Below are 144,179 nucleotides of genomic sequence, written 5' to 3' on the forward strand. Positions count from 1 at the left end.
CATCATCCAGGCTCCACGCTGTAATCTCATTTTGGGACTACTGTGGCTGAGAGAGCATGAGCCGCACATCACGTGGGCAACCAATTCTATCTCATTTAACTCCAGCTTCTGTCAACAGCAGTGCACACTGCCGAGACGTCCTCCGGAAGCGGGAAACGCATCCAACCAGTACGTGGCCACAGCGGCCGAAAAAGACGTCTTACTCCCTCACTGGTATACCGCCTACAGAGAAGTCTTCGACAAACGAAAAGCCGAAGAGCTTCCTCCGCACCGGCAATACGATTGCCGCATCGACTTAGTGCCAGGCGCTACGGTGCCGTGTAGCCGAGTGTACGCCCTCACGGGTCCCGAGACTCAACACCTCCGTGAATACCTAGACGAATTTTTGCACCTGGGATTCATCCGCCCTTCTAGGTCGCCGGCCGCATCACCCCTTTTCTTTATTCCAAAGGCCAACGGCGATCTCCGCTGCTGTATAGACTATCGTGCTCTGAATGCTCTAACCATCAAAAACCAATACCCTCTACCCCTGATTCCGGTGCTCCTGGAGCAAGTGAGGGAAGCCAACATCTACACCAGGCTGGATCTCCGAGGGGCATACCACTTGGTGCGTGTCCGAAGCGGGGACGAATGGAAGACGGCCTTCAAGACCAGATTCGGCTTGTTTGAGTATCTGGTCATGCCCTTCGGTCTCTGCAACGCCCCGGCCGCCTTCCAGTTCTTCCTCAATGAAGTGTTGAGGGACTTTTTGGACAAGTACGTCGTGGTGTATATAGACGACATTCTGATCTTTTCGTCTAATCTACAAGACCATATACACCACGTGAAGACGGTGCTACAAGCCCTGAAGGAACATCGTCTGTTTTGTAAACTCACGAAATGTGAGTTCCATGTTACCACGGTGGAGTTCCTAGGAGTCCTGTTGACTCCCGCGGGACAAGTCATGACCGATCGCAAGGTGCAGGCAGTCGTCGAGTGGCCCCAACCTCGAACCATGAAAGAGGTCCAAAGCTTTCTTGGCTTCGCGAACTTTTATAGGAGGTTTATCCACCAGTTCTCCCAGTTGGTGACCCCTCTCACCAGACTGACTCGGAAAGGGGTCCCATTCGTCTGGTCGCCCGACGCCCAAACAGCGTTCAACCAACTCAAGACGGCGTTCACCTCTGCTCCCGTCCTCCGACACGCTCAACCTGACCTCCCTTTCGTCGTCGAGGCGGACGCCTCTGAAGTGGCGGTCGGGGCAATCCTCTCGCAGCGCCAACCTGATACCGGAAAGCTTCACCCGGTCGCCTTCATGTCCCGAAAACTAACCCAGGCCGAACTGAACTACACCATCTCGGAGAAGGAGCTGCTCGCCATACGGGAGGCCTTCCTGGAGTGGCGGCACTGGCTGATGGGCGCTCAACACCAGGTGACGGTGTTCACCGACCACCGCAATCTTCAATTTCTCCGCTCAGCACGACATCTATCCCCCCGCCAAAAGAGATGGATGCTCTTTTTCGCGGAGTACAATTTTCTTGTTACCTTCCGGCCAGGCACGCAAAACAAGAAAGCGGATGCTCTGTCCCGACAAGGGCTGACCTGCTGCCCGGCGGAAAGCCCCGACCAATCCATCCTGTCGCCGGAGCAAGTGGTGGGCAGTCTACGGACGGAGTCTTTTCTGCAGAAGGTGAAGAAAGGGATACAGACGTTTACCTGGGGGGCCTGGTTGAAACGACATAAGGAGTGGCGCCTGCGCAACGGCCTTCCCATGTGCGGTTCTCGAGTGCTGATACCTACCCTCCAGCTTCGCAGACTCGTTTTTTCCTGGTGTCATGACGTACCGTCCGCGGGTCATATGGGAGGAACCAAGACCCTGGAACTGGTGTTGAGACAATGCTGGTGGCCCTCTGTTAGACCAGACGTCCTGCGCTGGGTAAAGGCCTGTTCCGTCTGCGCCCAAATGAAAACCGATCGGAAAAAAACCCAGGGTCTCCTGATGCCGCTCCCAACCCCCCTACATCCTTGGGAACGAATCTCCATCGACTTTATCGTCGGACTACCCAAAGACCAAGGCTGCACCGCTATAATCGTCGTCGTTGACTACCTTACGAAAATGGGGCACTTTATAGCGTGCAGGCAGGTGCCCACGGCAGGGGCGTTGGCTAAGCTACTACTGATACACGTTGTTTGTCTTCACGGCCTTCCACTGGGGATCGTTTCGGACAGGGGGTCGCAATTTACAGCTCGATTTTGGAGGGTCTGGTGTGAAGAACTGGGCATTCATTCCTCCCTATCAACCAGCTTCCATCCCCAAACGGATGGCCGGACCAAAAGACTAAACCAAACCCTCAAACAGTACCTGCGCTGTTATGTGGACCACGCGGCAGACTCCTGGGTGGAATGGCTCTGGGTGGCAGAAATAGCCTATAACAACTCCAAGCACTCTTCCACACAGTTTTCTCCCTTCTTCCTCGCGTCTGGTCATCACCCTCGTTTCCTTCCATTTCTTCTCCCTCGGGCCCGCAGCAATCTTCCCGCGGTGCAGACTAGACTCAAGGCCATTCATACCGCAATCAAACACGCCAGGGAGAAGCTGCACGTCGCCAAAACACGCTACAAGGCCCAAGCCGATAAACAACGGCGACCCCCTCCGAGGTATCGCAAAGGAGACAGGGTGTGGTTGTCCACGAAGCACATCCGATTCCGGAGACCCAGTGCGTTCAATCCAAAATACATAGGTCCATATCCTGTGGTGCGACATGTGAACCCTATGGCTGTGCAGCTGCGTCTACCCCCGCACCTGCGAATCCATCCCGTGTTTCACGTCTCCCTGCTGAAGCCTTCCTTCTGCCCCGTTCGCAAGGTCCCGGATCCGGTCTGGGTGCACCACGAACAGGAATATGTGGTGAAACGGGTGCTGGACTCCAAACTGGTTCGGGGGAAGTTGTGGTACCTGCTTGCCTGGAGAGGCTACGGCCCTGATGAGAACTCCTTGGAGCCGGCCTCGGCGGTCCATGCGGATCGCCTGGTGTCTGCCTTCCACCGCAGCAGCCCGGACAAGCCGGGTCCCTCGCTCCCCGCTGGGAGGGGTGTGAAGGGGGATGTGCTGTCATGCTCACGCCGGAGGTAGGAGTCCCGCGGAACCACAACCCCCAAGAGGCACCGCGGCCAGGCGCTCCGCCGGATCGCTAGTGCGGCCGCCCATAAAACCAACTCCTCCCAAGGGGGCGGTGCCAATGATTCCCGCTCGTCCAGAACAATTTCAACGGCCCGCGAGCTCACCTCGTCCGCTTCGGCTGAAGCGTCATGACGCCGTCAGTGCGCGAAGCACTCCAGAAACGCTGCCCCTCCGGGGCCTTTGGTCCACCTACGCTGCAGCGACCTAGAGAGAGGTGAGTGTCCCCCTCCTCCAGCTAGAACCCAGAAGCGCCCCAAAGCAGTCCGTGACTTTAACCCCTGGGTGCGTGCTCTTCTCAGCTGGGTCTAAACTCCTCGCTTTCCACCCAGTTCAGCTGGGCGCTTCTTCGCTACCGTCAAAAAACCCCGGAGCCACAAGCAACTCTCCGACCGGGTTCTCCAAACATTGGGAGGTCCTCGGGAAGGTTCCCTCGATCCTTCCGGTCTTACGGCTTGTGGTGTTCCATTGATATTCTCTCTACGGAAACCTACGGACACAGCGCTCTTCAGCCCCATGGATACCCGGGCTCCCGAATAACAGCGCCTGTGTCTAAGTAGGTGAATCCTTGCCCCGCATCTTTTCTGGTGGAACATCCAAACACCGCGCTCCTCGGCCCCACGGATACCCGGGCTGGAAGTAGAAGCGCAACTGGTGTCTTCGGCGAAACCTGAAAGCTCCCACAACTTCCTTGGGGAACCATCGAACACCGCGCTCCTCGGCCCCACGGATACCCGGGCTGGAAGTAGAAGCGCAATGGGTGTTTCCTGCGACACTAGAAGTCGGAAGCTCTACATCCGATACAGAACCCTGCACCGCCACGGCAAGGCTGGGACCAGTGGAGTGAACTGGACCTGGTTCTTCTTCAAACTCCCGACCTCTGACTCACCCTTTTCCGGGACAGCCTAAGAGACAGGTACATCCGAGTGCATTCGGAAAAGATTACCATCGGTGCGAGGGAAGATTAACACCATCCCTAACCCCTCTCTCCTTATCTCATTCCAGGTATCCCTCTCGGCTGTCTCCATCCCGTCCTTCCCTCATCCACCTGTCTCCTGCGCCCGAGGGTCTTTATACGAATCCGGGCAGGGGACGGATGGGAGGGGGACCCCCTATAGCTTCAGCGTCATCCCGAGGAGAACACACAGGGTCGCCCACAACAGAGGTAGTTTTAATCACCCTGCTCTATTATGTACTAGGGACTTACAGGGGAAGTCATGCCAATCACAGGGGTACCCCAACCCATAGTGTACCCGAGTGTATTTACGTGTTTTCACTGTATTCTAAATGTCTTTCAGCATAGCACTGGCTTCGGGCCTGGTTAGTCAGTGTCAGTTACGACAAGTACCAGTCATCAAAAGGTTGGGGGGCACAGGATGATTTTGCAACAAGGCCTCTTTCTGCACATTTGTTGGTTCTTTCTGCATCTCTATTGCTTCTTTCTGCACCTTTCTTCGTCTTTCTGGACTTCTGTTGCCATTTTCTGCATTTCTCTTGCTTCTTTCTGTGCCTCCTTTCCTCTTTCTGCACATGTCCTACCTCTGTAGGCATAGCTGGAAATTAGCATTTAAAAAACCTTTGAAATTCACTGACAAACCATAGGTTTCAGGGACGTTATAGTTAGAAATTAGCATTTTAAAAAACCTTTGAAATTCACTGAAAAAACATAGGTTTCGGGGACGTTATAGTTAGAAATTAGCATTTAAAAACCCTTAGAAATTCACTGAAAAAAACACAGGTTTCAGGGCCGTTATAGTAAGTTGGACATTTCATTCATTTAAAACCAGAAAAATTCAGTTGTTCTAGTTGAGGTAACTATAACTCGCGCCCCCGCAATGCACTGCTGATGACATCACATGTTGTATCACTCATGCCATGGTCAGTGACATCACTGATGACATCACTGATGACATCTTAAATGACATCACTGATGACATCATCCACGTGATAATCGGATGCACCTCCTCACACCCTAATATAACCTTTGATACACCCACTCTAAAATACAGACAACCATTTTCGAAACCAAAGACACACCAATACCAGTTACTGATACCCACTCACTGATTCCTAGGTCTACACAAACACATCTACTCATTCACCCATGCAGTCACTCATACATGCAGTCACTCATCAATACAGCACTATCATATACACTCATACACCTATACAGACACTCACACACCGCCACTCACCCATAGAGTTACTCACACACATAGTCAGTCATGCAAAGAATCAATCACACTCCCATTTACTCACCTACACAATTATACACACACCACCTCACTTATTCATACAGATACTAACACATACTTATTCTCTTATACAATCCCTGACACAAGTACACACTCATCCATACAGGCACTCTCACAATCACTCACTCTCACATATATTCATTTATATACTCCAACACTCACATATATTGCCTTTCCCATAAGTAGTTACTCACACATGTACCTCTGAGACATCTAAACACTCACGAACACACCCATACACACACTCACCCACCCATACAACACTTCACAGATGCACTCTTGATCACATACACCCAGTGAATCACCCACTCACACATCTATGCACAAAGTCACACCCCCCCACCAACTCACACAGACACTCAGGCACCCAGACAGATACTCAGACAACCAATCAATAACTCATATAGACACTCATTTAGCTACTCACCTACCCATGCAGCCGCTTACACACCAACAGACAGACTGATACAGACAGTCACACAGTTTAGTCACTAACCCATGCATTCAATAAGACACGTTTAATCACTCACTTATACAGTCAGTCATGCACCTACTAAATCATACATTCAGACAGTCATACACCCACTCGTTCTTCAATACACCTTGGCCTATATAAAACATATTTAAACTTTACAGAAACACACAGTCACTGGATGATGTCATGAGTGATGTCATGAGTGATGTCTTTTGAGATGTTATCAGTGATGTCATCAGTGATTTCACTGACCATGTCATGAGTGATGTAATATGTGACATCAGCAGTGCATTGCGGGGGCGTAAGTTATAGTTACCTCAACTAACTATGGCAGCCGAATTTCTCAGTTTTTTTACAAGTGAAATATCCAACTAACTATAAGGTCCCTGAAACCTGTGTTTTTTTCAGTTAATAGAGAAGTACATATGAAGGCTTGTATGTACATAGGCATGATTTTGCACATTTAGTGATTCACGAGTAAACTTCGCGAATTTTGCACAGTTAAAGTTTTTATAATAGCAATAGTTTCATGTTTTTATTCATATATTTATTTATGTAACATGAATTAATTAAATTGTCAATCATGTACCGAGCCCACATATATTGACATTTATAATTGTGGGTATTTGGATATGAATTTGGATTTTTACCTTTACCTGTGTTTTAATGAAGTCATTTTATCTAATTACAACATTGACAAATGAGTTATTGGATTTGATGAATGTTTAACGTGGTTATTCATGATGTATGCATTTATGCAGTTATGTGAAATGTATTGCCTATGAATGGGGAACATCACTAGTGCTGATCCAATATGCTTAGAAAACAGACTTGTTTTTGCAAAGAAATTGTGCTGCCAGTATGTCTTCTATGTTAGTTATCACGTGGTGACATCACTAAATAAGGCATATAAAATATGGTGAACAGCATTTCCTATTGACTTGTGAGGAAGGGCACAAGGTGCCCGAAACGCGTCAGTTCCGAGATTTTCAATAAATCAACATCTGCCTCATATCGTTGGGTTCGTGTCTCTGTTCGCCGGACGGAAGTGCAGAGAGTCAAAGGTGTTTTACATACATATATATATATCTATATATATACACACAAATGCCCATTCCCAAATGTGGAGCAGGCTTCGACACAGCTCGGAATCACCTTGTGTGAAGGTATCGCCAGAGACCAATGACTCCAGGTATTGCTCTTTCACAAATAACTTTATTGACCTTGCAGACGTGTTTCAGCGTACAAGCCTTTCTCAATGCAGCTAACAAATGAAATGGTGTCAGTTACATGTCTTTTTAAAACACAGATGGGCTGGTGTCACGATTCCTGCATGGCTGGGGTGGGACAAGAGAGTAAAAGTGACTGGTGGACTGTGCCTCCTGAACCCAATCCTTTCCTCTCTTTCCAGCCGGATGACTGGAATGCCTGTGGAAATACGAGCGACGACGAGAACACCATTTATTACGGGCTGGGTCCCTTTAACTGGGGAAATGTCGAGGAGAACGCCGCCTACAACAGTGACGACTTCGTCAACCAGCCAATGAAAGCAGAGCGGGACCATGACAAGGGAACGCTTAGACCCGGAAGAGGAGCAGCCGTCGGAAAACCCGAGGAGTTCCGGGTTCACAGTGACGAGTGTCCAGAGGAGAGTCAAGCGGTGCTGTTGGTTACTACTGGAGGAGAAGAAGACGCTACTGCGGAGCCAGGAAGCCAGCGACAACGCGCAGCTCCCCGCCACGCTTCTGGAGGAGTGTGGCTCCAACAGGTACGGGAGCGTGTTACAGGGTGGATGGGGAGGAGGGTGCACGCCAACAGAAAGTTACCTCCAGTTATCCCCTCACATTTACCCGGTTCCTATGCGCTCACGGGACGGAAGCAACCTAGTTAACAGGGGAAAGAGCTGCAAGGAGGCACAGAGCGAGAACCAACCCCTGAAGACGCACACCAACCAAAAGGGAGTCCAGGAAAGGCCAAGAGGAAAGGAAAAAAAAAAGGGGATAAATACTAGATTACAAAAGGGACAGAGGCCCACAGCACACCCATATTGGGACAAACAGTATACTGCCACCACCAACAGGCCCACAACCACACCGACTTGCAGGACAAGAGGCTCACATACTCATGCTAAGTCACCATCATTGGCACAACAAGGAAGCAGAGGAGGGAGAAACCACCCACACCACAAAGCAAGACGGAAACCAGCAATAAGTACGATGGGTGACAACGACCAAGGGGCAGCACCAGGCCCAGGGGCCGCACCAGGCCAATCAGCCGTACCTGCCCATGTTCCATTTCAACACGTGGCATCAGGGGTCCTACCCCCGTTCAGTGAACTAGAAGACCCAGCGACAGCCTCTCCTCAATGGAAAATCTGGATAGAACGGCTCAACAACTACTTTATCGCCACCAGGGAGACAGACAACTCAATAAAAAGGTCCTTGCTCCTGCATTACGCAGGAGACGAGATCTTTAAACTGTTCAAGCACTTACCTAACTCAGGAGCAGCCGTCGATTACAATGCGGCAGTGGCCGCCCTCGACGCTCACTTTGACCCACAGCTGAACCCTGATTTCGAACGATTCAAATTGCGCCAAGCCCGGCAGAGAGAGGGAGAGTCAATGGACGTATTTTATGCCCAGCTTCGTGAACTCGCTAGCACGTGCACAGAAGATGACCAGCCAAAAGAAATCCGCGCACAACTAATACAAGAGTGTCGAGACAAGACGTTGAGAGGGCTCATCCTGCGCCAACCGAAGATCGCACTCGAAAACATGCTAGTGCTGGCAAGGTCGCATGACCTGTCTGCGGCCAGGGCAAATGAGATGGACCAAGCGCTCATCAAACCCCAAGGGCAGTCAGAAACCATCAAGACAGAACGGGCTGACGCCATCCGGGTCAGGATGAGAGGAGACACCTTTAGAAACTCGCAGCCGGAAGGAACCAAGCAAAGATGTGGGTACTGTGGGCATGAGCCACATGCGGCAAAGGACTGCCCCGCGCAAGGAAAAACGTGCACAAACTGTGGAATACCCAACCACTTTGCCTCCGTATGCTGAAGAAGCACCAGAGGCCGTGAATTCCGGAACCGAAAGCCCCCAACAAGAGCAGTACGACAACTGGCAGTAGCAGAGGTGACGTCACCAGAGGACGCGAAGAGAAAAGGGGGGAGATACCAGGAGGTGAGTGAAGACTCGTCAGACGACTATGAAGGAGAAGCGTACCTGATCTCGTTTGCGCGGGAGCTGAAGATATGCCGCAGGCCTCAACCGACGTGTGTGGTCCACGTGGCAGGAACTGTAGTAAAAGCAGTGATCGACACGGGAGCCACAGTCAACGTGATGGGCCTTCAACAATACAAACGCCTGAGGCCCTGCCCTCCAGTAAGACCGTCCAAAACGAGAATCTTTGCATATGGAGTGGACACTCCTCTTCTGTTGAAAGGGAAAATTACAGTACCTGTTAAAGCAGATGACCTAGAAGTAACGACGACAATTCACGTCATCGATAGGGAAGCAGATACGCTACTCAGTAGCCACACCACAGAAGACTTGGGCCTAATTTCCTTCGCAAGGCGAATCCAGAACCACCAAGTGGAAGAGCTACTCGATCAGTTTCCTGAGCTGTTCCAGGGACTCGGGCGCATCCGATGCGACCCAGTCAAACTACATATTGACAAAACAGTGGTACCAGTCGCTTTGCGACACAGGAGAGTCCCTTTCCACCTGCGGCCGCTGGTAGAAAAAGAGCTAGAGACCCTAGAAAGGCAAGGCGTTATCCAAAAGGTGTCAGGACCAACGCCGTGGGTGTCCCCAATGGTGATTGCAGAGAAGCCCAAGCAGCCAGGAGCGATAAGACTCTGTATCGACATGAGATTACCCAATAAAGCCATACGGAGGGAACGTCACATCACGCCAACAATGGATGACATCATCGCGGATGTGAACGGGTCAAAGTGGTTCTCTAAAATTGACTTAAACGCAGGGTACCACCAGCTCCCACTATCTAAGGAAAGCAGATACATCACTACGTTCAGTATCCACCTGGGACTACGAAGGTATAAAAGACTTAATTTCGGAATATAGTCAGCGACTGAAGTGTTCCAAAACACAATAAGAGAGATGCTGTCGGGTCTACCTGGAGTATTAAACGTTCGTGACGATATTCTAATCCACTCAGCGACAGCCGCGGATCACTATAAACACCTGCGCAACACGCTGACACGCCTCAGAGAACACGGGACGACTCTACACAAGGACAAGTGCCAGTTTTTCCAGCCCTCCCTAGAGTTCTTCGGCTACGTGTTCAACCAAGAGGGCATTCAAGTGGACCCAAGGAAGTCACAATCCATTAAAGACGCACCCGCACCGACAACACCGACGGAGGTGCGCAGTTTTCTAGGTATGGCAACATACTGTGGAAGATTCATCCCAGGGTTAGCCACCCGAGCAGAACCCCTACGAGCCCTCACAAGATCAGACGTCAAGTGGCAATGGGGACAGAAGGAGGAAGAGGCGTTTCAAGGAATAAAGGATGCCCTCCTGGGAGAAGCCACCCTGGCCTACTTTGATCCGACGAAGCGGGCGGAAGTACTCATAGACGCAAGCCCCGTGGGGCTCGACGCCGTGCTAGCTCAGGAACACGAACCGGGCCACTGGGCGGCATTATCTTTTGCTAGCAAATCCCTCACATCCACTGAAACCAGGTACGCCCAGATTGAACGAGAGGCGTTGGCTATCAAATGGGCCTGCAACCATTTCCACCTGTATCTAAAAGGACAACCGTTCACAATGGTCACAGACCACCAGCCACTCGTGCCACTCTTGAAAGGGATGGCGCCTCATCCACCTCCGCGTATCGAGAGATGAGCGGTTCAGCTGCAACCGTATGAAATGGAGGTGGTGTATCGACCAGGAGCCAAGAACCCCGCTGATTTCTTGTCCAGGCACCCAGTCCCGGCCGAAACACAAGAGGACACGGAAGACGTCGAACAATATGTACACCTAGTATCCACAGCGGCTTGCCCTCAGAACATGACGCTGGAGGATATCAAAGAAGCGGCCGTCACAGACGCGGTGTACAACAAGACTCAGAAGGCGGTACAGGAATGATCGTGGACCAACTACCTGCGGCAAGGCAATTCCTGGAGCCCAGGAGACCGAGAACAGATAGCCAAGATGTGGCACATCCGAAATGAACTCAGCGCCACAAGCGACGGGATCCTACTCCGAGGGCCCAGGCTGGTGATACCGCATGCCCTGAGACACAAAGCGACGCAACTGGCTCATGGAGGGCATCAAGGAATCACAAAAATGAAAGCCAGGATGAGAGAAAAAGTGTGGTTTCCTGAACTGGAGAACATGGTGGAAGAATACGTCCGACGATGCCCGCTGTGCCATTTGACCAGTGGCGGAGAGAGACCTGCCCCGATAATTACCGAGGATGCCTGCACCGTCCCGTGGTCAAGAGTAAGCATAGACTTTGGGAGCTTCCCCGGAGGGAAACACACGCTAGTGCTAGTAGATGCATTCTCAAAGTACCCCATCGTAGAACCGGTAGCGTCCACAGCGTTCGCCCATGTTGAACCCATCTTAGAGAAGGTGTTTGCCATGTTCGGGTTCCCAAATGAAATTCGCAGCGATAATGTACCACCTTTTCAGGGAGCCGAATTTGCCACCTTCCTAAGTCAGCAAGGGATACATCATAGGCGGGTAACCCCTCAATGGCCGCAAGCCAATGGCAATGTGGAACGTTTTATGCGCACACTAAACAAGGTATTCCGCATTGCAGTCGTAGAACAAGCAGACCCAGAACAAAGGCTCCATGAGTTCCTGCGAGAGTACCGAAGCTCACCCCACTGCACCACCCAGAGGAGCCCGTGGGCACTGATGCTTCACGGCCCACGGAGAGATCTACTCCCGACCTGCCCAGGGTGGTCGCCACCCCCAGTGGAGGCCGAAGACGTGCAAGACAGGAGAACTCACCGAAACCAACAGGCAAGCCTCCGTCGCCGGGCCTCCCCGAGGACGCTCCGCCCCGGGGCCACTGTTCTCCTGAAAGACCGACGCCCTGGAGGGAAATTTAAAACCAACTATGAACCAGGGCCCTGGACAGTCACTGCGAACCGAGGGACCATGATAACCGTCCAAAAAGGAGGAGAGGAGGTATCCCGAAACGTGTCCTGGTTCAAGGAAGTGCCCCCAGAACATCCCGAGAGACACGCGGATAGACCCTCAAGCGGCGCATCTGCGCCGCCACCGGAGACACTCCCTGTGCAGGCGTCCAGCCCAGCCCCCGAGGGCGGGTCTCCCACCAGTCAGCGACTGCGAGGTTCCCCGCAGCAGTATAGCCTGAGGCCGAATCCCCGCCCCAGCCAGCGGCTGAAAGACTTTGTTTGCTGATGACATCCAGAGGCAGCCGGCGGAGGACACGCAAGTACCACCACTTCTGTGGTTGAACTGTTTGAACTGTCTAAACTAATTAAGTTGGTCGTTTGTGTTTTCGTTACTGAGTTGGATAGGGATGTAATATCCTACGGTCTAGTTGTTCAGCGTTACCGCCCCACAGCATCTGCGGGCCAGGCGTGGCCTGCGGGATATGAATATAAGTAGCCGCCCGCTCGGGGGTGTGGTCTTCAACCAGAGTGCATGCCTGGGCTGAGTCTGTGCTCCAGCACCGCGCTGCGCCCCATATCCATGCGCCCGGTGCCCTGAGGCGGGCACTTGATTAAAGTCAGGCCCCCATTGATGTGCATATGTAGATTTACTAAAATCCTTTAATGGAATCTTCTCATGCCGATATATTGATTCATCGTATAATTACCCTTTTCCTCCCTCAATGAATACAGCACTTTACATGCACATCGTAGCCTTGTACTTCCAGTTCACCTCTCAAAATTATTGCCCCTTCTTACATGCAGCACTGACCCCACTCGACATGGCAAGCCGCAGACTATAGACACCAACTGCAGAGCCGTGAGTATCGGTACAATTACCTTTCCTCAGACACATAATAATGTCCTGACTCCCGCCAGCGGATGTACCTCGCAATCTCAGCCGCGGCGGAGTCATTGAAAAGCGACTGCTTGCGTTCCGTTGTGCGGTAAAATACCGCTTTCCTCTTTCCCCTTTGCAGATTCAATAGTGCAGGTCAGCCAATCAAGTTTCTAGGCGTCTTTGGACTCTCAGGACTCTCATCACTTACCTGTCCTCCATTAGACTGCGGGGTATATGTATCCCGGCAGCGAGCGCCCCGAATCTTACAGTAGCTGATTATAATTTACTAAGAGATTTACAGGACTTGGAAAAAGACAATAGAGTCCCAGAAGGGAATGATACACAGGAAGAGGATCGTAAGAGCCTTTTGGGCTTGGAATCACCGACCACTGAAACCTGTGCAAAACCTGACACTCCATTCAAGGAGAAATCGAAATTCAGTCCAATTATGCCAAGGGATTCCCTTGATGTATTCAATGAGCAAGTGGTGGCACAAGTGAAGAAACTGAATATCAGCATCAACAAAGCCAAGAGGAAAGTCCCCAACCATGAAAGAAAATATGGGCAACTTATTGAAAAACTCAAGAACGAAAAACAAGTGGTAGTCAGGAACTCCGACAAGGGCGGGAACATTGCGTTGTGGCCCTTGCAGGAATACACGAACGAGGCGTACAGCCAACTCAACAAAACTGGGTGCTACAGAAAAAGCTCCTTTCAAAAATTTTAAGCTACACAGGATCTCTTTTTTACAAAACTATTGGCATGGAAAAGTTTGGGATTACTGAACATTAAAGAATATAAAGATCTTAAGAAGGAACCCCCCACTATCCCCGCAATATACTTTATTCCCAAGGTCCACAAAGACAGATACAAGCCGCCAGGAAGACCTATTATAGCGGCTTGCGATGGGCCACTGGAAAACATGTCAAAATATACTGACTTTTTCTTCCAATTTCATGACAGAAACCTGAAATCCTATGTGCAAAATACGAGTGATTTTCTCCGAAAAATCAAGTACATAAAATGGCAAACGGGATATCTCGATAGCCCTGGATTCATCCTCACTTTACACTTGCATAAGGAATCACGCTCCGGTTCACCATGTCTTCTTCTTCTTTGGTGTTCTTCCACACCCGCTTCCTGTCCTCGTCCCTCCTTATTTGGCGGCATGGTGTGACATCATCCGGGGTAGGGTTTCGCTGAGTGAGATTCCCCAGTTAAAGGCGCCCTCTTCCAAATCCTCTGCTGTATCCGATAAGGATGCAGAACTCCAGTCGTCCTGTTGGGGGGAGACAAGAGGGGGAGAATAGGAGGTTGCAGTCCGCAAGTCCGCGTAATTACGGTCTTCCTCTGGTGGTAACCCCACTGTGAGAAGTTGGCCTGGCATATGCTAGTCACTAGTTATAGGGGCCACCATGCACCAGTCCAATTCGACTCTTAAGGTGATAGGTTTAAAAGACAACCTTTAAAGAAAGCTATCCTAGTGGTAGCTGTGGAGAGCAGCCTTCAGGCTAAGTCTTGAAGGAGCGTTAAGCTTATTGTTTTACCATAGATAACCTCTTGAATGACCAAATGAAAGAGTAGCCCACACAGGTATATATATAAAATATATGTATTTATTCTAAACAGAATCCCACAAGTCTCTTTATGAGGCTAGAGGTAAAGTTACAATTCAAACAAGCATTTATAGATACAATAAATAGCACTGGAATCACAGGGCCCCAGGGGGGGACCAAACCATATATTAAATAAGTGGTATAAGAACCACGACAATTCTACAGACAATGCCTAGAGCATTTAGGATCGCTGGCCCCTTGAGAATCCACCCCAGGTTATGAGGAAGGGGACCCACGGGAGGCGCGTGCAGTGGAAATAGCTGCTATCGGGATCTCTATTAAAGCCTACGGAGAATGTCGCGGTTTGATTTAAACAGATTAAAGACACTTCTAGCAGGAGTTCAAAGTTAAAAACTTAGAGTTAAGCTTTTGAGGAGCCCACTACCACGGGAGTACCGAGGTACCACTGTTACCTGCCCCAGGGAAGCCGGGTGCATAGGTCGTTTTCGATGTCGGGTCGCGGGCTGATTTTCAATGGGAAAATGTACAAAACTGCTGCTAGCCAAAAGCGTCAGAGGGACAGAGTCTGGGTCACGGCACAGTGACCAGGGAGCTCAAGGAAAAGAGCCCTTCAATGTCGGGTGCTTCAAGTGGAAAAGGCGTAGCTTGGATCTGCAGCCACGGGCTCCGGGAGGCTTCAAGGAAGGCCAGCTTCTGGAGGGCAACTGTCCCAAAAAGGATGAGGGTCGCTGCGGTGTTAGTGTCCGGATTGGATCCACTAAGCCTTGGCAACCGCAACCCACACAAGATGAACGAATCAGCTACTGGTGCAGACCCACGAGGTCTGAGAGAGGTCTCCTTAGAAGAAACTGTAGAGCAGGCCTGGAGCAAGCAGGGGAACTCTTAAAAGTAAGGATTGTCCTCTGCCAGGGCCCACAAGTCGAGAGACAAGGGACCGCGGAAGGCAGCAATGTGGAGTGCGTAAAAGGGTGCCCACGGGCCACCGGAGTGAGCTAGGGCACTGATCTTTGGCACAGTTGCTGCTGAGAGGTTGGCTCAATATTGGGCCAAAGCACAACTTCCCCACTGGTCAGGGTCGTGTACCCCACAAGAGGTGGCCGGTGTCCTGGGGTATTGGGGATCTCGGCACCCACGTGGTTCACGGTGCTCAGACTTGCTGGGCACGCTCACTGGCCTCTGGGATGCTAGGAAACCCACCTCAAGTTTGAGAGGAGTCGTCGATGTGTGAAGGAGCAGCAAAGTTCCAACCGGGTCACTTGCAGTGTTTCAGGTGCCTGCCAAGCAGGGGGGTAACTCCTTTACCCCAAGGGAGATTTCTTCAGTCAGCTGGGCAGCAGCTCGTCGAAGGTCAAGTCTGTGAAGTCCAAGATTAATCTGATTCTCCGGGGACACGTTATTCACCTTTATCCACAAGATTAGGGGAGTGTCCAGATCAGTGTCCACCAATGGGAGTTGAGGCGGGAAAGGGTGGCTACACCCTCTCCCCTTTGTGTGTTTCCCGGTCGGGCGAGGGGCAGGATGCCCCTGAACCGGTTCCAGGCGGTGTAGGCGCTGTAGCAGCCTACATGCAACTCTGAAAGGCATCCTATGGTGCACCCACCCAGTTCCAATCCACATAGCCTGTCTGGGAAGGTGCTGGCACCTCCCTGCAACAGGATCCCTATTGTCCAGCTGCTGAGGCTGGGGTTTTGCCCAGCAACAGGCAGCCAGAGTCGTGTGGGTGGCGAGTAGCATCCATTTTGTGATACGTGTGCACTTTTAAATTGGTGTCTCAATTCTGCCGCTTTTCCCATATCGCCCCTCTAGCAGGGGGGAATCATGCCCTCATGCCCATGACTGGACTGGGGGTATGATTCCTACATGTTTGACACCAAACACGATATGGTTCTGTGTAGCCATTCTCAAGTTATCACGCTATCGCGATATACTTATAATGCGGTTAAGAGTATATGGTATGGCTACACTACAAACAACCCAGCAATGGTTTTACGAGGGTTGCAGAGGGGCCCTACTCAGGTAGGGGTCCCCCCTCACACATATCCCAGCACCCTGCCTTGTAGGATTAGCAAGGCCTGCTTGAGGGGTGACCAATGAGAGTACATGTGTTGTACATCGGTGGGATACAGGGTACCTGTATCCCTGTAAGGGGGTGCAAGCACTACCTTACCCAGACTACAGTAGTGGTCTGATGGTGTCATTTGGTATGGCTGTCCCAGGGTGGCACAATAAGTGCTGCAGCCCTGGTAGGCCTCTGAGGGACCCATGCCCTGGGTACCTAGGGTACCATCTACAAGGGCTGACAGGGTATCTTCAGTATCCAATTGGGTTGTACCTAGGGTACTCACATCAGTTTAGAGAAGAAGCAGATAGGCTGGGGTCCTGGATAGCAGGGCCACAGCCTGGCTAGAGTCATAAAACAGTCAAAACATCAGCAAAAAGTTGGGGGCAACTATGCAGTCGATGCCACTCTCCTACACCCACTTTGTTACACTCCCTCCCCCTAGGACTCTCCCGATCGGGTAGAGGGAATACTCGGGATAGATAGTCTGCATTTCTGTTGTCCTTTCCCTTTCGGTGACGTACCTCAAAGACAAACGATTGGAGAGCCAAAAACCAACTGAGGACTCTGGGATTTTGGGACTTATTCCTACACATCCATTGCAAAGGGATATGGTCAGTGTACAGAGTGAATGGCCTCCCTTCTAAGTAATACCTTAGCTTGTCTACTGCCCATTTTATCGCTAAGCATTCTTTCTCGATCATAGGGTATTTCACCTCCCTAGGGAACAGCTTCCGACTTATGTACAGAATGGGATGTTCAACCCCCTCTTCCGATCTCTGAGACAACACCGCCCCCAGCCCATAATCGGAGGCATCGGTTGTAGAATAAAGGGTTTGTTAAAGTCGGTTGATGCCAATACCGGACTCGTGGTGAAGATAGTTTTGAGAGCCTGGAAAGCCTCTAACATTTCTTTGGATGGCTGAACCAACAGCTGATAGTTGGCTTCTTTGCGGAGAATATCAGTTAAGGGGGCGGCTACTTCAGAAAACTGTGGCACAAATCGCCGATAATACCCCAACAAACCCAAAAAGGCACGGAGTTCCCTTTTGTTTGTGGGAAACGGGGACTCTGCTATTGCCCATACCTTTTCTGCTTGACAAGCTATCAAGCCATGACCTAGAACATACCCCGAGTACTTCACTTTCTGGTATGCTACCCGGGACTTTCTGGAGTTGATATGCAAACCAGCTTGTCTAAGGGCTTGGAGGACTGTCTGGAGGTGTGACAGGTGTTCTTCCCATGTCCTGCTGAAGATCACTATGTCATCCAGGTATGCTGAGCAGAAAGGACGGAAGTCTTGGAGTACTGTATTCATTAGACGTTGGACTGTAGCAGGAGCCCCATGTAGTTCGAATGGTAAGACGTTAAATTCGTAAAGCACTTCTGCTGTTGTGAATGCTGTTTTCCTACGGTCTTCCTCTCTTAAGGGCACCTGCCAGTAACCCGTAGTCAGGTCCAGCGTGGTAATGTGCTTTGCATCCCCTAATTTTTCAATGAGCTCGTCCACTCGTGGGATGGGATATGCATTGAAGGTTGAGATGGCATTCAAGGCCCGGAAGTCCATGCAGAACCTTGTTGAGCCATCTGGTTTCGGCACCATTACTATTGGGGATGACCACTCGCTCACCGAAGGACGTATCACTCCCAAGTATAACATATCCTGTACCTCCTTCTTCACAGTGGCCCTCTTTGCTGCTGGGATCCTATAGGGCCATGGCTTTACCACCTTCCCGGGGGGAGTCGTTATGAAGTGTTCAGCAAGAGTGGTTCTCCCTGGACTAAGCGAAAACAGGGCCGAAAACGGACGTAATGTTTCAAATAGTTCCGCTCTTGCTTCTGTGTTGAGTTCCTCATTGACCACTAGATGGCTAAGCGTGGTTCTCTCCGTCTCAGTAAGGGCAAAGTCAGATGCACTGATTGTGGGGGGGGGGGCAGCCATTTTCTAAAATAGGTTGATGTGAAATGTTTGTGTCCGTCTCGCGGTCATCTGTATTCGGTATGATGTGTTTCCAATCGTCCCCACCACTTTATACGGGTCCAACTATTCTGACTGGAATTTCTTTTTGGAGGAAGGAAGAAGCACCAGGGCCCAATCACCAACGGATAAGTGTCTCCATCTCTTCCCTCGGTTGTAATAGGTATTTTGCTTCTCTTGGCTTTTTTCCAAATTGGAGTAGGCCAGATCCCTCAGCTTCCAAAGCCTGGATTTCAGTTGTTGTGTATATTCCAATACGCCTTTGTTTTCTTCTTCTTCCTCCTTCTCCCACGCTTCCTTTGTCATTTCTAGTAACGACCTGGGTTGTCGGCCATATAGTAGTTCGAACGATGAGCATCCCAGACTGCTTTGTACTTGGGCACGGAGTATGTAGAGGGCCAACGGTAACAATCGGTCCCATTCCTTTCCCTCGACTGCCAACATCTTCTTCAGAGTGGTCTTCAACGTCCTGTTGTACCTTTCCACAAGGCTGTCGGTTTGAGGGTGGTAGACGACGGTCCTTATTTGGTGCACGTCTAGGGTAAGGCAGATTTCCTTCATTAGACGGGATACGAATGGTGATCCCTGGTCCATAAGAATTTCTCTTGGAAAACCTACTCTGGAGAAGAGCTCTAGTAACTTGTCTGCGATGTTTTGGGAGGTTGGGGTTTTAAGAGGAAAAGCTTTCTGGAACCTAGTGGCATAATCCACGATAACGAGGGTGTATTGGTGCCCTTTTTGTGTCTGGGGAAGAGGCCCAATTAAATCCATCCCAATCCTTTCAAATGGGACTCCTACTATCGGCAATGGCTGAAGGGGTACTGCCGGGGGTCGGTGGAGGTTTTTCTTCTGACATTCTTCGCAGGTCTGGCAATGGATCTTGATATCTTTATAGACGCCAGGCCAGAAGAAGTGACGCAACACGTTTTGGGTTGTTTTCTCAGCACCTGTGTGTCCATCCATGAGGTGAGAGTGAGAGAAGAAGAGGATTTGATCTCTTAAGGCCAAAGGGACCAAGAGCTGAGGGGGTTCGTCTACACCACCTTTACAATACAAGAGTCCTTCTTTGATTAGGAAGGATAGGTAGGTGATGGATTGTCTTGGTTTGCATGAGCGGATTCCCATGCGTTGAAGAGGGTGGAGTCATTAGCTTGTGCAAAGCGAAAACTCCTATCCAGTAACCAGGGCTTAGGGGACGTAAGGGCAGGAAATGAGTGGCTGGTTACCTGTGTTTTGCTTGATTTAGAATCACTCTTCTAAACGCTACGCTGGAACAGCCCCAAGAAGTTGGGGATGTCTGTCCCTAGAAGCAGTTCTTCAGGCAAACCCTCTACCACCCCCACCCGAACGGTACACGGAGTCCCATTTGGAGGGGTGAGGGAAATGGAGGCCATGGGGTAAGGACGTACATCCCCCATGTACGCATCAGATATGTACTAGGTTGTCAGGTAAATATTGGGAGGGGTCTACAAGGCCTTTCTGAGCCACTGACTGCCTGCAAGCTGAGTCTAGCAACGCTGTTATCTTCCTGCCATTCACCTGTACACTCACATGGAAAGAGGTCCCCATCTCAGCTGTGTATAGGATAGACTTTGGAAGGTAGCCCACTTCCATTGGTTCTTCTAGGGATCGGCGTTTGGGACAGACCCGTGCTATGTGGTCCCAGTCACCACACTCGAAACATTGTGGTCCGAGGAAGGATGGCACGTCCGGTCGGTTAGGCTTGGCACGTGTTGTTTCTGATATAGCTCATCCTTTTCTTTCTGTCTTCATGGATGTAGGTTTCAACACTTTTTCGCTGGCCCCCACAAAGTTGTGAGGCTGGGCTCACGAAAAGGTTGTAGCCATTTTCACTGCCAATTCCGGAGTGAGCTGATGGTGTTGTCTTAACCATCTCTGGGTTCCATAGGGTAATGCCTCCAGGAATTGTTCCAAATAGATCCGATCCATTATTTCGTCTTTGGAACTTGTGGCGGGCCTTAACCACTTATCAGCTGCCATTTTGAGACGGAAGAAGAGACCTCTCTCTTTCCTGAACTTCACCCGGTATGCCTCAGCATACAGTCCGAGGTGATCCAGTATGACATCTTTTATGACATCGTATGGGGTATAACCCTGGGGGTTAGCTACTTGGTGTGCTGACTGGGCTTCCCCAGTCAGCAATGGAGCCAGAAAGAAGGGCCACTTGTCCTCAGGCCAACCACAGGCCCTGGCAGCACGCTCAAAATTCAATAAAAATGAGTCCGGGTCTTCCCCAGCACTGTATTTTTGGAGGGAGATACCCGAGGGTCCATGTGTCCATGCCCCTTACGTCTCTCGAAGGGATTACGTGGGGTTCTTTTAGGGCTTTCTGCAGACCTTCAATTTGGGCGGTTATAGAGTCTTTGAATACATCCCCGTCAGCTTTGGCTGATGACAACTGCCTTTCGACGGCCCACTCAAGTCGTTCTTGGCCTTTCACGAGGTGTTGAATGAGGGCGTCCATCATAGGTGTACTGATAGAAGAAACTCCTATCTGGCTCGCCAAATGTAGAGAGGGTGGAAGGGAATGAACAGCGTGACACCTGGGGCAGGTTAATGAAGGTTTTATTGAACTTAATAAGCGTTTCCTTCTTGTAACCGATACTTCTGTGGAGGTTGATAGGGGTCCTTTTGGGACAGGCGACAGTCCTCTTCTAAAGGCTGTTTAGTCCACCTCTCGTCTTCGGCCTAGCCGTCTCTCTGAGGGCTCCGTGTTGAAAAGAAATAAGGGACAGAGGAGAACGGGTATGAGATGGCAGTTCTGATACTGATACGTAATAACGGGCTGGGGAGTGAAGGATCACCTCGCACCGTGCTACACAGAACAAAAACGTCCGTTGTGTGAGGGGGGAAGGTTCCGTGACAGTGCTCGAGGTAGAGGAGAAGTGGGTTGAGGAGAGAGAGAGAGAGAGACCCGGCTAGACCTCCGGACGCTCCTCCTGCCTCCCGAACCAACCCGATACCCGCTCACGTACCTTGGTGAGCCACGCTCCTCCTGGAGCGTGGCTGGACTGCTCATGCTGTCGAGGGCCTCCTGGCGGACTCGGGACCTCTGTTGGGGTCGTTGTTTCGGCTCGCCTCCCTCTGGTCTCCTCCGCTGTTCCGTACAGGATCACGCTCCGGTTCACCACGTCTTCTTCTTCTTTGGTGTTCTTCCACACCCGCTTCCTGTCATCGTCCCTCCTTATTGGGCGGCATGGTGTGACGTCATCCGGGGGTAGGGTTTCGCTGAGTGAGAGTCCCCAGTTAAAGGCGCCCTCTTCCAAATCCTCTGCTGTATCCGATAAGGATGCAAAACATCGGTCATCCTGTTGGGGGGAGACAAGAGGGGGAGAATAGGAGGTTGCAGTCCGCCAGTCCGCGTAATTACTGTCTTCCTCTGGTGGTAACCCCACTTTGTTACAGTGTAGCATTCCTAGATGTGCAAATAAGTGTAACAAACAACATTTTATCGACATCCTTGTATTGCAAACAAACAGCCGGAAATACAGTATTACATTCATCCAGTGCACATCCTCCACACCTCATACAGAGTATACAGTATGGGGAAATGTTACGAATACGGAGGATCTGCCGCAATGATAATGATGGCAAAGTTAAACAGATAGAAAGCAAAAATCGTTTCTTGGAGAGAGAGTATAAAACTCAAACTCAAACTATTGATGCAGCCATAGTGAAATCACGAAACCGGGCAAGGGAAGAAATCTTAGAGTACAGAGCCAAGTCCCAAAGTACAGGCAATAACAGCATAGATGCAGACAGTGGACCTACTAGGCTTATTTTGTCATATTCTAAGCAGGAAAAACAGCTCAGGGGTATTATCAGACGAAATTGGCCAATTGTATTGGATGACCCCGTAATAGGTGAATTTCTCCCTAAAAAGCCTGCTATTACATATAGAAAAACTGCATCTATGGGTAATGCATTGGTCAAAAGTAGCCCGAAGATCAGGAGGCAGGGATGGGGCTCACGGCCAAGAAGGGATTTTACAAATGTCCAGGTTGCAAGGCTTGTCAGTTTGGCACAAATAGAACTACGTACAGCTCAGCATTCAATAGTAAATCACAAGCTATAAATCAACATCTGACGTAGAACAGATCAAGCTATATATGTTCTGGAATGTAGCTCTAATTTATTATATGTAGGTAGTACCAAGCTGGCTGCACACAAAAGAATTTTACAACACATAAGGGTGATTACTAACAATGACCCAGCCTCCCCGTGGCAAGACATTTTAAAGAACTTCATCACCAACCTCCGACATGATTGAGCACAAGTATTAAATAAATGTAAAAAAATCTAATAAGACAAAGAGCTTAAATAAACAAAGAAACCCATAGGGGGAAGAGTAAAATTGTGTGAGGCGCCACAGCAGACTATCAGGTAACTTCAATGAAATAGAGGGAAAAACTAAAAATGGCTGGAAAAAACGAAACAATTCTAAATCCGGCTGATGTGGTTCTAGAGAGAGCCACATCAGCAAACCTTTCAATGATGAAACAGTAGACGATTGTGTCCAATTCAAGTGCTAGTAGGATCAGCCTCGCTAAGCCGCATCGTCTCAAACAATATTAATCAAGAAACTCATTAAGTACCAAAGCCATGACTCACTGATTCCATTTATCTACTTGGACAGAAACTCACAGAGGAGTGTCCAGAGCATTGGATTCTTCAAGGTGGTCGGTAAGTTGCTCAGACATTATTTGCTTTGTCTTTTTTTCCGAAGTGGGTGACAGCACCATGAGATCAGAGTTATAAACATTTGGAACATCCAAACCATCTCTTCAAGGCAGACAGCTAACAACACTGGATTTCCAAACTTTGGGGACAAGTCCAGCTGTGAACAATGCATTGATAATATTGGCAATTTCCTAGACACTGGCAGTAGAAGTTCCTTGTAATATTCTCACACAGCACGAGTCATTGGGAAAGCCAGGTTTCAACATGGGAAGAAGAATGCCTACCTCCTCTTTAGAGTATGTGGAAAAGCAAGAGAGGGAGATCTCAGTGCAGAAGTAAAGGCCATTCTGCATTGCGGATCCCTGGTGAGTTGTACTACTCCGGCTGAAACAAGGCCAATGGAGGTACCAATGGGTGAGGCGGACTGGCCTCAAGGGACCTGTGACTTCAGTGACAGTGTCACTGTTGCTCTAGGGTATGCTGCTTCGTAGGCCTACCTGCAAGACTGGAGGTGAACTTCAGTATGGATTGTGGTGGACAGGCCTTCAAAGTGCTGTGACACCAGGGCTTCTAAGGTCTAGCTAGGGTTTCTAAGGTCTAGCATGGGAATGTGCTTCCTTAGTAGAGTGGTCTGGTGGACTGGTCATAAAGGCTAAACCTGGTTCCATAGTACCAAATTTGGCAGCTCTGGCCATAGTGTCACATCCTTTCCCCCACTGAACACCATACTGTCCCACTGAGAGAAACTATCACTGCCTTCCGCTACAACCCAATTGTGCCCTGCTATAAATTCCTGGATGCAACTCAATTCACATTATGCACTAGAGTAATATGCTGCCTGAAAACAAAAGTAACAACATCCTGGAAAAACCAAACCCTCATAGGGAATGCAAGATTAACTAAAGCATGTGAAATGTAAGCAGAACAACATGGTTATTACCTTGACACTTTTATACTCATTATTCAAAAATCAATGAGTGTTTTTACCTGCAATGTTAGTACATGACTACAGGGCCCAGAAGGGACCCGTTCAATGTCCATTGCTTAAATCATTACAAAACATAAGTAGCATGGTTTAAAAAGACCACATCCCTGAACACAGAGCAGCAGTACACACTTTATAAACTAAAATAAGCAAAAGAGCTGATAAGGATCACAATAAAGATTTACACTCCAGTCATCAACCAGGTGTTGCAGAACCTCCTGGAATGGTGCACTACCACACCCAGGGAAAACAATATTGTTCAAAGAATGACGAGAAAACGAAAGTGGCGCTTCAATGGCAAACTCTGTAAAAGTGGCGCTAATGTGTTTGTGTGGGAATAAAACCAATCTGGCCACTTTGCAACTGCTGTGTAATGCGTTATTCAGTTATTTATTTTTCCTATTTTGCACCTGTTTTTCTCTTGGTCCCGAGGCTGCACTTTGGAACAGAAATATGTAACAAAAAGACATTTCCAACAAAAAGTGTTTCTTTTTTTTTGGGTCCATTTCACATGGGGACGAACAAAGGAAAGTAGAATGAAACAGATGTTTATTGAAGCACCAGTTTCAGCAAGTGAGGAGCTGAGAGAGAGACAGAAAGTGAGGGAATAAAAGGAAGAGGGGGCAGCTGACAGCAGCAGCGCAGAAAAAGTGGACACTTCGTAAATAATCTCACCTTAAAACACCTGATGGGCACCATGGGACACCCACGCGCAACAGAAGCAGGTTGCAGGGTAGGCAATTCAGCCCTGCCTTGACACTCGTGACTCCCTCTCTTGAGCTCCAGTCAAACCACAGCACTCCGAGTACGCTGCGTGCCCGCGCCAAGAGAGGCAAATGGAAGAGTTTTTAAAAAAATGATGACAGGCCTGCCCCTCGCAAGATGATTGGTCCATTCTCTATGGGGGCAGGCCATCAACAAGAAGCAGGGCTGTCATAAGTAGGGCGTTCGCGCTATGAATGATTGACGGCCCCGATTATATCAGATTCTCTGTGGGCTCCGCAGGATCCACTATTTTTGCGCACACATGGGCAAATGTCACCCAACTTTGCGCATCCCGCCAGGGTCGTCTTTTCCCATACAAATGGGAAAAATGTTGCCCATTTGTGCGAGAAACAGCCCAATCTGGCAAAGCCTATTCATAATTCACTGAGCACCCAGGAACCTTCGACCCTTCTTAAAATTTATATTTTACAGCATTTGTCTAACGGGTGGGTCGGTTGCGAGAGATTTTTTAACAGCCTTATGAATACGATTGTAAGTTATTTCTCATACTAAGAGTTCTTTGTGTTTGTGTATATATATGCGATATATAGACGATATCTTTATCCTGTGGAAAGATACAGAAGACCAATTGATCAACAACATCCAACTACTAAACCTGATTGATCCAAGGATTCAATTTACTCATGTAGTACATGAGAAACAAATTAATTACCTGGATGTAACCATCCTTAAAATAGGTGATAAGTTTGAAACTACTCTATACACCAAGACAACTGATCGAAACAATTTGCTTGCCTACCAAAGTTTCCACCCTACCCCTCTCAAACAACACTTACCATATTCACAATTACTCCGCGTACAAAGGATTGTCTCAGACCCGAAGGAATCCAAGACACAAGCACTAATCATGATTGACAAATTTAAGAAACGAGGATACCCAAATGAGGTGTTACAGGATGCCCACAAAAGAGCCACAGCCAAGAACAGGCAGATGTTACTCTCTTCTCAAAAAAGTGTAAAAACATCTAAAATCACATGCGTGAGTAAATATTCTACTATCACTCCACAATTCAAGAAAATCATCAAAAGACATTGGTGTATGCTCAAAACAGAACTGGACTTCAATAACATCTTCCAGGATGAACCCACATTTGCATTTACCAGAGCTAAAAATCTCGGTGAAATCATAAAGAAACCTACTCTCACAAAACCTTTAATAACCTTTAAAGGCACTATCCCATGCAGAAACTGTAGTAATTGCAACAATATCATGGAGGGTAACACCATCACTCACCCCATGCGGGGCAACAAAATCAAGCTACAGGTTAATGGTACCTGCGACACAAAAAACATTATTTATATGCTAAAATGCCCATGCGGAAAAGCCTATGTGGGACAAACTGAACGTAAACTAAAAACAAGATTAACTGAACACAAAAGTAATATAAGAACAAAAGTGTTTAAATCAGCGGTTGCCAACCATTTCATTGAACAAAATCATCAGATTAACCAGATCAGAGCATGTATATTGGAAATTGTGGAAAAAAATGAAGAGAGAGATAATAGAAAGACTTTATTGACACGTGAAAATCACTGGATATTCCACTTGCAAACCCTGCGTCCTCAGGGGATAAATGAAAGAACTGAATTTAGTTGTTATTTATAAATCCATTAATATTCTGTCATGATTATGTTAATTGTACATTATGATACACTGTTTCCGTGGTATAATATATTGTAACTATCATCATTGTCATTAAGTGTTAGTATTGCTTAGTATGAAACACACATATAGACACTGGCCCTTTAACTGATACATGCGCGACTTTAAAACATCGTAGTACAGCCCACACGCGTCACACGCCAACTTGCATCGCGCTGAGAACGTTCTGCTTACAGCGCTGATAGAATTCAGTTTCCTGCATATTCGGTAAGAAGGAATTACGTTTAAATGCTTGTAACCCACCCGAAGCAGCTTGCACTCATTTAATACCGGAACCGCGAGCATTTGCTTTAAGCGCTTACAAACTTTTGTCGGCTAATGTGCCACGCCACTTAACCTGTCTGTAAGTTGAAATAGTAACGTTACCACGTTACGTTTAATGCTTGCAGCCCACTCGAGGCAATTTGAACCTTTTTAACATTATAACCGCTAAAATTGGTTTAAAGCGTCAACGAATGCTTGTTAGTTAACGCGCTGCGCTAGCCAATCTGACTGTGAGATTAATTTGTAATGTTACTAGGCTCCAGTTAACAGCAGAAAAAACACGCATGCATTTGGTTTTAACAACGGAAAATAATCCATACGCGTAAATGTAAATGGCTACTTCAATTGTCGAACGTAACATAGTATGTATATCACTTGATGGTGCCAGATAATATGTGACAAAGATTTAGTGAGTTAAACATTGTTTGTTTTTGAAGAATTATTAGTGATAGATACCACTCTTTGTTTCATAGATTTCCCAGATGAAGGCCAGCAGGCAGAAATGCATTGGAATAGGAATATATGGATTGTTGGGAACATATGGATTGTTATAAAAGGAATTGAATACCAAGTATAAACTATTGAATACTTCCATGAATATATCTTCATAAGTATGAATAAAATATTGCAATGAAGAGCAACTTCAAGTTTGGAAAACTTTATTGATCAAAATTTGCTGGTGAATCCAGCACACCAAAAATCAGTGCCCTTTGTGACACTAGCACTGACCAGCGCTAGTGCTTTCCTCAGTTCATAGCACATACTCCAAAGCAGGGAGTAAACGAAGGAGCACGATTTACGCCTTTAACCTAAAGATTACCTTGGAGCTGTGCACGACTATCATCTAAATCATTGTATTAAAGTCCTGCCTCATAGTTGTAGCACGCAGATTAACAAAATGCAATATGATGAAATTACGAAACTCACGGAGACAAAAGCAGATACCTTCGCATACTCCAACGAGGAGTCCGCAAAAATATATTCACTCATTCAAGAAGAAACCTTCACATATACAACAACTAAATCCAAAGATCAACAAATGAAACAACTGTTGTACCTGTCACGTAAAATCATTAACCAACGACTTCACGCAAGTACCATGATCAGATATCATAAAGCGTCTAGAATCCCAAGGGGACTGAGAATACTGTTAAAACCATCACTATGCAAAAATTCGAAAAAATTTACAGACAAATGGTATGCAATCCTGAATAAATGCTCCCTGGACCTTATCCTGTTGATAGTTGAAGAATTGTCTCAAATACTGGAGGAGCTTGAGAATGATTTAACTACAGTAAAAGAAGAATTAGGTAAAATGATGACAACTGAGGAACTCAATAAAATATTAGAAGACACCAAAACACAACTGGCAAAACACACGGAGGAGGTCAATGAAAGAAAACTGCGCAAATACCGCCGCGATACCATCGACTATAAGTTAAATGAAGTATATAATTGGGCAGAGGTATATGCCAGAAAAAGACAAAACCGCCCATATACACAACAAACTGATACTTCTTCCTCTGATACAGATGGCACATCAGATGCGTCCGGAAAAAGACCTACTAGAGCAGCACCTACAGCTACTGCAATCACTTCAGCTCAGCCTTTTTTAGGAGAAGGCCCCAGCGAAGGGGACGACCGAGGAGGTCAAGACGAAAATCTAGAACAAGTGAAGGAGAAAGACCCCCCACAGACCAGACATATGATGTCCAAGAAAGACAAGAAGAAGACCAAGACAACCTAGTCATCAACATTTCTGATATCCACCTAAACAGACTACAAATGAAAATTCTGCAAAAAGGTACGTCATTCGTCCCCACTGCCCATACTAACCACCTAGAAGTCAATATAAGCTTTTTTAAACTGATGAGAAAACTCAGATTGCGTCATTTTTTCTCTAACATAGTAGGAGAACAACAGGACCAACAACAAAGTAAGGAGGATTCCCTTAAAGGTCTCACTACCACCAGCACCTACATGGCCCCCATCAGCCATAAGACTTTGGATTTGTTCGAACAACTGGTTAAACAAGACTTAGGTAAGATCAACTATCGCAAAAAAACTAAAAGTAAAAACCTTACCCAGAAAGAACTAGCTATTCTCAAAAACATAGCATCCAATCCCAACATCATTTGTCAGAGAGCGGACAAGGGTGGCGCTCTGGTCATCATGAATAAAGATTACTACATTTCACAAGCTCAAGCTCATCTTAATGATGAGAATACCTACATGGAACTCGATAAAAACCCCACCAAGGAAATACAAGTGGTACTACAAACTATCATCATAGAAGGCATCAATAAAGGATACGTGGATGACAAGATGAAAAAATATCTTACTATGGATCATCCCAAAACACCAAGGTTTTACCTTACACCAAAAATCCACAAGAACCCCCTACAACCACCTTGTCGCCCCATAGTATCAACCTGTGGCAGCATACAGGAACCTATTGGCAAACTAATTGACAAATACCTCCAACCTTACGTCATCAACATGAACTCTTTCATTAAAGACACTACAGATTTTTTAAATAAGTTGGATAACGTGAAATTGGACTCCAACGAAAAGATACTCATGTGTACCATTGATGTACAAGCACTGTACACCTCTATACCCCACTCATTAGGGATAGAGGCCGTGGAAACTGCCTTACTTCAGATGGAATATGACGAAAACATGAAAATATTTCTACTGGAATTACTCAATTTCACATTGATGCACAGCTTCTTTAAATGGGAGGATAAATGGTTCCTACAAAAGTCTGGCACCGCCATGGGAAATCCAGCAGCCCCAGCATACGCGAACATTTTCATGCACCAGTATGAGAATAAATACATTCTACAAAATCCCCAATGGCAACAGGGTTACGTCTATATCTGCGATATATAGACGATATCTTTATCCTGTGGAAAGATACAGAAGACCAATTGATCAACAACATCCAACTACTAAACCTGATTGATCCAAGGATTCAATTTACTCATGTAGTACATGAGAAACAAATTAATTACCTGGATGTAACCATCCTTAAAATAGGTGATAAGTTTGAAACTACTCTATACACCAAGACAACTGATCGAAACAATTTGCTTGCCTACCAAAGTTTCCACCCTACCCCTCTCAAACAACACTTACCATATTCACAATTACTCCGCGTACAAAGGATTGTCTCAGACCCGAAGGAATCCAAGACACAAGCACTATTTATGATTGACAAATTTAAGAAACGAGGATACCCAAATGAGGTGTTACAGGATGCCCACAAAAGAGCCACAGCCAAGAACAGGCAGATGTTACTCTCTTCTCAAAAAAGTGTAAAAACATCTAAAATCACATGCGTGAGTAAATATTCTACTATCACTCCACAATTCAAGAAAATCATCAAAAGACATTGGTGTATGCTCAAAACAGAACTGGACTTCAATAACATCTTCCAGGATGAACCCACATTTGCATTTACCAGAGCTAAAAATCTCGGTGAAATCATAAAGAAACCTACTCTCACAAAACCTTTAATAACCTTTAAAGACACTATCCCATGCAGAAACTGTAGTAATTGCAACAATATCATGGAGGGTAACACCATCACTCACCCCATGCGGGGCAACAAAATCAAGCTACAGGTTAATGGTACCTGCGACACAAAAAACATTATTTATATGCTAAAATGCCCATGCGGAAAAGCCTATGTGGGACAAACTGAACGTAAACTAAAAACAAGATTAACTGAACACAAAAGTAATATAAGAACAAAAGTGTTTAAATCAGCGGTTGCCAACCATTTCATTGAACAAAATCATCAGATTAACCAGATCAGAGCATGTATATTGGAAATTGTGGAAAAAAATGAAGAGAGAGATAATAGAAAGACTTTATTGACACGTGAAAATCACTGGATATTCCACTTGCAAACCCTGCGTCCTCAGGGGATAAATGAAAGAACTGAATTTAGTTGTTATTTATAAATCCATTAATATTCTGTCATGATTATGTTAATTGTACATTATGATACACTGTTTCCGTGGTATAATATATTGTAACTATCATCATTGTCATTAAGTGTTAGTATTGCTTAGTATGAAACACACATATAGACACTGGCCCTTTAACTGATACATGCGCGACTTTAAAACATCGTAGTACAGCCCACACGCGTCACACGCCAACTTGCATCGCGCTGAGAACGTTCTGCTTACAGCGCTGATAGAATTCAGTTTCCTGCATATTCGGTAAGAAGGAATTACGTTTAAATGCTTGTAACCCACCCGAAGCAGCTTGCACTCATTTAATACCGGAACCGCGAGCATTTGCTTTAAGCGCTTACAAACTTTTGTCGGCTAATGTGCCACGCCACTTAACCTGTCTGTAAGTTGAAATAGTAACGTTACCACGTTACTTTTAATGCTTGCAGCCCACTCGAGGCAATTTGAACCTTTTTAACATTAGAACCGCTAAAATTGGTTTAAAGCGTCAACGAATGCTTGTTAGTTAACGCGCTGCGCTAGCCAATCTGACTGTGAGATTAATTTGTAATGTTACTAGGCTCCAGTTAAAAGCAGAAAAAACACGCATGCATTTGGTTTTAACAACGGAAAATAATCCATACGCGTAAATGTAAATGGCTACTTCAATTGTCGAACGTAACATAGTATGTATATCACTTGATGGTGCCAGATAATATGTGACAAAGATTTAGTGAGTTAAACATTGTTTGTTTTTGAAGAATTATTAGTGATAGATACCACTCTTTGTTTCATAGATTTCCCAGATGAAGGCCAGCAGGCCGAAATGCATTGGAATAGGAATATATGGATTGTTGGGAACATATGGATTGTTATAAAAGGAATTGAATACCAAGTATAAACTATTGAATACTTCCATGAATATATCTTCATAAGTATGAATAAAATATTGCAATGAAGAGCAACTTCAAGTTTGGAAAACTTTATTGATCAAAATTTGCTGGTGAATCCAGCACACCAAAAATCAGTGCCCTTTGTGACACTAGCACTGACCAGCGCTAGTGCTTTCCTCAGTTCATAGCACATACTCCAAAGCAGGGAGTAAACGAAGGAGCACGATTTACGCCTTTAACCTAAAGATTACCTTGGAGCTGTGCACGACTATCATCTAAATCATTGTAATATTAAAGGAGACATCCTGAGTAGATGAAAAAGAACTCCTGTTTACCCGCTGCAGCACCTCTAACAATCAGCAACAGCAGAAATGCCAGAATGTTCATTGGTTTGATGATGTCTGTAAAGGTTTGAAGCTCTATTGTGACATCATTCACAGAATGGCAGTGTGATATTGAGCACAACAGCATGAATTTACTACTGGTTGTGATTCAACAAAACGTTTTATTACCCCATTAAGATTCTCATTACTAGTTTAAATACTTCAATTGGAGCGATAACTAAGGGGGAATGATCGAATTTGAAACCTCCAGACCCCATAGTTCCAGGCCCGGTAACACCAGTCCTGTAGGATAGGGGCTGCAGGCAACCCAACCCCTACAGCTTTATGGGGGGAGCAAAGCTCTCCCCAGACAGGCACCAGGACTTCTGTTCCACCCCCTGCCTCAGCCCCCAAGACCGCGTAGATACTCTGTCTCCCACTGACACTTTGCAAAGTGTCAGTGGTTTTAAAACTTCTCAGTTAAGCACCTGGTAACTCAGGGTGACAGGGTCCGAGCATTCATTCCCCATTTCGGCGGAAAAAAACTTGTAATAGCTGGACTTTCATGTGGAGATACCAGATGGTGATAAAGATTCTGCTACCCGGTATCAGTCCAGTTCATAATGAGTGCCTTAGTGGCAGTCAATTTATCACGCATTTATAAAATCTGTGGTGTACAAGATACACGTGGCCCCGCAGCACGTACTGAGCCTTCTGAGCTGTCTTTCATGGCTCTCGCAGTCAAACTTGAGCCTCTCTGAACAAGCGAGGGGCGCTCATGCTGTGCCCCTGGGGTGAAGTCTGGCTGTCATTGCCTGTCAAAACTAAAATAGCAGAACCTTCCAAATATGTCCTAATTTCACGCATTTCATTCAACTTATGCCAAAGTTTTGCTGCAAAGTTTTCCGTTCGGTAGCATCAGAAAGTCTGCAACATTATATATTATAGACAGTAATCAACCATGTCTTCTATGGACATGCTGCCTTTGGGAATCGGAGCACTGAGTACGAGGCATTCTTATCACAGCTCTGAGTTCATGCCTCCTGCATGTCAGACCCAACACTGCAGGAGTGCCAGCGTTACAAAAAATAATGGCGCCTGGCATCCACGCACCCCCAGTATGTCCCGCACCGGACAGACTGGTGATCCGGGGGCGGGGGGGGGGGCAAGTGCCCCCCCTTGCCCCTCCCCCCCCTCCCCCCGGACGCCCATGGAGAGCAGTCTGAAACACCTGAAATATTTTGTCATAGATGCAGTGCCACCACAAAAAAGAGGATGTGACCGGGAGGCAAAGCTCTGACATCTTGAAACTAGATATATACTCGAACTAGATACCAAGTACCCAGGGGGCCTTAATACAAGTGAGGACTTGCACTCATATTTGTAGAGCTCTTAGGTTGCATACTGTATATCAATAGACAAATTCACCCCTACATATGATAGTGACCCAATGGCAAGGATAGCCAGAAAATCGAATGCATAGCTGGAACTGGCTCATTTCCGAAATAGTTATAGAGTGGCTGCATGGTGACCAAATTCCTTACTCTATATATCTTATTTTCGGTGTAGAAAAGGTTCTAGATAATTTATTTTGTCTTCAACTAGATCTGCACTTTAAGATGATTGAAAATTAATATGAAGTTTCTGACCGGATGGATTCATTTTAACTTAGATAAATTTTATCCAATTTTAAACAATTGAATTGTATTTATACCCATATTTATATGTATTTATTTATTGCATATTTATATGATTATGGCTACAATTGTGGGAATCAGTTGTTTCTTGAATTGGAACTGTTATTATTGCACTTTCTTTGCACTATTTTTGCACATGCTTCTTTGCACTTTACTGGTATTATCAGGGTATCGTTCATCATAAATGAGATATTGGATTGTTATTAAATGCTACTGATAATGCATATTTTTTTTTAATAAAATGTATTTAAGCACTAGCACTTTAGATGTATTGCACTATAGGAGGTAGGAAGCACTCAGTACGTTTTGCACTTCAGTGGGTTGAGTTAGCCGAGGAAACGTGGATTGAAATGTTGATCGTTTTTTAAAGCATTTAAGTAAAATATTCAATGTAAAAATTGAGAAAGTATTGATCTGCATAGAGGTCATAAAATTGCAATATCATGAAATATTTACTATGCATCAAAGTGATCTTGTATAAATGTATTTATACTATTTATTTTGTGCATTTGAGCAAACATTGTATTTTGCAAATATTTGTATTTTTTTTATATCCATGAATGGGCTAACATGCACTGTCACTTTAAAAAGGGCAACCAAAGCATACAAAGTTGTCATGTGATCAAGGCAGGTAACTGCCGAAACGCGTTATGGCGGAATCGTTTGTGCATGACTAAAAATTAAGAGCAAGCATTGAACCTGGGTCCACTCTCGTTTGTCCTGGAGGATTGAAGAAGCGAGGAATTATATATATATATATATATATATATATATATATATATATATATACGCTTTAAGTTTAAAAATGTAAATAAAATTTAAATATAATTAATGCTAAATGTACTATTTTTAATTTCTTGATACATATGCATTTAAAATAAATTACATTTTAACCTAGCTTCAAAATCCAAACATAATTGTACTTTGTTAGAAACATCACTTCCAGCCAAGTTTATTACACATTAAATTAAAAATTGAGGGCAGGTGATTTTAATTTTAATTTTAAAGCATTGTTCAAAAAATAATATAAAAAATATTATAAATATATTTAAATTAATTTACAACTCAATACAATGTTAATTTAAGGAGGTACTGTGTTGTATATTTTTCTTTAGAATGTCCTAGAGTGGTATTATTTATATTATAAATATTGAATTGAATGTCCCTATATTTTCTACATGATCTCTACAAAGAGGTGCAAAGTTACTACTAATAAGAATCAAAATGTGTAAATTCAGTCGTAGGTGTCTCCACCCACTCGTTTAAAAGGGTGGAGACTATTAAGTTGACACCCATGTGTAAATCGTCACTCGGAATTGGTGACTAGCATAAAAGTGGAGAGTAACACCTAGGTGTAGGAGTAAATAAAAACATATGTAGATCTACACATACAAACTTACATTTGTGAATCAGGCCCTTAGTGTGTGTATTTCTTACAGGCTGTGTGCACATGGAGTGTGTATAACTCAGTGTGTGGGTGTTTCTTAGACGGGGTGTTTGAATTGAGTATAGTCACAAAGGGACTGTGTGTGCATTGTGTGTGCCAGGACCGGCTCCAGGAATTTTTATTTGGGTGAGCCAAGGGTGCATTCGGTTTGGCCACAGCTGGCCTGATTTATCGCTTGTATATCTAGCCGGGCCTGCTTCTGGGCCCTCCTTTAGCTCTCCTTAGTCTTTCAAGGCCCTGTAAAACGCACTCTTTTCTAAGTCTCTTTCTAAACGTTATCACTCTCAAAAAGAGCTTTTTTCCATGTAATGTCCCTTTTATGGGAAGAGGAGGTTTCTAAGGTGGGAGTATCAGGCAAGTGACACTACTCAGGCTCCCTCTATGCGAGCCTTCAGGGAGAAACCCTCTTCATTACTACCTGCACCTGACCCCTGACTCTGCAGCGCACTCCCTTACAGGCTTGATTATGCACTTTTCTACCACCCCTCTCATTGCACCTTATCTCACAGCTGACCTTGGACACCAGCCTCATATCAGCCACCATTTGGTTCCACTTTCATTATTCCCAGTAAAAAACAATAGTAAAATCACCTTCAAACTTGAAACATTGAATATAGCAGTAAAAGTAATTAGTATGCACTTTAAAGTATACTCCACAGTTGTCCTAATCACCTGCCTGTTAATTAAATAAACAAAAACAGAAAGCCCATGACAGGGCGGGCTTTAGTGCTGGTGCAAAAGTTTTTTTGGGTGCCCCACCAATTACCTCTTTCTCTCTAGATAACTTAACTACCACCCTCCAACAGTACCCTTCATCTCTCCGTAGCCCCTCCCCCTCATGTCCTTCTCAGACTCCCTAAATACCACCCTCCACCAGTGCCCCTCATCTCTCCGTAGCTCCTCCCATCCCATGACCTCCTCCTCAGATTCCCTCACTGCCACCCTCCCCCAGCGCCCCTCATCTTTCCATAGTTCCCCCCACCCCATGACCTCCTCGGATTCCCTGAAGGCCACCCTCCACCAGTGCCCCTCATCGCGCCGTAGTTCCCCCACCCCATGACCCCCTTTCAGATTTCCTCACTGCCACCCTCCACCAGCGCCCCTCATCTCTCCGTGGTTCCCCTCCACCCCGTGACCTCTTCCTCGGATTCCCTCACTGCCACCCCCCACTAGTGCCCCTCATCTCTCTATCGTTCCCCCCATCCCTTGACCTCCTCCTCGGATTCCCTCACTGCCACCCCCCACCAGTGCCCCTTATCTCTTCGTTGCCCCTCTATCATATCAATTTCATTTGTTGTATAGCGCTACTCATATCAGTGTAGGGTGTCACAGTAATTTACATAACAGCACACGTTATACAGGGACAATAAATCAGTCTACGGGGAATGTCACATAAGACTATGAGGATTACAAGGTGTAGAAATCACGTCATTCATACTGGTGGGCAATATATTTTACAAGAGTTAGGTCTGGAGAAGCACAAAATCAGGATTTAAAGAGTACTCCAGTGGTTGGGGGTTGGCTTTACTGATAAAAATGTATAACTGCCCAAATAAACTCTTTTTAGCAACATTAGAATAATGAAAGACTGGAGAAGTTCTAACTATATCACAACACAAAAAAGCGAAGTATGTATGCAGCTCTTTGATGCCAGTTCATAGGCCACTGTCCTATGTTAGGATAGTAACTTCAGAACTGCAAGTAACACGAGGATCTCTGTGGCAAAGGTAGTAACCCACTGAGCTATTCCCATAAAATTCAGTTTATCTGCATTTAAAAACTACCAACAGACAAATGGTTGCTCTGCAGCAGGATCATAAATCATCAGTTATCTGAATTTTTGATTGTTGTTGTACATCGGTGGCATATTCACTGCGAGGGCCAAGGCTCATGTTTGGGTGGGCCAGGTTCATGTTTGGGTGGGCCTGGACCACCCGCTAGAACCGGGCCTGGTGTGTGCATGTGTCAGATTGTGTGTAAATGTTTCTCCGAGTTTATGTGCATATATTGTGTGTGTGTTCTAGTTTGTGGGCGTCTGTTATGTTCAGGTGTTTGTGTACGTTGTGTGTAAATATCATATTCCAGAATCTGTCTTTTTGTGATGTGTATACTCACACAGTGGCTTTGTGTGTATTGCGCTTGCATCTCTCAGAGTGTGTGTAAATGTTTCCCATGCACAATGTGCAGATAATGATGTTCTCCCGAATTGTGGGTATCTAAAATGTCCAAGAATTTGTGCTCGTGGTGCGCATATATGTGTGAATATATTGTATGCATCACGCTCCGAGTGTTAGTCTGTGTGTTTGTCCCCCAGACTAGTTGTGTGTATACTCTGCGCACCCCAACGGGGTTTGTATATTGTGTCTGTGTACTTTCCAGAGGCTGTGAGTACTGCATGTACATCTCCGAGAGCGGCTTGTCTTCCCCGGGGCGGGGCTTGCTGCCGCAGGCTCCTCCCTCTGGAAGTATCCACGGGACCTCCCAGCACCGGCAGAGGAGAGGCTGAGAGCGGGACGTGCGGACTTGCTGGAGCTGCGTGTGCGCTCCAGCCCGGGACCTTTCACTTTAACTTCCTTCAGGACCGGCCCTCGTCCCGCTATAACGCACCCCACCCCGGGACTCCAGGCCCTCCATGACCCTCCGCCGCCAGCAGCCTCCGGGGCTCGCCTCGTCGCAACCCCCGGACTCGGAGCTCGGTCGCCCGCCGGGAAGCTGGAAAGCGGTCGACATGTACCGGGCTCTGGCCATCTCCGGGGGCACCCTGCCCAGGGGATGCAAGGTAAGAGGCGGGTGTGAGAGGGACAGACCAAACAAGTGTGAGGAGGGGGGAGAAGAAGAAGTGTCGCTGTGCCCTACATCCACACGAAGGGAGCCTTATTACGTTTCAGAAGAAATAACTTTAATTCTGAGCGAGTCAGTAAAAGAACCGTTTTCAAGGTGACCCCAGCTTACAGTGCAAGCCATCCCGTGCCACCTCTGACATGTCTGGTGGTGAGAACCACGTTGTCCCTTTCTCCAGTCGTGTATATTCTGCCCCCTCCCTTATGTATCGGGTGCATCCTGCCCCACTAAACCCACCTTCTGGTTGCATTTGTCCCATGTCTTATTGGAAGGGACGCTGCCTAGCCTATCTGAATCCCCTTATGTCTGGTGTACAGGACTGCCTTGGTACCCTTATGGTGCCACTCCGCTTGTCTATCCCTTACCCTCTTCTGATGTTTAAATGTGCACTTGCCTAATTAAAGGGCTAGATTGACTCAAACCACTGATTTCTTTAGAGCTTCGGGCTGCCCCTTACCGTGCCACTTTCGATGTTTGGTGATGTATGTTATAGTGTTGACTGTTTAGCACTTCATACCCCTTGCGAGTCTTAAAGCGCTTTCCTCGTGGTCCCGATACTCCGTTTGTACTGTAGGGACGGTAGAGTGCTGTTTTTAGGGTGGTCTGTGTGGTACTGCACTTGCCCCATGGCTACTTCCCAGTCAAAGCTCACTTCCGCAGATTGCGAAAGTGTAATGGGGAAGTCTCAGAGTACCGCTGGGTGAGGGAAGTTATACCTGCCGCGCCTCTGCACATTTACTTTCCAAGTGTGTTCTGTGTGAAGGAAGGAAGTCATGTTTATTTTGGACCTCTGTATAGCGCTGCGCATTGTTGCTTGGTTATTTCACAGCACTCAATAGATCCAGCTGCACTTCTGAGTGTGATGTAGCAGGGGTTCATTAACGGTGGAGCACAAACCCTGTTGGATATTCTTCGCTCGCCAGCATCCCTCCAGTGGTTTAGTCAAAAGCCACTCTGAATAACTCAATTTTTAGACTTTTTCTGAAGCACGGGTATATAGATGGGTTCTGCCCTCCAGGACGTGCGCAGCGCATAACCATACCCTCCTTGGGACCTGCCTGTGTGTTTTTAATCTCTTGAACCTGTGTTTGGTGATCTGGAGTGATCGGCGACATAACGCAAAGTAATCCACCCTCCCCAAATGCAGAATGTGAGACAGGGCCCCTGAGTCTAATCTCACATATATTCTGGTCTTGTGCTGATTGAGCCCCCACCTAATAAGGGTTGTGGGCCCTCTGCACTCAGGGGCTTAGCCTGAGACCCTAGGTGTGTTGTAGCTGGTGGTCGATTCCTGATTGGGGCTAATGACCGGGGGAGGGACAAACGTTTTTGTCTACCCTAGGAGTTTTATCTAATGAGCTTTAAGTACAGTACATATAACGTTACACTTTATCCTGCTTGTACAGGATGCCACTGATGTGTCTTCAGTGCTGGTTTATGTTACATGTGTTTACGTCTCAATTGGAGATGTAATGTAGCTGGTGCTCGCACGGTCTAGGGGTGAATATAACTTAGCACATTTTTTCTGCTGTCTGCAGCAGAGACCCACAAACGTCTGCCGTGTGTTGGATTCGCCTTTCTATGGATGAATGACGCTAAGGGGAAGGGTGAGAGATCGGCTCGGGTCATGTTTTCAGTTGTAACATGGTTTGCTGTTTGTAACAGTACTCAGGTGACAGATATTTGGATGTATATCAGCAAGGCTACAACCTGCAAATCACTTGTAGGACCAATTCAAGATTATGTGAAAAGGTGAAAGCAGCCAATCCCAATTCTTATACGTTTGTGGGTGTTCTGCAGAGTGTGCTGACAGCTGAACTCTGGTTGGATGTTTAGGCTTGTGCCACGAAGTGTGCTGCTAGCCAGCCACCTGTCGATCGTGCTTGTTTGTGTTTTGCAAGGGATCACGGTCAGCCATTCACCTGTCAGATCTATTGGAGTTTAATGGATGTGTGGTGTCAGCCAATCTCCTGTCAGACATGTATGGGCCTGTTCCACAGTGTGTGCTGGCTGCCAAACACTTTTCTGTTTTTAGGGTTGTTCCACAGAGGTGTGCTGCTAGCCAGCCACCTGTTGAAGATGCGCGAGTGTGTTCTGTAGGGGTTTGTTGTCAGCCATTTGTCTGTCGGGCATGCCTCCGCCTGTTCCGCGGGGGTGTGCAGTCAGCCTAACTAACACTTTTCAGATATTTGAGGTTATAGCAAAACGAGTGGATCCCTGAGCAAAGTATTCTTAATATATGATCACATTTCAAATCCTTAGTCCATATACTATAATATCAAATGTTAGTCTTTGGTCTTTATTTTCATCTCCTGTATTTTCAAGAAGACTTGTTTGTACATAATTCAGTTCTTTGACACAGTCAACACGTGTGTCGTCTATAGGGTATTACCCAAAGACTTCCTCAGGGCTGTAACAAACAAATATGGAACCAATTACAATTTCCCACTACTATAAACCTATGATAGCCGGCCTAACCTCCACCAACAGATAAGAAAAAGACAAAAGAAAAGATATAAGAAAAACACCCAATGTGTGCACATAGCATATTAAAATCCAAACAGATAAGACCTTATTATCCTTACAGATCATCATTCTATAGTGATCCAGTGACGCAAATATTATTTCACCATGTGGAAAGAATCCCGAACATCAAGAAACTATATCAAACTTATCACCTCACACCATTGATTTGAGGAAACAAACATCTGTGCCCAACAAGCCTGGATCTACTATCATCGCCATCCTATTTCTTTTACTTGTGGGAACGCACTCACCCTAGACTGCTATTTCAATGTTGGAAATCACGAGCAATCTTCCCTTGACAAATATGGCCACACTGAATTCTAATTCAAAGAAAAACAAAGCTTATTGTAAATTCAATTCAGCTATCTATTTTAATGTGTATCTTATTGGTCTATTTCAATATTGGCTGACTATATTGATTTCATGGATATACTTACCAAGTTCAGTTCATATAGTAAGCGTTAGTATACATAATCATCCATCAGTAGTGAAAGTTCCTCAAAATTAGAAATTCACGATCAGTATTCCCCGAATAGTTGTAGCCACAAGATATCCAAGTTCAATTGTCATAAAATATAATGTTGATCTAATCGTCAATCAATAATAGAATTCCTCATTTAAAACATATATATAAAAAAGGGAAAATCCCATGTTGGTCCTGAAATTTGTGCCTAATACCTCGAATCAAATCCAAAACTAAAGTGAACAACAGACACTCCTATCTATTAATATCAACCATATAACCCAAATTCTTTCTCCCAAAATCATAATACCTAACTTGCATAATATCAACCAATATTCGTCATCCCACCTTCACACTATGTTTAAATTGCACAACGAGTATTCTTGTGAAGGCTACACCACAATCAACTCATTATCGGGCATATCGTTTTCACATATTTCTCAATACCCAATCGGTATTTCGTTTTATTAAAACTATAAAAAAGGGTGGATTAATTCTTAAAAACTTAATATTTCATTCGTAAATAACATGTTACGGTGTATTCGGTTATTTCAACACTCACCCGTGATATCGGCGCCAGTGATCACAGTGAGTAATGCCGGCATGGACTTTGGCGTGTTGCGTCCGCACCATTTTGCAGAAGGTATTTATTCTTGCACATTACCGCAATAGGAAAGGGACTAAAGAAACTCCGGCCCAAAACCTTCAATCTTATGTAAGCGCCATCTTGAAACAGTGTAATGCTCAAAGTAATAATATTTCCTAAGCTAAATATTCGCCCAGTAAAACCATTTCTTGACTGATCCGCCACCTATAATCAGAGGACCAAAGCCTATATTTAACCACTCGTCTTTATATCATGTCAGACAACATACCCATTCAATTAAAACCAGAAACATATATTATTAAAACGCGCTCATATTAAGCGCAATAATATTCCGACCTATATTAAACCGCGCTCATATTTCTATTATACCACTTCATCCAAATATTTTTTCTCACCTCCAAAATCACAGGACAGAGTAAGAGCCTCGACCACAAATTAAACACCAAAGTAGAGTAAATTGTCTCATTCTTCAGAATACTCGACTGAGCAAACTACCAACAGTTTCTTACAATATGTAAATGCACATATACAGTGCATATACACCCATGACACAGACATATTGCTGATATAAATCCAATCAATTGTTAACACATTATAACCACATATCTCATGTCCAATGTACACATATTGAGATAAACTTATTTATACAATCCTGATTTGCAATTGAGGGAATTAAGCATTCTCTGTCATTACTCCTTATAATTATGTCACATACATTTATTTCCATAGCAAAAGAGCCTTACTGCCACATCTGATGCAATTGTATTGACAGTTTTGATAGATGTATATTATCAGACAGCCCATTATTGATGTTCTAGTATTGTCCACAATTTTCTAGATGAAACCTCACCCTTCTACTAATTGCATTCAGTATCCGAGGGCCAGTAAATGCACAGATTGAACAGCAGTATACAGTAATTTTCATGCATTCAACATCCCAGGAAATACTGTAACTCGGAGTCAATATTAATCCCCTGTTCTACGGCTCAAAGTTTTAATATCCATCGCGCCTCGCATTGGTGAACTCGGAGTTCTCTATTACCTCCCCAGCTGTCACTAAGTATGTTTTCTATACCATGGAAAGTAAAAGATAGACTATCACTCTGACTTGGACATTCACGTGCATGATTAACTAAAGGATATCTCAAATCCAATTTTTTAAGGGCTCTAAAATGTTCTGATATACAATCTTTTAAGCATCTAATTGTACTGCCTATGTATACCTTTAGCGGTACAAAAGGGGGTGGTGATGGACGGAGCATCAGAACCAATCAAACACTCACACCCAGTCAACAGATCTGGGTTTGATCCATCACCGTTCTTTAGCCCACTCTGCCACCCCAGTTCAGACATGGCCATATGCAAATCAGTCTGACCCTGTGCCTCATGGGAACAGTCCAGCCCGAACTGCCATGTCTTCCCTGAACCGGAAACCAGCTTCCTAGGACCGGTTTCTGGCATTTCAGCCGTCTTCAGCCAGGCTTGCTTGAATCCAGTGGCAAAGTGAGCAAGGGACTCACGTCTGAGCATACCCTGCCAACTTATGGCGAACAAAGCGGTACAAAAGGGGGTGGTGATGGACGGCGCATCAGAACCAATCAAACGCTCGCACCCAGTCAACAGATCTGGGTTTGATCCATCACCGTTCTTTAGCCCACTCTGCCACCCCAGTTCAGACATGGCCATATGCAAATCAGTCTGACCCAGTGCCTCATGGGAACAGTCCAGCCCGAACTGCCAAGCCATGCCTTCCCTAGACCGGAAACAAGCTTCCTAGGACCGGTTTCTGGCATTTCAGCCTTCTATGTATACCTTTAAACATTTACACCGAATAGCATAAACAACATATTTCGTTGAGCAGTCAGTATGTTGATAAATCCTATATTTGACTGAACCGTTATATTGAAAGTCTGTTTTGTCATTCTCTGCGAATCTGCACATACTACAATGGCCACACCTAAAAGATCCCATATTGAGTTTGTGTAGCCAAATACGTTCACTGGTATTTATCTTTGGGTAGCTTGAACTAATTAAGCTACGGAGTGTAGTGCCCTTACGATACGAGATTCTTGGATGTTTATGGATATGTGAACTTATAGTTTGATCTGAAGTTGATAGGTGCCAATGCTTTTTGAGTACGTTATAAATCTTATGGGACCAGGGATGGTAATTGGTCACTAGTCTCACGCACTGCCCACTGCTCTTATCTCTCCTAACTTTAGTCTTCAGGGAGTCATGTCTCCGTAGTTTCAATGATCTTTGTTTCGCCTTGCGTATGGTGTCAGTGTCATAGCCTCTAGCTAGAAATGTTGACTCCATATCCCTAGCACAATTAATGAAATCCTCATCATTGCTACAATTCCTACGCGCCCAGCACAGTTCCCCATACGGTATTGCATTTGCTTGGGCTTTTGCGTGAGCACTTGTTGCATAAAGTGTTGAATTACATGAGGTACTTTTTCTGTAAGGATATTTGGGGATGTTCGACCGAAGTGTGCTGCTGTTCAGTCAACCGTTTAACATGTTTGGGTGTATTCTGCAGGCTGCACTGTCAGCCAAACCTCTTTTAGAAGTTTAGGTTGTTTCACAGAGGTGTGCTACTAGCTATTGACTTGTTGAGCTTTTTCCACAGAGGTTGTGCTTTCAACCAGTCACATATCTGATTTGTTTGGGTTTGTTACACATATATGTGTAATCATCTAATGGCCTGTTAGAAATGTTTGGCCCATTTCTGCGGGGGTTAGCTGTCAGCCAGTTGCTTGTCGGCCATGCTTGGGTAAGTCTGGTGGAGTGTTTTTTGGCAAGACCATCACCTGTGGGACAGGTTTGGTCGTGTTCCACTGGGTGGTACCTGGGTTTGTTTTGTGGTGGTGTGCTGTCAGTCCGTCATCTTTTGGATGTGTGCTGTCAGCTGATGTTCAGCCTTTAGGGGTGGGTGCTCATGGGGATAAGCTGGATCCAAGAGGCCTATTAAGTTAAGGATATTTCTGAGTGTATTTTTAGGTCTGGAGTTAGCAAAGACCTTATAATTTTAATTTTCAACTTGCCCTCTTTATCTATTAGTCTGTTATTGTGCCGTTCACACGTTTCTTCTGCCCATTGCAGGGGCGTAACACAGGCCCCCACAGTGCGGGGTGGGGGGGCAGCTCCAGTGAGCCCCCTCAACACAGCACTCAGGCTGCAGAGTTCCTGATTGAGCCCAGCGGGGGACCCTCCACGTGGCTTGCAGGGAGGCCCCTTCGAATTTCATTATGCCAGTGCCCCATTGCAACATGGAGCAGTGAGTCTGGACGCCTCGGCCATTGGTTAACTTCACTGTAACTGATGGCATTCTGCTCTTCCACAAGACATTCACATACAAAATGTTTGCCTAGCCTGGCACATCTCTAAGCAATAAAGTTTTACAAAATCATGGCTAAGGAAGACCAGCATTAACAAAGGCAGAAGGCTGGCAGCTAACGTGAGAGCTGCTGGCTTCGCCAATGTTTGTTTTTCTTTCAGCCGCCTGCCTCAAGCAGACCATTTCCTCTTGCACTGTTGGGAATGCTGCCTTCTCCTCTCACCACAGGCTGTTAACAATAGAAAGGCCCGTTTGTTGTAAGACAATGGCACCAGCCACGTGCTAGAAAAGGCCTCTTCAAAAGCAAAACAACAATAACCTCCATCAAAAAGTGAGTGATCAAATGAGCAAGCTGTGCAGCATTAAGTGTTGCTGGCGCCCTATATGTGGGCATCGGGACCGAATATTGTGAAGTCAAACCAATCTACTGGTGCGTATTTCGGGGTTCGGCCTGACTTGAAACAAACTACCTAAGTATCCAGCTTCACAACAAACTGAAATAACAAAAGGCAGCACAATGAACAGGCACTGCAAGCTTAAAACACACCAGCTCCCCTTCTTCTCCCGGCAGACGGGTGCAGCTGTACACTGCACCTGCCTGCTGGAGAATATCTGCCCCTCTGTAAATGCAAGCAGGCATCCCTAGGAGGTGGTTTGAAGCCGCTGGTCTGTCCTTCAAGGCTGCGCATCCACGGTGCAGGCACAAGTTGGTGCCTGCACTGCAGAGAGCACTGTTCTTTGGTAAAATGCACCTAGTGCCGATATGCTTGCCACAGACCAGGACCTCACTATACGAATGTCATGTGGCCCTGTGGTGACAGTCTTGTTGTTTTGAGGTGCTGTTAATAGCAGGAGCTATTACGCATCTGTGTCTCATCTTATTAGCTTTGTAAGAGACATGTTGAGGCAGCCTTCTCTGATATCCAATATTTGAACCTCCAGTTACAGATGGACATGTGCAGCAGGTGCTTTAATCCGGTGGACTGCCGTCACCCATGTATCTGCCTAATTTATTTTCCTCATTTGCTGAATGTCTCAACCACATTGTCCGGAAAGTGGTGTGAGTTGTCATTTGTATAAAATACTGTGTTTATTGGCATTGCTCTGCTCTTTCCTCCTCCTGTCACTCTCTGAAGCCTACCATGAGTGTAACTCGAAAGACCCAGATGTTGCCCACCCCTGATAAGTCAGTTGTGCAGTGTTTCTCCAACGCATGTCATGTATTCTTCACTCGCTTTGTTGACAAAGGCTTGAAATGAGGTAGCGTATCATACATTAAAGTGCACACGCAAACCGCGGGGCCTCAGGACACTGCTTTGCAAGAGATGTTTGGGGTTGCCGTCTTGCTCCATGTTGGCGAGACACCATTGTTCGAGGCGTGGGCTTTCGTTTGGACCTTATGGCTTCTGAGAGTTTTGGTCTCTACTTGCATCAATTGAACGCCCCTCAATAACAGGATTTGTATACAGGAGACCGGGTGTCCTGCTGCTGACATGCTGCAAGATGGCCACAATCTGCGTCATCCATGTAAGGTGGACTGCTTCCCGTGACCTCTACGTGCCTCTCGGGCCAGCTCATCTTGCCTAGATAGTGTGGTGTCCCATGAAGACCACAGACATCTAAAGGTACAATTACTTGGGTATTTCTCATTAATATGAACTTGGTGGTGCTTAAAATTTCATTAATCATTCCCATGGGATAGCTGTATCTTTTAATCTTGGACTGTTGGTGAGCCCTGGTACCTTTCAGAAGTTCCATGCAGGTTGTACCTTCAGGATCTCTTTGGTCATTTGAATTTAGGTTCTGTGATGAAAACACAAGAGTGGATTTGATGTTCCTGGCTGGGGACTACTGTGTAGGGAGTCTGGACTTGAGGAGGGACTTTACTTTGCCACGGTAGATTTCCTGCCTACTGTGCAGCGGCTTGACGTTGATTGTATTGTCTTCTGGGAGCTTGTGTGGAGACCTCAAGGCTAGTGTGGCGTGGTCATCTGCTCTTCACCCTATGAAGACTCTTAAACGGAGGAGTCGGAATCTTCTACAGCGTTGTCTGTTTATTGGGTAGTCCTGTTTGCAGAATGTGGCAGTAGTCCAACGTTGCCTACCATTTAGTAATCCTCATTTAGGAAGAGCAGAAACCTCCATGAGCATGTTCGCTTCAAAATGGCCCATTTATTCGCTGCAGCATTAAGAACTGAATGCAGCCACAGTCTCACGCTTTTTGTAACATGTCACTGTGTCGCTTGTCTTTAAAAGCTGCTCAGCACTAGAAACTGAACTTCCACCCATAACAGTATGTTCAAAACAGTCAGATTTTTCAGCTAGAAATATTAACAAGCATTGGCATAGCCAATAGGTCTCGCTTTTGGGAGCTTGTAAGTATTTAGGTATGCAGCACAATATTCTTAGTGCAACAACACCAACTGTTGCATGGCTAAACACTTATAAGGTCCCAAAGGCGAGAGCTATTGGCTATGCCAATGCTTGTTGGTGATGTTGTCGGTGTGAATAAGTAGTGTGCCGATAAATTCCTCTGCATACATGTGCCAGTACTGTTGGCATACGTGTTCTCTATGAGCGCCTTTGATACCGCCTCTCTGTGCAAGAAAGCCTTTTAGGAATGTACAAGTGTCATGAAGAAGGCACCTAGGTGCTATTAAAGTGACCAGATTTCACATAGGCCTTGATATAACATAAACTTAGGCTGCGAGGAGAAGAGTTCTCAAAGCCTTTCCAAAGGCATAGTGATCTTCAAAAGTGGTGGTCCAGTTTGTTCCAGAGTAACACTGCGTGCACTGATAATGCTTCTCTTTCTAATCCTGCTTTCTAAAAATTAGGGACAGAAAGAAGGACGAAATACCATGATAAAAACGGAACTAAAGGAACTACAGCAAGACATTTTTCAAAGCAGATGGGGTAACTTAATAGAAGGCTTGGTTACAAACACGCAGAACCCTAAACTCTCTATGTGGCGTTAATTGAGAAGCCACGGTAATTATGAAATGCTGAAAGTAAGCAATCATTGTCTTTTTTGACCTTAGAGAAGCCTTACCAAAGCATTGTGCAATTGTTTCAGGCTTTTTGATAATGAAGAAGAAAGGCAAACAGACACAACTAGTATAATGTATCGTCAACAAACCCAAAGTGATCCTGAATTTTTTATGGTAATCGGTCAATGAACGGTATCCAGCCTGATGGGCTATTGGAAGGACTACCGCTTTGCCTGGGAAACACCTGTGCTGGCCTACCTGTGTGCATCCCTTTGGTCTCCCCCAGTGATCTTGTGAGGCTTGTTGGCTTCCCGGGGCTGATGGGCAGAAGCAAGTGGTGAACGCTTTCTTCCTGGTTGTACTGTGCTGGGAAGCGCATGACGAGGGCTGGTGAAAGGGCCCTTGGTGTGTGGATCAGCAGGAGGGGAGAGCTTGTTAAGGAAGTGCTCTCTCTCCTCCCCCTGGCAGATGGTGAGTGTGTGCACCCCCGGTGATGTGCGGTGCCCTCCACAGTGAAAGTGCGTGGTGGAGGTTGGAGCACTAGTTTGTGCAATTGCCAAGTGCGGGGGAAGTGCTCCGTTTTTGGGAGAATGGCTGTTGAGCCAGCATGCGTCCATAGTCTGGGGCTGAGTGCACCAAGTCGGAGTGCCCTGGCTGCGAGGAGCCGATGCGATAACGGAACAAATGCAAGTTCCTACAGCATGGCGTTTAATTCTACGGAACGCTATGAAATTTAATCCAGACAACGTATGTCTGGGTCAAGTGAAAGGCAGAAGAGACAGCATTTTACAACAACAAAGACGCACTACTACAAAATAAAACTATGGCATACTTCGATCCTGCCAAGGAGGCAAAGCTAAAATTAGAAGTCAGCCCCATCAGACTAGGAGCTGTCCTACCTCAACACATTGGAAGTGATGAATGAAGGCCAATTACCTTGGCAAGCAGTGCACTAACCAGCACAGAGAAATGCTTTGTGCACATAGGGAAGGAGGTGCTTACCATCAAATTGGGTGTGCGCACACTTCCACCTGTATGGATGGTACTTCAAAGTAACCACCAACTCCAAACCCCTCATACCACTGTTCGCTGGCACAACTCCCCATCCTCCGCTGATGATTGAAAAGTGGTTTCCCCCTGCCCCCCCATCTTCAGAAGTATCAGTTCACTCTAGGGTACAAGCATGGATGCACCAACGCGGCTAACTACCTCTCACAGCACCCTAAGTCTGAACAGTCAACAGCAGCGTGTGCAGAAGGAGCTGACGAATGTGCATAATGCATCACCACTGGGTGAATCTGCACAAAGCTTGCAAATCGCTGACATACGCAGTCACATACTTGTACCAAAGTGGGGGAGAGAGAAGAAAAAATGTGAAGTACTGCTGTTGGCCACAGGAGGCAGTGAAGTTTAATTTACCTCTATGGTAGAAGCCGGTAATGTAGGAGGAAGAGAGCGGAAATTAAGATGGCACTCTGTGGATCGAGGAACGAACTGGCCAGAAATGTAGGTAAGTTCCAGGTATTTTGAAGCAGAAATGAGACGTGAAGAAATTGTGTGGTATGAAGAGAGAGTATTAATGTACTCCCGTGAGAAGCATAAGCTAAGAACTGCTTGTGTTCAAGACTTCCATTCTTGCGTTGGAGTTACGAGTTGAGACACTTTCGTACTCCGAACCACTGTGTTGATAGTGGCTGAGGGTGAAGAAGCCCCGGTGAGTTGATTAATTTTAGTGTGCCGGTTCTCTCTCGGGCTCAAACGCTTGTGCTGTAGAGCGCTCAAGCTTAAAGACGCTCGTGCTGGGAGGTTGCGTTACCCTCTGTAAGTCGGCCATGAAAGTGATCGCGATCAAGCACGGCGAGCGGCCGCGAGAAGCGATCTGTGGTGGGGCAGGGGGAGAAGCGGGAGTTGTGTGACGGAGGGAAGACAGATGGCGGCTGCGCTCGCACGCAAGCTTGAGGCCACCAAAAGCCTGTGGTGGCACTTTCAAAAGCCGCTTACTAAATGTCTCACAGACAGCGCATGCGCTGGCTCAGGCGAGACCTAAAAAAAACAAGGCTAGTGCTGTTCCCTGGAAGATGTAAGATTTTTTTTTTTCCTGTGTTCAGCTTGTCCCTGTTTCTAGTGCCGCAATTGGAGAGGAACGGTTTGAACTACTTAAGAGAGGTACCGGGCCACTCTAGCGCTTCCAGCAGCTGGTCACTTGGGCTTAGTGGTGTTTGTGTCTTCTAATGCCGCATGGTTCAAGCGCATGCACGCTGTTGCAGGCGTCTTGAGATGAGACATGGTCCTCCATGGGGTGCACTGACTGCATGCCAACTCTTATGTGGAGGCATAATCTGTGTGCCACCCATCAGGTTGTTTGCATTTGACCCCACAAGCCTTTTTATAGAAGAGCCTCTGAAGGCATCTGCACCCTCTTTTGTAATACCAAAGTTTCCTTAGGGTTTTGCATTTTTTCACTTAATTTTTGAGAAACTGCAGAGAGCCAGTATTGTTACCACCTTTAGAGTGGTAAGGGCATAAAACAGGCTATAGGGTCAAGAATGTGGGTTCCTAGCGGCCCTTTCTATCATAAAGATCATGATATTCATCTGTTTCATGTTCACTTGAGCCAGCTTATGCCATTATTTCTCATAGCGGCAACACACACTTCTAGACGTTATGACACAGTGCCGTCCACAACTCTATTCAGTAGGAGAAGAAACTCTGCATATTCGGGATGGTGGAAGCTGCAAGAGTGGTGAAGCCGAGCAAGAGGCTCAGAAAGAATGTTGACCTTTCTGTGTCAGTGGGTGCCCTTGTGTGTCTCCAGAAGTCCTGCTCTTGGGGACCAAGAGTATGAGAGTAAAGATTGCCTTGAACGTCCATTTGTCGCTAAAATACGCTGCCGCGATTTAAGCAGGTGTTGCCCATCCAGAATGTTGTATGGAAGAGGATGTGACCTCGCTGTTGGTGAGTTTGAGTTGAGAGTGAGATGAGTTTACAGGCATTCCTTTGATGTAAAGGTGTGCCATTATTTAATCTGTAGAAGACACACAAATTATGGATGGAATGCGCAACAAATTTACCACTCACCCCAGTCAAGAGATCTGGGTTAAATCCATTGGTTTTTTTGCTCACCATGCCACCTCAGTTAGGATCCAGCCATATGCAAATCAGTCTTGACCCTGTTCCTCATTGGAACAGTCCAGCCCAAACTGCCAAGCCGGGTCCTCTCTCGACCAGAAACAAGGATCCTAGGACCTTTTGTCAGTGTATCACCCCTAATCAGCCAGGACAGCTTGAATCCAGTGACTTGTGGAGCCTGGAATCCACATCTGGGCATACTCTGTGCACTTATGGAGAGAAAGCAAAAGAGATACAAATGATGGACGGAATGCGGAAAAAATCATTCACCCCTAGTCAAGAGATCTGGGTTAAATCCATTGTTCTTTTGCTCACCATGCCACCCCAGTTTAGACCCAGCCATATGCAAATCTATACTTAATCTGTGGCATTTTAGAAACCTGATATTGGTCCAGTCTTGCCATCCTACGATGCACACCCTTGATTTAAATGAACATTTGATAAGTTTACAAACAACTGGAAATTAAGAGGAGTGTGGGAATTCTCCAAACCTCCTGTCTACACGGCAGACAGGACAGGTCTTTCTCCTGTTAAGTTTGTAATCTGTCTCCGGGCGCAATGCTGCCTCCTTAGGTGGGCATCACCTTGCTCAAGGCAACAGACACCTTGCGACGTGTCACAGCACACATCAAACCAGAGGCTGCACCCACCCTGAACAAAGCACTCGTGCACCACATATTCGAGTATGAGCCTGTGCACAAAACTGGTCGCCTAGGCACAACACATGCCTTTGCACAACAGAACGCAAAGGCAGAACCCTGTTCATACACCTAGCAGTGCTCAAATATGTAACTAACGGGTTAGGAGGTCCCCCCAGAAACCGCTTTTGGCCGATGGGTATGCATCCTGCTGGCTACACCCTTCAAACCCCACGGCGACACGCCTGTACGCCAGCTGGGGCGTAACGCAGGCCCCTGCAGCGCACGGGAGGCCCCAAACCTCGAGGGCCCCAACCCTCGAGGGTCCCCCATACCCTTCAAAGATGCCCCCTATTCACCCAAAGGCCATTGAAAAGTTCTATAATGCAGGAGACTCAGTGGCCCCATCTCACATCCTGCAAGGGGGGGGGCGGGTGCATCCTAGTGCGTTACGCACTGACACTATTGACTATGCACAGTTCCTAGACACTGGTCCAAGATGGAAACCTCGAAACGGTCTGGAGGGTTCTTCTCGGACAACCCCCCCCCCCCCCCCCCCCCCATGCGGGCTTATTTATTCATGTGTTGCTTTGTTATAGGGACAACGTCAACCAACGGGGGTTCAAAGCTCAATACATAAGGGGTGGGGATGCGAGGCAGGAGTCAACCAAGCTTCCATTGGAAACATACCAAAGCCCTTATTATTTACGAAGGTGTTAGAGCATGGGACGATTTAAGTTACAAAGGTATATAAAGGAGATGAAGGCCCGTTGACATGAGTACACAAAACCTTGTGCAGTGGGGCATATGTCAACTTGTTGTTGTTCAGCACGTCTAGTTCATCAGGAGATGACAATTGTATATTTTTTTATATAAAACAATTCTTTCCCAGCACAAGCTGAACAACTAGAGCTGCACTAAAATAATGTTTAATCCTATATTTAAGGATTACAGATGTTCTCATTCTTTAGCGAGCCCAGGCCTCCTCCTGCTGCACCGATGCGTCACCGACCCAGCTTGCAGTGTGCTGCTCACCGTCACAAAATATGGGTCGGATCTCACTCAAGCAGAGGAAAGATCTGTTTGTTGCGGCTGCGCTTGGGCCCATCTCTCGTCTGTTTGCCGAATATTCCCACAATGCGCAGTTGTTCCAATTCATGGTCTGTGCGGTAACCAATCCCATCACCCCCCCCCCCCCCCCTTTTTTCGCCGTGGGTTTTGTGGTGCGCAGAGAGGCGTTCAGTCTTCAGCTGTGCTCCGTGTGAGGCACAGCTTCGTCCATCTGGGGCCCGGACGACGTTCCGATCTGACATCAAGAATAGAAAGGGCGCAACTTTAATTTCTAACCGTTGTCCAAACTTTGGGGGAATCTTCCGCAGATCTGAACGCACCAGGAGTAACGTTTTCGGGCTTAAATTTGCTGCCCCTTGTTTTTCTCCTTCCTGACTGCCCCCGCCACGCACTCTTAATGCACAGATGCCCCAGCCTTCCACTGGGGGAGGGACGGACTCCATGTCTACTGTCTTGCACTAACCATCTGCCGCCTCTTTTAGGCAAATCTTGTTTTCAGCTGGAGATGTCAGACGTAGACTCCGAGCCGCATAATTTTACTACAGGGTTTCTATTTCCATAAAACAGCTGAGACCCTCATGAGACGTATGCCCTAGCCGTTCTCCCTCCCTCCACCTCCCTCCCCTCGACCCACGGATAGCCCCTTGCAAGGGGACTCCTCGAGGCCGCCGTGGGTGTGGTGTGTGCTGCACCTCAAGAACTCGAGTGGACTTTTCAACCTGGGGGCGTTGTGCCTCAAAATGCACCCGCTTCAGCAACCCTTCTTGCTGAGCAGCCCCCCCCCCCCTCCCAACCCCAAGGGCCCCTCCGCGCCCTGTGCAAGGTGTGCCCACTCCACCCACCCCTTCCGATGGGACACCTTGGCAGACATGTTGGACCTGTGCAGGTGCGCGAGGCGACAGCTGCCTCGAGCCCCGAGGAGCCAACGGTAATTATTGTTGTGAGGGGATTAGAGCCAACTGACAGCAGCCTGGCCCACCCATGGGTACCGTGCCCACAGCAGGAACTCCCCTCACCCACCCCAGCACAGCACTGAACACCTTCCCGTGCCCCTCAATAGCAGGGGGGAGGGGCAGGTACAGGCACCACACCCCACGAATCAACACCCGCAGACCCGCCCTTCCCCCCCCAATGCAGGGTGGAAGCAGGTACAGACCCAGTGCAGGGAACCCCTCTGGTCCACCCCCTCACCCGTCACAGATGAGGCAGGTACGGTGCCCGCAGCAGGGAACTCCTCTAACCCACCCCTGCCCTCACCCACGTCTGCACATGAAGTGACAGGTACAGTGCCCCGTGCAGAGAGAGTCCGTTTGCTGGTCTCTACAAGGAGTTGTACATTCAAAGGACAGGAACAAACCGGGGCCTGCAAGAAGGCTTGGCCCATCCTGGACCAAAACCGCTGCACCCTAGCGAGCCCTAAAGAGCAAACATTCAATGGTTCCCGTCTTGGTCGCATTTATTGTGTAACTAGAATCGGAAATATACACGTAGCCTGGTCCTATTGTTCGTAGATTAAAACATCCACAGCAGGGATCCGTATTTGACGTCTGAGTCGCCGGTTTGCATCCCGGCAGGCCACTTAGCCTTTCATCTTTCTGAAGATGATGTGTAGAATGTCTCGGGCTGTCAATGGCTCCAAGAGACACTGGATAATCCGCATTGCAAGTATTCTCGTTTGAGTAACACTTGCCTGTGTAGTCGTGCAACAAAACCGATATATATTATTGCATGGTATGGGCATGTCCCGAAAGAAGATAACTTTTATTCCCACGCGTGTACAGAGCGCGGGGTGGAGGGTCGGCATGATCGGACTGCTGTTTAACCAAAAATGAGAAGACCTGGGACGTACGCGCGTGCTCGGGTCGTCAAAATCCGCATCTCTTTAACCTGAAATGAGCAGACCTAGCTCCCAGGGTCCAGCTCACTTAGAGGGAAGGTAGTAAGGTAACGTAAAATGATTGCGGCCCTCCTGCGAAGATTGTGAGGGGCCCTCAGGCTCCCATATCTTGGGCTGAAAAGGGCCTCCTTGAAGCACCGCAGGGGGTTGGCTTGCGGCCCAGGCAGGAGGCGGCAGACGGCGCCCCCAACAGGCCGAAAGAGTCAGACCAGCTTATCTGTCTGGGCTGAAGGAGTGACGCCCGCTCCTAGAGGCCGAGAGCAGCACCAGTCAGCTGCGACAGAGGCTGGGGCCCCACTGCTGTTAATGTAGACTCTGAATAACCTGACTCCAGGGTTTGTGTGTGTGAGAGGTCCATACGGGAGTGTTGCTCCCTGGCCGCCATTGCGATGCAGACTCCTGAGCATAGGTGCCGCCTTGAAGGTTTCCAAAGCATTTTTCAAATGCAGGTTCCATGCGGTTGCATCTAAGTGGAAGGACTGTACATGCTTCCGTTTTTTGTGGTTGTACAGATTCATTGCTAACGCCGCATAATCCTGAAATATCCCATTGCTTCAAACTTTTAATACAAAAATAAATATATGTATGCAGCAGCATCTAACCGCTAGTTCAATAAATAGCTGCAAAACCGTGTCTAAAACGTATGCTCAGTAATATCAATTTACACATTTATTGTGCAATAAATGCAAGTAACAGCTATGTATCACTGGATTAAACCGAAACACAGCAGTGCATGTAGGATTCAATGAAAGCATATCACAGAAAGCAAATTCAGTCCAAGTCACTGTGTCTTGCTTGATAGCTAGCCAGTGGAAGGAAAAGGATAGCAAAGGGAAAGCAAAAAAAAAACCTAAAAAACCCTGCAGTAGCACAGTACCCATAATCCACACCACCCTCTTCTCCGGAGGAGAAGCTCTTCTATTGAGCACCCATACAAATTACAAATGCTCTTAATTCCCCGCATGAGCCAACTTGAACATTGCTACGGCAAGCAACTACGGTCTGCTTGCGACCAAGCTATACCTTTTTAAGAAGGCCTTGGCAGAGAAAGCAGACCTCTTCCTGGAGAACTAACTTAAGCTTCATGGGGAAGCCATACCCAGCCGGACATTGGACATAGTTTTTTTCCTCGTCTTTCCTTTGTGTTTCCTTCCCTTCCCCCCCCTCCTCCCCCCCTCCTTAGGTCGCTCCCACCCTATACTCTCACCGACACATGGCATGTTTTGGATTGTTGACCCTCGGCTGGTTTGTTTCTGTTTTTCACTTTGTCTGTTTTGTGCCCCTAAAGTACATTCCCCTTGGCCAGTATGCCTTGACACGATCTACATTCCTTACTCCTTTTTACCATTTCCCCTCTACCTTCCATTTCCCACTTGACGTGTGTCTTGGTCATGCTATGAGCTAATAACTCTTGTTATTATGTAATCACTGTTTTTCTCCTATGATTATACTTGGCTCCTGTAACTGATGTTAATTTTGTAACTGGTAACCCTCATGTAAAGCGCTCTGATACCTCTGGGTCTATCCAGTGCTATATAAAACTCTGAAAATAAATAAAAGCCCACCTAGACAGTCCGTCCGCGGCATTCGTGTACTTCCTCACTTACATGGAAGGCCTCTTTCTCAAGGTTCAATGGCTAAATCTAGAAAGAACAAGATACAATTTTCACCAAACTCAATGACTTTACTCTGAATCCCCCTGCGTCGTTGGTTTTTCAAATGCTGTTTTCCCACCACCAGGACAGTTCCACCAGAAATTGTATCGATTTTAGGATTTCTCGAGTGGAAACTGCACATTTTGAACTACGCCTTGTTGGGCCGTGTTTCGTGCCACAGCAGAACATGCGGCACTGGATGGCACCAGCCTTCGGTGGAACCCCAGGAAGCCCTGCCCCTGATATGCAAGCTTCTTCACAGGCGTCCAAAGTTTCATTTCTCTTTTCTGGCGTCAACAGGTACTCTATGGTACTCTTCATCTCTAGATCTCCTCGTCTTGGCTTTCCAGTGTCTGTACTCCATCTTCCATTTCTCCAACTTCATTTTGACAGACCGCAATCACTCTGGCACATGTGACTAGCGTCACTGACGTGGTCTTTTTTTTTTGTTTTGTTAATAACTGACTTGTAGAGAGATTTGAGAATGCAGCTCTGTGGGCGTTATGTTTCCGCTATCTCACAAAACAAAGTTGCAGGTATGCTTACCACACCGTAGGTGTTTGAATTGTAACTCTAAGTGATGATGAGCATCCTGGGGTGTGCTCCGCTCTCACTGTGCCCAAGGAACACCTCTCTCATGAAGCCCGAAGAGACAGGAACATGTTTGGGGTTACTTTTTAGTCTGAGCCAAGAGGATGTGGCTTCGCAGTTTGAGCTGGCTCGTGCTTTCTATTTTTTAAGTGAGGCCAGCCTGGTTTGCATGTGGTTGAATGTTGTCTCTTCAGAGAAAAGCAGAAGCAAAAAAAAATTACATGAAATGACGCAACGCACCATCATGTCCATCGGCAGTGACAGTAGAGGCAAATTTGCAAGTATTGTCTTCAGAATATTTATTCTTAGTGTTGTAAATAGTGAGGGCCAGTTTCCCTCTTCTGTTCACTCCTCCCCTATACTACCGTGCACCTGTTTGTTATATATTATTTTTTAACACATTGTGGATTTTTTTCTTTAATGTATAGCACCCGCTTGTCTGCTTTTGTCCTTTTTGACAAAAGACACACAGATGATGGACGGAATGCAGAGCAAATAAAACATTCACCCCCAGTCAAGAGATCAGAGTTAAATCCATTGTTCTTTTACTCCCCATGCCACCACAGTTTAGACCTAGCTATATGCAAATCAGTCTTGACCCTGTGCCTCATGGGAACAGTCCAGCCCGAACTGCCAAGCCATGTCTTTCCTGGACCGGAAACAAGCTTCCTAGGACCGGTTTCTGGCATTTCAGCCGTCTTCAGCCAGGATAGCTTGACTCCAGTGGCAAAGTGAGCAAGGGACTCACGTCTGAGCATACCCTGCCAACTTATGGCGAACAAAGAAAAACCAAAGGAAATGATGGACGGAGTGTTGAACATTGCAAGCACTCACCCCCAGTCAACTGATCTGGGTTTAATCCATCCCCGTTCTTTAGCCCACTCTGCCACCCCAGTTCAGTCATGGCCATATGCAAATCAGTCTGACCCTGTGCCTCATGTGAACAGTCCAATCCCGAACTGCCAAGCCATGTCCTCCCTAGACCGGAAACAAGCTTCCTGGGACTGGTTTCAGGGCACCACCCTTCATCTGCCAGGCTAGCTTGAATCCAGTGGCACAGTGAGCCCGGGACCCACGTTTGGGCATACACTGTGCACTTGGAGCGAGAAAACAAAAGGCACACAGATGATGGCCGGAATGCAGAGCAAATCAAACATTCACTCCAGTCAAGTGATCTGGGTTAAATCCATTGTTCTTTTGCTCACCATGGCACCCCAGGTGTCTTTTCTGAAGCACTATGGAGGCCTCAGAAATAGGCAGAGGTGGTGGTGAACATTGATAATGATGAGTTGTTAGCTGCTGCTCCAAAATGCAGCTAGGCAGGCAAGTCCACTCTCCCCATTGTAGATCTGTGGAGTTTTTCATCCAAGAATATTTTGAAAAACTGACAAATAGTGCATTTCAGACCACAGTTATCAAATCAATTGTGCAAGAAAGCTACAGCTGTTTATTGCATTCAGGATTTGCACTTCTGATTTTTTTCAGCTTCTTCATGGTTGTTGGAAAGTTGACTGCACAACAAAAGCTGAAACCATGGCTGTAAAACAAAGTATTTGATCGCACAATTTCCCTAAAAATTAGTTCAACACAAATGGATTTGAAGACTGCTCTAATAATCTGGTTACAGCATCTTTTCTCACTTCTACTGCCCACTTACACTTATTTGCCCACCATGTCCTTTTAAAGCAGCTTCTAAGCGTTGTATAATAGGACCTGTGGAATTGCCTAGGATTTCAATGGTTTGCCCCAGGCTATTTGTGCCTGACCTTGGTTTGGGATATCTGCCTGCTGAGCTCCATTTCCGTCATCGTATGGTGTTTCTGTGCTGTGAGCTATGTTTGCAAAGCTAATTCTTTCTCTGCAACGTCTGTGGTAGATTATTCCACGCAGGATAATACCCAACCTCCACACCGTCATCCTTCCTTCAAAGGAGCAACTATTCTCCCCCACGCCCCATCCAGCTGACTGATCCATTTCACAGCTACAGGTTTTGGGAGGGCTCGGGGTGTCTGAGCCACCAGTGTGTGGTTGGTGCACTCAGCCAGTTGTCTCAGTGGCGTGGGTTCCAACATTTTACCACATCACTCCCTTGGAGACTTTGGTGTTTGATGCTAGTCTGTTTTGAAGAGGGGAGTGGAGTAGGAATTGATGGTTTTCTGGGAGTGGGCCTTCAGGTAGGCTTGATTCACACCTGCTGACTGAGCCGGAGGCCCTCTGCTAGTAGGGAGCAGCGACACCACTGCCCATGCATCTGCCGGCCTAACTTTGGAGTTTGTTTATTCTTTTTCTCAACCTGGCTGGTTGATTAGGATAAGTAGTCCAGAGTGTAATGTGTCAGTATAATAGCAAGATGCAATCCTTCTAGGCCTGCGGGCTGGCCTTTCGAGGGGGCCATTCCCTTCTTGTTGCTTAGAAATTCAGTGAAAGCCGGCTGTATCTGCTTATGCCAGCCTGGTGGGCGAAGCCCGGCCTCGTGCCACAATAGACGCGTCCGTGCTGACGTCATACGCGCGTTTCTCACAGATGTTTTGCATTCTTTCCCGCGTGCTCTGGTGTCCGGGCAGAACGTGAGCCGCCCACCTCTAGGAGGCCAGGTCCGCCTCGGCCCTGACCCCAGAGTGCCCCGCGCCTCCGACTGCATGCGCACTCTTGGAAACCAACAATGGCCTCCCTGTTGGGAGCCCCGCATTCATGTTTAATAAAGTCCCATGTAGAAGTGGAAAAGGGAGTTTTTGAACAAGTCCTGTTGTGTCGTCAAGTACTATAGCCCTTCTATAATCCTTCAGGGGCACGAAGGGGTAGATTTCCTTTTGCACCTCTTACGTTTTTTGGACTACACCTATAGCAGGGGCTTCCAGTGTGCTGCAATCCAACTTATTTTACTGCCAAATTCGCTCTGTAGAGCCAAATAAAAAGATGTTTGCTTAATGTAGATCTTTCTACTATTTGTCGGACTAACAACACAGAACGCATGATAAACTCATGAGCTACTCGGCCCCTAGTTGTAGTGTCAGTTTCTGCTGAGACTGCACCGCTGTCTCGTAAATCCCAAAGAAGGTCCCAGAAGTTACGGTGCTGCTCCAACTTTTGTGCCCCAGCGTAAAAGATCACACCCCACTTCATGCCTCTCCTTCGGTATCCAGTCTGTGCAAGCTCGCCTCTGCACCTGCTGCTCTCCGGGAAGGGTCGCCGTAGGGGCAGGGCCATAAACCTACTATGACTCTCAGAGAACTGCTGCTCTCTGAAGTGAGGGCTAGTGTGCCGCCTTGGGTCCTCGCTCAGTCCATTTGGCCAAATCGGGCCATACAGCCCGAGGGGCTAGCATGTCTCCGCCTAATTTAGCAGTTAATGTTGTGGTTTTCTTTGTCAGATGTTGCGTTTTTTTTTGTCAGTTATTGAATGAATTACTGCTTAACCTTTAACTGGGGCGCCTCTGCCACCTCAGCTGGGTCTCCTAGTTCTCTGCATTAATGCATTCACTTCAGCAATCTGTTTGCCCTGAGGTCCAAGGTTAGAATCTCGGCGGATTTACTCATCCTTTTTTAGACCAACAAAATGGGTGTTGTTGAGTTGGGTAACCCTAAACATCTGCTAATCAGTGGCAAGATGCACCAGGTGGTGAACATGTGCTTCACAGGTACAGATGCAATGTTATCTGTGCTGAAGGCCTAACACTTCACTCATGCTGATGACACCCTGTTCATCCTGAGATGCCGGACCGCGATGAGACAATTTGAATTATATTCGCGCCTGACCAAGTTCACATATCAGATAGGAGAGAATTGTCTTAATCTCAATAGATGGAAAGCGTATGAGGTGTGAGATGTGAGGTGCTTAAAGGAATCTGACCGCATTCCAAGAAAGAGCCAAGCCAAAGTGCCAGAGGAGAGCTACTTTAATGGGAAACTAATGCACAGAGCCAAGAATTTGTCGGAGGTGGACACCTCGCTGTGTGGGTGGTGGGCTTTGTGTTTTATGATCGAGGAAGATTTCCCAAACTGCAAGACTCGCCGAGGTGTGAGAACCAGGACTCCAGAGCTGCTTTTATGTGGCTCATGCTCCACTCCACTCAGTCCCGTGCAGACAGACACCATGTATGCCAGACGTACAACGGCTAGGCGGACGCGGTCCCTGCTTACTAGGGGCTGAGCAGCAAACCCCTGCGAGGTGCGTGTTCTAAATGCCGCTGTCGGTACCATGAACCACTTAGCAGTGAGAGAGAACTGTGCATCACAGTGGAGCCAGAATACAGTGGAGCTAGGCCCGCATCACTACAAAAGCTAAAGTATGGCTTTAGCCGAAACTGACCCCTGTCATATGTACCTCATATCCCAGGACCTCTAACGACCTACTGTGGGGTGACAAATAGACTCCCGGTTAGATAGTGGCCGCAAGTATCATGTAAAGTGGTCCAAGGGTGAATTCCAGGTAGCCTTCTGCAGTAAATCTAATACACACCTTTTATTGCCTCTGAACCATTTATGTGCAGTATTACGTTGTTGTGTGCGATTTAAGTAGTTATTTGTTTCTATGCAAAAGATAAAGCGCTGGCTAGACATTGCATTATTGACTTGTTAGTTTGAGTTCTGAATCTCTAACCACACACCACCTATTTTTAGTGCTCGACCCTTGTTACTCCAAGGGTCATGTGGTAAAGGGGGTGCACTTGGCGCTCAGATTTGTATCTAGAAATTAAGTTCCTCCCAGGACACCAGTGATAAGCTCCTTAGATTTAAACAATCAACCCAGTCACCCGCCATCTGCCCTGGGGCTCCAGAAAAAGCTTTTCTCAGTAAGTCGCCTACTGCTTTCCAGAAAGCATTAAAATGCTCACTTTTATAGTAATTCCTCCGTTTTCTGCTCCCTTTTCTGTGAATTTCTCCATGATTTCATATAATTTGGTCAGTAGAGTTACGCATTATATATGGAAAAAAAACAGCACAAAGTAACTTTGTTCCTTTAACTGCACTCGTTTTGTGCTCGGTTTTGCCACCACCTACTGAAAACATTTGTTAATTCAAAACACAATATGCAGTCAAGCAATTTGTGTTTCTCTTGCAGTGGAAGCAGAACCGTTTGCACCGTCTTGTACACTTCATGTGGAGTTCTATACGAGTCCTATAGAGGTGGATAATATATAATCCTGAGCCCAATGTGCCAAGCACCTCTTGATATTGGAATATGTGCTGAACACACCTTGGTGCTTGAGACTGTACGGTTCATCCTTCTAAATACTCTGTCCTGGAGTTCCTGCCACTTCTTGAGATCCTGAGCCTGACGGTTCCAGATACCGCTTCATACTCCCGTTGTTGCTGTGGTTCCTGCTACTCCTTGGTATTCTCATCCTGATGATTCCATACGTGGTCACTGACGGGGCCGGCTTTAGCGCCGGTGGCGCCTAGTGCAACAATCCTGTTTGGCGCACCCAAGCCCCACGATCACCTCTTGATTCTCTCACAAACGCTGGGCAAAAGTGCTCCTCATTTCTACAGTCGTAAGTTATTGCTAAACACAGCGCCCCCCTTCACCGTTCAGCACCCACTTCGGTCGCACTGCCCTAAAGCCGGCCCTGGTCACTGACACTCCACCCCTCGTGCTGTTATGTTGGGGGTGCTTCTGGCCCACATACAAGCTCTCTCTCAGGCTGGCAGACAAGATGGATCAGGCCAGACAGAACTCTTTCTTCTTGGTCCCGGCAGGGGAGAGCAGTCAGGTCCATACTGATGTGTCGAGGTGTGACTCTTCAGCTCACAAGCCTGACGGTTCCAGTGTTTATTCAGTCACTGGCTTGTTGGACAGGTGTCTACTTCAGCCAAGACAGGAGTGAGTGTCGGACTTCTGGTGCCCATCTAGGAATGGGAGAGGGGTGATTCTCAGCGCGTCTGTGGGGCAAAATAGGAGGAAATGTCTTGAGCTGGAGTAGATATGGGCCCCAGCTCCCAAGGGCGCAGGGGGAAGATGTGAGGAAGGTGTCACTTATGCGGAATGCCACACTGAGTTAACCTGACTTCCAAAGCACCCACCCATCATATTTCCATTAACAGTTGTGTTATTAGTTTGTTTTTTTATTGCGCGTCTGTCGTTCATATGGGCTCGGAGCACTGGGTGTTTACAAACTAGCGTCTTAGTTGGATAGGGAGTGCTGATCCATCGTTAAGACTTGTTGTGCCTGTTATGTAAAGATTGGTCACTGTGTTCGATTGCAGGGAGGCCACAAGGGTTCGTGTTAGCTGGCGAGAGGCCATTACTTCTTCATGGAACTGGTATATAATGTTTGTGTGTCAAGATGTTGTCGTATGGTTCTTCCATTTGCTTACAAATCCTACAGTGTCTCTTAGACTGCGCACAACTCACTTCTGTTGAACTTTTGTGAGTGAGGTTTTGCCCATTGAATTATGTTTTGTGTTTTCTTTCAAAAGTAACTACCATATTTTAGGGTCATGTGTTGGATTATAAAGCAAATCCGTGGAGGTGGGTGTATGCACAATGTTCTAACATACTTGGATGTAATCTGTGTCCTGATGACTGGCGCTAGTTGGTGTAGTGGACTGGTCAACTATGTGTTTTGTCTGTGCTCTGTAGGGTGTGTGTGAAATGTTCTGTGTAACATGTTCATTAAACCAGCTCACCTCAGGCAATTGGGTGATGGTCTTCTTTTTTGGGGGTACTTCGGAAATATAAGCTCAGGTGGGGGGGGGGGGGGGCTCATTGGCCCCTCTCTAGTGGTAAAGTAAAAGGTTGGATGGGTAACTCTAACCAGGCTGTTACCTTACAGCCATGATCATGTCACAGGGACACACCTTTCAACTCTGCCTTTGTTTCGCTACACATTCGTTCTACCTGTGTAAGTCCAATTGGTTCAATGGAAAGTAATTAAGTCTACAATTCCCAGACTGCACTCCGGTTAGAATGGTATCATGGTGACGTGGAGTCTTCTTTTATACTCGACCTTACATGTTGCAGGAACATTTTGGGTGGGAGTTCAGTCTATATACAGGGCTGTGGCGACTTTGGATTGCCTGTTTTGTGTTTCTCACCATCGCAGTCTAATGTTTTTTGTTTTGGTTCTCTCCCCTCCCCCAGGGTTCTTCCTCCAGATGCAAGTCGCTCAGTGAGTCTCCTGAGGGCCACAGGTAAGCACCCCAGCCACCCTTTATTGCATTAAATCAGAGCTCAGTTGGTACATGCTTCCTGGTCATCATGGGGGGCGAGTGGTGGGGGGGGGGCGTAGTGCTCAATCCTAGGGTGACGCATAGTGGGTTAATACACTTACTGCAGATATCTCTGTAACTGGCAGGCCAGAGTTTGAAGACATGTGGATATGCAAAGTTGTGAATAATCCTCTGCAGACTTCCCAAGATTCACAAAGTTTTCAAAGTGTAAATTAACAGGAAAAAATATGCACAATTATGTTGTGCAACAAAAAAAAATTAAATCCCATTTACGTTGTTTTCAAAACTCCTTTGTAGCTGAAGATTGATATTATAACAATGTTATAAGCTTGCGTCTCGCAAAAGCTGCAAAGTTTTGTTGACTGTGTAAACCTATTTAAACTTTGCAGGTGTAATTTAAATTTCTCTTACAACTGCTAGTGAATACCATTGAGTTGGGTGATGACGCTTGTTTGACGAGTACGGCTGAATTTATGTTTGGATTCTATTGTATTTAAATATACCATGGGATGAGGGGTGTTTGAAGCCATGCCTTTAAACTGCTACAATGTTGTGTGTACATATTTGAATCATTAACGACTTCACAATGCACTTCGATTGGGTTTGAAAAGCAGATATTGTATTTTGAAAGTTTATTGGACCCATTTAATAAGGATCTGTACCTAAGTGCTGCAGGCCCGTTGCCAGCCCGATGTGAGTTATGTGAAGGATTCCTATTTGTGTATATCATTTTCAATGATAAACTTTTTACAACTTGATTGGCTGCGCGCATTTTTTTCATTTTGTAGGGTTTGCTTAGAAGGGATTCTCCTTTTCCGTCTCACTTTCACTTAAGATATTGTTTTAGTCTTGCTGACCCCATGGGTTGTGACCCTCCGGAAAATAAGGATTTGCAAAAACCTAGTCAAAGACTGGAAACTGGGGTCCCTTGTGATTTGGAGTGATCTGGACAGGCATAGTTTTGATCTTAAAAGGACTGGAGAGCCACTATTCTTATCTGCCATTTTACAGCTTCAAAGTTAGAAATATCTTTTTTTTTAAATTGGATACGTGCTTTTGTGTGTAAGATTTAGCGTTTTGTGTAAAATACTTTTCACCAATATCTTAAATTGCTTCTCAGTGAAAATATGCTTCACAAAAAAGCCACGCAAGATACTGTACAAGACTCCTAGGAGAAAATGTCGCAGTGAGAAATGTTCTACTCGAATTAGTCTCCTGCGGATAAAAAGTTGCACAAACATGTGTATCATGGGTAGTATGCTATCCAAAATGGCAACATTATACGAGATTGCCCTGGCATAACGGAAGTTGCACAAAGACCCCCTTGGCTTCTTCAGATGAGTGAAGGAGCGTTTGGCACCTGTGCCAATTAAAGCATGCAGCCGCCTGGGATTGGGGGCTGGGAGTTTACCTTACCATACGGGAGATGCCAGGACCACAGGAACGGCCGCAGTCCTGGGGCCCATGGAATGGGCACCGTAGGGGGCGTCATTCACGGGCTCGCGGAACGTAGTGTTAACTTTCCCCCCGAGTGATGAGAGTCGCGTGTGTAGGGTCAGACGAGGATTTATGTATTTAATGCCATGTTATATAGCGCGAACTTTACCCGAAGGTGTCGGAGCGCTTTGCAAAACGACCAGGATGGCAGGGGAGGGGCTGGGTGGTGAGCAGGTGGGTAAGCAGCAGGTGCTGGGAGGGCACCACACCCATGGCGAGCTGCTCCCCTGGTTAATAATTGATAGACCCGTGGGCGCCTTGGCGCCACGCGCTCCTGCCGAACATCTGCCTCGTTCAGCGCCTCGTGGAAGCGGAGCCGCTTCCCGCTCAAGCCCCGCCCTCCCCCGCAACCGTCGGAAACGGCGTAATCTCTCCAATCCCTGCTAATTGAGGGCGTGAAGCGATATCGGCGGAGCAGGGGTTGTCCCGTGGGTGACCCCCTCTTACCCTGTCACTGCTCCCAGGCACGTGCCTGTAAATTTAAACAAGAAAGGCCCCCACCCGACCTGTATTTCTTCTACTTTACATTTTCCTTAAACCTCCTCATCTGTGGTCCAGCAAAAAACGTTATTTATTGTCTGCCTTTGTTTTTACTAAATTACTTCAAAATTTGGTTAGCAAAAACATATTTGGTTACAGTGTTAATTATAATGCATGCAAATTACAAATACCTAATTGTGTACACTTCAAGTATTTAGCACAATACATAATGTTATGTGATTCATCCAAGAAAATATAGCCCCTCACTATACACACTCAAGCATTCATACCTTCAGACTCCTACCTAGCATCGCATTAAAAACAAGTGATCCTGGACTTAATGCATAATCCGAAATTTTAAGTGCTTGTGTCTTTTATCTTATTTTAGCCCCGTTGGTTAGCGTCCTCTGGATCTAAAAACGGTCAAAGCACGTTTCGGTGGCTTCTTCGTTCATACTTCCACCTTCTTCAGGGCCAGACTTCTGTGGTCTGTGCATCAAAACCTGTAGAGCTTAAAGCAATATGGATGATTAGGCTCTTATGTACTTTTGACGCATTTTGCCAAGGGATAGAAGTACAAATCTATGGATCTTGGTTAAGTGTTTGCAAATATGCTGTGCTATTCAGGTGGGTTAATGCCTCGCCAGTGCTGCAGATCATCTGCTGTTAATGATGCGGTTGCAGTGCATCTGTTTTTGTGGATAGTGTATTTTCTTTCTGCAGAGTTTCCTGCACAGTGTCCTCCCGAGCATCTATGTCAGGGCTACCTGTAAACTGCCTCCTTTTTCAGAGCAACCTGTCCACAGGTAAACCCCTCCTGCTCTGCCTGAGACCCAAGGGACTGTGGGCCTTCCCTGCCTCTGCAGAACCCCACATACAGTGACCCTGTTCCCAGGGTGACACTTCATACTCCGCTTGTCTTCCAAGGAAAAACCTCCTAAATTTCCTCTGTCCCCAAGACATCAGCCGTACGCTGCCTCTGACTGCAATACCAAAGCAAACACTCGCCCCCAGTCAACTGATCTGGGTTTAATCCCTCGTTCTTTAGCTCACTCCACCACTCCAGTTCAGACATGGCCATATGCAAATCAGTCTGACCCTGTGCCTCATGGGAACAGTCCAGCCCGAACTGCCAAGCCATGTCTTCCCTGGACCAGAAACAAGCATCCTGGGACCGGTTTCAGGTTCATAACCCTCATCAGCCAGGCTATCTTGAATCCAGTGGCAAAGTGAGCAAGGGACCCACGTCTGGGCATACCCTGCCAACTTAGGGCGAACAAAGCGATACCAAAGGGGATGATGGACGGAGCGCTTGAGCAAATCAAACACTCACCCCCCCCAGTCAACTAATCTGGGTTTAATCCATCATCATTCTTTAGCTCACTCCACCACCCCAGTTCAGGTATGCCCAGACGTGGGTCACGTGCTCTCCATGCCACTGGAATCAAGCTATCCTGGCTGAAGGGGGGTGAAACCCCGAAACCGGTCCTAGGATGCTTATTTCCAGTCCAGGGAGGATCTGGCTCGGCAGTTCGGGCTGGACTGTTCCCATGAGGCGCAGGGTCAAGACTGATTTGCATATGGCTGGGTTAAAACTGGAATGGCATGGTGAGCCAAAAAACGATGATTTAGGCCCAGACCTCTGTACTGGCGTGAATGTATGACATTGTTCTGCATTCTGTTCATCAACTGTTGTATTTGCATTTGCCTCTGACCGCAAAGCAGCCGCTATTCAATGCCCAGGTCTCGCGTGCCTACTTTTGGCTTCTGAGGTGAGCATCTCTACCCTGTCTGTAACCCCCAGAGTTCATAGGGCAACTGTCCTACTTTACCCTGTCTGCTTCTGTCCGTAGTGTACCAACTCTGACCACATGTTCTGTCACCATGGCAGTCTTTCCTTCCCTGCCTCGCACCCCTTCCATGCCTGGGTCCCAAGGATTGTCCTCCTTCCCTGCCTAGTTCCCAGACTCGACACGCTACAAAGATCGAGGCAGGGCAGTGTGTCACTCCCCTGTCCTTATCCTCGTGGCCCTCACCCCCTTGGTCCCCATGCCAATCCATCCTACCCTGCCTCAGCCCTAAAGGCATGTTTGCTTAGTCTTCTTCGGGCCCCAGGACCACCCTATCCTGAGCTGCCCTGACCATTGGGGTGAGTGAGCGACTACGTGCCTGTGCACCCGCCCTCCAACTGTAGGGCGCGTATTCTTAGCCTGTACCCCAGTGCGCACCTACTACTCACCCGCGCCTACTGAACCTCGGTCTAAAGGGTAACCATTTCTGCCCAGTCATGGCATCGGAACATCTACGGATATATATATCGCATATAAAACATTACTACATTGGAAACTGTTTTTCTCATAAACTGCGCGCGGAGAACTAAAAAATCACTAGAAACTAGAAATCACGCCAGGCCCAATTATTTTTCCATGGTAACAGTGACTAACAAATGAGCCAGCAGGAATGTTGTAGTTCACCATTAATGTACTGGGGGAAACTACACCATTTGGTAATGAAGGCAAAATTGTGATTTTTAGCGACCCTGTGCAAGGTAAATGTGTCCCCAGAATACAGTGTCGGAAAGGATGCTTCCGAATGGGACATATAGGCCATTACGGCAAAGAGCCGGACAAATGCTTAACTGGAAAGCACTACACTTGTCGAAGCAAGGCCATTCGTGGGCTTAAATGGTGCGTATGGGCACAGGAGAACTATTGTCCATCTTTACGCACAAGGAGGAGAAATGACAACCCTCTTGAGAGCGAGAGAGAAGTGCCCCTGCCCCATGTGACCCCGGGACAGGAGCAATAACGCCCTTCGTGACGCACGAACAAGAGAAACCTTTAACTCTGACTCTTGCTTGCAAGTGGCCGACAACTCTTGCCAGGGCTTGCTCCAGTCTTTCGTTCCTTGTTTCGTCAATAACTGTATCTATCGGTTGCTAATTTGGGCGAGCTGGTCTACAAACAAAGTCGATTGCACTTAAAAAAAGAAAAAAAAAAAAAAAAAAAAAAAAAGGAAAACAAATGTTGAGAAATATAAAGTATAAAAACAAGAGTATGTGACTAGAAAAAAAATCTATAACCCATATCTGTAACTTGCCCCCTACCCCACGCACTGCCCTTAAGCTACCTAGAGTCGCAGTTACAACTGTCGTTTATCCTGTCATAAAGCCGATAAAAAGCGATTGGCTGGACTCTGTGAATTTTTCAAATGTCGATATTTTATGGGTGAACGGTAGTATTCCCGTACTCCTCATTACATTGCAGTCTCGATGGTGAGCCTTTATTAGTGCTCGTTTGTGCACAGTAGCACCGTCCTCCCGGTGTACCCTTCTGAACAAGCGCCGAAACTGGTAGCTTGACCTGCAAGCGCTTACTGGCCAAAGTCTCGACTATCCCCTCCAATGGCTGAAGCCCGGTGGTTAATGCCCCTGCAGGTGAAAACACCCCCCCCTGCCTTTCGAGGAGGATTTGGATGCGTCTTGCGCTCGAGTCATAATGTTATCGCTGAAACAAGATTAATCCATTTACGTCGCTGCCGGTGGCCCTTGTCTGGGACAAATTTTGCTAACATACCTTTGTTTGCTTTTCAGGAGAGTTATCACCCTGGAGCGGAAGGACGACGAGACCTTTGGGTTTGAGATTCAGGTGAGTGTTGGTTTTGACTGTTCCTCTTAGGGGGGGGGAATAAGGAACTGACCCCCACCACCCCACGGGCTGCTATCAGTGTGGCCCATCACTGTGTTCACAGATTGGGGGGGGGGGGGGGGGGGTGTCTGGTCTGCCTATTCGGAAGTCGACACGCGCTGACGTAGGGACACTCCTGAGTTGTAGAGCAGCGACGTGTGTGTGTGTGTGTGTGTGGGTGGGTGGGTAGGTGGTAGGGTCGGGGCCACAGGAGCCAGGTTCACCATATTATAGGTTGTGCCCGGGTCACTTGTGCAGCTCAATAGATACAAAATGTCGAGCGGGCCCCACAACATGCCTGACTTAAATGCACGACGCTCCATGGAAAAGATTGGAAGTGAAAGAATTCGCCCCGACTCCTGTACAATAAATAAGCGACGTATTTAACCATTGTGTGTTTCGCCAACCACCGGGGCTGGACACCCAATCTTTTGAACCCCGAAAGCCGGGACCAAGTTCCAGAAAAAACCATGTGCGAAAACATTAGTGTTCGAAATGTGATTCAAGGTCATTTCATCATTGGAAGGACTGTTACAACCCCATTGAGCACTCCCGTTACAGTCCGAGATGAGGTAATAATGTAGAAGATTGTATTATAAATGCAAGTAAATGTACGATTTACAGGGCTTATTTTTTTATGTCTAGATCATATGCAGGGATATCCGAGGTTTATGATCGTTTTGTTTCTGTTGGTGCCTTGAACAGGCCATCTGGCTTTTCGAGCGCTATACAAAACGAGCATTAAAAATGCAATAGGTCTCGCCTTTTATTAAGTTCAAGCCATTTGCTTTGCTACACAATACCATTAGCAAAGCAAATGGCTTTAATTTAATCAAAGGCAAGACCTATTGCATTTTCAATGCTTGTTTTTCCAAGCATTGGACGCGCACGCACACAACTCCCGCTTCTCCCCCTCCCCCACCACATCACTACAGAGCGACCCTTGGCCCTCCTGGTAGGTCGCTCCCCCTCCGCGCAGCACCGCCTGTGTCTGCCCCAGCTGCCGTAGGTAGGTTGATCTCACTGCATTGCTTGTACTGCCTTTCCGACTTGCTTTGTCTGTAGCTGCTGTTCTCGGTCCTCCCCCCGCTGCCGGAAACTGCTCTGTGCCCGTTTTATTCCCTCTGTTCCCCTCGCTGTCCCCGTGTCCCTCTGCCCCCTTTTTGCTCTGTTCCCTCGCTGCCCCGGTAACCCTGTGCCCGCTTTGCCTTCTGCTCCACTCGCTGCCCCCGCATTTCAGTAACTTTTTTTGCCTTCTGTAAACTTCGCTGCCCCCTGTTTTATTGTGCCTTTTGCCTTTTGTGACCCTCGCCGCCCCTCCATTTCTGTGCCTTTTGCCTTTTGTGACCCTCGCCGCCCCTCCATTTCTGTGCCTTTTACCTTTTGTGACCCTCACTGCCCCTCCGTTTTCTGTGCCTTTTGCCTCTGTGCCCTTCATCGTCCTGCACCGCTCCCGCCGCTGCTTCCCCTGCGGCCCCGCCCCCCTGACTGCCCATTCGCTGCCCCACCTCCCAGCTGCTCCTCCCTCCCACCTCCCCATATATGCCGGCCGCAGCGTGGCCGCGCCGCTGGCGTGCCTAAGGCAGCCTGGACCGCGCCCAGCGCCAGGACCCCTGGTCCCCGCGAACACCATGATGCCCGCCTCCGCTACGACTCAACACCCTCCACACACTCAACGACGGATGATCATGCACCTGCTGCCTGGCCACCCCGAGGTGCACCCAAGGACCCTTCTCCTACTGAAACTGCAGCTTCACCAGCATCCGACCCTCCAACCCGCCCACCGAAGAACCCAACTTCCTCAGATGCATCCTGCTCAACACCCGCTCCGCCCGCAAACACGCCGTCAAACTTTGGGACCTACTTGACACCAACGTCCCAGACGTCGCCTTCCTGACGGAGACCTGGCTGAACCCCTCCTCGGCACCCGACATCGCCATAGCCATCCCAGAAGGCAATAAGATCACCCGCAAGGACCGCACTAACGGAGTAGGAGGAGGAATCGCCATCGTTCACAGGAACACTCTCAAAGTATCAACCAACACCGACAACCCCCTCAGCACCGCCGAACACCTGCACTTCCAGATCCACACCGACTCCCAACACCACCCTCCGAGGCACCCTCGTCTACGGACCACCTGGACCCCGACCGCAGTTCAGCGACTCCATCGCCGACTTCATCAGCACACACGCCCTCTCCTCCACGGACTACATCCTCCTCGGGGACCTGAACTTCCACCTCGAACAACGATTCCAACTCTTCCACCCTGATCGCCAACCTCGGACTCAGACAACTCGTCACAACACCCACCCACTCCGCCGGCCACACGCTTGACCCCATCTTCTCAGCAAGCACCCACGTCCCCTTCAACCACACCACCGAACTCCACTGGACTGACCACCGCTGCATCCACTTCACCTTCCAGAAACCCACCACACCCAACAAATGCCTCGCCGCAACTGGAGCAAGGTTACCGAGGACCAGCTCACCACGGCCCTCGCCCAGAGCCCACCCGCAGACCCGACCGACCCCCGACGCCGCAGCGCGTAGCCTCACAGTGGATCGACGACTGCGCCAACACCCTCGCCCCGTTCAAGAAATCCCCCAACACCCGCACCAGCAGGAGAGCCAGGTGGTTCACCGAAGACCTGCAAGCGAACCTGCCGAAAACTTTAAAAAAAAAAAAAAACTGGACCCGTGAACAAACACCGGAAAGCTACACAGCTCACAAGAACGCCACCCGCAGGCACCACCACCTCATCAGTTTCGCCAAACGGACCTCCTTCAAAGACCGCCTAGACAACAACGCACACAACAGCAAAGAGCTCTTCAGCATCGTGAAGGAACTCTCCAACCCCAGCTCCAACACCAACGACATCCCACCGTCTTAAGACCTATGCGACTTGCTGGCCACCTTCTTCCATCGCAAGATCGCAGACATACACCACAGATTCAACGCCCTCACCACCCCAACAACCGCCAAGACCCCCGCCCCCACGACCACCACCCGTACCAACCGCCTGCTGACCTGGACCAACGACAATGGCACCATCAAGTTCAAGAGCACCGTCCACTCCGGATCCCCGGAAGACCCCTGCCCACACCACATCTACAACAAAGCCAGCAGCACCATCGCACCCCACCTCCGGAAAACCATCAACATCTCCTTCGAGACAGCGACTTTCCCGGCGAGCTGGAAGCACGCAGAGATCAACGCCTTACTCAAGAAACCCAAGGCGGACCCCAAGGACCTCAAGAACGTCCCACCCATATCCCTGCTCCCGTTCCCAGCGAAGGTCATCGAAGAGGCCGTCAACAAACAACTGACCAGCTTCCTCGAAGAAAACAACATCCTGGACACGTCCCAGTCTAGGTTCCGCAGCAACCACAGAATCGAAACTGCCCTGATCGCCACCACCGATGACATCAGAACCCTGCTTGACAACGGGGAAACTGTGGCCCTCATCCTCTTGGACCTGTCAGCCGCCTTCGACATGGTCTGCCACCACACACTAAGAACATGCCTCCACGACGCCAGAATCCAAGAGAAAGCCTTGGACTGGACCACCTCCTTCCTCTCCGGCAGAACGCAGAGCGTCTGCCCCCTCCCCCCCCCACCCCCCCCCCCTGCTCCGAAGCCATCGAGATCATCTGCGGCGTCCCCCAAGGCTCATCCCTCAGCCCAATGCTGTACAACGTCTACATGGCACCACTCGCCCACGTAGCATGACAACACAACCTCCACATCATCTCCTACGCCGACGACACCAGCTAATCCTCTCCCTCACCAAAGACCCCCCCACATCACCAAAACCAACCTCCACGAAGGAATGCAGGCCATCGCCGACTGGATGAGAAACAGCCGACTGAAGCTGAACTCTGACAAGACGAAGGTCCTCCTCCTCGGGCCCCCCCTTGGCCTGGAACAACTGCTGGTGGCCGACTGCACTAGGAGCACCCCCCACACCCACCGACCATGCACGCAACCTAGGGGTCATCCTCGACTCCACCCTCTCCATGACGAAACAGGTCAACGCCGTCTCCTCCTCCTGCTTCAACACCCTCCGCATGCTTCGCAGGATCTTCAAGTGGATCCCCACCGAAACGAGAAGGACTGTCACCCAGGCCCTCGTCAGCCGTAGACCTGACTACGGCAACGTACTCTACGCAGGAGCCCCGGCCAAACTCCTGAAACGGCTCCAACGTATCCAGAACGTCTCCGTCCGCCTGATCCTCGACATCCCCCGCCGCAGCCACATCACACCCCACCTGAGAGACCTGCACTGGCTCCCCATCAACAAGAGGATAACCTTCAAGCTCCTCACCCACGCACACAAGGCACTCCACCACCGGACCAGCGTACCTCAACAGCCGACTCAGCCTCTACACCCCCACCCGCCAGCTCCGCTCTACAGACCTCGCCCTCGCCACCGTCCCCCGCATCCGCAGAGTGACCGCCGGCGGCAGATCATTCTCCCACCTCGCCGCCAAGACATGGAACAACCTCCCCATCCACCTGCGGCAGACTGAAGACCTCCTAACCTTCAGGAGACTTCTCAAGACCTGGCTCTTCGAACAGTAGCAGCATCCCCCCCCCCCTCCCCTTCAGCACCTCGAGACCCTCACGGATATGTAGTGCGCTTTATAAATACCATGATTGATTGATTGATTGATTGATATCGCGTCTCGCGGCCGCATCAATGAGATGTGGCCTGACGGCTAGAGCGTACAACCTCGAAGCTTGGTAACCAGGTTAAAGTCTCTGTGGCTCAACCTCTTGTGATTCTGGGCAAATCACCTCATCTCCCCACGCCTAACAAAACATGGATGTGCCTGTCTGGAACGGCTGGTGCTCGTGTAAAGTGCCCTGATACCTCCGGGTTGAGTTCGAGCTATATAAACCTACAAGACGAAAAACACGGCTCTGAGGATCTCACACGCCCACTCACTGTCACGGGCCCCAGATGCGCTTGTGGGGATGCACTCTTCCCTCCCCCCCCCTCCATAAGTGCCCCTCACTCCCAGAAGATTCACACTCTTCCTGCTGGTTGGCGAAGAGTGAGACACAAGCTCTCACGTGACAAGGGTGGGGTATAGCGCCCACCAGGCGCATCTCTGGTTTAAACAAGCATCGTCCTACAAATGGAACACGGTGACCAGTATGGGGTTGTTTGCTCTACCCCATGCCCTATTGACACACTCGGGAGTGACACCCTCAGTAATGACACACCCGGTAGTGATACATCCATGAGTGATAACCTCAGGAGTGACACGCCCAGGAGTGACACGCCCAGGAGTGACACGCCCAGGAGTGACACGCCCAGGAGTGACACGCCCAGGAGTGACACGCCCAGGAGTGACACGCCCAGGAGTGACACGCCCAGGAGTGATACATCCAGGAGTGATAACCTCCGGAGAGACACACAGGACTGACAAACTTGAGAGTGACACGCCCAAGAGTGACACACTCTGGAGTGTAAGTACATGGGCCCCTGTCCCTGTAGGCTGGACTCATTAAGATGTGGCCTAACGGTTAGAGCGTACAACCTCGAAGCTGGGTAACCAGGTTCGAGTCTCTGCGGCTCAACCTCTTGTGATTCTGGGCAAATCACTTCATCTCCCCACACCTAACAAAACTTGGATGTGCCCATCTGGAACAGCTGGTGCTCGTGTAAAGCGCCATGATACCTTCGGGTCGAGTTTGAGCTATATAAAACTGCAAGACAAAAAACACGGCTCTGCGGATCTTACACGCCCTCACTCATGCACTCACTGTCGCGTGCCTCAGAGGTACTCCCGTGCTCGTGGGGGATAACTGCTCTCCCCTCCATTAGTGCCTCTCTCTCCCAGAAGATTCACGCACTTCCTGCTGGTTGGCGAAGAGTGAGACAAAAGCTCTCACGTGACAAGGTTGGGGTATAGCGCCCACCAAGCGCCTCTCGGGTTTAAACAAGCATCGGCATACAAATAGAACATGGTGACCAGTACGGGGTTGTTTGCTCTCCCCCACGCCCCAGTGACACACTCAGGAGTGACACCCTCAGTAATGACACACCCAGTAGTGATACATCCAGGAGTGATAACCTCCTGAGAGACACACAGGACTGACAAACTTGAGAGTGACACGCCCAAGAGTGACACACTCTGGAGTGTAAGTACATGGGCCCCTGTCCCTGTAGGCTGGACTCATTAAGATGTGGCCTAACGGTTAGAGCATATGACCTTGAAGCTGGGTTACCAGGTTCGAGTCTCTGCGGCTCAACCTCTTGTGATTCTGGGCAAATCACTTCATCTCCCCACACCTAACAACATGGATGTACCCGTCTGCAGCAGCTGGTGTTAGTGTATAGCGCCATGATACCTACGGGTTGAGTTCGAGCTATATAAAATTGCAAGACAAAAAACACGGCTCTGCGGATCTCACACGCCCTCACACGTGCACTCACTGTCACGTGCCTCAGAGGTACTCTCGTGCTTGTGGGGGGAGACTCTCTTCCCTCCATAAGTGCCCCTCGCTCCCAGAAGATTCACGCACTTCCTGCTGGTTTGGGAAGAGTGAGACACAAGCTCTCACGTGACAGTGTCGGGGTATAGCGCCCCGGTTGTTAAAGTCACCAGAGAAGCCAGAGACACTTTGCTCTTTTAGAGCCGTCCCAGTTGGACTGGCTCGCCTGACTTCCTTTTGTGCTAAAAGGTTTCTTATCTTTACGGGGCCATGTGTTTGGCCCCATAAAGATAACTAACCTTTTACGCCAGCAGTAAGTCTGGGCAGCCAGTCGAACCGGGACGGCTATAAAAGAGAAAAGTGTACGTCGCTGGAAGCTCTTTTCCAATGGCTGGCCACCGTTTACCATAAACGGTGACGCCAGCCAATGGAAAAGAGGGCCGGGGCTTTAACCCAGCTAGTGAAAGCTACCCTAAATCATTAAATCTCGCCAGCGAGACTGCGCATGTCTGCGCAGCCTACGCCAGGCAAGACCCAAAAATAAGCAGATTCTTTCCCAAATGGAAATGTTTAAGAACAGTTAGAATATTTTACCTATTGTAAGATACATGCATATTTTCCACTTATTGAGGAGTTGACTGAGTCGAAATTACGTTTTAAAACCAGGGGTTATGCTTGCTTGGTGCATTTAAATAGGGCAACTTTGTTCTGCATTGAATGTTATAATACTTGGGTGCAGACAGTCTGAGAAATGAGACTTCTTGGAACTGCAGCCTTGGCTCTGGCATCCCACCTCTGTGCTAGTGGAAATGCTGATAACTCTTATATACCGTGTCTTAAAAGAAAGCAGGTGCCCGGCAATACATGGGCCCCATAATTTCTGGCCAGTAGACAATGTGAAGGGTCCTGGCCCAGTTCTTGGCCACTTATAAATTGTTGGTGGGGCCTGATCCCCACAAGCCCCTTTAAACTGGTGCCCGTGGTTTGGGGTGGTGGGCGTCTCTGATGTGGTTACAAGGGATTATGGGACATGAGGTGTACTTGAGTTGTCGGGGGTGGTTTGTGAGTTCCCACTGTGCATCTCGAAATAGACTCCAAAATGCAGACTGACAGAAGAACTTGATCCTTGCATAAATTATTCCCTAGGAAAAATAGAAAAGAGTCTTCAAATAAAAGCTGCTAAAGGCCCGATTAATTATTTCCCCAGAAAAATAGAAAATAGTCTTCCAAATACCGATTGCCGGCTGCGATGAGATTTCATACATTATTCCCATACAAAAACAGAAAACGGGAGTTCAAAATATAGACTACCATAGCTTCGACCGCTCATAAATAATTTCTCTTTAAAAAAAAAAAAAAAAAAAGCCAACCTGTGTTTGCATCCCAAATCCATCCAAACTACCTTCCCTCGTATTTAAGTGCTGGGCCAAGCATCAAGTCTAACTCCAGTCCTAGTATATTGCGGGGCATGTGCAGAGCAGCATTTTTGTTTGGAGATATTTTTGTGGTGTCAAAATTTTGGTAGTCTGTGTTTTGGAGTCTATATTTTACCAAAAGCTGTTTTTGCAGTAAATGCCTTTCTTTATAACCGGAATATAGGCTTGAGAATGGTCAAGAGCTGCACATGCTGGTGGCTCGGGGGTTGTATTCCATGCTCTGCCCTAACTTGTTATAAATTTCAAATGTGGGTATGTATTAGTCTCTCAGTTTCCACATGTGTGCGGTGTGTGGCATGAAGTGGCTGCACCTCACGGTGTATGATGTCTCTTGGCTTGTGTTTCAGACGTATGGCCTGCACCACCAGGACAAGAATACCGTGGAAATGTTCACCTTTGTGTGCCGTGTTCATGAGCCCAGCCCAGCTCAGCTTGCGGGACTGAAAATGGGTGAGTTTGCGCCCTTGGATGATTATAGGCCTACAGTCTGAGTGGAAGTTGTCAAATGCCAGCTTTGCGTGTTTGACTCACACTTGGTTGTCCCCACTTGTAATTTAGAGGTATTTTTGTGCTTCACTCGGTGCACTCAAGACGACGCCTCTGACACCCCCATGCGTAGATATACACTATTAGGTGGAGCCCGAATAAACGGAAAGAAAAAAGCTCTGAACATCCAAAAACAGCACTACAGGGAAAGATTAAACCTTCCGCTACTTGTAATCTGCAATAACGGATCCGCATTATAGGAACATATAGATCAAAACACATTTAGATATCATTACGCAGTCCTTGAAGGGTCTTCTTCTATAGGGCTTCTAGTATGGGTTGCGGCAAATATGATGCCAATCAATTCACCCCAGGGCAAATGCAAGCTGCTGGGCCGGGTGGTACTTATAGTTTTGAAAGAAGGGGACCCCTACATAACCGATAGATTTGCTATACGTAGGGACAAAACACAATGGGTAAAGAAATTATAGCAAGCTTCAATAACGTACGCCAAAATATTCTAGGTGTGCTAAAAGAGAACAACCACTTAACTGTGCTTTACATATAAATCAGAATACACAAATATTATGAAAAAATATATAATTTTTATATGTTTATCTCATCTTTTTGTGTTTCCTAAATTAATTTCAGTTCATTTGATTGACCACAATAAATAGTAACCAATATTAACAGAAAATAATAAATCGAAAATTAGTATTCAAAGATAAGGATAATTATAATCACAAAGCCATCCAACAATTTGGACAAGTAAAGTTGAGTGTACAAGGCAACCTATAGACGTTATTATCAAACGAATAAGCATCCTATCCTTAAGCTGCATCTACGAATCTTGAATGCTTATAGGCACCATATACGTATGAGTGCCTTCTTTTGATTCATGCCTCCATACTTATATTTATTTGCCGAACAATGACAATCTATGACCCTGCCTGGAAGGTAAAGTTACCTGTTATCTCTCCGCTTATACCACTAATATAAGGTTAAAACTATTGAAGTAGGTAATCTAGATGCATCTACTTGCAGCTCATGGCCGATATTATAGTTTGCTTTTAGAGAGACCTGCCTACTATCGATTTTGCTTCCAACCGCTTGATAGCTGTGGCTTCAGTTTAAGCCTTTGGTAACACACTAATATCAGGATTTAGAATTTCAATAGTCATCCATTGGTCTATACATCGTCTGATATCTCGCAGGCGCTCATTCAGCTGATTGAACCCCTATATAGGAGGCTATATTGCAATAGATGGTCCCCTGGTGAAGGCAGTTTTGCCGAAATGCACGTAGTTCACATTACCCCATTGCCCCTATCAACCACATATCGACCGTACACTCAACTTTACTTGTCCAAATTGTTGGATGGCTTTGTGATTATAATTATCCTTATCTTTGAATACTAGTTTTCGATTTATTATTTTCTGTTAATATTTATTGTTACTATTTATTGTTGTCAATCAAATGAACTGAAATGAATTTAGGAAAAACAAAAAGATGAGATATAAACATAAATACAAATAAAATTATATATTTTTTCATAATAATTGTGTATTCTGATTTATATGTAAAGCACAGTTAAGTGGTTGTTCTCTTTAAGCACACCTAGAATATTTTGGCGTACGTTATTGAAGCTTGCTATAATTTCTTTACCTATTACGGGTGGTACTTATAAACAGTGAGGCTGAGTATGTTGTGCAAGCTATATTGGTTACAAGTCCCAATAAAGGAAGGCTGGTCCATTATTGTATGCTACATGTACCGTAAGGTTGAGTCTTTCCCTGTAGAGAACCCTTTCTTACCGCTCTTCTGACAGACTGATGGGCACAACACAGCATGTGGGGCCCATATTTGGCAAAGCACTGCCCCACGCCATGCCACTCCACTCATGCCACATCATCGGGCATCTTGGAACCATTCAGATAAACTTTACCTAAACATACCACACCATCTGGCCCCCTTCATGGCAGTTTACCTGGCTAGCAGTGCTGTCTAGAAACAATCTGCATGTGTTGGGCTATTTACGACACTTAACCCAGCTGAACAAAAAACAGCTAAGAACGTCGACATCCACATCCAAGCACCTGATTCACCACAGACCTATCTAGCAGGATGTAACTCATTTTACTTGTAGGTTCACCAGCACAAACCATTACTAAACTGCACATTCTACAAATCTAGACACTGTCCAGGCACAACTATACGACCATACAGGACTGGTCAATGGATCCCTGTACAAGAGTCCCCTGATTACGAAAGCTCTACTGTGCTAATGGTAAAAGCGCATTGTCTGCATCTATCAGTTTTTCCACAGCATTCCCCAGTTACCTCCCAGGCTGGGTGCTTGGTCAGCACTGCCGGGGCGAAGGCGGTGGATATACTGGGTCTTGAAAAGTGGCTCTGCTTGGCAGACACCTCCTTTACGGGCTGTTGGTAGGAGATTCCTCAAGAACAGTGACTGCTCTCATGGGGTACTTGCACTTAGCTTGATGTCTTCGACACGCTGGTCATCAGAACGTCGGCGGCTTCGGTCCTTCTTGAGTGCTTGCACTGCCTCAGCATACCGGCCCTGCTGAGAAGTGCTGCTGCTGTCCTGTTTGTGCACAGCTGGCCTGCTAAGAAATGTTGACTCTTTCCTAGTTATCATTGCTTACATGCTGGTACTGCCCCATTACCTATACCTAACCTCCTGAGAAGTGCTGGTCTTGTCACATTAGACATAGAGTTGCCCTGGGGAGAAGTGCTGGTACTGCTCTAGTATATCAGCTAGGGCTTAACTTGTGCTGATGGCCAGCACTCATTTTGGGTGGCTGGGACTTCTTTTCCATTGTTAAACTTTGACCCTTGGCAAGAGGGAGAAGGACAATAAAAGGGCAAAAAAAAAGGCCAGTGAAACAAAACCTGCGAGATAAAGAGACAGGAAGTTTAGGGTGGTGGAAGAAAGAGGGATGAGGTAGAATCAAAGAATACTTTGCACCCATGCAGTCACTTTCATTAAACACATATTACGCAATGACACCAACCCAGTCCAAAAGTCCCCTAAATACATAGCAGCCCTCTGGATTATTGGTACGGTTTGAGAAGTCATAGTTGACATGCTGAAAAGTGCTGGTACGGTCTGATTAAATGTATAGCCGGCGTTCTGCTGCTGCCACATTGGACGTTCAGCATCCTTTCTGAGAAGTGTTTGCACTGTTTGATTAAATGTGTGGCTTCCTGGCTGAGGAGTGCAGATACTTTCCTAGTATGACCGCTATGTGGAGAAGTGGTGATACATCACTCTTTAGAGTTCAGTGGCTTTGCTTACATTCAGGGCCACTGGAATTATGCAGCAGGGTCAACAAAATTATGTGGCAACAAAATGCAAATTAAGCGGCGTCATATGTCACATTTTATGATGGTATTACTTCATTATTTTGTCATTTTTTTCACATGTTAACACCGCCTGGGCAAAGGTTTAACCCCATTAGTACCAGTTTAACACCCAAATACAGCAGCAAGCAACAACATGGTGCCCAGCCAACCGCTGCCAAGGGCTTGTCACTGCATTGGCAGTATGTGCTTTTAGTTAACTTTTGGTCCTCTCGAGCTGGAAATATCTTTTTTTTTTTTAGTTAAAATACGCAGATTATGAAGCAGATAATGAATAGGTTGTGTGGCAAATGCGGTAATATCACATCATTCCAATGCCCCTGCCTATAAGTGCTAGTATTGCAGCTCCCTGTGAAGTTCCAGTAGGCACTTTTGACGAGTCCCAGCACGCTCTAATTTAATAACACAATTCCTCGACTGAGGAGTGCATTGCCTCACGGGCTTCGGTGCCTGCGAGAAGTGACACCAATCTCAAAGGTCTCTTCATACAGGGGCTCAGCGCCAACGCGGATGTGAGAAGGAACACGCACAGGGAAGGGGGTGGTGAGATGACTTCTTCTTTTGGGCGTGGCTGCCCCTCGTGTACTCTCCCCCTCTTTGGAGCCCCTGTCTTCCCAGTCAGGAAATGACACTGCGCGTTTATTGTACTTGCTGGGAAGTGGCCCGGACTCCTCAGAGGGGAAAGAAAACATGTGCTTCTCGACAGAACAGAGGCTGTAAAAGGGGGGGGGGGGTAGCCATGTGTGACCTCTGCATAAAGCCTCATGGGGCCACTCTGCTCCCTTAGGGCCCAGAGCCTGCTGTACGTGACAACGCTGGCGTCATCCGCCCAGGTAACTCTTTGGGTGTGTGTGCATGCTGCACAGGTAGACGAGTAAACAAACAGCAGACTTTGGGGTTCAGACGCAGTTTAGTGAGTAACTGCCCGCTGCAAAGATCATGTCTTGGATGCTCGGCGAAGGAAAGACTCGTGCCTACTACTGTGGTCCTGCACTCCAAACAGTGACAAACTGTGCTTAATTTGAGTAAAGTAAAAAAAAAAAAAAAAAAAAAAAGCTGGGCTCTTGCCAGGAGGCCACTGTAGCTTGCACCACATATTGTCGCTGCCAATGACCGTACCAACACAGTCCTGCAAGTGTGAACAGTTCCAACTATTGCAGGCCCCCAAAGCTATAAGAATGGCTTTAGCAACAGGTAATACTCGTTTTTAATGTATATCGAATTAAGAATTACCTATTGTGGTCATCTGCAACTTAGCCAGACATCACCACCTTGTGGCAGACTGTCACAAGTGCCGATGTTGACAATTAAGTGCTGGTGCCGAGCACTGGAAACCACCAGCCCAAATTAAGTGGCTGCTTGCTGTAGAGATCTGTAGGAAACGCCCAAATCAAGGTTTCCAAACGCAGCGAAACAACTCAGAGGGCAAAAAGTATATTCCAACACCCGTGAGATAGTTTAGTGTGTTGAAGGCCGCTCCAGTGTATGTTGTTGGTTTGAATAGCCCACACCTCGCCAAAACGAACCCCACTCGAATCCGAGCCTTGCGTACAGACCAGGAACTACTTCAAGTGTGAGCAAGCACTGACAAATTCGATAGGCCTTGCCTTCAAAATGCGAGGTCTTTGTTATTGCCTTGCCAATGTTTGCTTGTAAAGCATAGTGAAAAATAGAACCCTGCCCCCCCCCAAAAAAAATATATGGCTAATGGCACATTGCATGTGAATGCACCACCTCTTGGAAGGTTTTTATCTTTGTGCAAGTGCATCATGATTCATGTACATGAGTGACCATTTTGAAATAGGTTTTCTGAAAAAGCATCCCAAGATGGCCACCCTTACGTGCACACGCATCTAGCAAAATGCATTTATACACTTCAAATCGCACCAGTAGCTACTTTTGGCTGTTCTTTGTTAAGTTTAATTTGCTGTTCCAAGATAGCCAAGTAGCCCGGTAGCAGTGTGCAGCTGCCAAAACCTTGCAAAAAAGGTACTTTTCTTCTATAGCAAGAAATGTAAAAAGTAGGTGGCAATGGCGAGAAGCAGGAGGTGAAGAAAAGCAAAGGATGAGCAGAGAGGTGTGACCGAGTAACAAAGCAACCAGTTGTGGGTTAATAAGCAGAAGACAAGCAGGAAGGGATGGTAGAGCAATGGAAGAACTGGTGGGGGTGATGCAAAGAAACAAAGGAGTGTGAAGGGGTAGCAGGGTAGAGAAAGAAGTGGAGGAGAGCAACATGTGCATGGGGGGATGTAAAATAAAAGAAGCCAACAAGAAAAGAGGAAAAAAATGCACTTCCATCAACTACTAAGAAAAAAAAGTTGTTTCCAAATTGTAAGCAATGGAAGGATACAACTCAGCCATCAGGAACAGTGTAAAACAGCATTTGCTTCTGAGTAGGTACAAATCCAAGAAGATTAAGAAAAGCCCTTGAACAAGAAGCAATGAAATGAGATTGACTAGAAGGCTAACCAATGATCAGGCATGTGCTGACTCAAAGCCCACTGTACCAAGTATTGTACTGTATTTAATAGGACTTTTGTCCACAGACTGCTAAAGCGGTCGGTAGATGAGATCGAAATAATGAGTGTTCACCACATTCATTACTGAAAAGGAGTCTCCAGTTAGAGTGCCTGCGTGTTAAGCAGCAATCCCAACCCTAGAAAGCAATGAGCTGATCTAGAACCCGGTCAAACTAGTACCAGATTTCCAACATGATGCCCATTCTCACCCGCTTAAAAGCAAACTGTTGTAGCATTTTTAACCCTATTCGTCGAAGCAGAAAGGGGAAAGAAGCTGGTGACTGTGCCTGTTGTGACATGCACATTGAAGTTTAAGATGCAGGTAGATTACTGGTTAATACATCTAGGTCTTCATTACTGTTCAGGTGTAGCACTACCCGAATATAGGTGTGTAGGTACCCGGGAAGGACTGAGGCCCCTTCCGTTGATGTGCTCTGAAGACTTAACCCTAAATATTTTGCGGTCTGCATGAAAAAGTTGACAGCCAAAATGAGAACAGAAAAATATTAGGAATAAGAATATATTCAAAAATCTAAAGTGAGACGCAATACCGCCGGTTCGAGAAATATTGGCGTATTTTATTGTTTTATGCGTGTACAAGAGGCAAATGTGGGAGGTGGCATGGTTAAAACCACTGAACCCATGTGACCTGTAGAGTATAGTGTGAGTCTTCTTTTATTTTTTTTTATTTCAGTTTTACCAATGCGTACAGAAAAGGGCAATTCTAAATTGTGTCTGACGGACTTGATGCAGGAAAGCAAGGGCAATAATGAAAAAATATTTCACAGTGAAAGCAACTTATAATCAGGGGTCCACTAAATGCTGATATGCCAATGCCTGCCGAAACAGTGATGCTACAGAAGTCTTTGGGAATACATTGAAAAAAATACATGAAAAAACTGTTGCTAAATAAGGATTGAAGAAAAAGCCTGTAGAGTTACAAGTGAAGCACGACTATTTTACATTGTCTTATCCCAAAAGTAGAAAAATGCCCCGCAGTTAAGTTTGCAAGAAAAACAAATCTAAATTGCATTTCTCACTGTCCCACAGGCCCCAAACGAGTTTTCACTCAAGACTTGGCTGCCTCTGCTCCATCTCATGGCCATAAACATCTCCCCATCTGCATCCATTTGTTGTTCACGCTCATCAAATGCAAACTTGTACATCATACCACAGACCACCATTCTCTGTACAGTCAGAAAATTTGTCTTGTTTTTATAAATCCACCAGCTTGTCTAATATGTTGGCTTGTTAGCTTACTTAATTTAATTTGACCATTTAAACCTAAAACAAATTCTATCTGTAATATTTTTTCTTTAAAAGAAATCAATTTATCATTGATTTTTTTTTCTTTTTTAACTTTTCCTTAAAAATGATTTCCTCTTTCCACCTCTTCAGTCCACATTATCGAGCACACACAGTCCTTTGCTGGGCAAGACTTGAGTCAGTGTGGGACAGGTATCCTGTCCTCATTCACGGTCTTCGTGGGAGCCTACCTACTTTCTTATAGGCCCTCAACTAGCCATTCGGCTCCTCCTTGAGGGGGGTAAACTAGTCTTCCCAGCCCCCATCCGTCCTCTTAAGCCTTCCACTCCCACAACACCCACCCCGTCTTCAAGTTCTCAACCCTGTCCTGTGTCCTCTCAGGCTTGTGTCCTTTATACTTTGGGCCCTCTGACTTGTCTTCCCCCAATCCTCCCATGTACCCTCTCTTCCCCATGCCCACAGCTTGTCTATCCACTATTGTACTGGGTATTTCCGACCTTCCTTCCCCCTTCAAATGTGGTACCAACTTATACTGCCCGACTGTCTCTGTTCACTTAGGGCCTAACTCTGTGTTCTCAGAACCACTTGTTCTCTTGTTGTCCCATCCTTCTGTGGTAGGTGCTCTTCAATCCTCACAGGAGGTAAGGGGAGCTCTCACCCAACCCTCCTGAGGACGGGTGCCCATGTTTTCCTTTCTTTCCGGCCCTTCTCGGTCATCACTGGGTAAACCTGGCCAGCATTTTGGATTTGCTCCTCCTCTTTTTCACCTGTGGATCTCCTGTCAATCATGGACTACACCTCCTGTTCCCTTCCTCTGCTGAAGGGACATGGATGCAGTTGGCCCCTTGTGTTAGTATATTTGTGTTAATATGACTATTCCTCTTTTCAGGAGACACCATCACTGGTGTGAATGGTATCAATGTGGAAGGCGTGCGACATCGGGACATTGTGGATATCATAAAGGCATCTGGAAACGTCATCAGGTAAAGCTAAAACCGTCCTGGAGTTTTCAGGTTAAAACCGTCCTGGAGTTTTCAGGTTAAAACCGTCCTGGAGTTTTCAGGTTAAAACCGTCCTGGAGTTTTCAGGTTAAAACCGTCCTGGAGTTTTCAGGTTAAGGCTTTCAGGATTTTTCTCCTTGTTTAATGGCTGGAGTCCTCAGGCCATGGCTAGTGGGCCAGATGTACTTCCTTAATGGCTGCCTCGGAGCAAGCAGAGTAAAGGCTCACAGGCTTAAACTACTCAGTGAACAGTCATTCTCCAGCCAAGTCTCTTCAGCCTGATCAGTTATTGAATGGGGGCCCTGGAGTATGTCAAGAGGCGTCCTTGGCTAGGGATGGCAGGTTAACTAGTAATTGCTCAAACAATTGAATTCAATTAGAAAGATCCTCTTCTTTATTTGATGATCCAACAAAAGTTCATTAGAAACATATTCCTGAAGGTTTGTGTTGAGCAAAATCTACATTCCAATATTTAGATCAGATTATACTTTTTATGTCAGCCGACGCGTTTCGTCCTGAACGGACATCAGGGCAAAATTTATATTCATATAGTTAATCCAGCCTTCGATTCCTTAAGTATATGTCTTCAAGAGAAATATTCAATATCCCAATTTCAACTTCACTTGGTCAATTCTTAAAGCGTTCTTTTATTCAATATTTAGAACACCAATTCCATCGTTCCGTGTGTGTTCTCCATCAGCGCGGCCCGATGAATCCTGCCGAGGTGGAACACGGAACGATGGAATTGGTGTTTTTAAATATTGAATAAAAGGACGCTTTAAGAATTGACCAAGTGAAGTTGAAATTGGGGTGGTGGATTGATGTCAGCTACTTTCTTCCTATTTTAACCCAGTCCAGTTGAAACTGAAGAGGCCGGCTCTCAAAAAGGATCAGTGTTCCTTTACTTGACATGTTTCATTTTGACTCTGCTGTCCCAGCTGCTTTTAAGCTGCGTTCTATTAAGCGGTGACCCAGCAGCCCTCTACCTTCTATCGGCTAAGTCTCGTTGCCTCTGGCACGATCCCCAAGCTCTGGCAGTGTTTGGAGTATTTTATGAAGTGCTCACCATGGAAGGCCAATCCCTATGCTTTGGTCTGTGAACTGGGATGTCTATGGACTGAACCTGTTCTTGTGTTAGTCCTGCATTAAGACTGCAATTGTTGGCCAGTGACACAAGATGAAACCTTTTTGGTTGTATCTAGACAACTTTTTGACCACCTGACCTCATTGGTCTGCTGGTTCAATACTGCAAATAAGGGCAGTCATTTGGTCTTCCTGTTATGAGATATCGATCTCTGTTGTGCATTTAAGGTCCATTGCAGCATTTCTTGTAGTTGATTTCTTGGTAGTGGTGTACATTTGTCATTGACGTTGTGTGCATGCTGGATCTCTGCAACTAGAGACCCAATGCGCACACATCTTTGACTCTTGGACGCTTATGTGTAAATATACTCTCTGAATGATGAGAATATTCCCCACAGAATTAAAATGCTTGCCGTGTTATTCATCTTGCAGGTTGGAGACCTTGTACGGCACAGAAATACGACGGACGGAGCTGGAAGCTCGGCTGCAGTATTTGAAGGTAGGAGACAGACCGATCGGGGGCACGTAGCATCTAGCTTTTGGTATGCGGGGCCAGAGCGTCTCGTGTCGGAGTGTCTCTGTTTCATATTGTACTGGGATTATGGGGGAGGCTGCTCTAGTGAAAGGCAAGGCAGGCCATTGTAGAACTTGTCCTGATTTTGTTGTATTGTGTTTAATGATGTATTCTTATTATTTTCTAGCAAACTCTTTACGAAAAATGGGGAGAATACCAATCTTTGATGGTCCAGGAGCAGCGCTTAGTTCATGGTAAGGAGGGGCATCCTGCGCAGGAGACAGACCTATAGTTTTGTGCAGTAGGAAGAGACTTCACTATGGAAGGGGGAGTTCTTGGCTTCTTGCCTACGGTTACGTCTTGAGGGCAGCTACCATACTTCCTATTCAAGGCTTGTTGGTAGGAGGCTTCCTGTGGCAAGGGTGGTTGAGGGCCGACTTCCTAGTTTGTGATTGGATAGGCGGGCTTAATCTATCAGGAATAATCGGCTGTGGGCAGGAGCTTGAGAGAGAGCACGTTCATGTGCCTGGGATGGAATTGGGGATTCATGTGCCGGGGGTTATCGTGGGAAGGGGCGCTCATTGAGCAGAAGTTTGAGTTGAAGGCTTCCTCAGCAGCTGCTAAAGTGGTTAAGCGTCCCAGAGATGTCACAAGAATGTCTTGTTTTCAGACATTGGCTTTCCTCTCACAAATCCATGATTTTAAATGTGATATCCCAGTGAGTCTGAGTGAACTAAACATAAACTCCACATCCCCGAAGACGTTGATGTGCTAACTGAATGCTCAGCCCTGGAATGAGGTGTCCTTGTGGCAGCTATCCATTTATTGTTTTTTCTGTTATTTTATTCAGTGAAATAGTAACACTGGAGCTGTGCAGCGCTTGGAGGGAAGGTTGTAGCTACCACTGTAGGCACTGGAGGTGAGGGCCTTCAGTGAAGAGGAGGCAGAGTTATTTGCAGATGAAGGGGTGAACAGGGGCATTCTGTGCAGAGGCTGGGGTAGCTGGTGCTTCCAGTGGAGAATATGAAATGGGTCTTAGTATAAAGATTTCGAGAATTGGTATGGTAGGGCTATAGGAGAATCCTTTTCAAGCATGTGGGAGTTCAACTCTTTTCTCTTGGTCGACTGTGCCATTTACTAAATCATAGGTACCGTTCTGGTTGACTGCATGTAGTACTCCATGGCCACTCTGGCCTTTTGATCGTTACTGTTGGTTTGTGAAACTAGAATACTAAATAAAAGTTTGTGTTCTCTCCTAGGGATTGTCGCCAAGGATCCGAGCGTCTATGAGACCCTGGAGTCTGTGCGCTCCTGTATCTATGGGACAAGCATCTATGGTGGCCCTGAGTCTTTGAGGCACTTCCTCTCTGCCGGGAGCACGTGCAGCAGTGCTAGCTGCCTCAGCAGTGCCTGCGAGGAGGACCCCTTGTACCAGACTTGCTACTTCGACTCGGTCGACTCCCTGGAGGAGGTCCCTGCTCTCCACTGCAAGGCTAACAGCAGTAACAACCACCCGAACCGGCCCACCCTAATCCGCAGCTCCAGTATGAAGTGTGCTACCAATGGGGGGCCAACACGCACCTGGGATAAGCCGCGAGAGCAGAGTAGCTATGTGGCTCCACCCAGAAAATCCAAGCACAAAAGTTTTCGCAAAAGGCTCCTAAAATTTATCCCTGGACTCAACAGATCTCTGGAAGAGGAGGAAAGCCACTTGTAGGGTGGTGTTTTGAACACTGTGAACCTTCATTGGGGTTGTGTCCGAACCTAAAGTGAGATACGCCTCTCACACAAGGCCTTGGGTTACTTGTCATACGGATTAGGAAAGCTCTTCATATTTCTGTCATCTTCTTCGGAATGAGCCAAATCCCTAACGTTGGCGATCCTCCTATGGGCCTTGGGAGCATGTCTTGTTTATGGACAAAGCCTAAACATGAGTCGAGGAGAACCCTTGTAGGACCATTCGAGATGGTAACTCCTCTTAGTTTTTGGATTGCGCACAGATTCAACCTGAGGAGCGCCCATGTGAAGGGTACAGACCTGCAGATGTGAATCCTTGTTTATTGGCCTAAGGATGGGCCAACCCACAGAGCTTTGTGTACTGAGACCAAAGGGGGGGGGGGGGGGGAGAGACATGTCCGTCCTTCTCTTCCTTTCTAGGCTAAACCCATGGAGGGTGGATCTGGGTACTTTTTTCAGATTTCGCACTGTAGGATTTGTGCGGTCCAAGAAGACAGGCTTGAAAGGCTTGACTGGTGAATTTCTCAAGGTCCTACATGGCTGAGCCCAGACCAGCACTGGTAGGGGTTTACACACGCCTTTCGTACTGTTTGCTCCATTTGTGCTCTAAGCTCAGCCGGATCCCTGAGGCGCAGAGCACCATGAACAGAGAGGAGGGACACCGGCTGGCGGCGAACCCTGGAAGACGTGTGGCTCTGGCAGGGGATTGGTTGAGGCCCATCTCCGTGCGACAAGAAACTTTTCTGTAATGGATCAGCTGTGTATACGGGCCTGGCCAGACTAAGTTATTTATTTATTGTTTTTGTACGTGAGAGAGTGTTTTTCGATATATTTGCTTTTGTTCTTCTGTTTTGTAATGTATGCCTCTCCGGGTGGGTGGAGGTAAGTTCTCTGCCCTCAGAGGGCGGAAAGCGGAAGGAAGTGCGCTCCGGTTGTGCAAGTGTGCTCGTCCGACGCCCCCGCCATTCATACCCTTCGTGCAGTGTCACGCCCTGAGTCTGCTTTTCATTATTTAATTGGAAGCACATCTCCCTTTGAAGGCCGGCGAGGGTCTGAGGGGGCGTTGAGGGCTTTCCAGCCGCGCTGACGAGAATCCCAACCGTTCACTCCTGCGAGCGGCGTCTGTGCTGCAGATGGGGCCAAAAGCTCGTCGGAGGTGGCGGGGGCCGATGGGGGGGGGGGGGGGGCGTAAACCAGGGCGGCAGATGCCCGGAGAAACAGAGTGGTAGCCTTGACACGTGAATAGCTTCCTGTGTCTCCATGGTCCTCGGAACCTTCAGTTAATGCTGTGTTTTTTAATTTAAATTAAGCATCCCTTGTTGTACTGGAAATGGCTATGCAGTGGCTTAGCCGCCACTTGGGAGGCAGCCATGGCGGGGTGCTCAGGGTTGAGTTGAGCCCCCCTGGTGCTGCATGGCAGCCGTCGCTTGACACGTGTGCACGGAACGGGCCTGGTGTAGGACCCCCAAGCAGCTGGGCAGTTTTAGAATACCACTGCACTTTGGGGGATATCAGGGCATGGGTTCGGCTGTTCCACTGCTCGCCTCATACTTTGCACAACGCAACATGTGCCCCTAAATTATACCAGCACGTTCCAAGGATGACAGATGCCCCCGCAGCACGTGTCTTGCCCAACAGGTGCCCCCCACGCCCAGCGAGTGCGCATACACCGCGAGCACTGCCACCAGCACAGCTGAATGTCACGTTGTATGGCATGTCAGCTTGTCTTCGGGCCCGGAAAGAACCACCGTCCCCAAGCTCAGGCTCGAAGTTCAGCGTTTCCTCTCCTCGTGGAGGAATGTGTGACTGGTCCCAAGCAGGGCCCCTCCCCTTTCCTGCCACCAAGAGCCGTGCTGGGCAGCGTGCAGGCTTCAGGCAAAGCCCGGCTGGCTAAAAGCCGTTCAGTGGTCTGGCTTGTCGGATAGAGGTTTAAGTCACGCGGGAGAAGCAGGGAGAAATGGCCTATGCCTCGGGCTTTCAGGGTGGAATTGGGTGAGGGGGGGGGGGGGGCAGTTTTAGACACTTTTTGACACTTTTTCCGTCGTTTGATCGATCAAGCTAGAGTTCTGGCTGTTCGCCTCAAAAGCCGGCAGTGGCCCTGCACTTTTGGAGAGGTCACTGCTTCAAGATGGCGGCTCATACCCCAAGAGCTCAAGTGTGTGTCTAGGAGTGACAAAGTAATGCCATGCTGTGGTGTGTCTGTCAATTTTTGAGCCGGGCAAAAAGTTGCATATGTGCCTATGCTTGTAACATGCAGACTCACCATGATGGAAAATGACGGGGGTTCTTTCGAAGTCTGTGCCTCAGACGGCCAGAGTCCTCTGTGTATCGGGTGCCGAACTCTGTCCTAGCCTTACTGGCCTTCCCATGAAATCTCTTGGTTATCTGTGGACTGGTCTCGCTCTGACTCTGAAATCCACAACTTCCTCCATCATGAAAATCTGCAAGGGGCAATGCGCATGTTTCCCAGTCCCCCGTTTTAAACTTTCAAAACCCTACTACAGTTTGCTGGTCTTGGCAGACAAAGTAATTGCTGGTCCAGGAAAAAAACGAATGCACCCAAAGTGTCTAAAGGTGCATAAAAAAATTCCAGACCAGTCATGGTACTAATTGCTCGACACGTCCTTGTAAAGTATTTTTTTCTGGTGCAGTGTACTTTTTATCAAGGCGTTTGTACCTATTTTTCTCGTCTAACTGGTTGAGCTTCTTTAGAGGTTTTCCACCAAATATACATGGTGCAATAAGTTCCTAGGTTTTAGAGCTGGCACTCCGTAGATTCTGTGGGACTTGCCTGCGGTGTTTGTGTTGCAGCAGATAAGTGGAATACAGTCAACATCTGGAAAGGCCTGCTTCCCACCTGGGAGTACTCCGCAGTGCCCCCATGTTCACTGGGTCACCTACAGCTTGGCATCTCCCATCATCTGGCTTTGCCGGCCCTATTTATTTAGGCTGGCTTTGGGACAGAGTGGCAGGGTATGTGTTTGCGATGGGTCTTGGGCACCCACACACAATTGAGTTTGGGGGGAATCTGGGACACCTGAGCAAAGTTGAAGGGTTTGTGATGCATCTTGGGTATCCGTGGTTGTGTGTTGGTTTTGAATGGGACTTGTGTACCGGCACCAGTAGGCAAGCTTGGAATATGGCTTTATCACTGACACCAGCATGTCATTTTGGGAATGGGCACTGGTGTCTGGAAGTGAGTTTGGAAGGGAACATTCCAAATACTGCTAATGCGCTTGGAGCTGCACTCTGGCTCCTGTCTGTTTGATACAGCACTTAAGTAAGTGAGGTTGGCCTTGGGCAACTAAGCTGGGGCAGTTGATTGGAACAGGGCACATTCATGTAAGCCTAGGAATAACTTTAATATAGGGAGCTGGCAACTGTGCCAGGATGAGAGTTCGCAGGTTAATTCTATTGCAACCCATGTGTCAAAGCTTTTCACAGCAAATAACTAATCGAGACAGAAAGAGTGCGTACAAAGGACTGCATGGCAGAGGGGAAAAAAACATCATGAACTTCATCCGCAGAAGGACAAGATAAAACGTTTCTTAAAATAATAAACAAAACAAGCCATGATGGTTTGGCAAATGAAAGTATATATTTGTACGTAAATGTATGAAAGCTGTCTCAGTCCTACACGTACATCTTCGGCTCCGCTGTCGTATCACTTGATGCTGAAGCGTGTAATTTGTTTGTCCTATTCTCTATTAATCTGCAGTGCAAGGGATTGATTGCTGAAATTGGATGCTCTTTTAAATGGGATTCCTTATCGCTTTGAGCTTGCACTAAATTAAAGAGGTCTGAAGCGGAGAGTAAAACGATTGGGTTTGACAACAAAACAAATTTATGCTTCTAAACAAAATGCGAGTTGGAACCATTTAAGGGCAAGTCATTCTAAAATGTGCTTGTTTAGATTTTTTTGCATTAATTTCTCTGAAATCAATAAGCTTTTTAATTTGTCTGTATACTGCTGCAGTGAATGTTAGCTGATTCCTGTATCCCTGTTATAGATATGAATGTCAGCCTCCTTCATTGCTGTGCATTTTAATGTTTTCTAATTTGTCCTGGTGAAGGTGTTTAGCCTCATATTGGACCCTGTAGGCCAAAACGTGTTGATGCTCTTGAAGTTGTACACAAAAAAATTGAATATGCAGTATAGAAGTAGCACCATTTCCACAGTTTAATTAAATTGACATGTTCTTTTCACAATTCATTTTAAATGAAGATGTCTGCCTAGGATTGAGAGAGCTTTTTATTTATGATAAGAATAACTATGCATTTGTTTATCAATAACCACTGGTCACATTTATGATTGTAGTTTTTGTTTTTCAACCTCTCCTTTCTTGGGTTACCCTCATGGCTCGGTTCTTCTGTGTTTTCTGTACTCTGCGTGGTCCTTTTGGTCTTGAGTTATATGCTCCGGAAGCCTCCCAGGTTAATTCTAATATGTCTCCAACTTTTCCCTTTTTGCAGACTGTGTAACTACCTGATAGACCACAGCAGGTTGAGTGACACCTCCTTTGGTCTCCAACAGCCCCCCCCCCCCCCCCCCCCCCCCCCCCCACAATTTGCGGTCCTGGTTCACGTTCCTCCAGTCTATCATCAGGAAACTTGCTGGGCTCCGGGGGAAACCGGAATGGCCCCTGGCGAGTTATGTGCCCTGCTGCTTCCAGGGTGAACCGGAGGAGGGAACGCATTAGGGTTGTAATACAGCAATGTATGGGGTGGGCCCAAGGGCCAGTTTAGGAAGCAATCTTCCCCCCTCTTTAAAGGTTATTTGATGGATGCTTGCATTGGCAGCGCTGGCATGCTGCCCAGCTCACTCTCTGAGAGGGACTAGTCTACAGCTCCTGTGTCTGACATTTTCGGCAGAGGGGTACTTTGAGGTACAATCATGGTTGGCACTTTCTGAAGGTGCTTCGAGGTACAATCATGGCTGTAATAGGAACATAGCAAGTCCAGTGGGAGCGCCAATGGCCATGGGGATCCTTCGGGAAACCGTAATCAGAAAGCCACAGGGAACACAAGGAAGTGGCAGGGACCGTAAGGAAACAATCGCTTCAAGTGGGAGTGAGCATCACAACAGACATCAGGAGCCGTCCCCGGAGTCATGCCACATGGAGTTCACAGGTTATTGGGGGGCAGAGGGTCTCAGGGGACCATGTGGGTCACCAACGCATAGGGATGCCCTGGGGAAAGCAACCGGTGTTAGGAGGGTGACCCAATAGTTCCAGGGTACCCTGGTGGTCAGGGGGAGCTTTGTTGGTCATGAGAGCAGCTTAAGAAGGTACCATGGTCATGGAGGGTCCAGAGGGCTATGGGAAAGCACTGAGTAACTGCGATCTGCTCGTGGGTCGCAGGGGCACCATGAGTTATGGAGCTCCCAGCGTTATGGTGATTGTGGGAGAGCAGTGAGTCCGGGGAGCTCCTGGAGGTCCCTGTCGCGGTAGTGCCTTGAATTTATGAGGGTCTCGCAAGTTTATGGGAGCGCCCCCAATTAGAGGAGGGCCATTGAAGCCGGGGTTTGGGTGACGAGAGTGCTCTATACAAGGTGTGTTCCCTATGGCTGGTGGCAGAGTAGTGGGGGACTTTGAGGGTGATGGTCTAGCACCGAACTAGAGGGCCTCCGGGGCCTGGTTTCGGGGCGAGCCTGCAGTTAAGTTATAGGGGTTCCTTGGCCCTGAGTGAGCAGCGCAGACTGTAATGGGAGAGCACTGTTTGGGGTGTTTCCCATAGTGGGACAGAGCACCGTGCTATTGGAGGGGGGCGGGGGGGGGGGCAGAGTTAGGGGACTCCATGAACCATGGGAGAACATTGAATTACAGGAACTGTGGAAGTCCAGAGTTAGGCGGCCTACGCGGTGGGGGCATGGGAGAGTTCAGGGGTGGCATTGAGGGTCTGGGAGGGGGGGCGCTGAGTGCAGGGGTTCGGAGTGTAGTGGAGGTGCATGCAGTCGGTGGTGGGGGCTGAGGGGGGGATCCTGTGAGAGCTCGTTTTAGAGGGGTGCATTGAGGGAGAAGGGAAAGCACTGTAGGAGACTCGCAGGGGTGTGCGATCGCACCCGATTATTTGGGTTCCCCTGGGTCATGTGCGGTACGTGGCTTGAGAAAGCAACAGAGCCCCAGCCCTATACACCTCTTTCAGTTGCGATGTGGCCTGCCGCCTGCTTGTCTGAGGCTCCTGTTCCACGTGGAGGGAAATATACAGCTCAGTCCCCCTCCCCCCAACCAAAAAGCAAACCCGTCTGTTACTTGCTCCATGATTTCCAACCCAAAGGACAAAAATACTGCCTTGAAGGGATGAAAAGTGCAGACAGCCTATGTTTCTGTTGAAGCATCACTTAACACGAGACAGGCAGCCCTCAACTCCCCTCCCCCCGCCCCTCCAACACGTGTAAACTCGGAAACCAGGCCCACGAGAGAAACGTTGTCTCGTGTACATTTTTTCGGCTCCTAGAAGTTCCTTTGCCTTCTTGGGTCCCGGCCCAGATTGGGGAATCCTTCTGAGCGGCACTTATCCACACCCCCCCTTTTATGTCCACTTCGCACTACACAAGTTTGTTTTCGTCTTGCTTTTGATGTTAAAATTGCCTTTTTCTAAATGAAAACTCTTGTTTATTAAAAAACAAAACTGCTTTGAGCAACGGGGTCTGTTTGCAATTTGTTCGGTGTTCTAAATGTATACTTTTAATGGTATGTTGTCTGTTGTGGTCGCTCATGGCATTTCCTGCTGAGCTAGAATTATCGAGTGTTGCCTTTCTGGCGAGTATCACTTCCTGCCCCCACTTCTTGTCCCTCACACACCCTCTGGACCCTGCACTGACCACCGTGAAATGGCGCAGGGTGTTTCCGAATGTTATATAGCACAAGATACCCGTGTTTGGCTTCTTCCTAATTCTATTTATCAGGTGATGGAGCGTGACGTAATAAGTCCAGGACCACACGGTTTAGCCAAAGGGAAGTGGTGGGATGAGGACACCAGTCTCCTGTTTGGACTGCACCCGGGTAACTGTTTGGCAACCCCTTGGATTAAAGGCTTCAAAAGCTTTCCCGAGACGTAGAAGTGGCCCCTTGTCTTAGGAGCAGCCGGTCCGAGTAGCATCATATCGCCCTAGGTCTTCATCTGGACGAGTAGCCTCCAAGTTAGACCGCTGGAGGATTCCACTTCTGAAGGCAGCTCGTCGGCTGGGGGAAAGAGGCTTCAACCTGGACTCCTACAGGAGGCCGGTAATTGTGAGTGATCCATGTCCTGCCGGGTCAGCCCGTTCTCAACATGACGCCCTCCATTTTAGGACTGGTGAAGAGGGGGAGGGAGGCTCTCCTTACTATAGGTGGCTAGATATATTGTATTGTAATAGCATTTATATCACGCTTGATACCCCAGACAAGGCGTCAAGCGCTTTTTCGGCAAGTAGCATGCTACTCTGAAACCCATAAAGGATTAGTGTTGAATTAGTATAGTGAAATATGGAAGTAATTTGAGTTGTGGATAGGTTAGTCAGTTTGGATTCAGAAGGATAGCGGAGGGATAGAAGAGGGAAAAAGGTTTTGTATTTATATAGCGCTTGTTACCCCTGATTGGGTGTAGCCTCTGTTGGGGCCCGATAAGGAGAGGGAGGCATCATAACTATAAAAAAACAAACCAACTCGAGCCCTTGTGCCTTCTAGGAGATGCTGGTACACACCTTAAATGATTGTTCACGTTTGAGCGTGGAGAGAACGGGAGGTGGGGAATGGCGCGTGGGTTCTCTTCAAGAAAGTGCGATCTTCAGATCCTCAGGTCCTACTATGAGTTGATGGTACTCTGTCTTAATCATCAGGAGTTTGGCATGTTCCGAAATAAACGTTTTTTCCAACTGCTTGTCTGGCCTTTGTGTAAGAAAGATGATGCACGCGTGCAAGTCCCACATACTTTTCAATACTGAAAAAAAATATCTATTTAGCTAATCCTCCTTCGAGCCCTGTATTTTAGGCTTAAATCCCTTTACGTGTACAACAAATCCAGGGGTTCCATGGAAAGTGCACAAAATTGGGCACTGGTTAGAGGGTCGTCTTGACTGTCAAGGAATTTTAGACTACCCCTTGCAAGTAGAAAGTCTCTTTAGTGTTTTAATCAAAATGCAGGGATGCAAGTTTCTATTACCCCGAGGACTGTGTCAATAGTTCTGGGGTTTGGGACAGAATGGCTGCCAGCTGTGACCTCACAGACGCTATGATAGTCGTCTTGTCACCTAAATGCAAGGTTTACCAGAGGTCCTTATGTCCTGCGAAATGTGGCTTTAGTGTAGGAAGCGCAAAATGGGGCAACTCCTCACAGTACTAGAATATGAATTCTGTTTTAGTGAATATGTACATTATAATTATGGTTTATTGTTCTAGGAAAGCCACTTTCAGAAGCGCTGTGAGGTTGTTCCAAGGCACGGTATATAAATGCATACAACAAAGTACACAGAAGGGTGGTGTTTGTAATGCTTACTCATAAAATACAGAGGGACCTAGACGCAAATTCTGAGGGCGATTGGGCAAGACAGGCAATGACGAAAGCTGCTGTCTTGTGAAAGGGGTTAGCGATTGCAGACCACAAGCGACTGATGGCTCCGTCTAATGCTGTCACGCTAGGAGATGGAAATGAAACTGCACGGAAAGAGGAAGTGGTAAAAGGTACTAACCGCAGTGCGTCAGGAAGGCAGGCACGTCGCCTTGCTCTGTGGCGAATGGAGAATGAGCTGCCACAGATGGCGCTTTACGTGGGCAGGTACTGTTGAGTTTTCAGGAGTGACATTTACTATTCAGTTGGTACCCTAAGCACTTATGGTGTATAATGTAGCCCCGCCACAGGGAGTGCCAGCTGGGCCTGTGAGCTTTGTGTATCTGTACGGAAGCTAGCATAAGTGAATCTTTAAATGCTCCTTTCCAAATCTGGGATGCCCCTGACCTCCATTTTGTCTCATGCAAAAGGTCACTCAACAGGGTGCTACTTTTTTGGACTGTCCTGGCACTTCTTAGAAGAGAAGCACAGGTAATCCTGCTTGCGGGTAGCATCTTTTATCCAGGCTCACCTGAAACCCCCAAGAATCCCTTCCCGGCCCCCTGAGCCCCCTCCAAATCCTTCATCAAAAAGGCCCAGATTCTTCCACCCCATATTTTTTTTAATGAGGCATGTTATAGACCAGATGCAGTGCAGACTGGGCGCTGTGGAGCCAGAGCTGGGTCGAGTTTAAGTCCGAGCTCTGAAGGCACGTGGTTGGGGGCAGCACTGGCGGAGTGGAAGTGAGCGGGCCGATATGTGTTTTGACGTGGTGGGATAAGCGCGTGGATAAACATGATCGCTGAGGATCCCGAGGGTTGGATGTGATGGGTGCAGTTAGAGAGGATAATGTGCAGGGTAACAGTATTGTGAAGAGTCTCCGGGTCTACAGGTGGAGCGGTTGGGCAGTGGGTGAAAGGGTGCCATGGGCGAGATTAGTAAGATTGTGCAGCCATAGAAGGCCTATTCTGGGTCTCCACAGTTGCACCCAGTTTTTTTTCTCCCAGCCAAGATCCCCTGCAGGGACTCGCGCTGCAAGATCGGATCCTCCTAGCTTTGCCTGCTGCTTACTCCCGATCTTCTCCTCAAGGGGGCAGGAGGCTTGGGGGGCTTTCAGTAGTAAGAAATTTGAACCTAACAGCAACGGTCTCCAACAACTGTATTGGTGGTCCAACCTGTTTACTGTGCTTTATGGAAAAGCCTGGTAGCGCCCACTAAAACTCAATTTTCTCTACAAGGCTTTAGACATTTATTTTCGAATGGTGCCGAATGGGAGTGGTTGCCCCTCCATGCCTCTCCTCGGATACTTACCCCTCTATAAGAACTGCCCATGGGAGGTCAGGACTTTGAATGACCGACAGAAACGAGCATAAATTGGTAAGACAGAGTGTCGCTACCTAGGTAATTCCTTGCAGTAGCAGGCAGACAAAGTTTCCCCCCTGGATCAGTGGACAAACAGTACCTGCTAAAAGTGTGAGCATCGGATTGAAAAGGAAAGTCATCCCAGGGCTGACCTGACCCCTGCTAAGATGCATGGAGCGTTGCCCAGTTAGTAGACAGTCATGCTATCGTATAGAACTGAACACAAGCTACTGGGATTCAGAAAAACATAAGTGATCGGCGAGATATTTACATTGATCTCCGCTATGGTAATGACTCTTGTGTGCATACCGGTCTGTTTTTTTTGGTCTCCGTGCCACTCCGGACAGGGAACAACATTAGCTTTGTTTCTGCTCTAGTTTGAAGAGTCCAGCCTGAACTGCCAGGCCATGTCCCCTCTGAAAAGGAATACAAACCATCCTAGGCTGGTTGTGCCTTTTGGACCTCGTTAGAAGTTTTTTCTTTTAATACAAATTTTATTGGATTTTCTGAAGGAAACTGAGCAAGGAAAAAGGCACATAGACAATACGGCATCTAAGTACATTCCGAACCCAGAGTTAGGAATGCCAGATACATTATTGTAAGGTATATAGGAGTAGAAATCTTTTTACATATAGATGAAACCATCATGTAATACAGGGGTAGTAAAATCTGTTCCGGCGCTGCCAACAGATAAGGCAACAGTGCAATAATCCTATATTGTGCGTTACTATTGCAGCAGTATATCAACAAACACCCCCCAGCCACCTACCAACGAGGGGGGAATTCCTATCTACTCTATATCGTGCGTCAGTGGTAGATGACATGGAGTCTAAACAGGAGTGTGCGATGTCTGGGAGATAGGCAAGTATGATGGGGTCTGACTGTCTCCTCGCAGCCCTAGTACCATAGTTCGTTCGGGGCGTGGCTCTGTATGTGACTTGGGTCAGCATTAACGCTGAGTTGTCTCCCTGTGGGTCATCTAGGTGCGGGTGGGTTGAGTCTGTCTAGTGCTTTGAAAGACTCCAGTACAAGATCCCTGGACATGACAATGGGCTTCTTCCGAAGCCTGCAGCATTCCTCGCCTGCATAGCGCCCCGCTTTCAGCGAGTCCTCATCGCTCCAGCTCCTCCATCCAGACAGGTAATGTAGACGGAACCACCGACTTCCTGCGCCTAGTTATAAGGCTTTTTGCCAGTATGAGCACCAGGTCAGCGAATTTCACCTGCACTTTGTAACCCTTTGGATGTGGGTACAGGCCCAGCAGGCAACTCTCTGCCTTGGCCCATGAGCGTCCTCCGACCACCTCCTGCAGTGTGATCGCGATCTGTGTCCAGTAGGTAGAGAGGGCAGAGCGCGACTATAACATGTGCAAGAGGTCAGCGTCTCGTTCAGTGCACCTAAGACAATTTGCTGCCGCAAACATTGTATGCAGTCGATGTGGTGTAAGATATGTTCTTTCGCTTATCATATATTGTACAAATTTGAATCGGATGTTCCTGGAGACTGCCCTCGGATAGGCGAGAAGAGAGGCCCATTCTTTGTCGATCAGAACCCTGCCCATGTACGTATCTTACTTAGTCCGCAAAGGAGATAGGGTATGTGTGCCCTTATGCCTCGATGCAACCACTGAGTGAGGTGTTTACCAGCGCCCATCAAGTGCACCTGTTCATGAGTTGATGGTTCGGCCTGTCGGGAGCCCAGCCCCTATTATCTTATTAGACTAGCATGTAGTAGAATTTCGACGTGTTAGAGAGTCCCTGCTCGTGCACTAAATCGGCATGTGCCATCTCCTAATAGTGCACCAACAGTAGACACTCCAGCCTGCTCCCACCTGGAGTTTCATCAGTGTGTCCGTATCCCAGCTGGAGTTGAGGGTCTCCGAAGCGAGATATTTGGTGCATATGTTGTGGTGGGTGCCGTGCATTTCAGGGCTTGTCTCCAGTACATCAGCGCTACTTTTAATAGTGGTAGGGTTGTAAATACAACATTTTCTCCGTGGCACAGCAGTGGATGTAGCGTGGCTCACACTACCATGCTAGAGTGTACGCTATCTCTTGTAGATTATGTCCCGCTAGCCAGTAAGATAGCCACTGCAGTTGGCTCGCCGTGCAGTAGGCCCTGAAGTCTGGAACTCCCATGCCACCAACGTCAGATGGCAGCTGTAATTTTGCCAGACTGGCTTGGCACCTACCCGTGCCCCCTATTAAGCTGGTCAATAGCATGTTCAGTGTTTTGAAAGCAGCAGATGGGACTGCAATCGGCAAATTGGTGAAAATGTATAGCACGCACTGCAACATGACCATTTTGGCTATGGCTAAACGCCGCCACTGATTAGGGGAGCGTTGTCCATTTAGGCATTTGGGATTGCAAGGAGGTGACCGCTCTTTGTATGCTCCCATCTAGTATGTCCCGTTGGGTTTGATACACCCGGACTCCCAGGTATTTGAAAGTGACTGGGGCCTCTATCATCTCTGCCTCCCCAAAGGGGATCACCTGCTGCGAGAAATCCTCCCCAAAAGGGTACGTGTGAGAAGCTGGCTTGGTATATAGTGTACACTTATGTAAGTGGGCACCTTGCACCAATCCAGACGACCCTTAAGGTGATTTTAGTGGTCTTACACAACCTTAGTAAGCTTTCTAAGTGGTAACTGTGGAAATCAGCATTCCGGGTTAGTCCAGAAGGAGTGTAAAGCAGCTTGTTTTACCAGAACATAATCTTATAGGTATAGCTTAAATGAAAAAGGATCACACAGTGTATTCATAAAAATATGTATTTATTAGAAGACACTCACTAACACATACAGATATCTCCAAGCTGGAGATATACACATGCACACAATACTTTTCAATAGAAACAGCTAAGTAGCACATAATACACAATGGTCACTAGGCAGAGACCAAATCACATACTAAAATAGTGGTATGCGAAACATGACTTGAGTCAAGATTATACCCAGAAGACACAGAAGTGCCGGGGAACCAAGGAACCACCCAAGGTAAATAATCAGGAGCCCCATTGCGGCTGTGTGCAGAGTGGGAACACGACCGCTGGATCAATGCAAGTCAATGGGTAAGATGTGGTTGTAATTTTAAAGAAGGACTGTTCCCACTGGACCCTGAAGAAGTCCAGTAGAAAACAGAAGGCTGGAGAGCCGCCCCACCTGTAAATAACCTAGGAACCAGGATACCTACACCAGGGAGGCCGGGTGCATAGGTGTGAAGTAGCGGACTTCAGGAAGATGTCACTGCTGGAGAAGGTGAAAGTGTCCGGTGGAATCCAAATGTGGATTCAGGAAGAGAAGTACCTGCAAGCAGAGGGGACAGAGTCTATGCCACCCAGGAGTGAATCAGGAGGCAAGGAAGACGAATGCCCGCAGATGTAGAGTGTTGCTGGGAAGCTGATGGTGACCTGGAACTGCAGCTGTGTGAATCAGGCGATGCTGTGGCTGACCAGGAGCCACATATGAGCTGTCCCACCTCGGATGTCGAGAGTTGAGGGGTTGGTGTCTGTCGGGAGCACAAACAAGCCTTGGCAACTACAACCAATGTGGAAGCCGAAGAAGGTATAATGTCGGGATCCACAAGGAGCAGGAGACTCCCCACAAGCACGGGAGTCAGGGCAGGTCCTGAGCAATCAGGGGAGCCCAAAGAATTCAAAGTTGACCCTCAAGAGGACCCACAGGCTGGAGGCACAGGAGTCGCAAGGGGACCTCGAGCAGCTCACCAAAGATGCTGGCTCATGGTGCAAGTGATGTGGTGAGGACAAAGATCTTGGCCACTGGAGATGCTTGTGGTTGGGGCTACTTGGAGCCCAAAGATCTTGGTGAAAGGATGCCAACAAGCCTTTGCAACTGCAAGTCAACGCAGTGCACAGGGGTTTGGTTCATGCGGCTCTGACGAGGGATATTGGCCTCAAAGTTGTTCCGAGGACAGGGCAGGCCTCGAGGGATGTGAAGAACCACCACCTGTGTTGCTGACCCTTTCGCAGTCCAGGATCAACAGACCGGTCAGCTTAGCTGCGGTGCCTGCAGATGCAGGGAAGTGACTCCTTCACTTCAAGGGAGATTGCTTCAGGTGTCTTGGATGCCCACAGGCCTTGGAAGGTTCCTAAATGGTGCACAGGCAGGGACGTAGCAGCACACGAGCAGGGCGATGAAATCAGTAGCAGGAGGCGTCTTCCCGGTTGCAGCCTTGATGCATAGAGCAAAGTCCAGAGTGCCCAGATGGTTGAAGAAGTAGTGTCTGAAATGTTAATCTTGTCGCACGATGAATCTACGGACCCACCCTCAGGTAAGCCCTTAAGTTTCCTAAGGAAATGGTTGGGATGATTCAGGGGTTCCTCCCTAAGGAGGTGCTGGACAAGGGTCCCCCCTGTCCTTTGTCCAGTTTCGCACCAGAGCGGGAGCCAACGGTTCCTGGAGCTGGACTTTACAAGGAGGGTACCATGTGTGCCCTTCAAGCAGACTGAGTGGCGCTGGCAAGCGCACCCACCCTGTCCGAATACACTAAACCCTGTCAGGGAGGCTGTCGCACCTCCCTGTGACTGGATACCTATTGTTCTGCCTTCCCATGCTCGAGCTTGGCTCAGCAGCAGGAGAGCAGAATTGTGTTTCTGGTTGGCAGCATCCATGTTGTACTGTCTGGGTCTAAAAGACCGGTACCGGGAGCACTGATGGCCTCCCAGAGGAGCTTTACAGTGCATGGAATCATACCTTCCACACCGTTTATGGTGTGAGTGTATGATTCCAACATGTTTGATACCGAACATGATAAGGTTCGTTACAGCCAGTTCCAAGATGGTCATCGAGTAATGACACGGTGCCCCTCTATATATTATATGGCTGTCTCAATTACAGCCCGGGAGAATGGAATCTGTAAGCTGTAGGGATGTCCTGCTCATGCCGGGGCACCCTCACACTTAGAATGAGCACCCTTCCTTCAGGATTGAAAGGCCTGCCTTAGGGCTGACTTGTATGTTTTAAGTGCAGTGACCTTAGTTATAGGGAAACCCATATCTTTTGTAAGTGGTGCTAGCACCAGCTTACACAGGCTGCAATTGCAGGCCTGTAGTTACAAACGGAGTGGTCTCCCATGGGTTGCGTAATACATGCTTCAGCCCATGGGGGACCCATGGTGTCCTTATGCCCTGGGTACCTTAGTACCATATACTAGGGACCGGTAAGGTTACACCAGTGTCTAGGATGTACCGAAGTACTTACCAAACCAATTTAGGGGAGAAAGCACAGAGACGGGGGTCCTGATTAGCAGTATCCCAGTCACACTAGTCAGAAACAGTGTAACATCAAGCAAAATGTGGGGGTAACCATAAAAGCAGATCCTATTTTCCTACAGGACGCAAGTGGTTTATCGAAGTTAAAATGGAGCCCCGAGATTAAATGAAAGTGGGACATTATCTGGGCCACCGTCTGGAGTTTACTCCAGATGTCCATGGTGTATAGTATAATATAGTCGGCATATAGGAACAGTGTTGTTTGCTCTATCGGTGTGATAAGTTGGCCTGGCATATGCTGTCTCCTAGTTAAGGGACACCTTGCACCAGTCCAATTCGACTCTTATTGATGATAGGTTTAAGACAACCTTTAAAGAAAGCTATCCTAGTGGTAGCTGTGGAGAGCAGCCTTCAGGCTAAGTCTTGAAGGAGTGTTAAGCTTATTGTTTTGCCATAATAACCTCTTGAATAACCAAATGAAAGAGTAGCCCACACAGGTATATATATAAAATATATGTATTTATTCTAGACAGAATCCCACAGTCTCTTTTTGAGGCTAGTGGCAAAGTTACAATTCAAACAAGCATTTATAAACACAATAAATAGCACAGGAATCACAGGGCCCCGGGGGGGACCAAACCATATATCAAAAAAGTGGTATGAGAACCACAACAATTCTACAGACAATGTCTAGGGCATTTAGGATCGCTGGCCCCTTAAGAATCCACCCCAGGTTATGAGGAAGGGGACCCACGGGAGGCACGTGCAGTGGAAATAGCTGCTATCGGGATCTCTATTATAGTCTATGGAGAATGTCGCGGTTGAAATTACACAGATTAAAGTCACTTCTAGCAGGAGTACAAAGTTAAAACTTTAGACTTAAGCTTTTGAGGAGCCCACTACCACGAGAGTACTGAGGTACCACTGTTACCTGCCCCAGGGAAGCCGGGTGCATAGGTCGATTCTGGTGTCGGGTCGCGGGCTGATTTTCTATAGGAAAATGTTCAAAAGTGCTGCTAGCCAAAAGCGTTGATGATGCCATGAAGATCAAAGATGTGAAGATTGTAGAGAAGAACCTGAAAGCAGAGGGGACAGAGTCTGGGTCACGGCAAAGTGACCAGGAGGCTCAAAGCAAAGAGCCCTTCGATGTCGGGTGCTTCAGGTGCGAAGTGGTGTAGCTTGGATCTGCTGCCACGGGCTCCGGGAGGCTTCAAGGAAGGCCAGCTTCTGGAGGGTGACTGTCCCACATCGGATGAGGGTCGCTGCGGTGTTAGTGTCCGGATTGGATCCACTAAGCCTTGGCAACCGCAACCCACGAAAGACAAACAAATCTGCTACAGTACAGACCCACGAGGTCTGGGAGAGGTCTCCTTTGGGGAGACTGTAGAGCAGGCCTGGAGCAACCAGGGGAACTCTTGGTTGTTGAAATAGACCTCCGCTGGGGCCCACAAGTCGAGAGACAAGGGACCGTGGGAGGCGGCAATCTGGAGTGCGTATAAGGGCACCCACGGGCCACCGGAGGGGGCTAGGGTGCTGGTCTTTGGCACAATTGCTGTAGAGTGGTTGGCACGAAAACGGGCCAAAGCACAACTTCCCAACTGGTCAGGGTCATGTGCTACGCAAGAGGTGTCCGGTGTCCTGGGGTATTGGAGATCTCGGCACCCACGTGGTCCACGGTGCCCAAACTCGTTGAGCATACTCACGGGCTTCTGGGATGCACTGGAAACCCACCTCAAGGGTGCTGGAAGTCGTCGAAGTCCATAGGAGCAGCGAGGTTCCAACCGGGTCACTTGCAGTGTTCCAGGTGCCTGCCAAGCAGGGGGATAACTCCTTTATCCCAAGGGAGATTTCTTCCGTCAGCTGGGCAGCAGCAAGTCGAAGGTCAAAAGACTGTAAAGTTCAAGATTAATCTGAGGCTCTGGGGCCACGTTATTCACCTTTATCCCCAAGATTAGGGGAGTGTCCAGAGTAGTGTCCACCAATGAGTGGTGAGGCGGGAAAGGGTGGCTACACCCTCTCCCCTTTGTGTGTTTCCCGCCTGGGCGAGGGGCAGGATGCCCCTGAACCGGTTCCAAGCGGTGTATGCAGAATGAAGGCACTGCAGCTGCCTACGTGCAACTCTGAAAGGACTTTTGGTGCACCCACCCTGTTCCAATCCACATATCCTGTCTGGGGAGATGCTTGCACCTCCCTGCCACAGGAGCCCTATTGTCCAGCTGGCGAGGCTGGGGTTTTCCCCAGCAACAGCCAGCCAGAGTCGTGTGGGTGGCGGGTAGTAGCCATTTTGTACTACTTGTGCACTTTTTAAATTGGTGTCCGAATTCTGCCGCTTTTCCCATATCGCCCCTCTAGCAGGGGGGAATCGCACCCTCATGCCCATGGCTGGACTGGGGGTAGGATTCCTACATGTTTGACACCAAACACGATATGGTTCTGTGTAGCCATTCTCAAGTTATCACACTATCGCGATAGACTTATAATGCGGTTAAGAGTATATGGTATGGCTACACTACAAACAACCCAGCAATGATTTTACGAGGGTTGCAGAGAGGCCCTACTCAGGTAGGGGTCCCCCCTCACACATATCTCCGCACCCTGCCCTGTAGGATTAGCAAGGCCTGCTATAGGGGTGACCTATGAGAGTACATGTGTTGTAATGGGGTGGGATATAGGGTACCTATATCCCTGTAAGGGGTGCTAGCACCACCTTACCCAGACTACAGTAGTGGTCTGGTGGTGTCAGTTTGTGTGGCTGTCCAAGGGTGGCACAATAAGTGCTGTAGCCCTGGTAGGCCTACTGAGGGACCCATGCCCTGGGTACCTAGGGTACCATCTACAAGGGACTTTCAGGCCACCCTCAGCATCCAATTGGTTTGTACCTAGGGTACTTCACATTAGTTTTAGGGAGAAAGCAGATAGGCTGGGGTCCTGGATAGCAGGATCCCAGCCAGACTAGTCAAAAACCATTCAAATACCAGGCAAAAAGTTGGGGGCAACCATCAGTCAGATTCCACCTTCCTACAATCGGAATACCCCAATTTACTGCATCGCAACGCAGCTTATGAACAAGAGACTCTAAAGCCAGAACAACAAGCATTTACAATGCAATGGTCTCGGCCATTGTTAAAGTTAGAGCTATTGGCATTGCTCATGACATTATTTTTGTTTATGTTTTTGTTTTTAAAACATTTAAAGCAACGGCATTGTTATTTACAATGTCAATAGCTTAATCTCTCTCAAATGGTGCGTTTCAGTAAATGCAGCCTGCTACACTCTTTTAACAATTACATTGAGCCTGCACCGCAAAGATCACACCCTGAGCAGGTCACCTCTTCAGCTTTAGGAATACAGTTTGGCCTATGTGTTCCGCTGCCAATAACTGTACTAAGCGCAGGGCTTTAAGTGTGCCAGGCCCTTCCGGTGGTCAGCACCAGTAGTTTTAAAAAGTAGATGCTGAGGCGAGGCTATCGGGCTCTCCATGTTTGCCCTCGCCATCAGGGTGAAACAAAATCATAACTCTGCAGCAGGAACATCCTTCACTGTCTGTGATGTAACATCAAAGAGACTTGTTATAGTTCTTCCACAGCCTCATCCTTTCTGAACTGAACCATTTTCAACATTATATACAACGAAGCCATAGTTGTTCCTTATTTATCTTATGCAACTAACAACCATTGACAAAGCCAATAGTCATGGCTTGTTGTAGGTGTAAGTTACATGTTGTATTATATATCTATATACAATTAAAAAAGAGACAAAATACTAGTCGGGAAGCACACTATGCTAAGCACAGATTTTTTTCACTTAAATGTTTTAAGCCACGCCCTTAATTAAATCGACCACGCCTCTCTGAAAGACCCCTGTACATGTGCATGCCTCCTGCTTTTATGAAAACTGAATCCCACCGCTACGGCGAAAAGCATGAGGAAATTAAGAGTGCATTATTATTAATGACAGACTCTAGCTGTAAGTCCAGCACAAGAAGTGTGCATTGTACCGTAGTGTATTTTCAAAAGACATCACACGGCCCACTAAAGCCCTGCCTATACAGTCCTATTGATGGAACCCCTTCAGGGAAAAGTTGATGGAGCCACGCGCCGCATCACAGGGGAGGTGGGTTTGGTTATTTTGCAGTCACATTGAATCAAGCGCAGTGCCGCCACTTGGGTGCACAAGGCCGTCTCCTTGGACACCGAGGTCCCATAGAGACTGCCGTGCAGACCCTCAAATCCCCTCATTACCAGGCAAAAATGTAGGCACAATTATGAGAAGGAAAATGTAATCACATGATTTTCCATATAAAGAAGACATGAGGTACCTGCTCTCCCCACCCTCTTGTAAAGCTGTGGTCCACATTTACTAACATTCGAGCTGTGTGAACATCTGCAGCACTGTATTACCCTAAGAGTTAAAACGACCCACCTCCAACTTGCAAAACAGTTGGTCGCCGATGATGTCGTCAGCCATGCTTGTGCAAAAATGCCTTTTTAGCGCGATGGTCAAGACAGGCGGAAAAGTGAGACGGCTTGTGTGATACGTGTCCTCTAGTTACAGCCTCCAGCAATTTCAACTTTTTTGGCAACTGCCCAAGGGTAAGCCTCGTAAAATGTGCACATTAGACATATTGCGCGTGGGAATGTCATTCAGTGTAGGGCTTGCCCATTGTTTTCATCTGGTTTCATTTGTTTCTGGGATTTCACTCAAAGCCATGCTGTACTGCTTCATTAATCTAGATTTCAGTGAAATTTTAGGGATGTTTGTGTGGCGCCCTCTCTATTACAATTCTTCGTGTCACTGAGCTTCTGGGGCTGTGCTTACATCCATCAAATCTTTGGCGCCAGATCCATTTTGGGTTGGATAGCTGATCGACACTGATATTTCTGTCTCTGCCTCGCGCAAGGGCTCGATTGAAGGGTTCGCTGCCTGTCCCCTCGGGCGCTTCAGCATCACTCAATTTCGCCGAGAAGTGGGCGCGCGCGCGTTTCACAACCTGCCACTCCCAGCGCCTGTGATCTGCCCTTGATAGTTACTGGTGTGTTTTTGTTGCCTCCGCAGCGCCGGTGACGTCATCTTTGGCAACAGCGCCTTGTGTGACCCACTAGCTTCATTTTTGGGTCTGGCCTTTTCAGGGCTTTTGATTCATGGTCATTGATGGCGCTGAGTTGGACGCGTGCTAAACGCTAAAAGCGGTTCAATGTGTCCACAGTGCCAGCTCTCATCCGAGTCCTCGCCGTGTTCAGACTTGACACTCAGAGAGACTTTTTGCGCCAACGCAAGCCCAAACGAGGGAGAAGCAGCGAGAGAAGGGAAAGAGGAGATCAGGTGAGGGAGCAACGCCGGGACACCACCGCCTTTCTCCGAGGCACAGCAGAAAATGCCTCGGAGAAACGCCACGTCCTTTTCGGATTTGGGGGCGTGTTTTGCTATTGTCTCCTCCCTGAGACTTCTCGCAAAAAACACGCCCCCGATCCGAAAAGGACGGGGCTTCAACGGAGTGACTGGACCTCTTCTCCAGTGGCTGGCCAGCATTTTAGAGGCCAGCCAATGGAGAACAGGAGAGAAGAGGGGCGGGTGCAAGCCCCTCTTCTCAAAGTCACTCCAACTCATTAAATCTCGGAGCGAGACTGCGCAAGCGCAGCCTTTCGCAGCCGAGACCTAAAAAGGATAGGGGATAGCGGGCACCCCTGACGAGTTCCCCGCTAAATCTTGTAGGGACCAGAGTACTGGACCAGAGGACCCTTGAGAGTACTGAGGTACCCGTGTTACCTATCCCAGGAGAGCCGGGTGCATAGGGGTCAAGTGGTGTCGGAAACGCTTGTTGATTTCAATGGCGTGATGCGAAGAAGTGCTGCTGCCGGGAAGATGAAAAGCATCTGGTGTGATCCAAGCCTGGATCGGAGCTGAGAAGAACCTGAAAGCAGAGTGGACAGAGTCTGGGTCACTTCACAGTGACCAGGGGCACGATAGACAAATGCCCACCGATGTCAGGTGTTTCAGGTGAGAAGAGGTGAAGCTTGACTCTGCAGCCATGGGGACCAGGAGATGTCGACGAAGTCTGCAGGTGAGCTGCCCCACGAAGGATGTCGAGTGCTGGGGGGGGGGGAAGGCTCCTGTGGCCATTGGGTAAGTGTACAAATGCCTAGAGCACGTATAATCGCTGGGACCCCAAGGAACCACCCAAGGTAGTGACACGGGACCCACGGAGGATGCGTGCAGTGTGAGAACACAGGCGCGGGCTCCAGACAACTCTATGGGAAAGTCGCGGTAGGAATTTTAATGATTAAGGACACTTAGATGAGGACTTCAAGCAAACCCTTTGGAACATAGAAGGTTCTAAGGCCAGCACCCTTGAGAGTACTGAGGTACCCGTGTTACCTATCCCAGGAGAGCCGGGTGCATAGGGGTCAAGTGGTGTCGGAAATGCTTGTTGATTTCAATGGCGTGATGCGAAGAAGTGCTGCTGCCGGGAAGATGAAAAGCATCTGGTGTGATCCAAGCCTGGATCGGAGCTGAGAAGAACCTGAAAGCAGAGGGGACAGAGTCTGGGTCACTTCACAGTGACCAGGGGCACGATAGACAAATGCCCACCGATGTCAGGTGTTTCAGGTGAGAAGAGGTGAAGCTTGACTCTGCAGCCATGGGGACCAGGAGATGTCGACGAAGTCTGCAGGTGAGCTGCCCCACAAAGGATGGCGAGTGCTGGGGGGGGGGGGGGGGGAAGGTCAGTGTCCGGATTGAACACCAACAAGCCTTGGCAACTGCAACCCACGCGGTCAGAGGAAAGATGCTTCGGTGAGGACCAGCAAGGTCCTGGGGACTCTCCAAGCTATGGAGAGTCAGGGCACGTCTGGAGCAACCAGGAAAGCCCACTTAAAGTTACAGTTCCCTTCTCAGGGACCCACAGGTTGACGGACCAGGGATCGCGAAGCGACCTTGAGCTGAATACCAGCTCCCCGAACACTCTTGGAGTGTAGGCCGGAAATCTTCAATGGAAATACTGCTCGGGGTCTGGACTACAAGTAGCCCAAAGCACAGCCTCAGGGGTCGCCAAAAAGTATATGCTGCTGCAAATGGACACGGTCCACAGAGGTACGGGTTGCACTGTCCCCACGAGGGCTGCGGGTCTCAGGATTGCTGAGAGCACTATTCGACCTTAGGGACACTTGGGAACCCACCTCCTGTGTTGCAGAAATCTTCGGAGTCCTCAGGAGCTCGGGAGATGCAAACCGGTCAGATGCGTTTAAGGTGCCTGCCTTGCAGGGGAGTAACTCCTTTACTCCAAGGGAGATTCTTCAGTCATCCAGCGTAGCGTAGTGTAGATAGTCGAAGTACTTGGTTTCTGTAGCAGAGTTTCGTCCAGGTAAATCCAAAGGGCTACACCCATGTCCTTTGTACAGTTTCGCTCCAGAGCATAAGCAAATTGCTCCTGCAACCGGTTTGAGCTGAACTATGCACAGGGACACCAAATGTGCCCCCAGTGCAGACATCAAAGCACTCTCAGAGTGCACCCACCCAGCCCCAATACACTAAAGCCTGTCTGGGAGGTGGTCACACCTCCTTGTGACAGGAAACCTATTGTCCAGCCTTCCCCTGCTGGAGTTTCGTCCTGCAGCAGGAGGGCAGACTCGTGTCTGTGGCTGGCAGCATCCATTTTGTGATGCCAGGGTCTGTGAAGCTGGTACCGGGTGTACCGGTGTTGTCATATTTCTCCCTCAAGGAGGGTGGAATCATACCTCCCACACCAGCTACTGGTGTAGAGGTATGATTCCCAGGTGTTTGACACCAAACACGACATGTTTCCATGCAGCCGTTTTAAAGTTAGCATTTACCGCGAGGTTTTAATGCACTAAAGTATATGGTTGGCTGCATCACAAACAACCCCCAGAATATAGGTTCCGAAGGCTGCAGAGGGGCTCTGCTCATGCAGGTGCACCCTCTCACATAAGACCCAGCACCCTGCCTTCAGGATTGATAAGGCCTGCCATAGGGGTAACTGATAGGTTTATATGTGCACTGATATGGAGTAGATATAGTGAACCTATATCTAAGTAAGAGGTGCATGCACCACCTTACACAGGCTTCTGTAGCAGACCTGTTGTGTCATTTTTGAATGGACTCCCAGGGCTGGCATAATACATGCTGCAGCCCCTGAGCGGCCTCTGGGGTACCTAAGCCCTGGGTACATAGTATACCATATACTAGGGACTGATAAGGGTACCCCAGAATCCAATCTGGATTGTTCCTAAAGTGCATGAACAACCAATTTAGGGAGAAAGCAGATAGACTGGGTCCTGATTAGCAGGATCCCAGTCAAACTAAGTCAAAAACCAACAAAACACTAGGAAAAAAGTGGGGGTAACCATGCAGTCAGATTCCGTTCTCCTACAATATTTAATTGTATTTATATTTCCCCCCAGTATTTCAACAGTGAAGCAGTTGTAGATAAAATTGTTATGATCATATTTGCACATTGTGATAGATAAAATAAGACAGAGACCTATATGCATATAATCCAGTAATCACCCATTGTGATGGATGAAACATAAAACAGAGACCCATAAGCATGCAATCAAATAACTTGTATGTAAACTATGCAGTGACCTATATACATGTTAAGCATAAAATGTATAAATATTTTAATCTTAAATAATATATACATTTGTTAAGCGGACCTATAGGTACATCTATATATTTTTAAACCATAAGTAGTAAATATATATTTGTACAAAGAAATGCACATATCTAAATGCATACATATAATAAAATTCTACAAGAAGCTAGAATTTTAAGTCTTGCTTAACAGTTGAGCTAGTGACAAATGTTCAGTGGCCATTTTTAGTCAGTTGGAAGGTTCTAGGGCAATTCCAGATGGATTTGCTTCCTGGTTTTTGAAGACTACCAGAGAAGTCCTATTCAGCCAGCCAGGGAATTATTGGCATGTGTGAGCAGACTAACAGACACAGACTAACTAAAAAGGATTGACTGGTATGCCGCATTTAGTAGTTCTCAGTATTTAAGATTAATGCAAGCTTTCCCCCCTATCACTGTTTGTGTTACCAGCTTGAATTGGAGGTCCTATAGAAACTGTACATTTAAATACTTAAGAGAAGAAATTGAGGAGGGGAGCTACCCCAGTGTGTAAACACAGCGGGACGGGGGTTAAATGGTGAGGAATTTTACAAGATGTCCCTATTTGAACAAATTGAATTGCTTATAGGCAGGGTATTGAGACAGTTATTCAGGTATATGCAAAACACTATATATCATATAAAAGCACTTTAGAAAAGCTCTATGTGAGACAAAATTATTAAAAATATCATTTATTTTCGTCCATATGTTAAAAAATAGGCAAATGCCTATGGCTCCCTAAAACGGGTTACAATCTATAATCCTTTTAAAAAACAGATAAATCAATGCATATTAAAACATAAAAGTTTAAAAGTCGACGCAGCGTTTCGGTGTTGTGTACAATATTTCACCTTCTTCAGGACTTAACAAACTGTTTATTTCATCTCGTATTAAATTTAAGGCTGTATGAAGTAGTGGAGGATGGCCTTCCAGTTGTAAATTTCTGCCAGGTTATATAATTTTCTTGATTAGTATATCAAATGATCTTGTTGTTTGTACCACGAGAAGCCACCAAATCTGAATATTGTTTCTTTTCTATTCCAGGACTGCTAAAATAGTCATCGATTCTTGTGGTCTCTTAATTCCGAGAGCAAATCAGATTGGATAATTTCTGATTTGTCAGTTCTTAGGGGCAGTTCCTTTGCGTTAGGTGGAAGAAAATTCAATTTATCTTCAGTCTCATAGACCGCCTCGTCGCATTAGTTCGGCCTCCCTGCTCTCGTGGTACGTCCAAATCCGGGTTTGGACGTACCACGAGAGCAGGGAGGCCGAACTAATGCGACGAGGCGGTCTATGAGACTGAAGATAAATTGAATTTTCTTCCACCTAACGCAAAGGAACTGCCCCTAAGAACTGACAAATCAGAAATTATCCAATCTGATTTGCTCTCGGAATTAAGAGACCACAAGAATCGATGACTATTTTAGCAGTCCTGGAATAGAAAAGAAACAATATTCAGATTTGGTGGCTTCTCGTGGTACAAACAACAAGATCATTTGATATACTAATCAGGAAAATTATTATAACCTGGCAGAAATTTACAACTGGAAGGCCATCCTCCACTACTTCATACAGCCTTAAATTTAATACGAGATGAAATAAACAGTTTGTTAAGTCCTGAAGAAGGTGAAATATTGTACACAACACCGAAACGCTGCGTCGACTTTTAAACTTTTATGTTTTAATATGCATTGATTTATCTGTTTTTTAAAAGGATTATAGATTGTAACCCGTTTTAGGGAGCCATAGGCATTTGCCTATTTTTTAACATATGGACGAAAATAAATGATATTTTTAATAATTTTGTCTCACATAGAGCTTTTCTAAAGTGCTTTTATATGATATATAGTGTTTTGCATATACCTGAATAACTGTGTCTCAATACCCTGCCTATAAGCAATTCAATTTGACCATTTAAATACTTAATGCAGACTTAATCAATCAAGCATTTGTATAGCGCGCTACTCACCCGGAGGGTCTCAAGGCGCTTGGGGGAGGGGGGTCCGCTACTGCTCGAACAGCCAGGTCTTGAGTTGCTTCCTGAAGGAGAGGTGGTCTTGGGTCAGGCGGAGGTGGATGGGGAGGGAGTTCCACGTCTTGGCAGCCAGGTAGGAGAAGGATCTTCCTCCTGTTGTGGCTCTTCGGATGCGGGGGACGGCGGCGAGGGCGTGGCTGGTTGATCGAAGCTGGCGGGTGGGAGTGTAGAAGGTCAAGCGGTCGTTGAGGTATCTTGGGCCTTGGTTGTGGAGAGCTTTGTGTGCGTGGGTGAGGAGTCGGAACGTGATTCTCTTACTGACGGGGAGCCAGTGCAGGTTTCTCAGGTGTACGGAGATGTGGCTGTCGGGGAATGTCCAGGATGAGGCGTGCTGAGGTGTTCTGGATGCGCTGGAGTCGTTTCTGGAGTTTGGCTGTGGTTCCGGCATAGAGGGTGTTGCCGTAGTCCAGTCGGCTGGTGACGAGGGCCTGGGTGACCGTCTTCCTGGTTTCGGTGGGGATCCACCGGAAGATCTTACGTAGCATGCGTAGGATGTTGAAGCATGATGCGGAGACGGCGTTGACTTGTCTGGTCATGGAGAGGGAGGAGTCCAGGACGAAGCCCAGGTTGCGTGCGTGGTCTGTTGGTTTGGGTGCGTTGCCCAGGGCCGGGGGCCACCAGGAGTCGTTCCAGGCAGAGGGTGATGATCCCAGGATGAGGACTTCCGTCTTATCTGAGTTCAGTTTCAGGCGGCTGTTCGTCATCCACTCGGCTACGTCTTTCATCCCTTCGTGTAGGTTGGTTCTGGCGGTGGCGGGGTCATTGGTGAGGGAGAGGATCAGCTGGGTGTCGTCGGCGTAGGAGATGATGTTGAGGTTGTGTTGGCGTGCGATGGCTGCGAGGGGGCTCATGTAGACGTTGAAGAGGGTGGGGCTGAGTGATGATCCTTGTGGTACGCCGCAGATGACTTCGGTGGCCTCGGATCTGAACGGGGGTAGGCGGACTCCTGGATACCGATGTTGTTGAGGCGCTGCACTAGGGTGCGGTGGCAGACCGTGTCGAACGCCGCGGAGAGGTCCAGGAGGATGAGGGCCGTTGTTTCCCCATTGTCGAGCAAAGCTCGGATGTCGTCGGTGGCTGCGATGAGGGCGGTCTCGGTGCTGTGGTTGGCCCGGAAGCTGGACTGCGAGTGGTCGAGGGATCCGTTCGTCTCGAGGAAGGCGGCCAGTTGTCTGTTGACGGTTTTCTCGATGACTTTGGCCGGAAAAGGAAGGAGCGAGATGGGGCGGTAGTTTTTGAGGTCGGTGGGGTCCGCTGATGGTTTCTTCAGTAGGGCGCTGAGTTCGGCGTGCTTCCAGCTCTCTGGGAAGGTGGCGGTGTCGAAGGAGGCGTTGATGATGTCCCGCAGGTGGGGTGCGATGACGGAGTCTGCCTTGTTGAAGACGTGGTGAGGGCAGGGGTCGGTTGGAGATCCTGAGTGGATGGAGTTCATCGTGCGGATGGTGTCGACTGGGGTCCAGGCACGGAGGGTGGTGGTGGGGGGCGTTGTTCCGGTCGTAGGGTGCGTTGGCTGTGTGCTGAAACTGTTGTGTATGTCTGCGATCTTGCCGTGGAAGAACGAGGCGAGCGAGTTGCAGAGGTCTTGCGAGGGCGTGATGTCGTTGTTTCCGGCGCTGGGGTTCGAGAGCTCTTTGACGATGTTGAAGAGTTCCTTGCTGTTGCGGGCGTTGTTGTCCAGTCGTTCCTTGAATGCGGATTTCTTGGTGGCGTGGATCAGCTGGTGATGTCTTCGAGTGGCGAGCTTGAGGGTGGTCATGTTGTCTGTAGTTGGGTCTCTGTGCCAGGCTGTCTCCAGGGCCCGGCAGTTCTTCTTGGAGCTCTTGAGTTCGTCGGTAAACCAAGATGCTTTCTTGTTGCCGGGTCTGGCGGGGGGGGGTCTTCAGTGGAGCGAGGTCGTCTGCGCAGTTGCTGATCCATTTCGTGAGGTTGTTGGCGGCTTGGTTGGGGTTCGCTGATCTGGTGGGGGGGGGGGTTCTGGCTCAGGGATGTGGTGAGCTGGTCGGCATTGATCTTGTTCCAGCTTCTGCGGGGGACCCGTTGCGGGTGGTGGTGCGTCGTGGTCCTTCTGAAGCTGAAGTGGACGCAGCTGTGGTCTGTCCAGTGGAGTCCGGTGGCGTGGCTGAAGGTGATGTCCTTGCTGGAGGAGAAGACGGGGTCGAGCGTGTGGCCGGCGTAGTGGGTGGGGGTGGTCACCAGTTGCTTGAGTCCGAGGTTGTCCAGCAGGGTGGTGGTGTTGCTGTCGTTGTTGTTCTCCAGGTGGAAGTTGAGGTCCCCGAGGAGGATGTAGTTAGCGGAGGAGAGGGCGTGCAGGCTGATGAAGTCGGCGATGTCTTCGCTGAATTGTGTGCGAGGTCCCGGGGGTCTGTAGATGAGGGTGCCTCTGAGGGTGGTCTTGGGGTCGGTGTGGATCTGGAAGTGCAGGTGTTGGGCGGCTGTGAGGGTGTCTTCGGAGTTGGTCGTGATGCGGATGGTGTTCTTGTGGACGATGGCGATGCCTCCTCCATTCTGGTTGGCGCGGTCCCTCCGGGTGATCTTGTATCCGTCCGGGATGGCGATGGCGATGTCGGGTGCTGAGGAGGCGTTCATCCAGGTTTCCGTGAGGAAGGCGACGTCTGGGCATGTGGCGTCGAGCAGGTTCCAGAGTTCCACTGCGTGCCTGTGGACGGAGCGGGTGTTGAGCAGGATGCACTTCAGGTGCTTCAGGTGGTTGCTGTTGGTGCTTGGCGGGTGCGGTACGGGTCCGGATGCAGGAGAACTTGCAGGATTGGCAGGTGAAGGGTCCGTGGGTGCGTCTTGGGGTGGCTCTGCAGCAGCCGGGGCTCCGGCCGGTGTTGAGTGCGATGAGAGTGGCGGCGCTGTAGATCTTGCGGGTGGGCTGATGGCTGATGTCTGATGTCTGACCTCTGCTACCAGAGTTCTGCTCTGGTGAATTCATGTCTGGCTTTAGCACAAGCAAGGCAGGCGACCTTCACTCTACACATGAGGCTCAACAGTGCTCAAATGGGCAGCAGGACCCTGCTGTGCTTAGAGGAGCCTTATCAGTTCCCATATGGTTTGGGGATCCCCAGTCTTCTGCAACTTCGAAAATGCCCAGGTTTTATCAGAGGGTAAGCTGGTTGGGACTATGTATGCTCTCAGAAGTGTTTGGACTCAGCCTGTGAATATCAAAGGCACCTGCTCAGGGCCGGACTGGCCCTAGCTGGCACTGGGCGCTTTCTCTGTGGGCCACTAGGGTGGGAGACTGTTTTGGGCCCCTGGAGGTCAGTTTTTGTTACTGGGGGGCTGGCAATATCGGCCCCCTGTAACAAAATCGCCGAAACCGGCCCTTGCAAACGGCCCTCTCAGCCCCCCCTGGAGGGCCGGCTGAGCAGTTTGCCAGGGCCGGTTTCGGTTCCCAGTCCGGCCCTGCACCCGCTGGCAGTAGTTAGTCAGTGCGTGATGGGCCCTAGTGCAAGGAAGGAAATGGACCCGCCAGGCCGCAGTTTGAACTGTGAAATACAGCAATAACAAGGGTTCAGTGGGCCTCTGCGACACAGTGCCACTGTGCCAATGTAGCTACGTCATTCCCTGCTATCTCTTCTTTGGTCTTGTGACCGGCCTCCATAGCCTCCGGCACCTGGCCTTCCTGGGAAGCAGTTGCTTTTTCAGCTGAAATAGCAGGAGATTGGACCTTCTGCTGAGACCTGCTTTTAGTGGGGTCTAAATTGCAAAGTATAGAGATGTTGTTTCACTGTCACATATGCAGTGGCTTAACTGGGAATGACCCCCGTTTCCAAAACTTCAGAACTAGATTTGCAGCGGAAGGGTGTTATGTGGGATATAGATGCTATAACCATGGGCGAGGTACAACAAATGAGGCGGCTTTGGCTGTGTGGGACATTCTGGTTGAAGGAACTGTTGAATGTAGAGATGGCGGGTGTGACCTGAGCAAGGCTGATAGGAAAAGACTGTGAATGATGGTAAAGATTTAGTGGGGTGTTAAGAAGGTGTACGTATGGTTGTGTTGTGAAATCAGCAAGTCTGACAATGGAAGGTGTTTGGTAGAGGTTGTTAGCAGGGTGGTGTCAAAGATTGAGGAGCAGTCGAGTGAATGAGGTTGTGTTCTGACGTCACTAGGTCTCATTGGTATGACCAATAGCAGGAGTTTGAGAGTGGGATCAGGGTTGCAGGTCCTAAGCCAGTTTCAAAATTGACTGTAAGGTGGTCTTGTGAAGTCCCACTGTTCGAATCACTCGCGTGATATGTCGTGTGACGCATATGATAACACAAGCATGACACTAAACCAAAGTCAATTAGCAGAAACTCCTCTTAGCGACTATGCTTTGATCGGAAAGTCTGCTGAGGGAGGAACAACACCCCCCCCCCCCCGTCATTTAAGTGAGCCACCGGCCCACCAGTTGCACCTCAGCTTCTTGTTCTGACACATGGGCCTCGCCACCACAGACTTATCGCTCTGTCGAAGAAGGCACTGTGAAACCAGCACTGCTGGGAATCTGTGCACAGGACGCGTGCAACCACCCAGTGCTACGTAGCTGCAAATACGTGGTTCTGAAACCTTGTAAATTACACTGACATCCTGAAATACAGGGCCTTACCAGGAGGATATATATATATATATATATTTATATATATATATATATATATAATTGCCTGTTTGAGCAAAACTTCTAGTATTTTATATTTGCAAACAGAAATTTGTAAACATAATCTTCCTGTCTTATGTAGTTATCTACACTATCACACAGAACGTATCTAGAACACATATCCAGGTATGCCCAGATGTGGGTCACATGCTTGTATGCCACTGGGTTTGTTAGCCAAGCATCCTGGGACCAGTTTCAGGGTAGTGCCCCTCATCAGCCAGGCTAGCTTGAAGCTAGTGGCATAGCAAGCATGGGACACACATCTGGGCATACCCTTCCCACTTAGGGTAACTATAGCAACACAAAAAGATAATGGATGGATTGCTGAACTTTGTTAAATATTCCCCCCCCCCCCCCCCCCCGTCACAGATCTGAGTCAAATCCATCATCTGGTACTAAGTGCGAGCACTTCTTTAACTTGAGAGGTTGAGTACCTACACTTTTCAGTGATACTGCAATACATTTAATGGGAGAGTACTGCACTTCTCAGGAGCAAACAGTTAATCTGGATATTGAGTACCTGAACTTCTATATTTTCATTTAAAGCACTGGTCTTGTGTTAAGACAAATAAAAGGAGTGTGATTTATATCGCTAACTTCATATTGCAACACTTAACATAACATGTATTTGTATAGCACATGTTCACCCTCGCAGAAATACCAGATGTTTATTGTTACCCAACTCAATGGTACTCATTTTTATCAACCTCAGAAGAATGAAGGGCTGAGTGGACCCACCAGGATTTGAACCTATGGCCAGGAGGTCAACCACAGATACCTGGAGGGGATGTGTCCGTGCACAGAGCCACTAGATCCACCTCAGTCCTCCCTGATTGTAAAACAAGCATCCTGGGACCAGTTTTGGGGTACCATCTGAAGCTGTCCCATGTTCATCATGAGTAGCTCACCCAGCGCAGAGATCTGAACCTGCCTATTGTCTGGAGTGAGTAGTTCACCTTGTCCAGAGTTCCAAGCTGTACCAAGTCCGGCGTGAGTAGATGACCCACTCCTGAGGTCTCAAGCTGTGCATTGTTAGGTGCGAGGAGCTCACCTGGTCTGGAGGTCTCAAACCATTCCGTGTCCGCTATGAGCAGTTCAATACCTCCATAAAACTCAAGCTCTCAAGGGCAGCTGTGAGTAACTCACTAATCCCACAGGCCTCAAATTGTCCGCGGCAGCTGAGTAGCTCACTCAGCCCACAGACTTCAAGCTTTCTAGGCGAGCTGTGAGTACTTTGCTGTGTTCTGAGATCTCCTGTCTAATGTCCGGTATGAGAACCTTATCTGTTTCTGGTACTTAATACTTAGGTTTTTTGGTCAATGGAAGACTACAATTACCAGAATCCAAGGTAAGACATGAAGTGTATGAGCGACTCACTAGTGATCTCTGGCAACTTGAGACCTCTGAAGCAGTGGCCTGGGATATATGTGGCAGGGACAGAGCATGCACATCTCACACGAGAATCCTATCTTCACATCGGTTCTAAAATCAGTCGTTATCTGCTAAGAATGATTTCTTGGTGGGTCCCTTGAGCTATGCTCTGGAGCTAGTCAGGAGTCAGCTAGCACTCACCAGTGTCGGCGCTGAGCAAGGGCAAGGGAAGCTCTCCACTTGCATAAATGGGGCCTTCCTGCCTACCCCTCAGAACATTTCCTTGTCGTGCCAAAGCAGAGGCATGGACTCCGCCTCCCCTCCATTAAAGACTGTAAAATGTCTGCCTGCTAATGTCATTGTCACCTAGCTATTAGAGGAGAAATAAAATAGTTGTAGTACTGCCCGCACCACAGTCTCTGCGATGATTACTAGAGACAGGCTCTTGAGGATGGATCAATATAGCTCAGCATGGTTATGGATGTTGGTTGAAAAAATTAAAGGCAGGGATGAAAGGCCTGATATGACTTGGAACTTTTTTTTTAAAATCCTTGTGACCTTTTCCTTGTAAAGGGTAAATGCCACGTTATTCAAAATACATTTCCTCACGTCTCCATCAATGTGCTCCTCTTTGCGATCACTTTTTGGTTCCTAGAGTCGCAGAGAAGAAGCATTGTTAGCTGCTCCTCTGGGGTTCCCCAGTGGGACTGGGAAGCCCCTTCAGATATTTACATGCTGTTGCCACTGTTTTCATCAGATCAAATCATTACTTCGTAGTCTCGCAGGAGACTGTGAATCATCTTGTGGCAGGCCAGGGTTGATGTCTCCTTCCTCCTACCAGTCAGCTTCTGGAAAATAAAGCAACATCTTTAAAACAGCATAGGAGCCTTCAGCATCCCTAGGGGTCTCTCAGTGTGCGCGTCCCTGGGAACAGACCATACATTACAGAGTGTGCAGTGATGTTTGTGGTGGATGTCCAGACCCGAAGCTCCTTACTTGGGGCCCTCAGCAGGTCTTGGTAGCATGTGCATCCCCAGAAATAATGGTAGATCAGATTGTCTGCAGTGCATCCCCTTGGGCAGGACTTGCAGAGGTTGAGCCCTCTTGTGTGCATGAATAACCTCACAGGCAGGCACCATGAAGGCTATGTCCTTGTTGGTCAGACGTCTAGAGGTAGCATTCTCCCACATGTGGTCCGCTGTTAGTGAAGCACGGTCGTCAATCTTTTGCTGACGTCTTTTGCCCTGATCAGTCTGGAGGGTCTTCCGAGTCCACTGGTATGGGGTTGCTGCTTCCAGTCCGAGCTCCTTCACAAAACTCTCCACTTACGCATAGCAACATGGCATGGCCCTGTAGTACAGACTATACTTCCCTCTGTGGCACCTCCACGTTTGTAACAGGCCAGCAGGAAGCAAGCATGAGTTTCATCTTCGTTCTGTAGGGTGCTCCTCATGCAGTGGCATCCAAAGATCGCCCTCAGGATGGTAGCGGTATCTGGTACTCCTTCGTTTCCCTGTCTTGTGGGTCTTGTACATCACCTCCCTCTTCACTCTGTCCACCTTCAAGTTCCAGATGAAGTAGAAGATCATCTTCGAGATGGCCTTGGCTGTTCTCATTTACACCGGCCAGACTTGTATGATGCACTGGAGCAGCGGCAGGGTCTCACACTGGAGAACTAGTGTCTTCCCCTTGATCGTCGATTTCCTAAGGATCCAGAGTCCCAGATTCTGCTTCATTTTGGCCCGTCGTTCATATTATGTCTTCTCTTCTGCACCGCTTCCTCTAAACCAGACTCCTAGGATCTTCATGAAGTCCTGCTTCATGGGGAATGTCACTGGCTCTTGGTGGTAGTCAAGAGGCTAAAGAGCAGGGTTTCCGGCTTGGCGCTGTTGGCCCTAGCTCAGGATACTTCCCCAAAATGATGCATGTCTTCTCCAGTGCCTTCACCAAGTGCCGTCTGCACAGAAGACCGAAATGCCATCCATGCAGAGGAAACACTTCAGCTCTTCTTTTCTGCTGCTTCCTTGTACAGCCATTCCCTTGATGTTTTTGTTCTGTCTGATGCGTTCAGTGAGGGACCTCTGACCCAAACATACTGAAGAGGTGAAAGCGGACACCCTTGCCTGACCCCTGACAGAACTGGGAAGGGTGTCTGTTTTCCAACCATTGGCCAATGCAGTGCTATAGATAGCTCTATACATTGTATTCACTGTGACCCTGAAGAAGTGCCCCAGTCTCAGTGCCTTGGGTATCTGGCCCATGAACTCATAGGAAAAGCCGTTGAATGCCTTTTTGTGAACAAGACTGACCAAGGCCGCCATTGGTCTCTGACATATTCGAGCACCTCTCGGACTACGGCAAGACTGTCTGTGATTTGCCGACCCTGTATCCCACAAACTGGTAAGGGTGAGCTATCCCGGCAATCACACTCCAATTACTAAGGTCCTCCTGCTCTCCCTTTTATTTGTATAAACGCATTATCATGCCTTCTCGCAAGGATTGCAGCATACTACCCTTTTCTGCCATTTTCTCAGAAAGCTGGAGCAAGTCCGGGCCAATAATGTCCCACAGTTCAAACTGAGTTCCATTAGAAGGCTATCGCTGACCCAGGATCTTGGAGGTCGTGGCTACTAAGTGCAGTTCAGTGTGAAGGGAGTGTTCACGCCCTCTCTCTCACTCTTCTGAATTCAGGGTCTTTGAGATACACTCCTGCCATTTGCCTCCACACCTCTGATGACGTCCTGCAGGCATGCCTCAGCCAGAAGCCTGGATGCTACGCCAATTCCTACAGAGTCTCCTCCGGTGTGTCCATCCACCTCTATGGAGCAATTGAATCACTGCCCATCAGGACGGCCCTGGAGGTCACATTCTACAGTCTGGGGACAGGGAACCTCTCAAGCCTGTCATTCTTCTCTGGAGCAGGAAGGGGGCATACACACTGATGAGCCTCACCGACTCTCCTGGCTAGGAAAGTTCTGCCAAATGATCCCCAAACCCTCTCAGGCACTTTCTGTTTTTTGGTTTGTTCTGTCATCTCTCCCAGTTCTCTGACGGTGCTCTGTAGTTTGATTTTCCTCCTCAGGGAAATTAAAGACGCCTTGCAGATGTTTGTGTGTTCACAGTGTAACCATGCCCAGAGTGGACGGTGGCTGCTGTCCCTAGCCAGGCTAAATGAGACATATGGCTAGTGATGGGTGAATCTTTGAAGCAAGAGCACAGGTTATTTTTCCTTTAACACCGGAGAGGGGCTCAGCCCTCATCGCAGCATTCCTTTTCTTCCTCCTACTTGAATGTGGTTGGTAAGATTGTGTGCTTTGTGTAGTGTGTTTGCATCTTGTGTTACATGCTTAACAGTCTATGTGCAAAGGTATGTGTCCACTGCAAGTACCAGACGATTGCAGCACAATATGGAGGTTTCTAATCAGATGGCCTGCTGCTTCAAGGACAACCTATCAGCAGCTTTCCCCCTACAGTCCATCTGACAAAGCCAGTGGAAATCCACATTCCTTCAGCCAGGTCCAAGCTGTGCTCAAGAACAAAGGACTGCTCAAATCCAATTTAGCTCTGGGTCACTCCGCCCCCCACATGAAAGTAGTTTGGCCTTGCTTGGGGTATCTGCACTGTGACCCCCAACCCTTTACCTCAAGCCACATGTCTATTGCCCCCCCCCCCACATTCCCCATTGAGAGTTGTCTTAAAACTAGATAGCGATCCTGCTTAAGAACAATGCACTGTGTGTCTCTCTATTCCCCTTAGTCTGCTTTCGAGAGGGCAGCATGCTCTAGGCTGGCTGGAATAAGTGTTTTTGAAGATGGCACATCTTGTGGTTGGCCCTGACATTGCACCTGTGCCCCGTAAACAGGCTCAGAACTGACCCCCCAGAGCCATCTTTTTCTATTCATCTGGCTTCAGAGGAAGAGCTACAGCACCAGCTGGCAGAGGCGTCTGATCTAGTGCTTAATTTGTGCAAGTGGTTTCCGGTGCCTGTCACCAGCACTTAATTGTCCACACTGGCACTTATGACGGTCAGCCACATGGTAGCGCTCTTGACGCTGTTTGTTCAATTTAGAAATGAGCATAAAACAGTTATTTAATATTCACTAAAAATGTCTAATACCTGCCCCCCAAGCCAGTCTTATAGCTGTGAGTGGCATGGAATAGTCTGAGCTGTCAGACATGTACGAGTATGATGGTGTTGGCATAGCTGGCAAGGGCAATGGATGGTGCAAGCTGCAGTGGCCTCCAGACGAGGGCCCTGGCATTTTTCTTTCTTTCTACAATTCACGCACAGGTCTGATCACAAGTCTCAAAGACTCTGGCGCTCACAGTCTTTAAGAAATATTGGCCATATTCATGTCATGAACCAGGAGATGTGAACACATCGCCTGGCCAGAGCCCTCCGCATGGCTTCTATTCAAGCTGGCTTGTATAGTATATAAAGTCTCACACTGAGCCGGCAGACTCCCTTATTCATTAAAAGATTGCCTTGGAAGGCTCCCCTCCCTCCGAAGGGCTAACACTCTCTGGCTTGGGGCGCCAACCTTAAGCACCTCGAGAAGTTTAAAGCAACAATTCTCGGGGAGCACGCCCAAAGTCTGGAATTCCACCCACCCCCGGTACATACAAAAATATCTCGTAAGATACTTTTACAAAATTTCATAAAATCCTACTTTTTCAGCATCACTTCTACCTATTCTCTGTCACAAGATTGACTCCATGCCCTGTGACGTCTGGATTGGAACCAGTGGAAATTCTGAAAATGTAGATGTATATATTTCATATAGGTGTTTTAGCCAAGAGGTGCTATTCTGAACGCACTTTATTGTGTGTCAATTGTAACTTTGTATAATTTGCATGTATTCCATGTGACATCCTGTACATTTCCAAAAAAGCACTGCTGCCCAGGTGGCTCTGTTACATTCTATATAGAAATACGAATAAATAAATCAATCAATAAATAAGGAACGCTTACAAAGATTGCCAAGCACACACAATCTCCATTCCAAAAGACGGTATTGTCCAGTGGTACTTTGAGTATAGTGCCGTGCCACATAAGCCTTGTAATACTGTAAGAGTTGTGTCTCGGCTGCAAAATGTGTTAACAGCTTCTGTAAACCTCTAGTCTTGGGTTCTGGAGTAACGTGCTAATCACGGCAAAGCGGTCCAGCACCTCGCCAGGGGTAGCTATTGAGCGCTACATAAATCCACTTTACAGTTACAGCCTGCAGCTGTATGTCTGTGCTTCATTTCCCTACTTGACCTGCCCGTAATTTATTTTAAAAGGGACATCTCTGGCTGGATATGCCATTGCTGTGTCTTACAATTCGGAAGTCCACGCATAATACCCACCACTGGAGTAATGCCCGTCCTCGATACCCCGGAAGAGTAAAGAATACAAGGAGTAACTAACTCCCTTGTCCAGGTGGAGTGCATTAGTACCTGAAGCACGCAGACGCCTGTGCAAAAGGAAAGTACCCACCTCAGATGCTCCACGGTCTCTGTCTCTGCCGGGACCCATAAGAAAAGGGCCTTGCGTAGGTACAGGAGAGGCAATACCCCCTACCTCACCCCTCCCCAATGAAAATGGCCCGTTAGAAAACTGTCTGTTGGGTGGTTCCGTCATGCTCTGCTGGAAGGGGCAGTAATTGGACGTCTGCCCTACTCCAAAGTCCTATAATTAGGGTGACCAGATTCTCAAAACAAAAAACGGGGACAGGTCATAGACATAGAAGTAGGACTACGGTTTGCAGTAACCATCGACATAAAAGTAGGACTATTTGACAGCTGTCATAGACATAGAAAAAGGACTACAATGACAGCTCCCTCCACTGACCAAGATGAAGCATTACAGATGACAAATCAGAGGTCTCTTATTGGCAGTAAGCATTAATTCCATTTAAACAGACTTTACCTCAACATTTGCTATAGTTGGTAAATTCCAAGTATGTTTTCTTATCAAGTAAGTATATATATATTTATATATATATATATATACATATATATATATGTATATATATATATATATATAATGACCGTTAACTGTGAACAATAAAGAAAATCGCACAATTGAAGAGGAGTTTGTGCTCTCTTGTTTTCTCCGCCAGGAAGTGAACGAGTAAACCGCTATCAAGTTTGATATATATATATATATATATATATATATATATATATATATATAGTAGTCGTCAATATCAGATACTGCTGTTTGTAGAACACTCCTCCCCGTAAAGCACTCCCCCTACAATCAGCACAGTTGACTGAAATATAAATAATGTTTGATTTATTTAAAAAAAATCTTTCACATTTAAAGACATTCTTTATTGAAGCCCCAATGCAACTGCACCTGCGGCACTAATTATAGCTGCAGCCCTGAGTAGCAGGGTAACCCCTCTGCCTCTTTCACACATTCTCCTCCAAGCCTGGCTATCACCCCAATTTTAAAACAGGCTCTGTCCCTTTCAGAAAACATGAGCTCCCATGTGTTTCCCACTTCTTTGCAGCAATGGTGCTCTCAGCCCTAATGCTATCCAGGATGCCTCTATTCTAAAGTAAGACTGTCATAATTGTGATGGAGGGGGCCCTTCACACTCCTGTGTAGGGCACCATTGCACCTGCCTCACTAATATGAGCTAATGACCTGTGAAGCATGACATCTCCGCTGCCCCTTGTTACCCTCCTCCCCCCATCCTCCTTTCTGCTATCTCTTTGAGGCCTTAACTAAGGTGTCTCCTCTGCATCAATGTTCTCCTCTCAGGTGCCATTAGTTCAATGCTCAAAACAACACTGGCAACCAAGGGATGATGGTAAAACAGCCATAATAGGGGTTAAGTTGGTATGTCACACCCCTTGGACCTGGTGACACTGCACCTGCAACAGAATTATACCTACTACTCTGCCCACACTACTGGGCCATTACTGCAAGGCCGAGGCCTAAAGGAGGCTGTCTGCTGCTCTCTGTAAAAAAACAGAAAAAAAAATAAGGAAAGGTCCTACATTTTGCCCCTCAGTTGCTTGGGACCAGCGCTGTGCAGCAAGGGGGGCTTGGGCCCAAATACCAACCAGGAAAATGGCTCCCCACTCTGTCTTTTTTGCTAGTGACATTTCCATAATTGGGTTGTAGTGATTCCTCACACCACTGTCCCAGTGCCAATGCACCTGCTGCATTAATGGTAGTGATGGCACTAAAAATAAAAAATAAATGAATCCGCATTTCTTGAAACCTTCTTCATAGCATCTCATTCAGGAAGTCGGGTAGCTGTCTCTGTCCATTTGTGAATACAAAAATTAGACCCCCACATAACGTCCTCTTTTCATGGTCATCTCTTTGAATCTATCCTTGGATTTTGCTTGGTTCCCTTTTTCCTGAGGCCCAAGTGGTCAGGACGATCAGGGATCGGAATATGACCCTATTGGTCTCTTTCCTACAACCCCCTCTACTTACCTGAGAGGACATCTGCATGAAAACAGAGGTTGAAATTGGCTACGTGTATGGGGACCAAGGTGTTCTTAATTTTACAAAACAGTTCCCATCTAGTGTGTTAAAAACAACAATCACTGAATTGTTAATGGGAACCTGGAGTATTTGGAGGGTGCCAAAGGTGGGAGGTCAGGGGAGAGGGCTCTAAAGGTCTTTAATTTAGGTAGTCACTTGAAGTTTCCTGAAGACAAACATTTATAACATTTTTGAAAGATAAAATAAGGATGCTGAGTTTTAAAAAGTGTCTTTTAATGGACTTAAAAAAATGTCTACACTAGGTTAGTTATTATGAATATGTATTCTTGGAAAGTACTTGTTTCCATCATTATGACCAAATTATTGTATGGCATCCTATCTTATATTTTTACAATTTTAAAATAATGACATCAATATTTTCAGTGCTTTCTGTTACTTGTTGGGACCTCAGACCACTATAAATACGTGTCAGTATTCTGCACTGTGCCAAGTTGAATTCGGTTCTGTCACTCTGGTCTCACAAAAAGACATCTGCAGTGAGTGCATTAGCCAATTAGTGTTTCATAACTGAAAAAGTGCATTTCCAACAATTAATTTCATTTTCATTATTTTTTTTATTTAAGATGTCTTTTAAGAGCTTGTGCAGTATTTATATGCAGTTGCCGTGATTGTGAAAAAATAAAAAAATACTTATAGAATATTTAGTTGTGTTTTGACATGTTTTTTACATCGCAACCACAGGACTCGGGAACACAGTTGCGGGCATGACCTGTAAGTTAATGTCGATGCAAATATTAATAAATCCTAACATGTGAACAGATGGCAGGCACTTTTCACTGTGAAAGGTGGCGCTGCTATCCTCACCTGCTTCATGTTACTACAGACGGCCTAGAAACAAGGGAAACAAAGAAAGTCACATTTGCAGGCCATCATTGTTTACAAGTAATTAGTGAAGCATTTGCGCCCGCTGGGAATGCCTCCACGGACCCCCAGGGGGGCGGGCATGTTTGAAGACCTCTGAGATAAGCGCTGGCAGTAACTGAAGAATCAGAACACCAGGGCCGATGGCTGGCACGATGACGTAGGTGGCGCTGCATTGTAGAAAGAGAAGAGAAATCCTGAGAGAAAGTGTCTCTCTTCAAAGGATTTCCCTTCCTGCTACAACGCTCACCTAGGTGACGTCACCCTTGAGCAGTGCAAACCGAAACACCAATAAAAAACCGGGACATTTCTATGTTTAAGCCGGACACAGTTTAAAAACCCGGACATTTCATTAAATTGGAGAAAAGTGTCGGGACACCGGGACACTTCTCCAAAAACGGGGACCGTCCGGGGAAAACCGGGACGTCTGGTCACCCTACCTATAATCCAACTAGCTTTTGATTAAAAACCCCACGACAGGTGTCCGACATGACACGGGGCTAATTGACAGTGACGGGGACTCGGACCATTGTGCGGGACGTGGCGTGGTGCCAATCCGTAAACCTCCGGCTGCTGACCTCGGTGGACAGGAAGTCACGTGCCCTCGTCTGCTAGTTTCACCCGGATACCATCTGTCATGACAAAGAGGAGGGTCACGCGAGTGCACGCGCTGTGCAGTAGCTAAGGTGCTAAACCTCCGGCCCCACTGAGACAAAATGTCACCGTTTTAGCTTCAGGACTTGTCCACTGAGGAGGCTGGGGCAATGTGAAGGTCACAGGTCATGCTGGGACTGCCTTTATTTGCATTTCTGATTATTCGCACGGAACCAGTGTGTTTCTACTTCGCATAAGAATGAAACGGCTTTATTTTGTGAGGATTCAGGTTTATGGATGTTGCAGGTAGGAGATGTACTGTGCTCTGACGGCCTGTCGCTGTTGAGAGGGGGGGAGGGGGATTAGCTCTAGAAACACTGTTGGCTGCATTTTTGGCAACACTCTGACTCCTTGCTAGGGCCTCATTTCAATTCCACACTAATTTGTAGGTTGAAAGATTGAATGGTGTGAACCTTTTATTAGGTTTTGCACACGGACAGCTTTTGGCGGTCTGGTGTTGACGAGTTATTGTGGAAAATATCAATGTTTAGTGTGGTCTTTAGTGTGCTTTCAGTCTGTTGTCTTTCTACTCGATCTTATATGCTTGCTTCTTATTTTTTCCAAAATGTTTCTTATTGTTTTGCAATAACAAAAACCAACGACTGGTACAGGAGTTACATCCAGGACACATTCAATGCCCCCAGTTTTACAACAATGTATAACAGTCTGACGATTACATATCCACTCACTCTCTGCCACCTCGTCCACCTCCACATCTTCGGGGTGACAGAGTCCAAGGAACCAGCTCCACTGTTTCTCTCCAAGTTTAAGGGCTCTGAAAGTGTTCTAAGCAGAGCCCCATATTTTGCTGTGTTTCTGGGGACAGCCTCACGACTTGCAGACTGCCTGTTTAGCAAGTGTGCAGTAATCCACCCCTTGCAACCATTCCCTGATTGGGGGGGGGGGGGGGTGTCTTTGATCTCCAATGTTTGGCAATGTCCTTTTTAGAGAGTACACACCCTACTCCCACCAGAATACTTTGTCCTCGGAGGCCATCCCGACCAATAGAAACACCTTGTCGTGTCATCATCGATTGGGAAGCCAAGGACTTCCTCTAGTGTGGAAAGGAATCTACCCTATATTGTCGTATGCTCGGGCATTCTCAAATGATATCTATCCAGTTATCCCAGGGGTCTCTGCATCAGAAGCAATCCGTACTCAGGACCTTTCCCATCTGGCACAATCTGTGTGGTATGTAATAAACCCTGTGTAGGTACTTAAATTGGATGAGCCCTAAGTGGGCCTAGATCACTGAAATTGGGTAGGAAAGCACTGCTAGCATGTAACAGCGCCATTACCCCATAGCATCTTGGTAGTTGTAGTTCAATTTTTCAAAGTGCATATTATTCTTCAGCTAATGCCATTTTTTAAAATCGTATCTCTAGACACCACTGTTTCGGGATTTCTCCCTCATCAGTAGTGAATATTTGCGGGTTGCTGGACATGCTGCCAATTTTCTCAGGTATAATCCCACTCATAGCGTGAAGGCGTTCCAAAGCCCGGCAGCTTTGGGGGAGCTCACGAGAGCCTTTCATCAGGGAATGTGGGTAAGAACGCACTGCTAACATGTAACAGTGCCATTACCCCATAGCGTCTTGGTAGTTGTAGTTCAACATCCGCCCTCTTGGAAAGGTAAATTAAAGAAATTCTAAATGCATTGTGCCTTGCTTGCGTACATGCATGGTGATGCATGCAGATATGTCCTCATGCTGGGCCAGAGTAACATCATGATGCATATGTGTGCATGCATGAATACTCTTGCACATGTACACAATATCATTTTTCTTTTTTGCCAGTGCTCTTTAGAGTCAGTAAACAAGCCTTTTTTACATTTTGTCAATACGGACAGGTCATAGCATCTGAAAAAAGCACTGACAAAGCCAATGGGCGAGAAGTATTGGATTTGACAATGGTTGTTCTTCCTGTAGCCGAAGTGCACAACCTCCGTCCGTCCCCCCTTCCACTCAGGCCGCTAGAGGTTTGTCTGATTTGCAGAGTTTATCCCCTATGAACCAGCACAGCAGCTCTGCCATAGCTCCTACATTTAGGACAATACAGGGGCAGCACAGAAGAAGCTTTTAGAGACGTCAGCACTTCCTCCCTGAAAGTCAACCATCTTCTTCATCGCTGAGAGCAACATTGTGTGTTGTTAAGCGTCCAAGCAAATATGCCTATGAGATATGTATACTGGTCCTAGTACTTCCTAAGCTTTAGATATATAAACCCCAAAATACTTCTTACCAAAGTCTGATACAATCCTAGTTCACATTAAAATATATTTTTCAGTTTTTTTTGTGTTGAAAAGAAGATTTTCAGTAATGTACAGGTACACCAGACCACTGAGTATTATAGGCACAAGTTAGCTGCTCCTGCCCTAATTTTTAAGCCAAGAAGATTTTGGAAAGTGGAACGTCAGTGAGACACAAATCAAGAGGAAATCATGTTTAGAGTACACAGATCCACATCTTATCTTTAAATTTAAATCTCAGACATCAGTCTTCTTTCCAGAATAAAAATATAACTATTTTGTGAAGTGAAACATCTGCACATGACTGGTCACGAAGCACAATGGGGCCAATGTCTATTATCATTTCATCTCGCCAAGCGTTGGGCCTTCATCCGGGCATGCTATCTTGTTAACAAGTATGCAATTAAAGCACCACTTATGTAATACTAGCAACGTTCTCCATTTAAGGCCGATGCCTGCGCGAGCGCGCTCAAAGACACCTGAGGCTTGAGCCGGGTGTGACTGGAGAGCGCGCGGCTAGCGAGGTATTGGAATAGCTGTCACTTGCTTCTATTCATTTTTATTCTGACTGCTGCTTCTGCGAATTTGCACATTGATGATATTGGTTTGCTAATTTGCACATTTAGTTATTTTATCTGTTGAAGCGAGGGGAGCCGCCATCTTGGTTGCTCCGGGGTCAGCGCTCTAGGCTTCCTCAACATTCTCCATTTAAGGCCGATGCCTGCGCGAGCGCGCAGCGGGCGCGCCGCCAGGCAAGCCCGTCTGCGCCCGTCCGCGCCAGGCCGGGCCCAGGAGCCAGCCACACCGCCAAACTTATTACATACTCGGCCAACTCTCTCAGACATCTGCAATCCTCATACCCCCACCCTCTCCCGCCACCTCCAGACGAATCACTATAGCCGGCCTTGCGCGCCCCGACTTACACCTTTCTCGTCGGCTGTTGCCCCCGCTAAATCAGTCAGGAACGATACCCCTATCCGGGTGCTGTATCTGAACACCCGTTCCCTAATCAAACACCAAGTTGATATTTTTATCCTTTTATCTAATGAGAAACCAGACGTACTTCTACTCACAGAAACCTGGCTGACCACAGATTCTCTCCCTGATATTCTGGCAGCCCTCCCCCCAGATTATTATATTCTTCATGCCGACCGTATCGGCAATCGTCCTGGGGGTGGGGTGGCAGCCATTATATCCAAACGCCTTAATTTCACTGCCATTCCCCCCCCTTTCCCTCCCGGAAGTAGACAATTTAATTATTAGTCTGAAAACCAACGCAGGAGTCTTAATACTTCTCCTCCTATACCGACCCCCACACCCCACGCCGTCCTTTGCTACCGCCCTGACCGAACAGCTCTCCGACCTACTGACTTCGTATCCCAGGCTAGCTCTCTTTGGCGACCTCAATTATTGGTTCAATGATGTCAATGTTGGACCACGTGCCACAGCACTTTTTGAAGCCCTTCGTAGCCTTAATCTGACCCAACAAATTTCCTCGCCCACTCACATCAAGGGCCACATCCTGGATCAAATCTGGAGCCAAAACATAGCACTTCCCCAACCATCTGTGTCCCCTGCGTGTGGTCAGACCATCATCTAATCGACTCCACCCTCACTGTCACTGGCTGGACTCCCGCCCCTCTGCTGGCTGGTGGTCTCTCCCGCAAATGGAACTCCTATGACTCCCAAGGCTTTTTTACGACCTTAGCCAACACCCGCCCAGCCATTAACACCTCCGCCAAGATTGACACGTTGGAAAGTGATATCGGTACCTGGTTAATGTCGGCTAGTGACCAATTTGCCCCTTTTACCAAGTTCCCCCGTACCAGACATCACAACTTTCACAGATGGTTCTCGGGCGAACTCAAGAAGCACAAACTGAGGGTGCGCCAGCTGGAACGGACATGGAGACGCAACTACTCGGAGCCAGACAGATTACTCTACACTACAGCCCGCAGAGATTACAAACACGCAATCTCCTCAGCCAAATCGGAACATTTTTCCACCAGAATCCTCTCTGCGAACAACAAATCAAAGGAGATCTTCAAAATCATGAACGAACTCACCTCAGATGATAGAACTCTCCCGGGTCAGATCCCTACTCAAGAGACCTGTAATGCCCTTAATCTTTTCTTTGTCAAGAAAATCAATAAAATCAAGGACTCCATTCCCCCCCTCCCTCTGATACTCTCCCCAGTCTTCCCGCCGAACAATTCATCTACTCTCACTCACTTTCCCATCCTCAACTCCAATTCATTAGCCGATCTTGCAATCCGGGTAAAATCAGGCTCTCCCAATGACTGCTGCCCCCCTTCGATCCTGCGGGACATCTGCCTCAAACTACCTGACTGCATTTTACCCCTATTGAATGGCTCCCTAAGCACCGGTAGCGTCCCCAATTCCTTCAAAGAGGCCATTTTGTTGCCGCTCTTGAAGAAACCCGGTCTGGACCCGGCGGAACATTCCAACTACCGCCCTATATCGCTTCTACCTTACTTTTCCAAACTAATCGAGGCCCACGTTACCCGGTGCTTTTCCAACTTCATTGAGACCTCCTGTTACCTAGAGCCCAATCAATCCGGCTTCAGGCCCGCCCACTCCACCGAGGCTGTTATCTTAGCAGTTCTGGACACACTGAGGCGGAACGCTGACACAGGGATCCCCCAGGCCCTTGTACTCCTGCATTTGTCCGCCTCGTTCGACACGGTTGATCATAACATCCTTCTTCACCGTGTTGAGCAGGCGGGCATCCAGGGTCCGGCCCTTAATTGGACTCAGTCCTTTCTAATCGGCAGAACACAAGCCGTCCGCTTGGTCCTTACACTGCACCTAAAACCCCTACAACCTGTGGGGTCCCCCAGGGCTCCGCCTTGTCACCCTTGCTGTTCAACCTCTACCTCCGTCCCTTAATCCGTTTGCTCCGTAGCTGGGATATCACAGAGTATAATTACGCCGATGACTTGCAGATCATCTTTCCACTTGATTCTCCGGACGCTGTAAATAACTTTCATTCCACCATGATACACATCCAGGAGTGGATGGACTACAATCAGTTAAAACTAAATCCCGGCAAAACTGAGCTTCTCCTTCCCGGTTCCAGACCCTCCCATTGGGGCCCGCAGTTCTGGCCTAATAACTTTGGTCCTCCCCCGGTCCCTATGAAATCAGTAAAAAGCTTAGGTGTGACCATTGACACCGAACTTTCCCTCAGACCTCATGTGGGCGCTGTGATCTCCTCATGCATGTTCCAGCTTCGTAAAATCCGCAAAGTCAGCCATCTACTACCACTAGCTGCTTTGATCCAGGTAGTCATCTCCCTGGTACTATCCCGCTTAGACTTTTCTAACTCCTTGTACTACGGTCTCCCGAAATCCCTGTTGCATCGCCTTCAGGTCGTACAGAATCAAGCAGCCCGTCTTATCCATAACACTCCCAAATGGCAGTCGGCCAAACCTTTGCTATACAAACTGCACTGGCTACCCATAGAACAAAGGGCGGCCTTCAAGTTGGGCTGCCTTACATTCAAATCCCTTCACTGCCCCAGTCCTGCTTTTTTGACGACTCTCATCAACCCTCACCGCCCAACGCGCAATCTTCGCTCAGCCCTCCTTAACCTGCTCGCTGCCCCTAAAACCAAAACCAACAAATTTGGCGGACCCCGGTTTGCCTACCTCGCCCCCAAATTTTGGAACCTTCTTCCCCTACCCATTAAATCTTGTAGCTCTCTCCTTCACTTCAGAAAACTGCTTAAAACCTTCCTCTTCCCCTTACCCTGCTAATCCCTACCGCCTCTGACCCCCTCACTCCCCTCTGTCTTTTAGCGCCAGGAAACCATTGGTGTCAGTGCGCTCTATAAATTTCACTTAACATAACATAACATAACTGAGATAAATTTAAATACCTGAAATGTTTTGCGGAGTTCATATTCATAATATTATGATATGGACGCAGAACCTCCGCCATGTAAGTAGCTAGCACCCGAAAAGCCTGATTTAAAAATGCCGCTTCCTATGCAGGAACACTGTACTCAGCATTGTGTAATCTTCTTTCTGCCTGTGTTTCAACCCTGCCATTTGAACCAGAAAATTCCCCAGTAAGTAAGAATCTAAATTCTTTGTTGCACGGATCTATATACATGTATTCATACAAAAATCAATGTGTTTCACGTATGTTATATATCTTTAAAAATGGGGGAAAAACGAAAATCTGTTTATTTTGCAGTGATTGCCCATGATGTTTATCATGACTACCAGGAGATTACCACAATGACAGCATGATGAAGTAAAATGTGTGAGATTTTTCAAATAATTTCATATGTGGACGTGTTTGTTTTAGAATATTTATCAGTGTACTGTTATATTATAGTTGGCAGCGTCTAGTCCTAAAAACAGAACTGTATCGCAGCGTTAGCGCATTTACTGGTTAAATAAATATGTGAGTTACAACTTCATTGTTTCCACGCAACACAAAATAAATATAGATATATACTAATAAATGTGCAAGGAAGTACATATGGTGCACACGGATGAAAATATTGAAAAATCCACCTACAATCACATAAAAGATTGCTGAAGTTCATAATTGTGGCAATGAATGGGAAGTTTACTTGAGACCAACTTAAAATAAGACATTAAGAGGCGGGTGATCCTCTCTGGGATTGGAACCACACTCCAGGAAAGGAGGCTCGGGCTGTGGAAAAGGGCTGGCAAGCATGGACTTCTTTATGACCCAAATACTACACTCATGGACAAGAGACTAACTCAAGACCCCACTCCCAACTGCCTCCATTTGTTTAACTTCACAGCTTAACAGAGGTACTTAATGTGTCCTATGGCCAGGGACATTAGTATATATTGTTTAGGACGAGCCTGGGCAGCTTATTCGCTGCTCTGCAAGGCATGCTGTATTCAGGTAGGGACTGGAAGCTCCGCCCACTCTCCACCCAAATTTTTTATTGGCTTGTGTCATTGTCCACTGTAAACTGTGGCTGTTCATCGGTCAATAGGCTTAGTAATCCCTCCTAAGTAACGCCTTGTTTCATTTTGTAACCTCCCATGGCGACACCCCCTGTTACGAGTGTTGTTACTCTGTAGGCTTTAATTACAGCCTTCAAGCACTATTTTTAGGTCTCGCCTGGCGTAGGCTGCGCACATGCGCAGTCTCGCTGGCGAGATTTAATGATTTGGGGTATTTTGTGTAAAGGGCATTAAGCCCCGCCCCTCTTTTCCATTGGCTGGCGTCACCGTTTATGCTAAACGGTGGCCAGCCATTGGAAAAGAGCTGGTTGTGACGTTTTTGTTCGGCTTTTTCTGCCGTCCCACTTGGACTGCCTCGCCTGCTTTCCTTCTGAAGTAAAAGGTTTCTTATCTTTATGGGGCCAAACACATGGCCCCATAAAGATAAGAAACCTTTTAGCAGGCGAGGCCGTCCAAGTGGGACGGCCGAAAAAGCCAAACGAAAACGTCATGACAAGCGCTTTTTTGCTTGCCCATGGGGTTATCTCCGCAGCAATAAAACGGAGGACTGTCTTCCATTCAGCCATGGGGAGGGTCGCGACTGTCACAGCATCGGTGCCATTCATTTTCAGCCAAAAACGTGGGTGTACAAACGCGTCCCTGTAACACACCCTTGACACCAAACGACACAAAGCATGTTTTGTGTGAGAACAGAGCACCCCTCGGCACACAACATGTTTTGCACCGGATAGTAATTAGGACACACTGCCTTCTCTCTCACTCTGTGCCACCCCAAAGCCTTAGTGAGTCCAGGCCACTATGAGGCCGTCTGGTCGTGTACCCACTCCCTGGTGATGTCGGCAGTAACCTGCAGAGACAACTACACCTTTCATCCTTCATTGTGACACCTGTGCAGTAAAGGTGCCATGAGGCCCAGCAGGTGAGCGGTCCCTGCTGATGCGTTAAGTGGCCTGCAGGTCACACCAAAGAATCTCTGCAGAGTTGACTCCGCCTTTTATCCTTAAAAACAAAAAATGCTGAGGCCTCCACATAACAGCATAGCAGAGCCAGAAAGGGGACGGATTCCTGCTGACATCTGCAGTGAGATCAGGTCAAATAGCGACTCTCGCAGGGCCGACTCCGCCTTTTATCCCTGCAGTTGACACTTTTTCGTCTGAGATTTAAAAACACCATGAAGCCGCAGGGCGAAGGCTCCCTGCTGACGTCAGATGGGACCCACATGTTCACTAAATTTTGATGTTGTTTTTTCGGTTTTATGAAGAAGACGTTGTTTTATGCGATGCACAAAATATTTTAATATTCATTAAAAATAATGCAACTTAAAATAAAGTATCACTTCACTATTTAGAATTTCATGTTTCTTGAGATTTTTGTGGCGCTGCAAAGAGCGTGGTGTTAGGAGGGTTATGTCACCCGAAAACTCTTTAATATCACTGGATAAGCGCGGACTGGCCAATGATCCGCAGTTAAAGGGGCACCGTCGGCGTTTAATTGTATTATTGGTCATTGTTAATGGAAATGCTGTTGTTAGTAGAAGCAGAAAGATTGTAATTATTATCCCTGTTAATAATAACCTGTTAGCAAATGCCACTGATAACTCTCACCGAGCCAAATAATACAAATGATAATATTTCCTGTTACCCTTGTTTCATGAAACACAAAATAAAGTTATTTTATCTGTCAGAGGTGCGGCTTCGAGACACAGTTGTGACCATCAGCGCCAGACGTGGTTTCTCGCTGTAAGCGAGAGGCGCCCTCCCTTGTGTGCCCTGCTTTGGTCTGTTATCACCTGTTAGCGCCCGCTTACGGTCTTGCAGCGGTCCGTGCTCAGGCCCCAGGCAGCCATTTCACCACCAGAGCCCCGAGGCGCCGACCTGCTCTAGCGCTCAGTGCTTCGGTCTGTTATCACCTATTAACGCCCGCTGAGTGTCCTCATCCGTCAACCCTTTCACTACCAGAGCCCCGAGGCGCTGACCTGCCCTAGCGCTCAGTGCTTCGGTCTGTTATCACCTGTTATCGCCCTCCCCGGGTCCTGTCCGCGATCCGTGTTCCTCCATCGGTCAGTCCTTTCACCCCAGGATACGCGGACCGGTTCCAGGGCTCAGTGCGTGTCTGATCTCGGCACCCTGAAGCCCTTCAGGGCACACTCCGTATATTTCATTTAAGGCGCTACACCTTTAAAGCGCTCCGAGGAGCACATATAGCGCTGCCAGAAGCTGGATGCCGCTTTGTGTAACTGAGGCCCATGGATGGATATTGTGGGGCTTATTTACAAGCTCCCAGCGGCACTGGTGCCTCACTTTGTGTCATATAAAAGACACGCAGGGGCGACGCAAGAGCCTGCGTTTTTAAAAGCACAGAATTATCTGCAAGTGTTTTATTAATTTTCTTATGTTTTCACTTTCCTTGTGTGTCTGCATGCTATTTCCCTACATATTACTGTTTTTTTAAACAAAAAAGTGACAATTAAACGTTTACAAGCACACAAAGTAACATATTAAGAAAACAGAATGCTTTTTATGCCTGTTCTTTTTTTGTATCATAATTCTTTATTAAACGTTTTTCAAAATTATATACCAATATCATGGGTTCATTCATTGACCATGGCGTGGTTTAACAAAATAAAGATATATGTACACAAGAAGTGAAGAAATATATGCATTCAAAAACAAAATCCCTCATGTAAACCCATTGAGCATAAATGGATGAAATATAATCAAAATCATCACAAACCAATTACAGAACCCCATACGTGGGTAAAACGAACCACATTGTCATCTTATAGATTATTTTCTCAAAGTGAGCCGCATAAAAAATATCCCCAAGCCACGAGTCGGAATAACACTGGCTCTCCAAAAACGTAAAATGCCATTTTTTTTTTTCTTCTGATTTAAATGTGTGAAATAAAACCGTGAAAGAGTTTAGGCACGGCTTCTGCGCTACAGCTGTAAGTGTGCGTGCATCGTGAATGTCCTGCAAGCATTTTGATATTTTTTTCCACTTCGGTGCCAAAGCAAACAAGCATTGGCCAAGTCGCATAGGCATTTTAAAGTCAAGACCTATTAGCACAAAAGTAAAAGCCACAGCTGTAGAAAGGTTATCCTACTGAACCTTAAGCATAAAAAAATGTCCATTATAGCGTGAGATTTGTCCTTCCAACAGGCCTCAAATATTATGTGACACATGTGTATGCACACGACACCATCAAAGCCTCTGCAGGCAAATGACAGAAAAATCATTGGCTGCAGATTTGAGAATAACATTGTGCGTTTCGCAGATTTAATCTTAGTTGATCAATTCTTATCAGCAAGTCAAGTCAGCATTTTGTGTTGTAAAGCAGGTGTAGCGACCACACAAACACAACTCAGTGTTTTCTAACACATACAGAATAATCCAATGTTGCACAAATATGTCAGAAACGAGTCAGAGCTCGAAGGAAGACAGTCAGTATTAGACCCATTGCCTCACTATTAAATTAAACCCTTAAAATAACGGAGATGTAAGTTCATTGTAAATAGAACGCAAATATATCAGTTCCAGACTTTATGTAGAGGAGAAAAACTATCCCGACCCTTGCACTTGGCTTTGAAAGGGGGTGCACGGAGACCACAGTGATGTAGGACTTAGTGCAGTGCCTGGCAGAACTGCATTTTCTTCCCCTTGACGTCAACAGGCAAAACATTGGGACACAGATTTATCGGAGAGGTGTACAGCACAAGCTCAGTTTTGCCACAAAAAAACATTTGCCATGGTGGCACGACTTAAGGGCCACTGTTAGCAGATAGAACAAGCATCGGCATAGCCAATAGGTCTCGCTTTTGGAACGCATTAAAAATGCAACAGGTCTCGCCTTTCATTAAGTTAAAGCCATTTGCTTTGCTGTACAATACCATGAGCAAAGCAAATGGCTTTAACTTAATCAAAGGCGAGACCTATTGCATTTTCAACGCTTGTTTCAAATAGCAATAGGTCTCGCATTTGAGAGAGTTTAACCTATTGGCATTGTAAATGACAGTGCCTTTTCTTTATCTGTTCTTAAAACAACACATAAATAAAAGGCATTGTCATTTACAATGCCAATAGCTCAAAGTCTTGTAAATGCGAGACCTAGTGCATTGCAAATGCTTGTTTATTTTATTGGGCTTATTTACAAAGTGAGAACCTAGCCCTAAAGGGCAGCAGGTGCTTTCATAGCAACAGGATATCTAGCGAACAATTGAAGATACACTGTCAATTTGGTACATTTCCAAAGGGAACTGAGAACAGTAAGTATGTATGATTGAAGAATACATTCAAAACAGCACCACAGTGGGAAGGGAAGCGAAACAGTCTAGGCTGGTACGAAGTTTGTGAAAAGGTGGGTTTTGTTACTTTTTCTGCATTTCCACCAAAAATGCTGCAAGTCCGAGGAGCAAAGGGCGGTTGTTCTAGAGTCTCGGTCCATTTGTAGACAAAGCATATTGGCATGTGCATTCTTTGTGCATCTTCTGGATTTCCACACTTTATGGGCATGTGATCTTATATTGCCTGGTCCCATCGGACACATTGCATTAAGAGGTAAGGCAGGCAGGATTACTCAAGTGGAGTGCCTTATACAGAGGGTCACTGGAATGACGTGATTCTGCAGCCGCAGCATTTTCCGCATAATTATGTATTCGCTGTACTTGCCACGTAACCCACCCTCTTCTGCATATCTTGCAGTTTTTTACAAAAAAATAGTTCTAGCTCATAAGAATAGAAAGTTACTAAAAGCGCTCACACACATATTTCCACGCAGTCATCGTGGCTTCACCACGCAGTGACAGGTAATCTTCCTTTTGCTGATTGTTGCTTTTACGTCTAAAACTGATACTAATGTGATGCAGCCTCTGTCCAGACAGAATTACCATGATAAAAATGACAAAATAGCGAAGAAATACTGCCAAAAATGTGCTGCATTGTGCCCAGGGCTTTAAGTGGGCCGCGTCTCACCGGGTCTGAGCACCGGCAGATTTTTTTAAGGGGGTCTCTATCGGGCTCTGTTTTGTGCACTGGCACAGGCGGTTCGTTTTTCCGGACTGCAGTGACAGCAGCCACATCAATGTGGCTGCTCACACTGCTCACTTCTCATTAGTGGAGAAGATACGGCATGACGTCATGCCAGGTGAGCATTGTAGGGGGAGGGAAATCCTTTAAAGAGAGTCATTTTCTCTCTGGATTTCCCTTTTGTTTTTTAAACTCAGGAGCAGCAACATTGTCGTGGTGTCATCTGGGCTTTAAGTGGAAGCTTTTTCAATAGTATGTACAAGCCATAGTTGCTGCTTATTTATCTTGTGCAACTAACAACCATTGACAAAGCCAATAGTCCTGACTTGTAGGTATGATGTTACTTGTATCATATATCTGGCTGCAATGACAGAAACAGCAAAATACAAGTCAGGTGCCACACTATTCAAAGCACAGATTTTTTGCTTATGTGTTTTTAAGCCACGCCCCTAATTGCATTGACCACGCCCCTTTGAGAGACCCCCCCCCTCAGTTTTTTCATCCCACTTAAAGCCCTGAGTGTGCCTGATAATATGCTTTCCTTGAGGAATAATTTAGTTAGCCCACACATAACTTGTTCCTTCCCTGCTGCATAATTTCAGTGACCCTGCTTTTAGGTCATACTAAAGACTGAACATGACGCTGGAAGACCAGTGAGCTGTACATTGCCTCTGCAGATGAACCGTGGCATTAAAGGAAGTGATATCACATGCCATTTCTGGCACCAACCATATCCCCAAAAATAGCATCCGATGCTTTGATGACATATTGAAATGCTCATGCTGTATGACACACGCACACTGCCCCCCCTTCCCCCCCCAACATCTTGCGATTCTGGGCAAAGAGCTAAATCTTCCCGCGCCTAAAAAAATGAATGTGGCCTTGTGTAGTGTAACTGATGCTCATGTAAAGCGTTCCTATACCTTTGGGTCGAGTTCTTGCTGTATAAAACTGCAAAAAAAATAAACACTATAACTGGTGAAATGTTGTGTTTTTTTTTTAGTTTAAAATGTAAAGTTTCAACTGACATTTTCAACAAACTATAATTTTAATTTAACCTTCGGTTTCATCAGTGATAGTCTCAGGTTTTGTTTAATGTAAATTAAGATATACCTATACACACACATTACTCTAAGCTGCAGCATGTGTTTACTTTACAGCTGTCAGTCACTGGAACAAACATTCAGCTACTAAATGAAGACACATTTGAAGTCCCACTTGCTTTCACAACAAGAGTATCCGAGTGGGTAATGCATAGATGTTGTCACTGTGGTTCTCATTCACATCAAGACAGCGATTGCGTCGATAAGATCCTAGCAACACCTGCATGTTGCCTCTGTTTCATATTTGCACGTTAAGGTCCTTTTGGGGTGTCCAGGCCCTCCCCCACCACGAATTATTAGATCTGAGTCAAGTCCCTAATTTAGAG

General features: G+C 47.4%; 1 protein-coding gene across 1 annotated transcript; it reads left to right on the forward strand.

The window, feature by feature from the left end:
• The first annotated feature begins 37,712 nt into the window (after positions 1–37,712).
• TAMALIN (trafficking regulator and scaffold protein tamalin) lies at positions 37,713–90,779 on the forward strand. The gene is made up of 8 exons (XM_085600351.1): positions 37,713–38,002; positions 64,055–64,104; positions 69,713–69,767; positions 78,036–78,138; positions 86,233–86,326; positions 87,860–87,926; positions 88,129–88,195; positions 89,201–90,779. Exons 1-8 carry the CDS (start codon positions 37,856–37,858, stop codon positions 89,656–89,658), a joined length of 1,041 nt encoding a protein of 346 aa, XP_085456477.1. The 5' UTR covers positions 37,713–37,855; the 3' UTR covers positions 89,659–90,779.
• The last annotated feature ends 53,400 nt before the right edge of the window (positions 90,780–144,179 follow it).

This window comes from Triturus cristatus, chromosome 4_2, assembly GCF_964204655.1.
Source record: "Triturus cristatus chromosome 4_2, aTriCri1.1, whole genome shotgun sequence".
Taxonomy (NCBI): Eukaryota; Metazoa; Chordata; class Amphibia; order Caudata; family Salamandridae; genus Triturus; species Triturus cristatus.

Bases quoted from the DNA above. Each gene is read 5' to 3' on its own strand.
- TAMALIN (XM_085600351.1), top strand. From the start codon at position 37,856: ATGACCCTCCGCCGCCAGCAGCCTCCGGGGCTCGCCTCGTCGCAACCC. The intron at 64,105-69,712 runs GTAAGCACCCCA...TTTGCTTTTCAG, and splicing joins GAGTCTCCTGAGGGCCACAG to GAGAGTTATCACCCTGGAGC. The intron at 87,927-88,128 runs GTAGGAGACAGA...ATTATTTTCTAG, and splicing joins CTCGGCTGCAGTATTTGAAG to CAAACTCTTTACGAAAAATG.